This window comes from Amblyomma mixtum, chromosome 3 (assembly GCF_055824585.1).
Source record: "Amblyomma mixtum isolate Tamu chromosome 3, ASM5582458v1, whole genome shotgun sequence".
In the NCBI taxonomy this organism is placed as follows: Eukaryota; Metazoa; Arthropoda; class Arachnida; order Ixodida; family Ixodidae; genus Amblyomma; species Amblyomma mixtum.
This window is the reverse complement of record NC_143014.1, coordinates 269,501,629-269,625,937: the sequence shown is the minus strand read 5'-3', so window position 1 is coordinate 269,625,937 and position 124,309 is coordinate 269,501,629. Positions and strand designations below refer to the sequence as shown.

The 124,309-nt window shown below is 47.7% G+C and overlaps 1 protein-coding gene and 1 long non-coding RNA gene across 2 annotated transcripts; both read left to right on the top strand.

The window, feature by feature from the left end:
- The first annotated feature begins 9,823 nt into the window (after positions 1-9,823).
- On the top strand, positions 9,824-58,842 carry LOC149354713 (uncharacterized). The gene is made up of 9 exons (XM_089576026.1): positions 9,824-9,975; positions 15,474-15,532; positions 18,873-18,954; positions 39,201-39,332; positions 47,142-47,312; positions 49,013-49,132; positions 50,287-50,421; positions 56,053-56,252; positions 58,617-58,842. The coding sequence occupies exons 1-8, from the start codon at positions 9,824-9,826 to the stop codon at positions 56,210-56,212; spliced, it is 1,011 nt and encodes a 336-aa protein (XP_089432152.1). The 3' UTR covers positions 56,213-56,252; positions 58,617-58,842.
- Positions 58,843-71,384: 12,542 nt separating this feature from the next.
- On the top strand, positions 71,385-74,337 carry LOC149354712 (uncharacterized). Its single transcript, XR_016291378.1, has 3 exons — positions 71,385-72,216; positions 72,284-72,400; positions 74,156-74,337. It is a non-coding gene; the product is annotated as an uncharacterized LOC149354712 (long non-coding RNA).
- The last annotated feature ends 49,972 nt before the right edge of the window (positions 74,338-124,309 follow it).

Below are 124,309 nucleotides of genomic sequence, written 5' to 3'. Positions count from 1 at the left end.
GCACAATTTTTACCGGCATGTATGCTACGTTTCTTTATTTCCTACATTGGGAAATTTCAAGTGGATGCATATATATATATATATATATATATATATATATATATATATGCTTCGGTTCTCTCAATTTGCATCCTGTCAGAAGTTAGCGCTCATCTTCCGTCCTCTCGTCTTTCAACTGCTTTAGATTTGTGCGCTACGATTCACTCCTCACACATGTAAACCACAAACGCCACACATTACAGCCAGGGTTGCAGTAAAAAAATATACTTCCTGATTTGTGGTTCTCCTAATACTCGGAACACGAATTCTATTCCTGAATTGTTGTTCAAAAAAGGAGCGTTTTGGAGTTTAGCTATGGCCGCGACCTTCAATGCGTGGGGCCTCTAGCTCTTCTGAGCGGATGCATAATGCAGTCGGTGCAAAATATAGCGAATTATTGATCTTTGTTTTGCCATTAGCGACCGCATAGAAGGGTTTTCAAGCTTAAGTTTTTCCCTGTTCACTGACGGCTGCTCATGCCAAATAATTTTAATGAGAGTTGTACTAAGAAACCGGTTCCACCAAGGAAGGATGGAGCCTGCGGAAGACTGTACGCATTCAAGCGCGTTGATGTGTACAGAGGGAGGCGTATTTTATACTTGTTCCGCCTGCTCAGGTACCAGACTAACGTATGTTTCACAAACAGCCTCTTTAAAACGCCTTTGTAAAAAACTTAAAGGGCAACTACCCACCTCCTTGTCGCAAAAATTTCTACCTCTCTTCTAGCAAGGCATGGTCCCCGGAAGGCGCGGCCGCAAATATTTTTTGAAAAGACTCATAAATAGAGTAATTGCAGCCGTTGCATTCAAGCTACCTCGCCATGTTCCTCTGCTTCCATTCCCTCTGAGATTTTTCTCTCTCGCGCCTCGTTGAGTAGGCTCCTCCGCAAGGGAATATCGCTCTTCCTCCTCTGATGCTATGGCGGAAGGCGTGGTGTCTGGTGGAGTGCGTCACATGTCTACGCCATGGCCCCGCCTTGAAAGGAATTTTAAGGCGGAAGCCTTTTAATGCCTCATCGTCGTAAGCAGGAGTTGCCGACAGAAATGTCACACTTTTCAATTGGTCGAAATGGTCGTGACATCAGTGCGCGAATTTCAAACGGGCTAATTGTACTTTTGCTGGTAACCACGGAACCAATTAATGGGATGGTATAGTGATTGTCTGAGTAAGTCGGAATGAGGTTAGTTAATTGCTTAATTGACCAAGTAGCCTAACTAACCTTTCTAGTGAGACCAGATAAATAAATGAAACCGAGTAGGAAATTGGTCCAGTTAAGGAATCGAACCAGGGCCTAGAGACGAGTACGCTACTACTCCGCCATGCCAGCTCGATGGTTTAGAGTGAACAAAGGCGCGTCTAGTAAATAAGGTGTCTTCGTTCACTCCCATCTTCCTCCCTTCCCGTTACGGCGAGGTTCAGGTGTCGGAGCCCGCCCCACGGAGAGCGAGCCAGTCACAGCGTGAGCTCGCTTCACGTGACCCGCCGCTTGCTTGCTGCGACCAAGAGATGGCGCTGGCGAGCGTCCCGGCTTCGGCGGCGATGCGCGGGTGCGTGCGTAGGGCGCTGGCGCGAAGAAATTGCTGCTCGCTACTCAGCGATAGAGCAAAAGCAGTGAGCAGCGAGCGCCCACCCAGCGCCTGCTCTGGCCCACCCAAACTGGTTTGCCGGTGTCCGGCGCCTCTTAAGATTAGAACACAAATCCGTTCCGTTGCGGCCGCGGTTCCCTCCTCCGTCGCCGCCGCGCCGTAGAGGAGACCGGCTGTGAGAATCAGGCTTTAGAGGTGAAGCTTAACATCTCAACCACACATCAGTGACACAAGGAGCCCCACCGCGCTTAAGGCTTCCGGCTCACCGCACTTTAGGTCATCAAAGCGCCCCCCTGAATTTTTTTCTTGGTTTTTGCTACCCGGTCTGTTAAGGGGGGGGGGGGGGGGTCGCCCAGTACCCTCTCTACTTTGCTCTTTGGGGCTCCTAGCGGTGTTTACACGCGTTGTTTTCTGGTCCTTCCTCAGCTCAGTTGTTTTTTTTTTGCTTATTTGAAGCTTTTTTTTTTACCTTGTCCACTCCCTTCCCTGCCCTTCCTGGTTGGGTATGCAACAGAACTGTTTGACCCCTGTCTTTTGCCAACCTGTGTTCGTCCCCCGCTTCTCCATCGTCATTGTGGATTACTTGGTGCACGTGCTTTTGCTGCCTTGCTCCTCTGTGCTCATACATGTTTAGCCGCACTCCATACCTTCCGTTTTGTCTCAGGCTGCTTGTCCTTGGCGACGTTTTTTTTTTCGGCGGCAGGCCTTTGAGAAGTCAACACATGTGTGGTTTCTCCCTGTGATTTTGATGTTTTGGTTTTTTAAAGCTATTTTTTGCTGCTTCTAACGCCCTCTGCAGTCTTGCCCTTTGTCGGGCTCTCTTTCGGCTCCTCGATCTACGAAATAAATGTCCAATGGAAGGCCTGCGCCGGCCATGTCTGTCATTGTGTCCTGTCTTTCCCGCGCTACTGCCCGAAGTTGTCAGCGGACTCTTGCTTGTCATTGGGATTCGAAAGTTCGCGATCATCCTCGCACTGAAATGGACCCCGCCGTGCGTGAACGGCTGCAGAGGCTGGCCCCTACAAGTGAACCCGTACGGCGACACGCACGCAGTCGGCCGGAGTGAAGTGTCTTCCGCAAACCACCACATTCTTTACCGTTGTGTCTGGAAGGCCGATGCGTTGGAGCTAGGCACGACAGAACTCATAATCTCCTGGCAATCTGTGCCAGAGCTTTGTTCAACTCAAGTCGCTGCGTGCGCATCCAACAACGAAACAGCGTCGTTGCATTTTCGCCGCACACTGAAAAATCGAGAAACGCAATCAGCTCGACCATTTCACCATGTCAGCTAGTGCATCCTTTCATACACGTCTTTTTTCGTCAGCGTCATCCCTAATTAGCGAGCACCCTTTTCATGCCTGCATGTTTTTTTTTCTTTTCTCGTGAGGCCTCCCCACCGTATTACGACCGGAGGGGCGGAAGTCCCTTTCGTTCGGAATGCACGGCTGTGCGCGAACCCGGGAACAGTCCGGCATTTCTTGGAAAGCAATCCTGTGCACTTGTGGGCTTCTCTGTGTGTATTGGTGTGATCTCTTAGTTTGCGACATTTCTTTTTAACGGAGCCGACAGAAACCAAGACAGCGGCAGTGTAGACAAGATAAACGAGCGATAAGCAGTATGCGTGCAGAGCGGTCGAGTGTGCGAGAGAGGGAAAGGCTCTACTACACACGACACGGCATACCAACAGAACACTCTCAAGCATATATGGACTGGAACTAGTAACTAAAACCTTGCTTTGGGGGGCTTGCATGGAGGAAAAAAAAAACTGTGGCAGGGGGTAGGGAGGGGAAACCCACTCTCTTCGTTTTACTATATTTTTACTTTTCGTGACTAGGCTTCAAGGCTGTACCCTCTCCTCAGGTTTTTTTTCCCCTCCATGCGGGCTTGTAGGGGTATGCGAAAACGGAAGGCGCTGCGGAAAGCGTGCGCTCAACGAGCAGACGACGCGACGGACCGGCTAGGCCCACCCTTCTCCCGTCAGTCAGAACGACGCACCAATGAAAGGCATTTAGTGAAAGCTTTCAGTATGACTTAAACCCGAAGGCTCGGGAGCCAGAGCAGAGGATGAGGATGTTTGCGTCTCGAAGGAAACAACGAACGAGCTTTGATTTCAATTTCTACAGCTTTTCGGGGAGTGCATGGCTTTAGTATTTTGAAGAGGTTATCTTCGATGCCTCATCTGTGCAGTGGGCTTGTTTTTCAAAAATGTCCAGACCCCTGGTCCATTGTCCTTTAAGATCGTCTAAAATAAGAGCCACACCCGCGTTTCGAACCATGCTATCAGCAATATACCATCAAGATGTCTTCGCGCGTAGAGGCCTGTAAGCAAAAAATGTCGATCGCTTTTGAGCACAGATTAAATAGTGATTCTCCATTGTACAGCTAACGTGCACAAATTCATCAGTTTAAAAGGTCATGCCATTATCGTAGCATCAATATTCTGGCTTACTAGCCTCAAAAGCATATAGGAATAGCCACAGGATTCGCAATCTAGTCGCAATCAATCGAGGCTTGCGGCCTTGAATTCCCCACTTTTAGAATGAAAACAACCCCTGTTACTAACTGAAAGCTCCGCTGGCTATTTAGGTGCAAACTGCTCAGCATAACGCCCCACAAGCGGCATTCGTTTGTCGTTTCTTCTTCTTTCTGATAAATCATCTTACATCTAAAGAAATATGATTATGCGACTAATTTTAAACTCTCATTAACACCGCCATTACAAAAAAATCGGTGTGCTTTCCTTAGTTTCAGTGAGCGCTAGCTTCTTTCATATCTGTCGCTTGAAATTAAGAATAGGACGAGCATCAGTAGCGGCATCATCTTTCCGTCACCCCTTGGGCCTTCCGTACTCGTTAATATACAGGTTGTCCCAGCCAACTTTGGTCAGGGTTTAAAAATATGCCGAGGCACTCTAAGACGATAAGACCAAATGCATGCAGCTGGCTATTGTATATGAAGCAAGTTACAGTAATTTTATGTTCTGCTTCATTGCGGAATTAATCAAAATTAATTAACCAACTTCGTAACTTATGAAGTGAGGCAAAAAATCCCAATGATAAAGTTCTACGGTCCACAAAATGCCCGATTAAGCACATTGTATCTTTCCATCTTTCACGTATTGCTTTTTTCCCGCTCACTGCAGGTGCCTTTATCGCTTTCATTAGCGTAAATCGCCGAGCCATCACCTGCGTTGCTGCACTGTCACCTTTTATGCGGCAGCGCACCCGGCAAATGATCGGCTCGTTTATATGTGGGACGTTTGAGAGCACTGCAATCGGAGCGCGCAAGCGGGCATGCCACGTGGTATTTTTTTTGTATTCGGTGGGCATCTGCAGTTGCCTAAAAAAAAATCTAATACGTAAAAGATTGAAAGTTAGAAATTGTTCAATAGGACGTTTTGAGGACTATTCTACAACTTTCTTATTGGAATTTTCGGCTAACCTCGCTCCTTCCGACGCTGGTTAACTAATCTCGACTAATTATGCAAATAAGCAAAATACAAAACATAGTGTGACTTGCTCCACACAACAGACAGCAACATGCATTCGATCGTGTCGTCTTAATGTGGCGCCGCCGCGGTGGCACAGTGGTTATGGCGCTCGGCTGCTGACCCGAAGGACGCGGGTTCGATCCCAGCCGCGGCGGCCGAATTTCAATGAAGGCGAAATTCTGGAGGCCTGTGTGCTGTGCGATGTCAGTGCACGTGAAGCCGCCGCGGTGGCTCAGTGGCTATGGTGCTCGGCTGCTGTCCCGAAAGACGCGGGTTCGATCCCGGCCGCGGCGGTTGAATTTCTTTGGAGGAGAAATTCGAGGCCCGTGTACTGTGCGATGTCAGTGCACGTTAAAGAACCCCAGGTGGTCGAAATTTCCGGAGCCCTCCAGTACGGCGTCTCTCATAGCCTTAGTCGCTTTGGGACGTTAAACCCCATAAACCAAACCAAACCAGTGCACGTAAAAGAAACCCAGGTGGTCGAAATTTCCGGAGCCCTTCACTACGGCGTCCCTGATAGCCTTAGTTGCTTCGGGACGTAAAGCCTAATAAACCAAACCAAACCGTCTCAATGTGCGTCAGCATATTGTTACACCATGGCCTAAGTTAGCTGGGACACTCTGTGTGTGCAGTTTGCCAAAAGGACCGCCTTTCGCATTTCAAATGTTTACCGCATTAGATTGGAGGCTACGAGCGCGAGGAGTCGGCTTCTGATTGACTCTCGGACGCGTTGAACAGGAGGCATGGGCAAGCCACCTTCTCGCGTTCGCTGCCATTTTCCGGGATGCGAAGCACTGCCAACGTTTTGCGGGTTTGCACCTGTTCGACGAACTTGGCGCCGCTGGAGGCTCGCTGCTTTTCTTTTTACCCTCCCAAAAGAGATTAGACGGCGGCCTGAGACGCCTTGATCTTTCCTAGGCTAACTTCCTGCCTGCCGCACCCGAAACCTTGAAAAGAAATCCGAAGCCGAGCGTTATCCTACGTATAATTTTGAGCTGCGCACTGGTGAAAGCGACAATGAGATATGAATGTGGTGGAGAGACGGTGGGGCACCTACAATTTTGTAGTTACCATGGGATCAAAGCTGCTAGCTTATAGCAAAACGAATCGCAGTAAGCAGGCAACCTTGCGGTGCATGTTTCCGCTTCATGTACGGATAGGCGGAAATAGTACTCATTTAGCGCACCGGAGGACACGTATTAGCGTAGACGCATACCGGTTTACCGCACACCTCCTGCGCGCACGCAGTTGCGTGGGCGCGGCCGGGCGGCGCCACTGCGCGCGCACAGCCGGCGTCCAGCATACTGCTATACGTCTATGCTAATACGTCTCCGGAGGGCTAAAAGCGTCTATTAACTGACACCTTTTAAGAGCAGAATATAAATTAGCATTTTGCTCAATCGAGGTTTGGATATTCTTTATTCAGTAACTACTGTTCGTGCCGAAAATATTAATATATAATTTTTCACCTAATCCGCACAACATACCTCATTCGCCTGAGGCGCAGGCGACATCTCTTAAAAGGTGTCGCAGATTCCTTTAAGCAGGCATGATGTTAGCAGCGTGGGTTCCGTCGCTAACAGATGTTTATGGTGTCTGCTGGCAGCATGGAGCAAAAATAAACGAGCACATGCGGGACACGCTGCACAGAGAACAGAAATCTGAAGACCGGTGAAGCCTGACGGACGATATCGCGAATTCCGGGCGCTGGCGCTGCACCATGGGGCTCGACGTCAGCTCTGAGCGTCTTGAGACTCAACTTCGGATGGAGCGCTCGCAAATGGGCTATCGCTTTTTTCGCTATCGTATTGTGACGCCGGTCCATTGCGCTTTTAGAGACAAACTCCCGCGTATCGTCACAACGGCAGCTTTGTTTTCTAACCTGCGCATAAGCTCGCATGCTAGTCAACTGTGAGCCGGCTGGGCAGTTGTGTTCAGCTGATTGTTTGATTGTGATAGTGATTGTGTTGGGGTGGTGTACTGCCAGCAGTGTTTATCTAATTACGATCGAGATGCCCAACGATACTGTGGATTATTTAATTGCACTAGTCGAACAGTACCACCCCCTCCCCCCTCAGCAGCATGCGCCAAGACGACTTCTCGAGCAGCCCGCTTGCTCTGATGCGATTATTGCTGCTGACATCACTTCCACACTCGCAGTCGATCATTGTCTTTGTTGTGAGGCGGCGGGAGGCCGTACCGCACGAGAAGCGAGGAGGTTAGCGGTTGGAGAATTGCATGGAGGAAAAAATAACTCCATGAGAATGGCCCCTCTGTCCGCTCTGGCGTGAGTTCTCGCAGTCCTCCATGTGTATGCGAGCAGCTGGCTGGGCGACCGGGACGTATATCGTAACGTGACTGTCTCGCCCGCAGCGCCGTCCGTCGTGTGCATCTTCTGCCTTTGAGACAGCAGCGTAAGCTCCAAGATAACTGCAGGCAGCAGGCGCCGCAGATATTCTGGTGGGCGCATGGGATTTGTAAATTTACGGGGGCATGTGAGGTGGCCACAGCCGGTGCTAAAGAGGGCCACTGGGGATGTACGGAGAGGGTTTTGTCCTGCAGCCGAGGTAGCCGCGCTGAAGATGATGACGGTACCTGAAGTACAACATACAACACTTTTTCTGCAGTAGTAACAAGTTCGAAGAATTTTCGAATATCATCGTGTTCGAACGTTTTCAGGCCATCGGGTTTGCGGCTAGGCCGTTTAGGGGAGCGCCATTGGCATGCGCGCCTGTAAATTGTATATTATGCGATTTAATGTCCGGAAGCGATGCATTGACTATGAGGGACGCCGTAGCGCAGGGCTCCGGATTAATTTAGACTTCATAGAGTCACTGAACATGCGCTGGCATCGCCTAGCTCTCGGGCGCTTTTGTACTTCACCTCCATTGAAATACGGCTGCCGCGGCCGGGATCGAAACCGCGCCCTAGGGATCGGGAGCTGAATGCGAAAGCTGCTTAGTCACAGCGGCGGCTGTCCGAAGCTCTGTGTTGGGCGGGTTGGTGACATGCCGAACAACAGCGCACCGTCTCTTTTTTTTTGTGCCGTTGCTTGGAGCAGGACAGATCTGCAGAAAGCTGCGAAAGATTTGGAGCGAGGAGTTGCGCACAAAACGTGCAACAAGACGCATGAGGAAATCTTGCCCAGCGCCTCCTCTGTAAAAATAGAGGAGGCGCTGCCGTGGCAGCTCTCGAAAAAGACGGGGCATTGACCGCACTGGTGCGTCTGAGATGCGAATGAATGCAACAGGCCGATATGAACTTGGGGGTCTGACTTGAGAAATTCGCGGCGTAGCGAAATGCTGCCTGCAGTCAGCAATGAAGAAGGGGGCAGGACAGGTGCTTAAGTACGGCGGTAGGGAATTTGAACACGTGCGAAAGGGACGAACTCGTGCTTTGACAAATGTTGTAAGGTATCCTAGCCTTTCAACAAGTTTTAAAGGTAGAACAGCAAAAACAAAAACCAAGAAATTAGAAAAATTAGAGCAGACCGCGCGAGAGCATGCTGAAGCAAATGCAGAGAATGAGTGTACCGGGTTTTTCCAAGGTGTTTAAGTATACTATATCTCTGTATACCCTTCGGATATACACTTAAGGCATGTTTATTGGCGTGCCCGAACGTCGTGTGACATGTGGATCTTTCATAGATTCCGATTCCAACTCGCCTCTGGCTTTATCAGCAACAATGTCTTTGTTAAGCAGTGGCATGCAGCAGCATTGTGTACTTTGAACACGTAACCATGCTCTGCCCCTCAGTGCACTATCCCTGAACTGGAGACGCGGCTACTGCTTGCATGTCAAGCACCAAACCATCGAAAGGGCACAGGAACAACGCACCGCTGTAACGCGCTAGCGTCTTCGGGCCATAATTTGACATTTCAAGACTGTGTTTCCCTTTCAGTGTCATTACTCTGTGCGACCATGTGCCAATGAATAACAATATCTGCTGGGATAGTTGCTTGCGATCCATATATATCAGCAGCGCAAACGCAGCTTACATAGCGGTTAGTGTTATTCAAGTATATTTCTTGCTTAGTAGCGCTCTGTCCTATCTGCATCTTTTTCCTGATTGTGTTCGCGCTGCTGATACATATGGATCGCAACCGACTAGCCCGGCAGATCGTGGTATTCAAGTACATTTCTGATTCAGCGCTGTGCCCTATCCGGAACATTTTTCTGATTGTGTTCGCGCTGCTGATACATATGGATCGCAACCAACTAGCTCGGCAGATCGTGCTATTTAGGTGCAATTATTGTTCTGTGCTCTTACCTATCTATATTTTTCATGATTTGGTTCGCGCTGCTAATACATACGCAAAAAATGGTTGTGCGGTCTCCTACACTGCGTGCATGTTTTCTTAATTTTTTTTCTTGTGCACTGCTCGAATTATTGGCAAACGTGGTACCACACAGATCCTGTTTTCTTTCGGGGTTTGCGGCGCAGGCACACCCTTTCGACGCCGACTTTGACGAAATTTATGGTCACTGAGGTCATTGTATAGGTGCTAATTGCGACTGAGAAGATTGGAATGAAACTGCTTATTTAACGTTGATCTTTTTCTGACACTAATTATTTAACACCATTCACCGTGAATCAAATTTCGCGTACCTGTTTTAGCGTAACTATCACTTGAGAATGAAAGAAGAAACACGTCACTGGACGCATTGCCTTTAGAGGCGCATGAGCTGGTGTCAGCCACTAGTGTTAATGCGGCATAGGCTGGTGGCGAAGAACGCATTTTCTGTCATCTGCGCGCAGGAGCGACAACAACAAGCCGCGAGCCAGGTGGTTGGCCCTGAAACAGATGACTCCACTCAAGCGGAGGCATCCGCCAAGGCCGGCGAACAGAAGGATGCTGGGTAAGCAGCAATTCATTATAGACATTGAGGAGGAAAAAAATGAGACGAAAGGCCGTGGCCCCACTTTTCCTGAAGCTGCCCCGCGACCTGAAGAGCTACGTCGTGTGGCTTGCCTCTCCGCTTCCGCTGACGGCAGCGACTAGTTCGTGTTGGCCGCCACACTGCCCCTTACCAATAATGACGCCGAAGCTGTTTGTCCAATGAAGTAGACGAGCGCATTATGAGCGAGAGTTCCATTACATTGATTGCAAGGAATCGGCTTTCAAAAGGGTATTTGATTTGCATTACCTCAGGCGCCACAGCGAACCACATATGCAAGGAGCAAAGGTTGGCAAAGCTTTGCAAAGAGAAAAACAGCATTGATTGTGAAAAATACCGAACGGTGCATAATAAATAATGTAACATCGGACACTTAGATTCAGATAAAGCCGATAATATGTGCGATGTGCACACGCAAAAAGTGCTGAACAGCTATGACACGAATAGACGGATGTCAGAAGTGTGCAAACAGACGCAAGCACATGTTACAAGCGGGCATGTTTGGAGAAAATTGATTATGTTGATAATAATAATAGAGTGGCCTTAGTTGTTACCTGCATGCCGCTGGCCGCATTTTAATACCAAAACACAACAGAGGAGAGCTTGCATACTAATAGATTTTCCAAGCAACAAATGTGAGGCTGCAGCGAAGCGGGGCCTCTCGACATACCACCACGGCAGCAACGGCAGCTTGACGCTAAGCGGCACACCACATGCCGGCACCACAGCATTGTAAGCTGGAGCAGCGCCTTCCCCGCCGAGAACGTCGGGGTTGGCAGCCGAATGCCGCACTAGTCGCAAGTTACACGCGTGGTGTCGCCTCAACGCGACCGCCTCCTGCACCGATCGAGAGATTATGCGGAGTCCGGTATTTGTCGCTGCAGCATCTCCTCTTTGTTAGTGCAGTGACACACGCGTTCGGCGTATTTTTGTACGTTGCTAGGACCGCAGGCGGATATATATATATATATATATATATATATATATATATATATGAGAGAAGCCAACAGCCACAGAAACCAAGGAGCACAGAGGATTTTTTTTTTAAATTCATTTATTTTTATTTTTTTTGTGTGGTGTTGATCAAGTAAGAATATTACTGAATATGTTGTCGCTTAAAGATAATTGATTAGAAAAGCAGAAGAAAAAACAACCACGTGCCACCGGTGGGATCCGAACACACGACCTCCGAATTACGCGTCCGGTGCTCTACCTCTGAGCTACGGCGACGGCTGTCAAACCTTCTGCTTTCGGGGGTATTTATGTTTACAAGTAACCTAACCTCTAGAGTGTTCATTAGCGCCACCCACGTTCGTAAGCGGCGGACGTGGAACGTCCTGAGTTACCGCTGGTGTGACGTAGAACGCCATCGAACGGCGAGGGTGGAAGCTGTGTAGGAACCCTCTTATGCTTCCTATGGCTTCAAGGTTGCCAGAACGGAGGCCCTCGCTAAGCAATTAAGCAAACAAGGGAAGGGGAATGAGGGGCTCGTTATAAATATGAGAGAAGCCAAGATCAGAGGTAGAGCACCGGACGCGTAATTCGGAGGTCGTGGGTTCGGATCCCACCGGCGGCATGTGGTTGTTTTTTCTTCTGCTTTTCTAATCAATTATCTTTAAGCGACAACATATTCAGTAATATTCTTACTTGATCAACACCACAAAAAAAATGAATTTAAAAAAAAATCCCCTGTGCTCCTTGGTTTCTGTGGCTGTTGGCTTCTCTCATATTTATAACGAGCCCCTCATTCCCCTTCCCTTGTTTGTTTAATTGCTTAGCGAGGGCCTCGGTTCTGGCAACCTTGAAGCCATAGGAAGCATAAGAGGGTTCCACACAGCTTCCACCCTCGCCGTTCGATGGCGTTCTACGTCACACCAGCGGTAACTCAGGACGTTCCACGTCCGCCGCTTACGAACGTGGGTGGCGCTGATGAACACTCTCAAGGTTAGGTTACTTGTAAACATAAATACCCCCGAAAGCAGAAGGTTTGACAGCCGTCGCCGTAGCTCAGAGGTAGAGCACCGGACGCGTAATTCGGAGGTCGTGGGTTCGGACCCCACCGGCGGCATGTGGTTGTTTTTTCTTCTGCTTTTCTAATCAATTATCTTTAAGCGACAACATATTCAGTAATATTCTTACTTGATCAACACCACACACAAAAAAATAAAATAAATGAATTAAAAAAATCCCCTGTGCTCCTTGGTTTCTGTGGCTGTTGGCTTCTCTCATATTTATAACGAGCCCCTCGTCCCCCTTCCCTTGTTTGCTTAATATATATATATATATATATATATATATATATATATATTCCACCCCCCCCACACACACACACACGCGCACGCGCACACGCACACGCGCGCACACGCGCGCACACACGCGCACACGCGCAAACGTGCACACACGCACACACGCACACACGCGCACACGCACGCACACGCACACGCACGCACACGCACGCACACACACGCGCACGCGCACGGACGGCGCGGAGAGAAAACATTTTTTCCACCGTAGTGCTCAAACTGTCTGGCCAAAGGCAATTCAAGCATGCATAGATTCGATCTAGATACTAACCAAAAGAAGTAGTGGATAATCGAGTCTTGATATAGAAAGTATGTGAGCAAGACCATATAGGTTTGCAGCGCGCATTTCAGCCCGGCGGTTTCTTCTAAAGCGCCACCGATAAGCACTGATTTTGGCTGACGTAAGTCGTGCTCAAGCCTTCAGGGAACACTTTTGCAGGGACGACCACTTGACCCTCCAGGTGTTTTTTGTTTTCCTGCGAAATTAATTACTCGCAACGCTCGCACTCAGTTGTTGCCGGATCGGCTCTAAATACAAAGTGTGAACAAAACTTTGCGGAGGCAGGGCTGCGCAGCGGTGCTATCATTTATAGCACCAAAGTTGTGGTTTGTGGCCCGCATCTGCTGGCCTCTTCAAGTGCTCTCTGCTAAATGATATTTCTATGTGTGCTCGTTCGCAAAGGATGCCGGTGCTGCCCTGAAAAAAATCTTGGGGGCTGAAATGTGCATTGCAAACAGTCTTTGCTAGTTTGTATTTGTGTTTTGTTGTTGTGCGGAGATCACTATTCTTTGCGTTGTTCCCGTGTAGGCAGCCAGATGCGACGGCGTAACTCTAAAATGAGGCCAGAGGCGGCGATATCAGCTTATACAGGTACTATGTGCGCTTTGCGACACATCCTGAAGCTGTACTCTCCAAGTACCTGAGGATTGCAGAAGCGTCAAAATTGTTTTGAGCTTCCCTGTTTGCTTTTCGGAGGTGAAAAATTGTGTGCTGCTGTTTTAATCTGGATCGCGAAACGAAAACAGTTCTGAGCGTGCTCGCTTTTCTAGAGCCTTACTATAACCGTTGAAGCCACTTTTACAAAGTGTTTCTGTACCTGGTGCTGTTCGGAAAGTTCCCGCACGACGTTTGTTGACGCTTGCACGTAGCGGCGCTTCGCCCAGCTGCAGTGATTTCGATCTCTGCTTTTGTCTCGCGCAGGTGTCGCGCGTTTTCCCGCACCCTTTCTATTTCGCGATAGAGACGCCTTGGAATATGTCGCACTAGCTGCCGCAAACAATCAGAGCCGAATGTTCTGCCCACAATACGAGCCACACCCGCGTCGTGTGGTTTCCATCTCACCTGCGATGCATGTGTGCAGAGAGGGCTTGCACCGTGACAGATGATACCGTGTATTTTAACGCCGCAGCACACAACATAACCCGAACTCAGTGCTTTTTCGCCTTTAGCAAAGCAGCAGATTCTCGTCTCAGTTGCACCAATGTGGAACCTGATGCTTCTCAGTGTTAGGAAAAAAGAGTAAATTTCACGGACGTTTAAATGAAGCCTGAGATAGCACAGCACACCGTTAGGCTTTTGCGGCTGCGCGAGCCGTACCAATTTCTTAATGGCGCCTCCTAAAGCACGTGAAGCTTGCTAAGAGGCAAGTCTCGTCCTCGCTCAACGTACACTCACAGCGCGCGTGCGCCAGTGGTAGCAGCGCCGCTGGGCGCACGTGTAGCCACTCCGGACACACGCGAGCTGACTGAGTGTTTTTGATAAGGAGTGAATATAATACACTTGAGCAACACAACAATACCGCACTTCTGCATTTCTGCAGCAGGGCCAGCCAGTATTTCTAAAGGACCGGAATACGGCCCTTTAGAGCAAGCATGTCAAAGGGAGTCTTTCTGAGCGCCTTGGCTACTTTTCTTGGCAGAAGTATTAGATCTTGCTCCGCGTTTTTCCAGCAGGTCATATACACTGTGCGTTACTAGTGAAACAGCACAGAGACTGGTCGCAATTTTCATCAGCTTATTCTGAGACTGTTAAATAGGGCGCCGCCAAGTTTCGGTTTTGCAATTCTACAGAAATGTCGTGCAGCCATGAAACCTTCACAATAGGTTTCAGAGCCCCTTTATGTGCTTGATTACCCGTTATAATTGTTGGCTACTGTTGCAGAAAAACTTGTTACGAGAGTTCAGAAGCTGCGTCCGTCGTGACGCTAAGAAAAGTTTCGAATAAGGAGATAATAAAGATAAAGCTGGTATTCCGTCTTTACCTTTGAAATGATGAGTTTAGAGCATCCTTTGTGATATATGTCCTACTTGTCATGAATGTGTGATCGTTTGTTTGATGAAGCCAGCACACTTTCTGTATTGTGTAATCCTTGTCCCTACACTGTTTTTTCATAACAAAAAAAAATATACCGGGTGTTTCACCTAAGACTTTCTGCAATTTTTAAAAATAAGCTATTTGAATTAGATGCCCGCTTTTTCTGGCATAGCATTGTCAGTGGTGTAGTACATCATAATGCAGCTAAGACGTGCTAACTAGCAGGCTTGTTAACCAATATTTAATAGTTAACTTTTAAACTATTATCGTTGGGCTCCCTAATTATTGAGAGGCATGTAGCCCACTGTATGTAATACTCATATCAGTTTTTAGAATTTCGAAAACGCGGTTATCCTCGGCGCTGTGGCCCGACAAATTTCGCCTACATCGCGCCAAAATACATGCGGTTTGAGAAGCTTGCAGGCAAAGCAACCTCTCCAGTGAATCTAACTCGTCGAAATAGCCAAAATTTGTTGGGCCACAGCGCCGAGGATAATCGTGCTCTCGAAATTCTAAAAACGGATATGGACATTACTTACGGTTTGCTACATGCTTCTCAATAATTAACGAGCCGAACGATAATAGTTTAAAAGTTAACTATTAAATATTGGTTAACAAGCCTGCTAGTTAGCACGTCTTAGTTGAATTATGATGTACTACACCACTGACAATGCTATGCCAGAAAAAGCGCGCATCTAATTCAAATAGCTTATTTTTAAAAATTGCAGAAAGTCTTAGGTGAAACACCCTGTATAATCCAACACGCTCTAGAATCCGAATGAGGTGAAAAAATTCAAGTGCTTTCGGAGTAACAGTCACCTTATTCTAGCGGTTTCTTGCAGGCCAACCGGGTCAGATGGAAAGAAGGAGGAGAAGCAGCAGGGAAGTCAGCCGCCACCGCGTGAGTGCCGTGGGGCTTCGCCATTCGTATTTGTCGTGCCACCGAATTGCACGGTACCTTGTTAATAATAACGGTATTGTTCGCGGCAACGTTACGCATGATTTTCGGAAGAAACATGGAAAATAGTACAGCTCGGAAATCGCGCATTCGTGACATCGATGGCGGCCATTTGAAGCAGGGACAGAAAATTATGAAGGATGTAGTCAAATGACCGCGCTGCTCATAGTGACTTCGAACCTACGTGTTACTAGTGTGCTCCGAAAGACATAACCGTGCTTGTATTTTTTTCCGTTTTAGTTAGCACTCTTGCGCTTTGTCTTTGCGTTCGGCACTGATATCGCAAGTTTCGTAGGAAATTGTAAACTGTAGGTTTTCCTGTCCCGAAGCCAGTCATGTCTGCTGCTTTATTTGAATTTGTGTTCTTTTAATGCCATTTGTTTCCAACTGTGTCATCTCTCGGGACAAATGGGGCCAACTCGTGATAACTTCAGGTTTGCGCTCGGAGTTGTTTGCCCTTCTACAGACCGACCGCCAATAGAACGGGGCGGTTACGTCGAGGTGACGGCTCGCGCTTTGGCTAGCGAAGGTTGGGAAGTTCAGGCTAGCAACTGTCGCTGGGTGCAGCTGTGAAAAGCACATCCAACTTCGTGACTTCCGGAATTCTTGTGAGAAAAGTTCGGACCACGCAGCGTCTCTTGTGTTATTCTGACGGCGCCTACTTGTCTGCAACTTTATTCGCATGCGCTATACTTGTGCACGCTTTGCAACCTTGTTTGAGCTGAAGAAAATAAGTATCAAAGATTAATAAGCTAAAGGAAAGGAAAAACGAAAACACAGTAGGTGATGATTACTCCTGCACTACCCTCGAAACGGTGGCTTAGAGCGTATATTTCATCAGAAGAGCGTTGGACCGTGGAGGGACGCCTTAAACGTTACTGGCAGAATGTCGTCTTCCACAGCGTCGTCGTAGCTTTTCTCCTGGGTTCGGTTTGCATTGCCTCCTGGCCCCATAGCTTTCAGGCGCTCTGCACTCTCCCGGCAGAGATGTGACGCAGGATTGTCTTTCGCACGGGGACGGCCTCGCAGCTGCGCTCGCCGCGTCTCTCTCGGGACAAGCAGGAGCGCAACGAGGGAGAAACGTGGGCACCGACGCGTGGCTACATCTGCATTTCAATGAGACAGCACTGCTGCGAGAACCGTGTTGGATTGCGCCATTAGAAAACATTTCCATGACGCCAATCCATGGGACGATTTACTGGAGCCACCAGGAGCTTACGTCACTGTTTTGCTAATCACATTTCGAATAGTAATTAGCTATTATTCTGTAACAGATATATCAGTAAGATCAATCAATTAGGTTATTAGATACGTGTGTTTAAATTTACTGCTTAGCTTGCTCTATTTGTTAAAGCAACTTAATAACTGATCAGTTCAATACTTTGAACCTAAATACGGCAGATTACTGGTATAATTAGCGATGATTCATTGGAATGGTTGGCAAAGAGGCTGCAACTTAGCCCAGTCACATGGGAACTCTCAATTGTGGTTGAGGCAATGAAACCCGAACTCAGCTCTCGTAGAGCAGTATTCCCTGCTCCTTACAGGAGGTCTTGACTTCGATCTCTACCGACTCAACAGAGCACATTTAGTAGGACTCTCAAATGGGATAGGACGCTCTCGTCGTCGCCCTTGCCCTTGAGTATGAAAGTAAGCAATTCGTGGATGAACATGTGAAGAGGAAAATTAGTGTTGTGAATAGTATTTCCACCATATTATCTGACATCAAGATTGCTAATGAATTTTAAGGAAGAATTTGTAAATACCTACGTTTTGTTTTGGCGTCGTGGTCAGCTATCATTTCGAGAGCATTTAAAGCGTAAAAGCTTTCCGTACCATTTCACAGACTGTCCACTATTGTCTTCACATGCGGAGGTTTATGTGCCTCCTTGAACGTGAAAATAACTTATCCCGCCTATTCTGCATATTTCATCTTCTATGTTAGCAGCCGCCGAGAGCTTTGGTGTAGCGTACTATGCACCGTGCACCTCAATACACGCAGGCGTTGCCTGCGTGCAACGTCTGCAAGTTGAGGCCCTCGACAGCATACGGCATCCTCTCCTCGAAAAACCCACTTGGTTTTTTTTTTCTAGAACACGGTTGCTACTACGTTTGTGCTCCAAGCACGCTCTTCCAGAAGCCTAGATGGTTGATTAATTATCAATGTAAGATCAGTGCGAATGTACCTTATGGTAGCGCCTCTCTTACGAAAGTATCTCCAAATTCCAACAAAGAGCTTCGGACGCGTCTAGCTGCATCTGGTCGTCGTTAGTCCTATTGCTTCCAGGAGCACTGAGTCAGACAGTGCAGCAGCTGGTTGCATTCATTCTGCCCAAAAGCTTTAAGCGGATATACAGCGGTGAGTGTCTGTATCGCAAGGGTGTGATATACGCATCAGAGGAAAGTGGCATCAATTGACTACAATATGAAGCAATGGTGAAGGTTTGACAGGAGAGTAAAGACTGCTACAAAAAATTCTGTTCTCTGTAAACATCCATTCTATAGCTTCTTTTTGTGATGTGGATGTTTTTTCGGCCGCAGTGGACGCATTTATTGCTAAGAAAGGTGTATTTAAAGATTTTTTTTCGCTATTCCAATAAAACTCGTGGCGTCTCCACCGAACAAAACTCCGTGATGCATGTTTGGACGAATGGCGGCGTAGCTTTGCCCCTGAGATCTGCGACCAAAAAACTGTTCATATCCACCGCAGTTTACATGGAAATAGGACCATGCAAACCACACCTATTTAATTTATCTTTGCCGCTTAGAGTTAATAAGAAGTACGTCTTCAGTGAAACTAGCTTAAGCTTCATTAGAATGCGCTGATCTATTGACGCAGCCAACTTCAGTTTGTGCTGAGGGTCCTCTTCAGTTGAGGAGAAACACCACGTGACATGAATGATATTCCGTTTGAATATAATTCTCCAAAGCAAACCACTGACAAGCCTTATTTTTTAATGTGTTTGACAAGAAGGCATTGCAACGCCACTTTCGTAAGTTGCTTAAACATTAATCAAATCAAATAAGCTTATTTTGCCACCTAGAAAGTTCCAGATGGAGGGGAGCTGCAAGAAAAAGCTGCCCATTGACAGCTTGACTGGCCCGCAGCACCTGCTAACATTGTCTTGCCGCGTAACCTATGCTGTACACGCATCGTCTATGATTACAAGCAGCTGGGTGGGGAGTAGCTACCGCAACAATTTCTTGCACTGAAAGCAATTACTATTTCCAGTGCCATGTTCAGAAGTAATATCACTGTTCTTCTGTTTAATATCGCTTTCAGGCCTGGACCTGAACACTTTCTTCTCGAAATTGACCATCGCGAAGTTCTTTGCTGCGACATGCAGAGAAGAGTCAGATAAAAGGTAAGCACGCCTCATTGTAGCCAAAATAGATTCCTACTCACACATACAGGGGCTTCACAGATGACTGCAGAGACGCACTTAAAGGGGCCACGACAGGGTCGTTCTTATTGGAGTTTTGTACATCAGCAGTTAATACAAGAGCCTCTGATTCAATTTCCAAAATTTGGGTGCCGAGGGTGCACTGTATATTCGAAAAAATGCGATCAAAATTGTGACCAGGAAACTCCTGCCACCAGCAACGACTGCCATATTGAATGCTCTTGTGACGTCACTAGGGAATACATTTAGCAACGTCGTCTGCTATCGTTGATGCAGTGCGGTCAGGGAGGTCTCTGATCCCCTGTACTTTCGCGGGTGATCACAGTACCAGCCGTCCCTCATATATGAGTGACTAGTGCCGCGAAAGCGATACAGTAACGTAGTTTTCAGGTAGGGTAACGTAGTTTTCAGTTTTCACACTAGGCCGATGCGACGCCGATCGACGGTCGGTGGGCCGGTTGGTATGCAGACGCCGTCGCTGACGCACCGGTCTGTCCCGCTGGAACCGACAACGACGTCAGCACGACCAAAGACCGCGTATCGTAGTAGTGTAAGGAGTAAGCTTCGGTGAACTTTTGCCAGATTCTTAAATTCCGGTGGATGGCAGACCGCCGGCCCCTTGCCCCTTTTGTGACGAGGCCTAGCGAGTCCGCAGGATTCGTGTGTGCGATTTCGACGATTGCGGAGAGTGAATTCCCAGCTCATAGCGCATGCATATAGTCGTCGAGCGTAGTTTTGGCTACAGTGACTTCAAAGCGACGGCTGCCTACATCGCACGACACGCGTACAATAAGGGAAAAGTACCGATGTGACCCGGTCTGGAGAGCATGTATGTCGAAGGTCGGCAGTCGGCAGCAGTCGACGGCGTGGTCTGTGGACAACAAATTTGTCTGTTTTCATTACTGCAAGTGGTGCCCAAACATATTTCCAGGTAAACCGGTTTAAAATGAAGTATTTGTGACATCGGAGGAAGCAGATACAATTAGCAAGAAGCGCCGTACGTACGCGAAGTGTTTCCCAAGCAGCATCGGCTCTTATTGCAGTGTTATGGTAGTGTGTAAACGAGTCAAACTACATTTTATAAGCAAGAGTAGATAATTTTTAAGATATGGAGAGCCTACCTTGCATCATGCCAAGCAAACTATCAGTACTAGCTGCTGTAAACAACCTCAGAACAGGGCTGCAGTATTCGTAATCGTCGCATTCCTGGCGGGCTTCGCGCATGCGGAGTAAATCCTAAATGATGCATTATTATCTTGAAGCACTCATTTAGGTGGGGGCGACTATTCGTCGGTGAGAGCAGTAAAACATTCGAGTCGTGCTGGCTTCTGCTAGCGGCTTGGCTCTGCAAAAGGGCTCTACGAGCCGAAAGAAATGTATTTTCGACTTACACGCACACATGCAGCGGGGAGGCAGTCGCATTTGGCACTTTTCTCTGCTCCTTTCGTGCCGCAAGATTACTCTAGTGCCACCTTGTGATAATTTGAGTTTATTTATCGAGCCGACGAATAGCGGGCAAGAACAGCCAGCGACAGATCGTCACGCTGTTTACGGCGCGCATCGGCGAAGGCATGCATGGCACGTGCCGTTTTTCACATACGGGAGCACTTCACTACTTCTAAGTATAAATAATAAAACAGGATAAAATTAACGGCGGCGCAACAAGGACACTAACAAGAAAGGGGACACCACATGCGCACACTACTAGCACTAGCGCACACTACTACCAGCACTAGCGCACAGACTACTAGCGCGCACTATTATGCGCACACTAGTGTGCGCATGTGGAGTCCCCTTTCTTGTTAGGGTCCTTGCTGCGCCGCCGTTTATTTAATCATGCACCAACTCGTCGCTCAGGCCATTCTTCTGAAATAAAGCAGGGCTGCAGGGATTTCTGTTCCCTCAATAATTAGAAAACAGGCGCCACGAGCAAGTCCGCTTACCCAAGGATCACTAAGCTCGCGTACTAAGCTGAAGGCTTCCGAAAAGGAAACACAAAAAATTCGCTTTATTTCGCTAAGCTGAAAGAAAAAAAAAGTTTTCGAGCAACCGTCCTCCACGGTGTGCGATCAAGCACCTCAACGCAGCGAACAGCGCGCAGCAGACGACTCTGGGTGGATATGCCCTTGTGACGTCAGCGATCAGAGGTTGCCAGACCGGCAAGCAGCTCGCAAGAGAACGAAGAAAAGTCGTTTGAAAAATATCTACCGCACAGGATCAAAAACAAGCGTATAAATTTGCACTTGCTCATCGAAGTGGTGAAGATTGCTAAATATGTTTGTCAGAAAAAAGAAAAACCTTGGTGGTGAACACTTTTATTGTTAGTGTTGAGGAGAGCAAAATTGTCCACGCCCACGCGCGAGACAGCGGCGGCAGGCATGCCAACTTTGGCGCCCTATGTCAACGGCAGCACTGCCTAGCGCGGGAGCCCTGCACAGGCGTTACTGCCACCAATGCTGCCTATTTCGCACGCGCTCTTCAAAACGCGGAGACGCTTCCGAAAGTAAGTGTACCGCAGAGAAATGTACATCATTAGCATTTTGCTGCAAGACGTCGAAATAATCTAATATTTGAATGTGTTGTCTAGCGGCGTATAGGTCGAGAATCACTCCTGAGTACATGCCTGCATATTAATCTCAATAAAGAATCTGAAATCTCGCCAGTTGAATTAAACATACCTAGGACTGCTGGGCCAGGGCCATCTGATCTGGATGCGTTACGTTGGCGTCGCTGCTCTGCACAGGTCTGCACAAAGCGGACTTCCTTACGGGATGGCATTGTTTGGGTCATCGACAAAGCAAAAAACACCAAATGACATGCAGCACCTTTTTCGGAGCCGAGTGGCAGCATTGCGAACTCGTTAAATCAGGAACTGCGTCGACGCTGTACTCTTCAGCCCCTTCAGTGGTGTACTTCTTGTTAAGTTGCAGCTGTAGTTAGTACGAATGCTTGAAACATGGTGCCAGGAAGCATGATACCGCATCCCAAGTCTCTGTCTCGTACTCAGTTTTGCCAGACTATTGCGGAGATGCCTGCCACGTGTGCTCTAATTGAAATTTAGACTAGCCTAGATAACTCTTCTTCCTGCTATATACGGCACAAAAAGAAAAGCAACTAGCGCGATGGCAATGTGCGCACACTCTTCTTACGACGGTTAGCGTGCCGACAATTTTTTTCTTCAGCAACCTTAGCCGAAACGCCCAAGTTCCCTAAACACCCTTTTTCGCCTCTTTTGTGCGCCATGACGTCTGTGCGTCATTCAAAACAAATAAAAAAAAATTATTGGTGATCAATTTGATTGATGCAGAGAACATTCGATATCATGTTTCTTTCACGCGGCAGTAAATTCCAGTTCTGATTCCTTTGCAATGCTGAGTGAAAGACAGTGAGTCTTTCACTCCCAATATATTACAATTCTGATTCGCATCGAATTTCAACTACGCAGCTAAACAAAATTTGTCACATTCATAGATCTTGGCGAGTTCCCCTACAGGTACCAGCACAGTGGCGCCGCGGTTAAGCAATGCGCCACAGCACTATCGGGTGGCTGTATTTCAAACTCACCCGTAGGGCCAGTGAGACACAGGTTCCTCTTCCCGAGCAGTGCTAAGAGTAGCTCACGCGAGAATTTTTGCGCAAATAGTTGTTCGGGAGGCTGTGTGTTTTGAACGAAGGCCTCCTATTGTGTGAGTCATTTTATTCTTAGTCATTCTCAGTTTTTGTTGAGTCGTTCTTCGTGCGGTGCCTCTCCCTCTTCATCCCAACAGCTGGAGAGAGGAAGGGCAAGATGGCACGAGGACGTTTGACAGGTTCCAGGCGGAGAGGCACAAACACCATAAACACCACCTTGCAGGTTGCGCCTTCATTGCCCTTCTAATGCTATGACATTAAAATTGGGTCGGGCACAACTTGCGCCTTAAGAGTGTGAGCTGATAGCGTTATTGGGTTAATGCCCACATAGGCAGGATTGGTCATTCTCTACATTCATAGATCCCTGGAAGTCCTCATACCACTCCTGGTGCAGTGGTGCAGCGGTTAAGCTATGCATGTGCCACTGCCCTTTGATGGCTGTTGTTGCCACCGGCGGGGCTTATAAGACACAAGTTACTCTTCTCCAGCAACCGCTCGCGGCCAATCATTAATTTTTCTACCACCTGCCATGGCGGGCATTTTTCTCACTATCCGATGAGCAGGTTGTGATGGCGTCACAAGGTAACGTGACGTAGGAGGCCTACCTTGGTTGCTTCTCTGGAGAACTTTTCGCTGATTTTACTGCGCTTGCAGTAAGGCCTCCACCCTGCCGAATAGCTACTGTCTGTCTGTCTGGTCCCTCCGCAACCTGTAATATCCAGGTTGCGGACGGACCTAACTTGGGAGATGGGCCCAGGGAACGGTCACGCGTCTAGTTTTCGGATGAAGGCCAATGAGACGCACCGAGATCAAGCCTGATTGGCCCAATATCTTCGGCGTTGGACGTGGTTTGTCTGCTGTGCTGAGTACGCCCTCGCGATTTCCAGCGCACTGATATTGACGGCAGAGAGTGAGAGTCTGGGAGACAAAGTAAAGACTGTGCTTATGAAAAGCGTTTCTGGGCCCCATTGCAGCTGGTTCTTTACTGCGGTGGAGTTCTGTGACAACGTCGGGCAGCGTCTTTGGCACCCCTTCGAAACCCTGGCTCTTTGGAGTGTTGCAAAAGCGCTGTGGACACTGAGATAATTGCAGAATTCTTGTCTTGTACCAAGGCCGGCTTGAAAATACTGTTTTCAGTCATTTCCATTATCTCTTTCGGAAACAGCTCGTTGCGAATTGAAGCGTGAACAAATGAACAAATTCGAACTTTTTTCGAGCGATAAACTTTCAAGCAATGAAAATGCTGAAATCCGTGGTCGTCGTTGTTCAACTCTTAGGGGGCGCCAGACTGAGCAGAAAGGAGTAAAAGGGGAGTAAGCTCTCCTCAAGCGCACTGTCTTCTATAAGGGCGAGTGCGCTAGATGGCAACGTACTCCCTTTTTACCCCCATGTAGGTGCACTCCTGTTTAGAGTGTAGACACGCAGTGGTAAGTAGTTATGCACCACAAGATACCGTGTGTTGCAAGTGGAATTTTTACACTGTAAAAAAAGAAAAACACCTTTAAAGGCGTTTCTAGGTGTCTATAACTCGCAACCTTGCACCCGGCCCAGAAGGAGTCTTGTGTTTCATACATCTTTCACGCGGGATGTTTCGAGAAAGAACCAGCCCGAAAATGAATAAACGTGACCCAAAGGTGTGAAGGGAAACACAGGCTATTACCGCCGAGCCACAGGCATTTTAGCGCTTCTTACACCCTTTTACCCTTCGGGAAAAATGCTTGCAGTGGGTTCGTAATTTCTTTCCACTTTTATTACTTTTCTCAGGCGGTCGTTAAATTTATATTGCCTACATAGGGTAGTATGCTGGTATTACTAGAGCCCTTCATAACAGCAGACAGGCTGTGTGCACCTACGAAAAACATTTATTGACAGACAAATCACAAAACTGCAGAAATGTGGGAAAGTTTTATTATTAGAACAAAACACATCCATAAACAAAGCACACGGAGCTTCTCCAATGAATTCCCTACTGCCATCCAAATAACACTAAAAATTTCAAGGAAAGAACTGCACCACACCTGCTTTTATTGGTGTTATGGTGCTGCATGAAAAGATCCCATTGCATTTACTCTACCTGCTAATTTTTTCAGAGCAAACAGAATAAAAAATTCATGCTTATGCAGCATTATAAACCAGTTTTAGGAAATCTTGGACTGTAATACTAACTCCCTGGAATAAGTGTCCAGATGCATAATAGCTTCTGTGCAATCTTAAGGTAGCTTATGCTAAACATCCATATTCCTTACATTATGGCAGTTGTGGAGTGAACCGCATTGGTGAGCCTGCTGAGTAGTCATCCTCCCACGACGAACAGGTTTTCAACCACCTCAGGATTTTCTTCGGAGAAAGGCATACATGGTGCGAGTCTGCATTTCACACAAAAAACAGAAAAACATTTCCCATCAGTTTATACTGCACAATGATCCTTATAACAATCCAACATACTGCTCATTAACGATGTGTTTTATTAGTAATGCTAACGCTAACAGAAAGAATAAAACCTGCCCATGTGGTGAGCAAGCACCAGCTGTTACTCCATGAACCATTTCAAAGAGGCCGTTGTGGTTTTAGAGAAAACAGCTCTAAACGGCATTATATAAGCAATGTTTTAGCTAAAAAGCTACTTGTTAAGAAATGGAATGAGGGTGGTCAGGCCATGGAGTTAATGCTGCACGAACTGTTACAAGCTAGTGCGAACCACTGGCTTTGCTGGGGAATAAACTCACTATAAATGCTACAAAACACCACGACAACAAAGGCGAAAATAGCGCGCATCAAAATACTTTAAAATAAGACCAACAACAAGCCAGGTGTAACAATCACTGTGACAGCAGTAAACATAGTGCCTGTGTGAAAGTCAGAGATACAGCCCCTTCTATGGCATTTGCAGGCTGCAACGTACCTCAAAGCATGCATTCATTATTATACCAAGTATGAAGCATCTGTACAGGCAGCCAACGGTGCCAAGTTAACTTATCTCCCATGTCTACAGCCAGTAAACTCAAAAATCCACCAAGAAAAATTTGCACGAGGTCACTAAACTACTTCATGGAAAGCAGCCGGGTCAGTTTCTCCATGATTCATGGCAAAACCGCGCAGGGTAACAGGACACAGACAAGAAGACACAGATACAGCCCTAACAACGGAAGAATTAATTGCTTTGCTCACAATAAATAAAGATAGCGTCATCCAAAATACAGAGAAGGAAATCCATGGAACTGTCATGTTCTCGCATCTGTCGTGATTATTTATCCATATCATCAATTTCTTTTTTCATTAGCCTTATTTATGATGTGCTTACGTAGGTTGGAACAATTCTTATGTATGATGTATGTCCGATATATCTCACGCATTAGCTGTCGATTACATTTCTTCAGAATTTTACATCGGCGAAAGACTGGGATGCATATCCTGTCGCAGTGTTGCCAACATGTTCCAGTTGACAAATGTTGACGCGCTAACCTTATTTCCCAACATATGATGCTGCGCATGATAGACGGACTGTCGCGTGCTGTGGATTCGTCTCTTTGCTTTCTCTTGCACCAGGCTGTCTTTAAAGCATCTTGGTTCGGCGCGTTGTATACTAAGTTCACACCAGGCCGCCCGACCATTTTCTTTAGCGCGTGGCTGGCACCATGCACATATGACATGACAGCTAACTTCCAGTCTTCTTTCTGAAGCCTCGTTGGGCTAGATCGGCAAACTTCTTTCATAACCTTGAAGCCAAGGCTGCAGATGAGGTCATCTGGGAAACCAGCTTCTGGTATCCGTGTCGTTTGGGCCTCGACGCTTTTCTGCTGATGGTCATTACAAGATCTGTTTAGGAAATTTTTCAGTGCGCCTGTGGCAACATCCTTTTTTCGACCGTGGGACGTAACATCGGCACATATGCGCCTCTGCCATTTACACATACCTCGGCACCAATAGAGGTGGCTCAATCACACTCGCACTCACGGCCACTCGCACTCACATCCGCTCATTCACACTCACACTCATGTTCACTCACACTCACAACCACTCACTCACATTCCCACTCATGACCACTCGCACTTACAACCACTCACTCGCATTCACACTCATGACTACTCGCACTCAGAGCCACTCACTCACACTCGCACTCATGTCCACTCACACTCGCAACCAATCAATCGCACTCGCACTCATGTCCACTCACACTCACAACCACTCACTCACACTCGCACTCATGACCACTCACACTCACAACCACTCACTCACACTCATGACCACTCGCACTCACAACCACTCACTCACATCCACAACCACTCACACTGATGTCCGCTCACTCTCAGTCATGTTCAATCACTCTTTCCTTGTTTGCTAACAACGGAGGGGGGGGGGGGAGATTTACTGCCGCAGCCGACTGCCCTGAGTCGCAAAGATGGGGTGCTGAGCCGCCCAGGCTTTGTCGGGCTATTTGTCCAATTTCCACAGTTTCACTGCTCGATGGAAGTGGCCACTCATTACGCATTTTCCATGCACTGAATGGTACGCACGTGCGCTCCCGGGTTTGCTGCTGAGACGATGAGTGCCTGTTCAGCGTCAGCTAAAATGCTTAGACAAGTTTTTGAACGGTGTCCATAAGCGTGCGCCTATGGAAACATGGCCCATGAGAATGGGCCATGTTTCAGCGCAGTGCCCCCACCCCAACACCCAATCTTCTCTCACCTAGGGCCCTTACGGCGAGAACGGAGCGCAAAAGTGAGGAATGATTATAGAGCATTTATTTCCATGTGATGTAGTTTCAAAATATAGAAGGTATTATTCAGCAGAAGTTTTTATTTTAATCTAACATCTGCAGAGGAATATATGGTACAGAGAGGATAAGCCGCTGGTTCCTTCACACTCAAAATGTGAACGAAGGGAGGGGAAGTGCTCAGGGTGCTTGCCAGCGTTTCCACAAGAGGTCTTGTCTTCATCCTGACTAAGACCGTCCTCTTGCTGAAACGTTCGCAAGCACACTGAGGCTTTCGGCTTCCGTGTTAACCATGTGAGTACCGGCAGAGGAAGGCATGTCACTGCGTCGCTGAAGTATCAATGTAACATCGCGCTACCAGAGTAATTTCCATTCTCTCTAGACCCCAGTAAATGTGACAGATTTGTTTTTTGTTACTGTCACAGCAAAAAAGAACCTGAAAAGCTTGCCTCAAAATTACCCGGCCAGTAAACAGTTCTTAGAACGCAACATTATGGGTCTTCAGACAGTAAGAAACCTGATTGGCCATAGCACTGCACTGTAAACAATGACGGAACAGGTCCGACAAAGTAAATGTATGAGGCAGACTTGGCGATTAGGGGGCTTAGGCGATTGAGGGGGGCGCACCTCCCTCCCTTGTGCGAGCGCCTATGACGGTGTCTAAGTAAAATAATGAGTTGGTCTTGACAATAGTCTTGGATGGTGTCTAATTACCAATATTTGGTCTTGCTTCACAATGACGTTCCGTTACTCTGCATGAACACATTGGAGTCAAGTGGCAACTATGAATACTTTTCGCGGCATGCAAAATGGAGCGTGTTTTTCAAACGATCGAGTGATTTCCTCACTTAAAGGAAAATGGCTGGAATGGGCCGCAAGTAGTGGACTTCCACGCGTAATAGCGATGCTAGGGGGAGTTGTCATTAGCAATCCATTTACAAAACCTCCTAAGCTATTATGTCTGACCGACAGTGGACATGTTTGCAGTGCAGAACGTTTTCTGGATTGAACATAATCCCTGTCTGAAGGAAGTTTTACAAACCAGCGCGATGTATTTGAGGCGAGTGCGTGCGGAGACCACGTGCGCATCCGCGTGGTGATAGGGGGCGCTTACATTTCACCTGATTATTCTTCAACGTCGTTCGCGGAAGAATGCGCGTGCAGGTAACTTGTGAGCCATTTTGTAGCGCGCGCCCTTCCGAAACTAAAGGACTTTACTGGGAAAAAAGCGCTATCCAGAAGTTCTCAGATGAAATCGTAGTATCCGGTTCAAAGGATACCTCATGCTGTCCAGATATCAGTGTGGGTAGGATTGCTGAAATCGATGCGTGCAAACAGAAGCTAATCCACTTACTTCACTGAAAACACGAAAAATAAACAAAATCGCATTTCACGAGCACATTTCGATTTCACTCTCCCAGTGACAAAGCTTAGGCGCCAGCTAGGTCAGGTTTTCGCGTCGGTCCGGCCCAATCAACAAATTACGGCCAGAGCAGAGCTCTGCAATGCACACACCTGGGCACAGAAAAAACCTAAGAGTCCACTGCAGCACTCGAGATCCCATCTTACGGTAGTTATTGCCAAGAAGCGGACAGTCGTTGTTTCAGCAGTAAGCATCGTAACTCTTGTGTATATGAGATCGAGCCGTGCGGGGAGTGTGGCAAGATACACCTGTCCATGATTTTAAGGACTGTCAATGCGAAATTTGATAAAGGATCCCACAAAACTTGTAGCGGCTCATTGCATCCGCGAAGGGTCTGCGCCCGTGCCAATGGTGAACTACAAATGCAACGAAAGATTACCGTCCCTGTGCCGGCGGAATCCTTTGCTTCGGTTGTCCAAAGACACGAGCATGATGCCTTATGCTGCCTCGAGCGCCCTCAGTAGTAAATATTTGCTTTCCTCAGCTGTCAGTGACATGAAGATAGCTAAGCGGGTATCGTCTTCGCGAAACATACGCGACTGACTTCGCTGTCGCGTCCGCCCACCACTCACATCCACTCATTGCCACTCACGTCCACTCACAACCACTCTCAACCACTCACAACCACTCACAACCACTCTCAACCACTCACTGCCACTCATTACCACTCATGTCCACTCACAACCACTCATTGCCACTCACGTCCACTCACAACCACTCATTGCCACTCATGTCCACTCACATCTACTCATCAAACATGTCCACTCACCTCTACTCACGCTCACGTCCACTCACTAGCACTCACACTCATCTCCACTTACACTCACACTCATGGCCACCCATGCTGACATCCACTCACTCGCACTCGCACTCACCTCTACTCAAACTCACAACCACTCACTCGCACTCACACTCACGTCGACTCACACTCACGACCACTCACTCGCACTCACACTCACAGGCGTGAGTGTGAGTGTGAGTGAGGCGATATGAGTGGACTCATGAGTGAGTGTGCCGACCTATGCATTTACAGTCATATATCGAGAAGCTGAAGCTGTACCTCCAATGGCATTTCTTTGGTCCACTCAACAAAGTTGGCAAGGACTTCGGAGAAGGTCTTAAATATGTCAACAGTGTCGTTGTGTTGCTCTTGGTTATGAAGCTTGTGGATTACTAGGAAGTCGTCCACAAATCAGGTCGTTATCAAATTTTTGTCACACAAAGCTTCTTTTAGTTGACTATCTTGACAGTCTAGCAGAAGGTCAATGAGAATTGGTGCAACGCAGCAACCGCTGCATAATCCTTGGCAATGTATGTACTGACCATTAAACTTTACATAGGTAGAACGGCAATAGATCGTTAGCAACTCGAGGAATCTATCCGCGTTAATTCTGCATTGGTTCTGGAATCGTACTCCTCCCATAGAATCAATGCCTTCTCTTACCGTCTCAAAGGTGATATGGGGTGTCGTGTACTGTAAGTCCTTGATGACAATGGAGACGACACTCCTTCTGGACAGCTGTTCGAGAGAAATGCGCACACTTCTGGCTTATTTACCAGAAAAGAGTCTTCCACAGTGAGGAAGGAGAGCAATTCTTGAAGATACTGCCCTAAAAGTTGATGCCACGACCTTTGTTCAGAGACAATTACTCTGAGGCCAATAATCCTTACGTGTTTTTGCCATAAGCCTGCCGTAGTATGGTCAAGTTGTTGGCTTCACACAAGTTTTTTGGCTTCGTTCTTCATTGTTTGGCGCTTGACCTATTATCAGCATGCGAATGTTCTTTGCGATGGCTCCATTTGCTTTTTCGCAGAAAGTAGCTGAACTTACTATGCAACGCGCAAAGCAAAGTTGCATCGAAGACAGCCCAGCGTAAGACGAAGCACAGAGACAAATTTTCAGCATGCGACAGTGGCTTAGTTTAGAACATCCCTCTGTCTTGCGGAGCTTCATATTTTGGGAAATTAGAGGAATGGAATATGCCGGAAACGCAGACAGGATAAGGCAGCAAGCTAGCAAGACACGTGTCGGACTGTGAGTGCATTCAACACTTTCGACTATGTAAGATTCCAATGAAATACTATCGATAGCTCTTGCTAGAGATATATGAGACGTGCATCATAAGTCAGAACTGTTCAACCTACATAAGCACATTATTACTAAAGTTAAAGAAAAAGAAATTAACTATCTGGGTAAACAATTACAAGATATTCGACAAAATTACGATTCCATGACTTTCCTTCTTTGTATTTTGGAAGATGCTGCCTGTATTTATTGCGAGTAAAGCAATAAATTCGTCAGTTGTTAGCTAGCGCTGTATCTGTCTTCTTGTCTGTGTTCTGATACCCGGCGCGCTGTTTTGTTGACTACAGTATTATCACATATCCTCATGAGATGAACTCTAGATCTGGAAAATGACCTCAAAGGGGTTCCAAACTGATGTTTCCTTTCTGCACCCACCCTTGAAAAAATACACATAAAAGTGCAATTCGGAGATCACAACTGCTAGCTGTGGCATCGCAATGTCCACAGAAAACAAGTCAGGTGAATTTTTTACACTCCAACGGGTTCGCTTTCCTTTCTTTGAGGCATACATGTACCATGTAGTTAACAAAAGTGCAAACAAGCTGAATAGAATGATTGATTTTGCAAACATAACTACTGTATAATGGTATTAACAAAGGTCCACATTCATCTTTAGTACAGATCTGCATTTCATCCGTCATTACATATGAAATGTGAAAATACCCAGCAGCAAAATGAATACATAAACATTTCCTAGAAATTTACGAAATGTACGCACAGTGATACCATTCCAGTGGCTCAACCGAGTACGCTGCTCTGGAGGAGCAGTATCCATCATCATCATCATCATCAGCCTGACTACACCCATTGCAGGGCAAAGGCCTCTCGCATGTCTCTCCAATTAACCTTGTCCTTTGTCAGTTGCCGCCACTGTATCCCCGCAAACTTCTTAATCTCATCCGCCCACCTAACTTTCTGCCGTCCCGTGCTACGTTTGCTTTCTCTTGGAATCCACTCCGTTACCCTTAAGGACCAGCGGTTATCTTGCCTTCGCATTACATGCCCTGCGCAAGCCTATTTCTTCCTCTTGATTTCAACTAAGATGTCATTAACCTGCGTTTGTTCCCTCACCCACTCCGCCCTCTTCCGATCTGTTAACGTTACACCTATCATTTTCCTTTCCATAGCTCGCTGCGTTGTTCTTAACTTAAGCGGAACCCTCTTTGTTAGCCCCCACGTTTCTGCCCCATAGGTGAGTACCTGTAGGATACAGCTGTTGTATACTTTTCTCTTCAGGGTTATTGGTAAGCTTCCATTCATGATCTGACAGAACCTGCCATATGCGCTCCACCCCATTCTTACTATTCTAGTGATTTCCCTCTCATGATACGGATGTGCGGTCACTACCTTCCCTAAGTAGACATATTCTCGTACTACTTCCAGCACCTGGCTACCAATTGCGAACTGCTGTTCCCTTGCTAGGCTGTTGAACATTACTTTGGTTTTCTGCATGTTAATTATTAGCCCAACTGTTCTGCTCTGCCTGTCTAACTGATTGATCATGCTTTCCAGTTCTTGTCCTGAGTGGCTTAGCAAGGCAATGCCATCAGCAAATCGCAAATTACTCAGGTCTTCTTCATTAACTCTTATTCCCAACTGTTCCCATTCCAGTCCCCGGAATACCTCCTGTAAGCAGGCAGTGAAGAGCATTGGCGAGATCGTGTCTCCTTGCCAGACACCTTTCAGTATTGGAATTTTATTGCTGACTTTATAGAGAACTATAGTAGCTGTGCAGTCGTTATAAATATCTTCCAATATTTTCACATAACACTCTTCCACGCCCTGATTCCGCAATGCCTGCATGACAGCTCAGGTTTCCACAAAGTCAAATGCTTCAAATCAATGAAAGCTACATATAGGGGTTGGTTATATTCGGCGCATTTCTCTATCACCTGATTGATAGTGTGAATGTGATCTATTGTCGAGTATCCTTTACGAAAGCCTGCCTGATCATTTGGGTGACTAAAGTCCAAGGTTGTCCTGACTCTATTAGCGATTACCTTAGTAAATACCTTGTAGGCGATGGACAATAAGCTGACCGGTCTGTAATTCTTCAAGTCCTTGACGTCTCCTTTCTTATGAATTAAGATAATGTTAGCATTCTTCCAAGCTTATGGTACTCTCGAGGTCACAAGGCATTGCGTATACAGGGTGGCTAGTTTTTGTAGCACAATCTCTCCTCCGTTCTTCAACAAATCTGCTGTTACCTGATCCTCACCAGCTGCTTTCCCTGTTTGCATTGCTCCCAAGGCTTTCTTTACTTTCTCCTTCGTCACTGGCGGGATGTCCCATTGCTGTGCTCGACTGCCTCCCTCAGTACCTTGATGATTACATTTGCTACTGTATAGATTACTGTATAGGCTGTATATAGGCTGTATAGGCTGTATACAGTACTGTATAGGCTCAGTGGTTATGGTGCTCGGCTGCTGACCCGAAAGACGCGGGTTGGATCCCGGCCGCGGCGGTTAAATTTCTTTGGAGGAGAAATTCTAGAGGCCAGTGTACTGTTCGATGTCAGTGCACGTTAAAGAACCCCAGGTGGTCGAAATTTCCGGAGCCCTCCACTACGGCGTCTCTCATAGCCTTAGTCGCTTTGGGACGTTAAACCCCATAAACCAACCAACCTTCGGCTAATTCAACTATCTTATCCATATTGCTGATGACATTGCCCTGTTCGTCTTTTAGCGCATACATCTGGTTTTTACCTATGCACAGTTTTCTCCTCACTGATTTTAGGCTACCTTCGTTCCTTAGAGCATGCTCGATTATCTCCATGTTAAACTTTCTTATGTCAGCTACCTTACGCTTATTTATTAACTTCGATAGCTCTGCTAGTTCTGTCCTGTCTGTGGAGTTAGGCGTCCTCATGCTTTGGCGTTTCTTAATCAGATCTTTAGTCTCCTGAGAGACTAAAGAAAACGAATTTTCGAAGTATCCATATGGGGTGAATGCCTGCTGCAAAAATTAGTGGCTGCGCAATATGAGTTCGCACACATGACGCGCAGTAAACAGCCTGATATGGAACCATTACAATTATGCGATAAGAAGAAATTGCATTCTGCCTACACTGCAATATTAATCAAGCTACAAAAATATAAACGCTGCTTCAAACCAGCACTCGGTTGGCATTTAAATGTCATTGGGTCATTCCACGCCAAGTGATCACACTTAGCACTCAACAATAATCGATTCCTTAAAAAAAATCTTGGCTTACTGCATTACTATTCCCAACATTATCCCAGGTTGTTTTCGGTGGAATGAAGTTTTTCGTATCTTGCCGCCATCTCATGCTTGTAAGCGGTAGCCAAACCTAGCCCTGCAAAAATATTTCTAAAAAAAACATTCTTACGCATGACTATGAAACTTTTTTAATATGAATTAAAGGTATCGCGTTTCTATATGCAGTAAATTGAACTTATTTTGTTTAAACCCATTATGTAATACGGTACAAAACACGAAAATTTGAAATATTTTATCAGGTTTTAAGTTCTTACTTTAGTTATTCAAGCCATTTTTTTAAGGTGTTCAGAAGGCAAAGAAGGTGATAATAATGTTTCAGGCAGCAAAACGCGTAATGCGTGTGAGCGAAAGAATTCGAAATTTGAGACATACTCAGCAGTCTCCTGCATAATGAGGTGATCTGAACTAAATTATGAAAGATAGAAAGTCGGACAGTACTTCTTAATGGCGTTTATTTCTAGAAGTTTAAACGGAGCATTTTTGTTTTAATCAAGAAAATAATTTTACAAGCTGAGTCACTGCGTTCGGCATCGGCATTGCTCCGTGCTTCCTCTGCACTCCAGCACATTTTGTCGCCAGCACTCCACTGGTCAAATGCAATGATGCGCTGGGCTCCGATGCCGCCAGCTTCGGCAGCACAGAAATCTGCTGAATGGTGTATTTACAAAAAGTAAAAATGAAGTGGCCGCATGGCAGCACGGCTCTTGCTCCTCAGTGCAAGCAGTGCTGAGCCGGGAAGCACACTTTACGGTCTGACCAATGAGGGTTAAAACCTCTCCTACCGCGAAAATAATTTGTATTTTTCGGTGAAATATACTACTTCGCCACCTCACATTGGAAGAGTGCTTGTGACGTCATTGGTGTAACAGTCAGGCCCTTGGCAGCATCAGAAAGTATTCAGAGGCAGTGGAAAGGTCAAATACTGATGCTCTATGAGCTGTTTACATGGGTGGAGAAAACTATTAGGCGTGTCGTAGCCCTCTGGGTCCTCCAAACCATTATTCAAGAAAATGAAGGTGAACTCACTAGGCGGTTTACACGAGTGCTACCATTAAAAAGAATACGCAAGTTTCACGAAACCTTTATATTTCAACGGTGTACCCTGTGCTTACGCCATGCAAAAGTTTAAACCGACAAAAATGTGAATGAACATGCCAGCAGACCTTTCAAAACCAAAATATGATGAGCATCCACCTGGAGCACCGTGCAGGGAAGCTTATATGCATCCTTGACGCCGGCTCTAGCGGGCATCGCAGTGACGAGCAAGCGGCGCGCAATGCTATGGTTGAACGCAAGGAGTCAAATTTGCAAAATTATTATCTCGCATAAAAACAAATTGCTTAAATCAAACTTTCAAAAACAGATGTCACTGTAATTGGAAAATAAATGTGAATCACCTCACTGGGCAGCTGATGGCTGAATATGCCTCAAAAATAGAATTTTTTTACGTAAGATCTCTAAAACATTTTCATCAGCTTCTTTACCTTTTGGACAACTCGGAAAATTAGTTGAAATGACTACTATGACAACATAAATTAAATAAAAATTTTTCAAATCTTCAATATTTTTTGTAGCCGCCGTGGTGGCTCAGCAGTCATGGCGCTCGGCAGCTGACCTGAAAGAACCCCAGCTGGTCGAAATTTTCGGAGCCCTTCAATACGGCGTCGCTGATAGCCTGAGTTGCTTTGGGAGGTTAAACCCCCCTAAACCATGAAGCAAGTCAGTTGTCAGACATGTGTGAGACATGTTTTGTCTCATAACTTTAATAGGAGCTAGGGCAGGTGTGGGAGTAGTATTCTCTAATCCTAGCCAACTGCAATGTCTCTGCAAGAGTGTGAACCGTGAAGGGTCGCCAGCTGCAGAGCGCGAAAAAGAACCAAGAATTCTCTTATGTACTAGTGCCCAAAAAATGTGGTGCACAGAAATGAACTATCCCTTGGAACGTGGTGTATCAGCCAAACAGGAGATGCCTAAATGACCGTCTGAGCGAACACGACAGCTCCTTAAAACCCCCTCCCGAAAGCAATGTGGTCACAATGTAATGAAACATTTTTGCTACTACTCTACTAAAACTAACATCAATAATCTTTAAGGGATCATAGACGAGAGTGTACTAAGATGTAAATTAATGCTGTTCTGCAAGCACCTTATTGCAGTATGAATATTGCCGCAAATTTTTGCAGTGTTGTTTTTGTTCATCCTTCAAAGCTGCCAGCACGCCGCTTTATCGCTTTGTTTGGTATGCAAGACGCACCTAGATTTATCTCGATTGATCGCGCCTAGGCGCCGCCGATTCGGTGTTGTTCTAGAATGTTCTAGTAACTTTCCAAGCTTTATCTCAAAAGTTGGCTATCAGCTTTAAAAAGAGCACGGCCTAGAACGCCGGTCATTCTAGCGCGATTGTTGCTACGCCCCTCCCGAGTGATTCAGTGCTTTGCGGGCGCAAGTCAGCAAAAATAAAAGAGTTTAGTTTAGAAGCCATTTTCGCTGTTTTCCTGTTCGCCGGACTGCAGTTATGGACTGCAGTTATGGACTGCATTTATGGACTGCAATTATAGAGACTGCAATTATAGAGACCCGTGTACTGTGCGATGTGAGTGCACGTAAAAAGAACCCTAGGTGGTCGAAATTTCCGGAGCCCTTCACTACAGCGTCGCTCATAGCCTGAGTTGCTTTGGGACGCTAGACTCCTATAAACCATAAACCAAATCAGTTCTGAGACACTTGTGAGACATAACTTGAATAACAACTAGAGCCGGTGTGCGAGCAGTATTCTCTATTCCAAGCCAACTGCAATGTCTCTGCAAGAGTGTGAACCGTGAAGGGTCACCAGCTGCAGAATGCGAAAAGAACTAAGAATTCTCTTATCTACTAGTGCCCCAAAAATGTGGTGCACAGAAATAAACTATCCCTTGGAACGTGCTGCATCACCCAAACAGGAGATGCCTAAATCACCGTCTGAGCGAACACTAGAGCTCCTTAAAGCTACCTCGCGAAAGCAATCTCGTCATATATCAGCTGTCGTGTGAAAATTGCACCACTACTTTCAGCCGAACAACCATACTGCACGTACAGATGCCGTCAGAAGCAAATGATTAATCAAGAAATGTAATCATTGCCCCCCCCCCCCCCCCCCCCAATTGATGCATCCTTGAATACATCCTTGAATACAATTCATGCATCCTTGAATCTCCAGAGCACGCGGGAGATTATTGTCGATGCGTTTGATCCATCGGGAGCAAGACAAGTGTGTCAGCTAACCTTTTCTTACGCTTACACGAAGAGAACTATACTCGTGGACAATTTTCTGTGGCTGTGCAGTGGCTGTGGAGTTGTCCATGTCGCCTGTCTAAAGCGATATTGTGCGTGCTAGAGGACGCTCTGTATCCACACTCAGTGCATATTTTTCCGCAATCCGTTTTTAATTTTTTGTTGTCGCCTTATGTTCTAAAGCATCGGGTCAATCCTTCTTTGAGAAGGGAGTAATGCCGTGAATCTTTCTAGTGTTCATTTGTTCATTCTTCAAAGCTGCCGGCACGCCGCTTTATTGCTTTGATTATGATGAAAAACGCTCCTAGATTTACCTCGATTGATCGCATCCAGGCGGAGCCAATTCTGCATTCTTCCAGAATGTGCTGTAACTTTACAAGCTTTATTTCGAAAGTTCCCTATCACCTTTAAATTCAGTATGGCCGAAAGCGGCGGGAATTCTGTCCGACGACCGCCGAGCTCGCCTGTTGTTACGCTGCCGTGGAGTCATTCAGTTCTTTCCGGGCGCAAGTCAGCCCAAATAGTTTCGTTTAACAGCCATTCTCGCTGTTTTCCTGTTCTCCGGAGTGCAGTCACTACTACGTGACAATATTTTTAGCATGTCTAGTCAAAGGTCTTAAGGAAACATTAAAGATGGAAACATTAACAAAAGAGCTCCCCTAAAGTGAGCTCGCACTGTTGGTTGATTTCCATGGGAAGGATAACATGTGCTCCACGTAGTTTATTGAAAATGTGTGTAATCAAAATGCATTATGAACACAAGTGCTGTATTCACTATCATACTGCAGGCTTTGTACATTGACACAAGAAAAAAAAACGACAAACAACAGCATTCACTAAAAAAAAACACAATTTACACCAGCGCTCACCACTATATTCGTCAGATAGGCAGCTACCTCCCAAATACTTGCTATATACCCGAGAGAAAACTTATTAATGCGTAAGTATTGTTTGGCTATGTAGGCGGTTTCGGCGTGGACTGGACAATCTTGTTCCTATAACGGAGGAACTAGTTTTGTATATCGCAAAAATGGTATCGTCGAATAGAGCATGGAAGGAGGATGTGCACGTGGCAATGGTTAAGGTGTGTTAATCGGGCAATTAATTAGAGCAAAAATGCCCAAAAAATGGGGCCAAATTTGGAAGCGAGGCGTGGCGCGACGTTTCAGAACTGTGATGGGCAATTGATGGAACTTGGTTAAGTAGGATATTTCATTGTGGTATCGAGAAGGTATCGACAGGTGATCGATAACTTATCGATAAGTTATCGATTATTGATTGATAAGTGATCGCCTTCTGGTTTGAGGGTCTAGACTTCAGGTCACGAGCCTCAGTTGACGTGAAAAGTGTAGAAGTGTTACGTCGACGTCTTGGTATAATGTCAGAAGGTGTGACGTCATAAAGTGTGAAGTCATGCTTACGCACTTCTTTAATGCGGGTGCCGCAGTGATCACTAATCTTTTTTTATCAGAACAAGTAATGAGCACCCACTTTCACAGCATAGGTTCTAGGTATTATTCCGAAAGGGTTTTTTGCATTTTTAACAAAATCAGTAACTCATTTTTTTTTTCAGCCGCAAGTCAACCAATATTTTTCTCGCCACTGCATGTATGTTCTCGTTTGCGAAACATTTAAACCATGCCTCAAAGTGCAATCCTTAAGTGCGCATAATATAGGCACCGTCAGAGCGTTTGTACTGCTTTCATAGTTATGTTGGGATCGCCATGTGGAATGTTGCCTTAACAATCGTGTCGATGTATCAGTAAAACGTGGATAAAATGCCGAACATGTAGGGTAAGTTAGTCAGTGTGTTTCCTTTAAAGGTGCCAATTCTTTTTTTACAGTGCATCCAGCGCGGAAGGCAATGCGGAAGACGAGGAGGGGCAGCCTGCTTGCGAGACTCCACAACGGAACACGGCTGGCGGCCATGGACACTCGGCCCGTCACGCTCGCTGCGCAGCTGTCACGCCACCCTGGTAAGCACTGGAGACTGCTCTTTTTAGGGAAGTCACTCCACTGGCTGAGGTTCCAGCGCCGGGCTCCGATTTTTCACCCATTACTAGGCCTCCCCAACACCCTATGAAGGCCGCGAATGAACTCTCTGATTCGTTAGGTGGTGTTGCCACGAAGATCTAAGCTTAATTTTGGGCCCTTGCGCGCAACAGAGAACACAGAATCACGCCTGTAAACTTGCTTGCTCTGCGGCTTCGACTTTTTCAGCTCATCTCCTGTTCGTAGAGAAGCCTACGTGCATCGATCTCGAATCAGCTAGTAGTCGCATGCTCTCAGGATTGACAAGAACGCCAGTTAGAATCTGTAGCAAAACAGATTATAAAACAATGAGCTGATGAAACGCTGCAGCGGAAGGTTGCATGCCCAGTCAATCACGTGCAAGTTGGCTCGATAGAGATGCCTCGGGAAATAAAGAAAAAAAGAAGAAAAAACAACGTCATGATTACCTCGACCAAGACGTTTCGCAGGGGGCGGCCGGTGGAGAGGCGCCTACCTTGAGAGTGCTAGGAACCTTGACTGCAGAAGAAAATCTGTGAAGAAGACAGACGTTCATATTCGATTCCCGGAAGCTGCGCTGCCACGAAACCCATAAAAGAAGTATTATTATGGCACATTTTTTAAAATGTTTTGCAGGGCCTAGCACTTCACAGTTAATGTCAGTGGGCGGTTTGTTTTATGTTGGCTTTCGTAAACCAGCGGGAAAAGCGTGGATGCACAAGGTCTTTATGCGTCATTGTTTCTTGTCTTAAGTAGTTTCGAATAGATTTGTTTTAAAATCAATTTCTGTCTAAGTGTGAAGAAACATGGCGCAGCTACCTAGAACTTTTTTTTTGGTTGTCATGATCTTCTTCAACAAATAGAATCAGGTTACCAGTATCAAGCCATAATTAAAATTGAAGCGAAGTCATTTGGGCTCCATATTTACTATAAATGTACTGAACAATGTTTTTGTTTCGAGATGAAAAAAATAATTTACTTTGCATAACACAGCTACTCCGCGACGGATGTGCAATAAAGGGGGTTTCGGAAATAAACTTGGAATACTTAGGGATTTTCACTGCTCCCCAAAAAGACTGCACAAGGAAAGCTTTCCTCTTAGTTCTTCTTTGAAAATTCAAGCAAACGAATTAAAGAAAATGAACCTGTGGAAAAAGAAAACACTTGCTTGAATATCTTTGAAAATGCCTGAGTGGGAAAAATTAAGAGATTATCGGTGGCGCGATCCAGTGGAAATGCGCAGCAGTAGAATTTCAGTCCTGTTTCCATGACATGACACATATCACATACATTTCATTACATAGGCCTTTATTGCCCCCTTAGTCTCCTTTGTATGTCTTTACACTTGTCTGCCGCCGCCGCGGTGCTCAGAGGTTGTGGGGCTCAGCTGCTGACCAGAAAGATGCGGGTTCAATCCCGGCCGCGACAGTCGCATTTAGGTGGAGGCGAAATCCTACCGTGCAGTGTACTGCGGAATATTAGTGCACGTTAAAGAACCAATGATGTTTTAAATTATCCGAAGCCCTTCACTACGGCGTCCATAGCCTGCGTCGCTTTGGGACGTTAAGCCCAATAACCGAAACGAACGAAACACTTGACTCCCTTAGCAGTTGGTCTTCTGCTTCTTGACTGGTCTGCGGTATCCATCGACACTCGGTTCTGGAGGCGGCTTGCACGCAGTCGCATCCGTAGTGCGGCGCGCACCATTGTGGAATAGTCTCGGCGCGTCTACTCGGCTTATCTTCCTCCTCACCCTCCACGGTAGCCACTCGCCGGTTGTTCCCGCGGCAACCACCCTCAAGTACGCATTCGTCGGCCAGTGTCAGCACCTCCTCAGTTCACGGTAGCCACCCTCTGGATTCTTCCCGTTGCAGCCACCTCTTCCTCCTGTCCCCTATACTGAATAATAATATGCCCCTCCATGTACCGCTCTCCTCTCCTCAGAGGGAGATTTTCCTTTTTCCCCTCTGGCACCGGCTAACCGTGGCAGGTGGTTCTCGAAGAACACCGGACCCCGGGCAGTTTTTCCTGATTCGGGGTTTCTAATGCCATTGCAGTAAAAAAACCTAATATGAACAAGTCTCTCTCGATTGCAGTCTCGAAACTGCCTACATTTAAACTGAATTGGGTCCCACAGTTTGTGTCTTGCAATATATCTTTCACCTTTATGAATAATTACCCTTTACGGTACAGGTATTTTGGAATTTTATTGGTAAAATTTTCACTTCGCGATATTATGAAATAACCGATATTTATCATCAATGGACGCAAATGAGATGGAGACTTTCATTAAGGAGTCATGACAGAGTTTAAAGCTTCCAAAACTAACCGGACACGAATCCTGTTTATCGGACCAACCACAACTGGCTAACATGTCAAATTGATTTGATTCCGACTCCCTGGCGCCCAGTTGTTGCTGGAAAGCGCTGTGGTTTCGTGCAGCGTCATCATGTTGTTCCCCTTGCCAGATACTCGTGGGCGACTTTAATGCCCACCACTGTGCGTGGGGCAGTCCAAAAAGCAGTGCACGCTGCGATGGCCTGCACGACGCAGCTACGCAACAGGATCTCCCACTCCTCAACACCGGCGAGCCCACCTTCCGTCGACGCGGCACGCCTGGCTCCTGCACCGTCGTTTCCTTCGGGTCCAGCGGCATCGAGGCGACCTGGCACCGAGCACCATCACTCTGCGGCTCACATCACTACTCCATTCTCGTCGAGCCCACTGTTACGGAAGCGCGCGCTAAGCGCACTTACTCCATCGCGACCTGGAGCCACTTCCGCATCGAGATTGATGCTGCAGCCGCATCCGGCGCGGACTTCGTCTCCAGCCTGGTTCGAAGTGCGCTGGCAGCACCACGACGCGCTGCGGTTCGGGCAGGCCAACCCACGCCCGACAACAGTCTCATCTACCAGCTCGCCAAGCGAGACCGAGCTAAACACGCGCATGACGGACCGACAGACCAGAAGCACTGGACAGTATACAGCCTGCTGGATGCGGCAGCGCGGCGGTACGTCCAACAAACTGTACAGTCGGCTGTGGGTCTCGCTCTGTCAGAAGATGTAGGAAGACAGCAGCTCGCGGTGGCTGTTTTCCGCCTTTCGGCGCATCACACAACCGCAGGCGAACCCTCAGCCGCTGGCCGCTCGCGCTATTTCGAACGGCCTCAGCAAGGAACAGCTAGCTGAGCGGTTTGCTGACCGGTACCGCAACGCCTCACGAGCGCAGCTAGCACGGCTGCACTTTCGCACTCCAGAAGCGATGACGGAGTCCCTCCTGCCGCCTCTGAACGACCATGCGACGCCGCACCTCTCACCGCAGCCGAGCTCAACCACGCGCTCCAGCGATGCAAGCGTCGCTCTACCCTAGCACTTGACGGGGTGACCTACCAGATGCTGCGCCATGCGGACAGGGAGCAACGTCATTTCCTCATGCAACAGATCAAATTGGTGTGGGAACGCGGGGCACTCCCTGAGGATTGGCCTACGGCCGTCGTTTGTCGCATCCCAAAGTCAGGTCGCTCACCCACGGAGCTGCGCGGATGCCATCCAGTGGCCCTAACATCTGCGGCGGGTAAGCTCATGGAGCATATGGCGTTGCAGCGTCTGAACAAGCGGGCTGCGGAGGCGGATTTGTTTGACGAGCGGCAGACGGGCTTCCGCGGGAGGCGGTGCACGGCTGATTCTATCTCGGACGCTGCCACCGCGCTCGAACACGCTGTCGTGGCGAGGCAGGTAGCACTGCTGCTGTTGCTGGATGGGACAGGCGCGTTTCACAACGTGAGCCGCGCACCTATCCTTGCGACCCTTGAAGGGGCCGGAGTGAACGGGCGCCTTTTGCGCTACGTTTGGGGATATTTGGGCGGGCGCACTGTGCACGTGTGATTAGGGCACGCGCTCTCCGAGCCTCGCCCGGTAGACCGAGGGGTGTAGCAGGGCTCTGTCTCTGTCGTCTTTTCTGTTCAGTGTGGCCACGTCGGTGGTGCCAGGCGGCCTTCCCACGGGCCTCCGGCACCGTGAGTACATGTCCGTTTACGCAGACGACATTGTCCTGCTGTGCGAGGCGCTCCGCGTGCGCGTGTGCCTGGAGTAGGTACTGACCGCAATTGCTGCCCATTTTCGCGGCCTCAGTCTGTCGCTCTTTGCTGCGAGGTCCGTCGCCATGGCTTGCGTTTGCGCATCGTGGCTTGCGGACCGCTACTGTGGCGTTTGCGCAAGTGGCCATGTTCGCGCATGGGAGCGCCGTTGCTCGAATACCAGCAGCTAACGAACGCCAGGCACCGTACGGCCTCTGTTCGCCCTGGACTGCTGCTTCGGAGGTTGAGCGAGACATCGTAGGCATCGCGAGATAACGGAGAGCCCCGTTCTCTGCAGTGCAGCAGTGCCGGAGCCGTCGTCTGCGAGGAACTTCGAGACCACCTCCTTGTGTACACCGATGACTCCGTGGCAAGGGAAAGCCGCACGCTTCCAGTGGTTTCTACCATCCCCGCCCTGCACCTGCGCAGACAGTAACACATCCTGGCCTCCTTCACCACGGCTCCACTTGCTCCTCTCCCTTGCTCCGCCGCCGCACAGTTGTGCTCTGCTATGCGACTCCCGCGCCACCCTCAGCCGCCTGCAAACCTGAGGCCGCGGTACCCCTCTGATGTGTGAAATTCGCGCGCGGCTAAAGCGACCAGCGCAGCAGGGCTGCGTCATTCGTGCACACTGCATGCCTAGCCACTACGAAATTGTAGACAATGAGTAAGCCGACGAACTCGCGACCGCCGCACACCTGCTAACTCTTGGCGACCCCCCTCTCGCACTGGAGGACGTGCGAATGGTCATCTACGACCATCTCCGACAGCAGCACCCTGACCCCTACATGGCACGAGGGGAGCGCATCGAAAGCACCAATGGCCGCGGCCTGACAAGCTGCGGCAGGCGCTGATCCTCCTTGCGTGTGTAGGATGCGTGCGGCCCGGGGACAGACGGGAGCGCCACGGATTAGCTGTAGGCGACGTATGGGGTGATTGCGGGGTAGTTGAAACACTGGAGCACGTGCTCCTCGCCTGTACCGCGTTCGCCCAACTGCGTAGCTACATGCGGCCTACATACGCAGGGGCTCATCCTGGATAGTGTAGCACTTCAGATTATTCACCTTAAAGGCCCTCTTCAGGGGGTATTACATAAGAGGTGGGTTAATATATTCAAGACGTTTGCGTTAGTACGCTCTCAGCAGCCCTGTTGGAAAAGGAGTTTGCGTTTCTTTCCCAGTCACTGTAATTTGGCGCCTTGGTTCCTTACGCGGCTCTTTGTCACCCCCAGCTCTTTCGCCACTTCTCTTTTAATATTTTGGGGACACTACTTCTTTTCTTTTCTTTTATTCTAGCTTTCATTCCTCTCTTAGCCTTAGCCATATTTGTTCTTCTAGGTCAATTTTATGGTTTACCCTCATCCCCACTTTTTAGCCGTGTTTCTTGTTGGCTTGCATCGCATCTTTTTAGTCCGTGCTTGTTCGGTTGGCTTTCATCGCATGCCTTTAGACTATCAATTCTTCCCCCATTTCAACCACCCTTTCAATTCATTCCCTTTATGTGCGTCTTCACACTGTCGTCTGAGATTTTAATGTCTTTCGCGGCGTTGCCTTTTGCATTTTATCGTTTTTATCTTTTTATCTCTGTCATCACCAAGCTGCGCAGGACTCCCTGGCGCGTGTAATCTCCCTTTTTCACCAAGTGTTATTATTATGTCTTTCCCCTTGCCCATTCACTGCCGATCTTTGCTGTTTGTGTTCTGAGGGGTGTACCTGGCACCTGGCCGACCAGAATGACTGAATCCTTTTTGGGTTTTTGTGCTTTTTTGCTTCTGTACTCTTTGGGTCAATACGCGCCTGCGCGCTTACCCTGTTTTGTTTGGTTTTATTGTTGGTTGTCTTGATTTGCGCATGTGCCTTACAATCACGGGTTTTTGGGTACGATATAAAACGTGCGGATCGCCCTCCTTCGAAATAAAAGTTGTTAGTTCAGCGCCCTGTGTGTGTCGTCTCTCCTTTGTCCCTCGTCTGCCAGCGCTGCTTTTTCAGGATGTCAAAACCAACTTGCCCAGCAACACAAGTTTGTTATCTTAAAATTGCTTGTATGATCAACTTCTATTGAAATTTATTATGTACACACAAGAAAAAATATCTAGCGTGTGAATGAGTGTTTACCATGTGTAATTTATCTGGTCCTACTTTTTAGTAAACGAAGATATTTCGCCTTTCATCCATTAACCTGTACTTGTTCTTTCCCGCGCGACTTTTTAACTTTGAATTTATTGTTTGTATGCTGCCTTGCAATCTTGCAACGGCAGTTATGTAAGCTGATACTCTTGTCTTTGGGGGGGTGGAGAGCTGTCAAGCTGTGTTGAAACAGCTTTTTCTTAATCCTCCCTTTTCACTGGGTCTTTTTTTTTTTGGATGCGTCCGCTCAGGAGCTTTGCCCGCGTAAGCTTGCTTTTGCAGTACAAGTGAGCATAGGAGTAGTGCAAGTGAGATTGAGACTATAATAAAGAAGAGCCGCCGTGGTGGCTCAGTGGTTATGGTGCTCGGCTGCTGACCCGAAAGACGCGGATTCGATCCCGGCCGCGGCGGTTGAATTTCTTTGGAGAAATTCGAGGCCCGTGTACTGTGCGATGTCAGTGCACGTTAAAGAACCCCAGGTGGTCGAAATTTCCGGAGCCCTCCACTACGGCGTCTCTCATAGCCTTAGTTGCTTTGGGACGTTAAACCTCATAAACAAACAAACAATATATTAAAGAAAAGGTGCTGGGAGAGGACGTAGAAGAAATGCTGCTATGCACGCAATCAGCGTATACATAATTTGCAACATATTTAGAATATTGAAAGTCCTCGTCTGTGTTTATATAGTGCTTGTTATGGGGGGTTTAACGTCGCAGAATAAAACGTGCAGATTAGAGTCGGCCATATTACAGTGTCCGAATTAATTTCGAGCACATGGGGTTCTTTAACGTGCACTCAGATCGCGCTGCACACGGGCGTTCAGCAGTTAAAAAAAATGAAAATTAGTTTTTGAGGAATGGAAATGGCGCAGTAACGGTGGGCAGCCGAAACGCACCGTAAGGAAGGTATAAAGGAGGGAGTTAAAGAAGAAAGGAAGAAAGCAGTCCCGTAGTGGAGAATCGGGAATGATATCGACCACCTGGGGATCTTTGACGTGCAGTGACATCACACAGCACACGGGTGCGTTTTGCGTTTCGCCTCCATCGAAACGCGACCCCCGCGGTCAGATTCGAACCCTGCAACTCCGGCTGAGTAGCCGAGCCCCCTAAGCATTAAGCCACCGTGGTGCGTCCAGCAGTCAGCGTTCATCAAAATGCCACCGCAACAAACGGGATTCGATCCGGTGATATTGGTCTCAGCAGCCGATATATCAGGGTAGCTGATCCAGGGCGGCGGGTAGGCTGGGCCTACAATATCGCCTTAATCTTGTAACAATACTTTCTGAGTGGTGGTGTAAAATCGCGAAAACATTTCGTAGTGTCGTGCAGCGTTTGCCTTATAGCATCCGAAAACATGTCCAAGTCGGTGAAAAGGCCAATTAGGACATTGCATCGTATCCTATGCCGGAGCATAGTGGCTAACACTGCGGCCAGTGGTTTACTTTATCACTTCCAGTTGTTCCTTTCTGCGCTTAGAAAGTCCACCAATTTATAAAACTCATTTTTTGATGAAAACTGCATGAACTGACGCATTACCGACATCGCTATTGAGGTGCCTGTGTTGAATAACTGCAGTGCGCGCGGCGATGACTGCGTGGCCAAGCGTTGGCCGGACGGCTGCCCGAGGAGGAGCGTGAAGGCTCGTAGAGTGTTCCAGAACATTCCCCCGAGGCTGCGGGATGGAATTGGAGAACCCCGCGGTGCTCGTGGCCCTGGAGCTCCTGTCTCAGGCGCTGCTCCAGAAAGGTACGTGGTGGGGGATGGCTTTTTCCCGTTACGACTGCACTGGATGATCAGCCAGGTGGCACATTTCGAATTATTAATTGCACTATTAAAAAGAGGAGTTTAGGTGTGAACTTGATCTTCATTTTGTTAACTATAAACTGCATGCACTATTAACAATGCATGCAGTCCGTCACCTATGTAGGACCTACAGTGGATTCCGTAATCGGTCCATTAGGCTGTTACATATAGCAGCGGCGTGCAATGATATTCTCATTTGCCTATTTAGACGCTATTGGTGTTATAGACAAAGTCTAAATGTCACCAACTTTTGAACACCCTCCTGCACATGCACAAAACTTGACTTCGGTCTCACCCAAAGAAGCCATCATGCAGTGAACTATCGCGTTGGAATCCATTATAATGACCGTACTCTTTTCTAGCACCCTTCTTCCTTCATTACTCCCCTATTCCCTCCCCTACGCACAGTAGCATGTCAGCGAATATTCAGACCGGCTACAATCTCTGTTTTCACTAAAGAGCTCTCTCTCTCTGATCATGCTGATATTCCTAACGGTTATGATGATGCTGCTATGATTGCTTCTCTAGCAAGAGTCACCACAAACGCGCGCACATTTTAGAAAATGTTCAAAATTTTGAGCCATATTTCTCCGCACCTGAAACACCTACCTGGAAGGCTGAAAATTTTAAGTTTTGATTTTGCGTTGGCCACACCTGTGCGAACTTTCGTTTTGTCTAGTACATGTGTTTGTGTTATAAAAACGCAATGGATGACGAGTGACTGATGTAAAGCTTCAGATTTTGAAAAAGGCTCTGGAAAAAAATGTGTGCTTCTGTTTTTCTATAGCTTTAAGGGCTCAAGCTACACAATCTGTCTTAGCAAGCGGTTTAAAACATGCAGCAAAATTTCTGCAGTTCTTTAGTTATAAATTGCCAAATGTCACACGGTTAGCTGGATTACAATTGCTGTCAAGCAAGGTAAGCAAGGCTGTGCTTACCACAGTGTGTAATACGAAGCGGTCTGTGAATGACGAATATGTTGCCTCTACAGTACCACAATGTTTAGCGGGTTAAATTGACAAGCCATTCTTATTCAATTTTTTTTTTAAAGTAGAACGGCTTTCATGTAAATGACTGGAGACCTTGCAATGAGCTATTACCTCTCCTATGCCGCAGTCGATTTTTCATGTGGCGTGCTTGTATTTTAGCTGGACAAGAAAATCAGCCATGGCAAGACCCTATGGCACAGGATCGTCCACTGTCTCTACTTTTCGTTAATACTTTCTCGTTTTCCTTGGAATTGCTCTGGCCAAGAGATATTAAGCTCCCAATTATAGGTCCTCAAGATTACTACTTAAACAGAACAGTGGTAGTTTCAAGCGGCTACCAACACTGCAGTCGCCAGTTTACTATGAGCCGGTCTTAATTTCTGTCAGCAAGGCAGAAATTTGGGCGAGTTGGTACGTATTCATGATTTTGTTCACAGCGCAACAAGAATGGTTTGCAGGTTTGCATCTCTCTTGTGTTAGGATTACGTCATCAAAAACAGTTCGAAGCTACCCTCATACAGCTATCACTTAGGAAAAACGGACCTCTTTAGAAAATGAGCCCTCTGGCAAATCTCTGCTAAACTGCGGAGAGACGTCGTGCACCAGTAGGGATAAATCACGTGCCATGGCATTCCGTGTCTCCGTCCTCTGCAGGGAGCAACTGCCCAGCGTAAACGAAGAAGACGGGGGCCCGGCGACCCGCCTTCGGTCGAGGACGCGGGCCGTGTCCGCGGCCGAGGGCGCAAGCCAGACACAAGGAGACGCCGTAGTTAGGTGTGCCTGCCATCCACCTCTTCGCTCTTTAGTTATTCGATCGCACTGAATTGAGGACTACAGATAGCGCCTGCAAAGCGGGGTTCGATTGCTCAATGCTAGTCGCAAGGAAGGTCTGTGCTAGGTTGCTCGTCACTTGTGCTGTCGTTAACCGGAATGTCAAGATAACGAGCCAGTCCTGCTATTCTGCAGCTGGAGCTTCCTGGTGTAGTGTCGCCAACTTGTGATGCGCTGCATGGAAATTTCCAGTGTGCGCTTTCCCCAAACCGTACGGTAGGTAGTAAGCAGTGGGTGAAATACACTGGACTTCATGAAATAACTTTTTTTCTGGCAAATTGGCCTTCCTCCTGTTGGCATATTCTGCAATCTGTACTTTTCACGACAGCAGAACGCTGTTTCATTTAGTTTGGACCAACGACGAACTAGCTCCAGTAAGAGGTATGCGATGATACGACGCCACAGAAACAAAAATCTCCATTTCCGATCATTTCAGGATGTGTTGTTCTGACACACCTATGAGTCCCGGCCTCTCAGCTATGGAAGAAATGCCATCCAATGCCAGCCACGCTCTGCCTTCATTCAAAGGCAGATGAGCAACTGCAAACGCCCACTGAAATGATAAGCGGAACAGAGCGCAGTTTCTGTCCTTAGAATTCCTGCAAATCATGCAAGGAGTGTGAATACATGACCTGCAGACACAGAAGTGATTGCTTATTTATGAACACGAAAGGAAACTCATTTCCCCTGTGCACGTGCACAAGCGATCTTATCTCACAACAGTAAAGGCGTGCACGACAGGATCTGCATGACATGGAGAATATAACGCTTCCGCACACCATCGGGTTTTGAGTCTGCGGCGCCGCTGTTAGTACCAGCGGGCTGCCGACCAAGCTGTGGCTAGTAAATTCATGGCCCTTTCAACTTATATTCCTCGTTTATCGCATTCAGATCTCCATTGATCGCGCTCATCTGGGAACCATGTTGCCATATAGTTTTCCCAAAGTGGCCCTCATAGACATATCCCGGTAGAGGCTCTGGGCCTGTTTAGACAAAATGCATAATCTTGATCTGAGCGGTCATCGCTGCTAAGCTGTAAAGGGACGAGAGGGAACTCTTAGTATGCGGCACACCCTAGCTTGCGCACTACCATGCAGGCCACCGCCAACGACGGGCGACCAGCCAGCCAGGGGCCGGGCTGCACGCACCGCTCGCGGAGCGAACACCGCGGAGCAGGCTGCCCCCGCCAATCAGAGAGGCCGGGGAAGGGCCACCGGCCGAGGAGGCGCACGGTGAGCACGCTCTGCTGTTCGCTCTGTCGGTGTTCATTGGCAGCTGGCGCCATCGAACGAAAACCCGAATTCTCAATCTTCGGGTCACGGAAGCGGTGCTCTACTTACGAGGCGCTTGCGGTATCCGGCACCGGACTCTCCCAATCGCTCAAGTCACGTGTAGGAGCCGGTCGTGCGATAGTGCAGCCAAAGAATAAATATAGGAGAAGCGAAATTGCGATACAGGGCCTACTCTGTATCCTCGAGCACGCAGAGTGAAAATTGTCCAGCTTGCTGAATTTTTTTTACAAGAAATCCCCTTGCTTCCGTTAACGACGATGCGTTATTTATTTCGAAAACCATGTGCTCAGCACAAGGAACAAGTTAATTTAATGTCTGCTTGAGATGCGCGACTCAAACAGAAACGCGAAGTCCTAGCTTCGAATGCTTTGTATTTTGTTACGGAAACAAAAACTCGGTTCACTTTCTCATACCCAGTAATTGTCGACAAAAGCATTTTTGGCCGAAAACCGTTTGTGAACGGAATAGTTGCATATAATGTAAGATTTCACAATACCAATCTATATAGCCGCATATCAGTCGAGCAGTCTTGTATTTTTGTTCTATTGACTTTTTCGCTGTTGTCAAAAGCGTTCCCCATTGGTTTCCTATAGCAGTCTTAACAGTAGGGTGCAATCGATGCAAACAGTTTAAAACAAAGATTTTTCTGATGATGAACTATGAACAATTACCTTTAATATTTTCTGGAGATTACGTTGCAATTTTGGAAATTTTTTTCTCAGATTTTTTTACATTAAACCTCAACTTGCTTTATGTGCGATGAACACTGACCATTCATTTCTGCCAGGGTGGAGCTTTGCAGTTTAGAAAAAAATAATAATTCTGTGCTAGACGTTTTCTGCTTTCCTGCGCTCGAAATGACCAATGCGAAAAATGGTGATGGCGCATCTGCGCTGCAAAATGTCGTCAATCAGCCGGAGGCGCGCTTCCTTGTGACGCTCAGAGAAGGCGCCGCGATGCTACCTTTTGCGTGCTTGAACGGCGTGCTTGAAAGCGCAAGCACGCTGTTCAAACGGAAGCGCTTTTCCGTAGGAAACTTCCCTGAGAAGGAGCCGAATCCGTGCCCGTGGAGGGAAAGCGATGTACAGTCGCGATCAAAAACTTCCCGGACAAGCGAGCGCGTCGCGAAAGTGCACCCCTGCGCCACCTGAAGGCGGTATTCCGCTCCTCTCAGCCTCTGTACACTTGCTTCTACCCTTCACGCGCCGTACGTGGGTCGGAACTGGCGCCAGGTACGGTTTCTCCATCCGACAGCCGTCTCGTCTATCCCCCACTGTACCTCCGTGATGGGTGCAGCGGATGGTCGCCTCTTTCTAGGCGACTCAGGATGCGTGCAGGAACGACGGGCTTTCCCATTTTGTATTCTTGCGCTCTTCACAGGCGTTACCCTCCATTTCCGAAATGCAAGCGCTGAACGAACAGTCAAGAAGCCTCCGAATGCGCGGGTGATCAGCCCTCCTGGTCGTGAAGATCGATGGAATACTACTAAGGCCTCTGCGTAAAATGCGGTTATACTAAGCATTAGGATGAGTAGAAAATCTGATTTTTATGATTTTGTGTAAAGCTAAGAAACAACAATTCAAAGTACGGTTACGAGTTTGTAATGCGAATAATCCAGCCTTAGCTTTCTTGTGGCCGCTAAGAAATACAGACACACGTGAGTTTGTACATTACAGTGGATCGACTAGGCTATACCGCAGTGGTGCCGTAGTAGTGAGACCGTACGCATTGTATTCGGGAGGCGTTGGGCTCGTCTTTGTTGCATTTTTACCGATGGGTGCCCGAAGTTAATGTTTGGTCCGTGGCTGCCTGGCGGTGGCCTTACGGACGCCGACGCCAACGGAAGAGCTACACAAGAGTGATCTGAGAGAGCTACACAAGAGAGCTACACAAGAGTGTCTGGCATTAGTCTCCTACTACTGACTACTGAACTCGCGGATGGATCTCATGATATTGCGGCCAAGCATTAGTATTCTTGCCGGCTCCCTTGATGCGAAAAATTCCCCGCAAATTTCTTTTCTTTATATATGTTTAGCGTAAACGCATTTTCGCGGCGTACTGGACCGTTCCGGACGACTAGGATCCTTTCTCTTAGTTGTAACGCTAGAGCGTTAGTACCACCATGTAGCAAAGATTGCTCAGGGTCGGCGTTGGTGACCGTTTGATGCCTCGCATCCGGAGCGGCCGGAGCAACCGGCCGCTCCAGCAACCTAGGTGGGCCAACTGGTCACATGAACTTCTGGCGTCATCACAACCTGACCATCGGATTGTGAGGAAACTGGCCACCGTGCCAGGTGGCTGCTAATGGCTGGTCGCGAGAGGTTGCTCGGGGAGAACAACCTGGGTCGCACATGACACTGCAGTGGCAGCACCTTCCATTTCAGTGCAGTGGCGCATAACTTAGCCATTGCACAACTGCGCAAGGACTGTTATGAGGGCTTCCAGCAATCTATGCATCTGAAATCGGGAATTAGTTATTCCGCATATATGGCCTTTAACCCATTAACGCTATCGCATCCGCTCAGTTCAATTTCTTTCAACATGCTTGCGTTTGAGATTATTGGTTACTCCTGCGAAGAACACACGGTACAAATGACAGACGATTTAGTGTGGGTAGGCCAAATGACGACTAAGTGCGCTAGCACTTCGGCTTTCATCTCGGTTTAAGTTCGAGTCTTGGCTTTCAGGGCGAGGCTAACTTGAGACAAAGTGAGCCCATTGCCACGCGAATGCAAAGGGGCTCTGAAAGCAGGTAACGCGACATGCTTTATCCGTCATGATAGCCAGAGCAGACGCCTAGCGGATGGCGAAGCGGCGCATGGCGTCTATTCCGATTTACGCACGGCGCGTGGGAGGTAGGAGTGAGAGTGGAGAGATTGCGAGGAGCGAAAGAGCTCCGTTACGTTGGCGCAGAGATGCAGTTTGTCCTGACGCCGGCACGTCTCGCAAATTCTTGACCGCTGTTGTATCAGTGAGGCTGCGAAACCAAGTGAGTTACGTTAAACAAGGTTCTAAATTTGAAAAAAAAACTAAGATCGTTGTTAGCGAAACAGGTGCTGTCAGAATGTTCTCTTCAATAACTATCGATTATTTTGATTATCTTTTGATGCGTCAAAAAAGAAAGGGCGGGCTGTGGAACGACGAGCTCGCCTGCGCAAGGCTGTCAGTTGGCTTCAGCCCTGCTTCTCGGTTTCCTCGTGGTTCAAGCGCTGAGAATATTTCCGTACTTTAACACGAATGAGCGATTTTGCGGCAGCTGTGTCTAAAAATCGCCGCCTATTTTGAACCGCGTTTAGCGGGTTCAACTGTATCCGTTTTATTCGAAGTGTAAGCTTAATTTCACCTGTACGCAGCAATCCAGTTACAAGAGCCACGTGTAAGAAGAATTATGGTGAAAATTGTTTGAAGAGGGTAAGAGGGCTTTGCTAAAAAAATTCGGGATTCTCTGAGAGAGAGTTAGATTCAGTGTGAACTGTGCGCCTACTCTATGCTGCTTGAGATGATGCGTGATGCATGTCCTTAAAGCCGGACCGGCATTTACCATTGGAATATTTATTATTTTTCGCTACCTTTTATATCAGCACTCTCAGCTAGCGAGGAATGCTAGTGGGACTTTGGGTTATCAAACGTCGAGAAGGCCGAAGGAAAAAAAACGAAAAGAAATAAGTTGCGCTAAGGGTACTTAGAAACATGCCGCCCGTTGCGGTCATAAGCCCTTTCATGAAGTTCGCCGATGCAAACGGTTCGTTCAGTTGTGTAGTTGTGTCTGCGGACACGAAGGCCTGGGTGTGTTCCGCGCCTTCTGTGTTCTCCGCTTTCAGGCCGAAATTTATTTTGTATTGTGGCTACTGTCTTTGCAGCGGTGAGTTTCCGTGGGTGAAATTCGCGACGGCGTCGCTGTTCATTACGCCACCATGGCATCGGTGTGACTAACGGGCTATGCTCCCCTGCGCTCGCTCGCTAGGTGCTCTGATCGCTGCCGGAAGAGAACTGCCGCCATCTGTGTTTCTTTCGTTTCGCCCCACTGCTGGCGCCTGGCGTTAACAATGTAGCCTGACCTCTGCGGCCGTATAAATTGGCTTCGCTCATCGCTCAGTGGTTTCCTCTAGACGTTATGCTCCACAACACAAGACGTCTCTGCACGGATTGCCACAATACAGGCGGACAGACGGACGCCAACATTCGCTTTTAATTCTCTAGATGAGTAAATTGTTCTGTGCTATAGCTGAACTCTGCAAGATGCTTCTGGAGCGCTGTTCACGCAGTATGGGCATGACGACCTCAAACGTAGCGAAGTCCCTTCGTGAGCCGTGCTTTCAAGGCTTATTGGAGCGTTGAGCTGCGTTTGTCCTAAAGCCATGTTCGATTGATAGCCTTCAAATCTGCCCATCTAGCCCGTTAAAAACGCGATTAAAAATGTGAAACCTTTATGTAATACCGAACTGCACGTATGAGCATTTCTACTTATCAGTTTATCTTTTCCCCAGGTAGCTTCTCGGGCATTTGAAACTGAAAAAATTGCTGAGGCGTAACTTGGTTAACCCTGGTCAGATGCGATGCATATTGATGGCTAGGCTTGGTAATACATGGCTTTCCTTGGTTGAATACTTGGTCATTTTAATACAACCACAAGAAGCCTTCGTCGTGGGGGAAGACAACGGCATGGCTACAGCGGAACGCCGACTAACCCCGAGACGCGCGTTGGGTGGGCGCCTGGATTTCCACGGAAGCCGCGTCCGCCTGCCCGGTGGAGCGAGCGTTTCACCTAAACCGAGTGTGAACGCGCGTTCGAAATGCGCGGGAATGCCGCTCGAGGACATTCCGGTGTCTGTGCGATGGCATCGTTCTCCCTCTCCCAGCGCGTGACGGCGATATGTCGTGACGTCATGTGTCACGTGGTATGTCACGTGGTGTGACGTCACAGTACCACGTGGTCTGCACGGCGTGCAACCACAGCGACGGCGCGAGGTGGACCCCCATCTTCCTCTGTCGTGACGTCATGTGTCACGTGGTATGTCACGTGGTGCGACGTCACTGTACCACGTGGTGTGCACGGCGTGTAACCACGGCGAAGGGTTGTAGTGTACCTCTGTCTTCCTCTGTCGTGATGTCATGTGTCACGTGGTATGTCACGTGGTGTGACGTTACTGTACCACGTGGTGTGCATGGCGTGTAACCACGGCGAAGGGCTGTAGTGTACCTCCGTCTTCCTCTGTCGTGACGTCATGTGTCACGTGGTATTGCATGTGGTGTGACGTCACTGTACCACGTGGTGTGCACGGCGCGTAACCACGGCGCAGGGCTGTAGTGTACCTCCGTCTTCCTCTGTCGTGACGTCATGTGTCACGTGGTGTGACGTCACTGTACCACGTGGTGTGCACGGCGCGTAATTACGGCGAAGGGCTGTAGTGTACCTCTAGTAATATGCTTCGCATAAAAAAAGATAACAGAAGTAACTTTTTATAGAACACAAAAAAACTGGCCTCACCTGTTTATCGCTGCCAGACTTCGACTGGACGTCACTTATGTAGTAGCATTAATTGGACCCCGCTAAATTCCCTCTGTACGCAGGGGCCAAGCCGGCCGACAGATGGACCCAGAGGCAGGTGCCGACCGTGGAGGAGCCGGCGACAGCTCGGCCACGACGGGTGCACGCTCCACGCGGCAGGGACCCTCGGGGCGCACAAGGGGGGCCGCCGCACCAGGGGCGTCGGGGCGACGCGGCCGCTAGGGGCTCACGCCCACTCGCCTCCTGCTTTCTCGCCGCTGTGGTACGGGCACTGTTCCTTTTTAGCTGTTCTTTTTGAATGAAAGAAGAGTCCATGCCCTGGTCGGTGGCTGCGACCTCATCCTTGTGTCACCATGGTCGACCGTGTGGTCCTTCATTCGCAACGTCATGCAATACGGGAAAATGAAGCTAATGACTTGCTTTTCCAATATGCGCAGCTGAGTGGAACGCGAGTTCTTAACGCATTACTTGAATAGACGAAAAAAAAAATGGAATTTCGTGGGTGAGAGATACATCTGTGCCGTAAGCCGTTTCGAGATTCCGGGCTTTTAATTTATTTGGAACACCTAAGGTTTGAATGCTGCACCCAAATAATAGATGCGTGCGGCGTTGCGTTTTCTCTGAACAAATAAGACCGACAGAAGGAACTAGGAAAGACCGGAGTCATAATGCATATGAAGGGTATATTAAGACAGGCTTTTTGGTGTCGTACCTGTATATGAAACTTAGACCAGTTTAGCTTTTGTAGTCTCTCTCTCAAAGAGTTGCCACGCGTTATTCATAGCTGTGTCTTTCTTTCTTTCAGGGGCAAATTGTGCAATGAATCATGTGGATTTTTACTTGCTCCCTATGTAGACACAAAACTTGTAGCCATAAACTATGCCGCCTAGAGAACACGTCGATGGCGTAAATTAACACCTTACAAAAGAGTCTCAAGTGGCTGCCATGCCGTGAGTTGCTCATGGAGAAGCTTCGACTTTGTGGACTATCACCATCTCTTAGTGTGCGATTCAAAAAATTAGCTCAGTCACCTCTGCAGTATCCTCATTTAAGGAGCATACTCATCTTCAAGTTATCTTGCCCATTGTGCTGTGATGCAAAGGTCACAATTGCCGCTACTACCACTCAGTGTCTTTAAGAACAAAGTTTTATGCTCTCTAAAGCATTGAAAAATATGTCAGTTCGCAGGTGGTCTGAAGTTATTCTCTTTAGTGGAATTTATTTTTAATTTCGACAAATTGCAGAGAAATGCTGATGCGGTAAATAAGTGGTGTGCGATGCACAAATGTTTAAAATCAGCAAAACGGTTGCCACTTGTTTATCGCGACATAAAGAAGTACTTTTGCTCGATTACGTAGTCAACAACTCTCCAACACTGCATGTTGATGTCGTTTGGAAGTTCTAAATACACTGTAAGCGATTTTTCATCCTTTCGGGAGTAACGACGATCGCTAGTCCTCAGAGTTGGCGGTTGGTAAGCAAAAGGACTAACTGTGGGGCGAGGAAGCCGTGTGCAGGTTTCGAGGACTAAATGTTTAACCGTTGGTAGCAAACAGGCCAACCCTGAGGTTGTGTAATAATTTTCCTTCACCTGTGGCAGGTTCCACATTGGACAAACGGGTAGGTGTTTTAATGAAAGGGCACGCGAGGATAAGTTGGAAATAATGAATAACTGATGAGGGAACCTAGACTAGTGTTGTAAGGAATTCGAAGGTAAGGGTGAAGGCAAAAAATAATTACTTGCAAATTGATAATTGAAAAACAAAACCTTTTTGTTCCCATCGAAAGGAAACTAGGAATGTATGAGCACGTCGTCCATTTTGCTTTTACCAAACGAAATCCCTTTTCTAAAACGCCGTTTTAAAATATTTTGCAACTTTTCACGTGCTATTTTCAGTGTTTCTGTCTTCACCAGTCCACGGGTTTTAGGCTACACATTTAACCATTTGCCTGTTTTTTTACGCCAGTTCATTTGCTCAATCTTGTTACCCTTCCCTCATGCTTGTTTTGACAGTTTCAAATGGTTTCCCATATTTTGCCACGTCACCTTCACCCTTACTCACGTTGATTGACTTTTAGGTTCCGCCATCCACGTAGTCATTTCGCATTTTACCACCTCACCGTAGCCTTTCTCTTCTTAACTGTTGTTTTGCATTTTACCATTTAGGTTCCGAGTTTCGATAGCGTGTTTTTATTCTGTAACTTTCCACCTTTAGCTCCAGTTATTTGTTAAGAGACGATTTGCCAGCATTACATCTTTGTTTTGATAGTTTTTTTGTGTTTTTACATGAATTCTGCTGTGATGCGGTTTCATATATTCTTGTTGATTCACCTGGCCATAAATATTGTTACCAGTTATATTGTACACTTCTCTTCCCTCTCATTATCGGTACATGCGCATGTGACATACGTTGTCGCGCGCCTTGGGTTCCCAGCTTAAATAGTCTGTTCTTTTGCTTCCTTGCATTAGCTTGACATTCTGCGCCCGTGGTGTCGTGTTCTCTTCTTTACCTCCTGTGCGCGTCTTTTTGCGCAGTTTATAACCTTTCGAGGTGTTCGGTCGATCGGGAGAGTGGGTTGCTGACCTTGGACTGTGCCCCTTAAGAGTGCCGCATCGTCTTTCCAGGCCTCTCGCCCCTGCCGCCCTGCCTGAAGCCAGCTCGTTCTCGCGGTCCTGCCGCTCGCTGTTCCGTGCTGCCGCCTCCACGTCAAGCGGAGAGAGTGAAGGCCGAGCGCAAGTGAAGGACTTCTATGCCGCCCTTACCAAGTGCTCCCAAAGCTGTGGCCAACCCCGGAGCGCTCAGGCCTGCCTGAGAAGAAGCCGCAGCCGGCGCCGAGGCGCGCAGCGCACGCGGCCGTAAGGGCTAGAAGAGTAGGAGAGAGAAGAGCACCCTCGACGAGGGGCAGACGGCCGTGCGGCGCGGAGGAAGGCGGCCCAAACGGACGAGCAAGGGCGGCAGGTGACCAGAGGAGGGAGCGGTGGCAGTAACAGGAATCAAGTCCGAGGAACAGCCCAAAGGAGCAAGCAAGGCAAACTTTATTATTAGGAAACAAAAAAAAAATTAGCTTTGTCTTGTTCCATCCTGCGTTGTCTTTTTCTCCGCTGCTTTGAAGCCGCCGCAGTAGCGAGGACGGCCCGAAAAAAGGCTTTTCTAGAAGGTTTAGGAGAGATCGAGCGTCGGCGGCCGCAGAACGTCACAAAGAGGAACACCGGCAAGCAACCGCAGACCTGAGAAATGGTCCAAGACCACCTCAAGGCGAGCACGGTGAGGGAGATCAGGCGAGCGGGGCGCCGGAGCGATGCGCCACTGTGACCGCACTCGTGAGCAGCGGGAGAACGACTGGGGCCTGGACAGGAAGCCGCTGAAGGCGGGAGAGCCAGCGACTAATGTTCCTTCATTTCAGTAGCCAGAAGAGGAATCCAGAAAGTCAACGGCCTTGCTCTGAAGCCCTCTCCGCCGCAGGGCGACCGGTTGTTCGCTTGTGGTTACTCTCTTCGAGGGATCGGGCAGGAAGTAAAGGACAGCCGCTTTCTCGCAAACGATGCTTGTCATGAAAAATGAGGCGCAAAAATCGGCAGGTTTTCGTTTTTTTCTGTCCGCGCTGCTTCTACACTTGCTGAAAAGTATAACAAGAGTGTAAATTTTGAAAAAAAGATACCGACGAATGACCTCACGTGGTTGAAAATATGCGTCCATGCGTCTTGGCTAGCATCAACCGTGAAGATACACCTTTTTACACCTTAAAAATGGCAGCCACTATTTCACAGCTACGGAATACGTGCAGAGACAGATGATGTGCTGGTAATCAAGTGAATGGTTCTGATTAGCTTTCCTGCGGGCATGTTTTGTAAGTACTGGTTTGGTTGGTGGCATTTAACATCCCGAAGGTGCAAGTATGAGGGACGCCGTAGGATAGTTCTCAAAGTATGAACCACGTCGTCTTCTTTACCGTGCACTCAGATTGATCGCGCAGCATCGGGTGTTTTTCGATTTAAACGAAAATGAAAACTGATTTTGAGGAAAGTAAATGACGCAGTATCTCTCTGGATATCTCGGAGGACACCCGAAAGGCGCTGTAAAGAGGGGATAAAAAGAAGGGATTGAAGAAAGGAATTCCGCCTCCTTCGAAATGCGGCTACCGCGGCCTGGATTCGGTCCTGGACCTTCGGGTCAGCAGCAGGACGCCATAGCAACTAAGCCGCCGCGGCGTTCTAACTACAAAGCGGATACTGATTTTCAGTGAGGTACGGTCAGCGTGCCTGCCGTGGTTACGCTCCTGATCGCCAGCTTCAGGCCGTTACACAAGATGTACAGAGTGCCAAGATGGGGCTAAAGTTGCGATCTCGCGTGTAGCTGTTCTCCTCAATTCTTTCGAACCGTTCAGATATGACAATGAATTCCTACACGAAAGGTAGACTTGCAATCCGGAGATGTTTTTTTATCTTCACAGTGCGAGAAGCGCGAAGCCTTAAAACTGCGCAGTGTGATAGGAGGTCAAATAAAGGCGTTTTTATGTTATGCTTCTTAGGCATTCCTAACCTTTTTCAGGCTTCACATACGAATTGGTAAGCTAAATACGCTCACTTCTGAAATGCATCAAATGGTTCACTTTCCCCTCGCCATTTATGTCGATTGCGACAGCAGGTCTTTTCTTGTTTTTGTTCCCTTTTAGTCTTCTTCGTTCCATTAAATATGCGATTTGGTTTATACAGGCAAAATATAACGTTATTTAATAATGTATAACGTTTCTACGGCTCAAAGCCGCTGCGTGGCTTAGTTGGTATGCCGCTCGGCTGCTGACCTCGTACGTGCAGGTTCGATCCCGGCCACGGCGGTCGCATTTCGATAGAGGTGTAATGCCAGATGCCCGTGTACTGTGCGATGCTAGTCCACGTGAAAGAACGGCAGTGGGGTGAAATTTCCCGAGGTCTTCCCTACGGTGTCCGGTTCGGGTGTTTAAACCCTCATGAATCCTTTATTACAGCACAATTCTTGAAAATGTTTAAATAATCTTGTTACGGTCCTATCGCTCATTTTCCAGACTTTCATACTTACAAGCAGCCCTATAAGAGAGAGAGAGAAATATTATTTTTTGAAGCTCTCGCAGGAAAAAGATTTTTACTCCTCGTACAGTGCACTGTGCCAGAGTGGCAGTAGGCGTAATTCCATTCCCGGCAGTGCAACAAGCCAGCTCTCCCAGTCCTTAGGGCATGTGTGTCTGAGTATCTATTTTACGGTGTCCTGTTTAGTGGCTCTGATGTGTGGCCGATCCCAAAGGGCGTGTTTAATTTTTCTAAAATTCCAGAAATGGGAAAAATGGCCAGATTAGATTACAATTTAAAAGGAACCAGCAAAGCTGATTTTGTTTAAAAGCTGCCTGAAGGTCGTTTATTACTTTATTAGGGCAAGAACAAAGGGTGGAATTACATTGGTTTAAAACTATGAAAATAAATGCCAAATGGAGGTCATATTTCATTCAGTTACCATTAGTGCATATTGTCTGTAACAGCAGTAATGGTCACAAACACTACTACTTAATACGCTTAGTTGCATTTGTGTTATAAAACTCAGAGAATTTCACACGCAAATTGAAAGCGTACTGTAGCTTAGTAGTCCAATTTTTATTATGCTTGTTCGACAACTCAAAGCTTGCTGCTCCGTCCAACACTTCTAAGCGCCTATTTTCCAACGGAAGCTGTCGCCTCAGGCAGACTGGCAAAACGAACGGCTCAAGATGCGTCACAAATACAAATGACGTCAAACTGGGCTGACGAAACTTTGACCGCCACAGATAGCACTTCGTTGCAGAGCGATGCACGCTGCAGAATAATAATAGGTATAGACGCAGGAAGCTGTCGTCATCTGGCGGCTCCTACGGGAGAGCGTGCACAGAAGCAGAGGAGTTGATTTCACAAGATATAGGTATTTTTAGAGCGCAGCTCTTAAGGCTGGTTCACTCGTGGGCATTCGGCGGCGGGAGCGAGCGAAATCCTATGCCGCCAAAGTGCTGCCTCGTTCATGCTACTCGGCCACCTCGTCGCTGTTCGTTGTCTGTGTGGATATTAATCGACGCTGCCTACGTAGTACCGTAAGCTAATGCTTACGTACGCTAAACGCGGCTAGTATACGGAGCATTTCGCCATTTCTCACATTATCACTTTTGTTTAGTTCAGAGTATGCGAACAGAGACGTACCGGTAAGTTCAGCCTAGTGGCGCCATCCGATCTTTAGGACGGGAACCATTGTTGACAACAAACCGACGGTCCTATTAAGCCTAAAAGCGGTGGAATCGTCAGTTTAAACAAAAAAATGGCTGAGGCTTAGCTAAGGTTAAGCCTAGTCAGATGCGAAGCATATTGGTGGCTAGGCTTGGTAATACATGGCTTTCCTTGGTTGAATACTTGGTCATTTTAATACAACCACTAGAAGCCTTCGTGGTGGGGGAAGACAACGGCATGGCTACAACGGAACGCCGACTAACCCCGAGACGCGCGTTGGCTGACCGCCTGGATTGCCACGGAAGCCGCGTCTGCCTGCCCGGTGGAGCGAGCGTTTCACCTACACCGAGTGTGAACGCGCGTTCGAAATGCGCGGGAATGCCGCTCGAGGACATTCCGGCGTCTGTGCGATGGCATCGTTCTCCCTCTCCCAGCACGTGACGGCGATCTGTCGTGACGTCATGTGTCACGTGGTATGTCACGTGGTGTGACGTCACTGTACCACGTGGTCTGCACGGCGTGCAACCACAGCGACGGCGCGAGGTGGACCCCCGTTACAGAGGCTAGAAGGTTTTCCTAGTGTCGCGTCGTGGAGGCAATTACTAGGCTGAGCTTTCCCACATTTCACCCCCCCCCCCTTCTCCCAGCGCACTACCGCGGCAATAATCACTATTATTAGTGTCGCGACCGAGCCGGCGCAGCTGAAATAACTTGCTATGCTCAAGGCAGATGGCGCTGCCGCCCGCTGGCGTGCGGGCGGGCGCAAGAAGCCCCTATGGGTAGTGCTCGCTGGTTCAGTCGGTTGATCGTGTGTGGGTTGCTATCACTGCTTTGACAAGGCGTTAAAGTGTTAAAGACGGTGCAAACACTGGCATAGGTTCTCTTCTCATTTAGATTCGACACGGACTAGCTGTAACACCGACAGTGTGCCGCGGCAGGAGCAAATGCAAGCGTCACGTCGGGCCTCACCTACTGCGCCGTAAAGAAGCGTAAAAACGGATTTTGTACATGATACCGAAATGAGAAAAGGAAGCGGCACAAATTGCAGGGTGGAACGTCTTTATTACACAAGGTTCCCTGACAACAATGTACAGGGTCGTCCACTCTTAGTTTGAATGCGCTAGTGCGTGACCGTGCTCTTTAGACGGTCACTGCGTCCGAAACGGCTGCGCTTCGAAACGAAGTGGCAGATGACGCGAGGCACCACGTCCAGGTACACCTTCTCCTGCGCCACTTTGCTGCGATGAGCGACTGTGTCGCACGCGGTGGCCCTCAGAAGTGTGCGGCCATGCGCTAGCGGGTTCTAACTAAGAGTGGACGACCCTGTACTAATGCCTTTTTTTGTGCGAAGTGCCATGTGCGAGGCTACTGACAGCGCCTCATTTTCAGCAACTTTTTCTTTTCGCGCTGCGCGCCGCGCTCTTTGTTTACCGACTTTACAAGGAAATGCATCCTAGTCAAGGCGTAAAACTTGACCACTTCTGTCGTAATTCGACGTCCATGCTCCGCGCAGCCCACACCTTGAAGCTCACGTCCCTGAAGAAAATGCAGAAAGCTGACCATGCTATCTGCGTATAGCTCATTGCGGCTGAAAACACCGTAAATGCGTCCTCAAGCTTAGCTATGAGCTGTTCAGTTGGCCTTGATGGATAAACTAAGCCTCCATGGTCAAAATTTCGAGTAAGTGAGGCATTGTTGTTTGACTCGGCTTGCAAAGGCGAAGTGCTGAAACAAGTTGCACATTCGGGGCAAGGAAATCTTTTAAGGATTTTTCTGACAACATACCCAGCTACATAAAAAATTAGTCTGCTGTCAGTTTTTTTGTCTACACAGCCCTGATGATCGCTCAGGCTGCTGTGCTCCGGAGGGCGCCACCAGCGCCACCGTGATCGGCTGTGCGCACACCGAGCTCCAGCAAAATCACGTCTACGTCCAGGTTCCTGACCTCGGATCGCCACCAACCGTTCTACAGGAGCGCTACTTCATCGCCTGTACGCCTGGTAACCAAAATTCCAAGCGTTCTGCGCCGTTTTTTGGCACATCAGCATCTGGCTGGCCGCCCACGCCGGGCGCGCTAAGCCAAGCCTACATCTGCACCGCCGGGGCAACGCCCCCCGCTCGCCAGCATGCTCGCAGCCGGAACGGCGGGGAGCTCGCCTAGCCAGTCAGCAGCCCAGGCGCTGAATCACAAGCACTGTGCTCCCGCGGCGCCCCGGCAAGCCACCGCAGCCACGATCGTCATGAAATTTGCGAACCACCTCAACCTCGGCAACACTTTATTCCCTGTGCTCTGTCGGTCCGTCATGGATTCCGCCCGCCTAACCAAGACTGAACGTTAGAATACCTACATCAAACTCCGCACCTCGCAAAACATCCTGGCCATCGATACCCACCGCCCAGCCGCTGCGGACAAGCTGCTCCAACTCAAGCAAGTTTCACTGAACAACATACAGTACGAAGTCACCTCGTACGTAGCTAACGACCCCCTTAACGCCCGTGGTCTTATACACGGCATCACCATGGACTTTACCGAAGACGACTTTGCCGCTAACCTTCGTGTTGACGGCACCCGACTCCTAAGCGCCCGCCGTCTCGGACGTACCAACACACTTCTGCTCACCGTCGAAGGGCCCCGTCTACCACGCTATGCCGTCTTCTACAGCGGAGTGTACCGCGTCTACCCGCAAAAGCCGCACAGCAAACAATGCACGCATTGTCACGCCATAGGACACCGTGCCGACGTCTGTCCTAACAAGCCTAGCCTTGTTCGGTGCTCGATTTGCAGCCAACCGTTTCCTCCTGACCAAGACCCAACGACTATCCCACACGAATGTGAACCACATTGCTGGAACTGCAAGGGCGACCACACACCGTCTCATCCTGAATGCCCCGCAAGGAAAGACGCCGACGCTGCAGTCCTAAAGTGGCACCGCGCCCAACGACGCCATCGCGTCCGCGCCGCCCCTCCACCCCCTAAAGCCGACGCGACCATCTGGCCGCCCCTGCCTACCTCGAACCGCTACGAGGCCCTTCAGCTCTCCTGCAGCAGCAGCAGCAACAGCCCGGGGCACGAGACCGCGCAAAGAAGTCAATCTCGAACCAAGCCCTCTGCCAAGCGGCCACCGTCCACCACTTCTGGTGCGGCAACCAGCACCTCCACCTCCTCTACTAAACCGCAAGCTTCCGTGATGCAGTCACAGACTCCACCAAGTCACCAGGTGAGCGGTCCATCTCCCACATCCATCGCACCCCCTCTCCCGTCCTTCCAAAACCGGTTTTACTCACGCCCCTCCACACCTACTCCACTTTCACCCCTCCCTACCGACAACGCTATTGCTCTCATACAGCAATCCCTTGCTCCCGTCCTATTGGCCTTACAACAACTGACGGCTCGCGTCGAGCAACTAGAGCACCATCTCCTCTTCCTCGCGTCCTCTGCCCCACCCTCTCCCGACGCAGACTCCAATGCTCCCCCTCGAAAGCGCGCAAGCGCCCCTCTAGTGCCTAACCTCGACACAATGGAGGAAGACCGGCATGATGAGTGATATCATGCGACACACATCCCCACCCCAAAACCCTCTAATTATTTGGCAGTGGAACTGCCGCGGTTTTCGTCGCAAGAAAAATGCCCTCTTGCAACACATGCAGATTACTGGCGTTAACCCAGACGTTATCGCACTGCAGGAAACGCACGGTGCCTTTTCTCTGCCAGGTTACGACCATTTTACTCAGCCAAGTATAGTCATGAAGAGAAAAGGACATCAAACGCCCCCTCCTCCGCCGACTTTGACGGTTACATACATACGGCGCACGATACCCACCATTCAGGAAGATACATCCCACCTCAACTCCGGGACGAAAGAGCATGTCCTGACACACTCCACCTATCAGGGTCACCGTATCACGATTTTAAACTGCTACTGGACTCCCTCCGACTCCAAAACCAGCATCCCACCTTTGCATACGGCCCTTCCTGCCTCTAATGTCCCTACTACTTTCGTCCTTCTTGGTGACTTCAACTGCCCACACCCTGCATGGGGATACGACCGTACTTCAGCCTCCGGACGAAAACTCGACCGCTTCGCCAGTATTCATCACCTCACCCTCCTGAATGACACGTTCATGCCTACACGTCTAGGATGTGGAGCACAATCCGACACAAACCCCGACCTCGCATGGATTCGCAGCGATCTCCGCGCTTCTTGGAGTAATACGGGTGACACGATGGGGAGTGATCACTGTATTCTTCAGATAACGCTCACGTCCCAGCGACCCTCCAGACCACCCGGAACACATCTACCTCCCACTATGCTCGTAGACTGGCCAAAGGCTCGGCCGGCCCTCGACTCCTTATCAGTCTCACTCGAGGACCCCGAAAAATGATGTAGCGCCATTATGGAGACCGTCTCCCAACACACCAAACATATCCACCGATCTCCCGACTATCCATACATTGACACACACCTACTTGGGCTATGGAAACAACGTCGCCGGGCCATAAAAGCTTGGCGCAACTGTAGATCTAGCCACGCATTGAAAAGAAAAGTTGCTGAACTAACGCAAGCAGCCCAAGAATACGCTGACCAACTAGCCACGAACAACTGGCTTCAGCTCTGTGATGACATGGTCGAGAGACTCCACACTCCATAAGTCTGGCACATTATGCGCACCCTACTTGGACAGGGTAAACCTCGTAACACACTTCAAAAGCTACAGTTGGCCCTCTCCGTCTCACAAGAAGAGCTGGTTGAGCAAATCCGAAATCAATTTTACCCATCCTCTACTTCTCCTGCCAGCTCCCCGTCATACCCTTACACCGAAGAAGAAGCAGACGAACAAGGAATGAATTCCGACTTTACATTCGCCGAACTTCAGGCTGCTCTACGCTCCCTTAAGCGAAACACAGCACCCGGCCCAGATAAAGTTACCTATGGTATACTCCGTAATCTCCCCGATTCAAAACTAGACGAACTTATTCAGATTATTAATACTGTTTGGCGCTCCGGGAAAATTCCCGCTGCATGGAAAGAGGCACACGTAATTATGATTCCGAAACCAGGAAAATCCTCTGCGCTCATCACTAACCTCCGACCTATATCCATGACTTCTTGCCTAGGGAAGCTGATGGAGAAGATGGCCCTTACCCGCCTCGAATGGCACCTGCATACCAATCGCTGTCTTGCTCCCACTATGGTCGGATTCCGCGCCCACGTATGCACACAAGACATTGGACGGCAAATCTATGAGGATTTGTACGCCTTCCCAAGCAGCGCACAGCTTCGAGTTTTGACCGGCGTGGATATCAAAAAGGCTTTTGATAATGTCGCCCACTCCGCAATTCTCACCAACCTGGCAGACACTCGCCCTGGGGTCCGCATGTTCAACTACATCAAAGACTTTCTTACAGACAGGACCCTCCGAATCATTGGCCCCGACGGCACACCTTCCGCCCCCTTTCCCCTCACCGCAGGTACACCACAGGGATCCATTCTTTCACCTATGCTTTTCAACTTGGCAATGAAAGAACTGCCCCGAAAACTCGCTGAAATTCCTGGCCTACGCCACGCTATATATGCGGATGATATCTCTCTCTGGTCTACCACAGGAAACGCCGGGTAACTAGAATCCACTTTGCAGCAAGGCCTCGACGTCGTTCAGGAGCATGCACGCCGCATAGGTATGAGTTGTTCCGCCGAAAAGTCGGAATACATCGTGGTTTCTAACGCTCCTCAAAAAACCGCTTCTTCTTACCGCGAACTCATTCAACTCTCTCTCGCGCAAACCCCTATTCCCCGACGGAGCCACATCAAGATCCTTGGCTTCACTTTTCAACAAGATGGCAAGTGCAACGTGTGGCTTAGCCAACTCCTGCAACAACTGAACCAAATTCGCCACATGCTGTCCCGCATATCTCGTCAAAAGCATGGACTCAGAGAACACGAACTCCGTCGAGTTATAGAAGCACTCGTTTATTCGAGGGTCATGTACGCCTACCCCTATCAACGCCTCACATCCTCTCAAGTAAGCAAACTGGAAGCCTCTCTGCGTCGCTTCACTCGATTAGCCATGGGAGTTCCCATCTACGCCGCAAATGCTCTGATCGCAGACGCCGCCATTTTCAACTCCCTCGAAGAACGCGCAGCAGCACACCACCGAGCCCAGATACACCGTCTCTCTACCTCCGAGCAAGGCAGAGACCTCCTCAGCCTTTTCGGACACACCATTTCCCAACTACCCCCGCTTCAACCATCTGCTCCCCCGTGGAAAAGCCTCCCGCGTCTTACTGTAAAACCCATTCCACGCCACATGTCTCCAACGATAAACCCCGGGCGGCGTGAAGCACTGGCGAACCATTTACCCGTACTGGGCCACGACACTTACTATACCGATGCCCATATCCTCGAGCACCAAGTAGTTACTGCAGTAGTCGGCCCTCGAAGCACCTCCACACATCTCCACACAGGAGTGCCCTCCTCAACCGACGCAGAAACTCTGGCCATAGCAGAGGCGATTACGCTTCACGACCACCTGTCCTCCACCATCACCATACGTGCAGACTCTCAGGCTGCCATACGCTCATTCGAATCTCAAAAACTCCCTCCCCATATCCTAGACACTTTGCTGCAATACCTAACAGCCCACCCTACGCTCCATGTCCGCCTTGAATGGATTCCTGGTCATCAAGGTATACCGGAGAATGAGCTTGCTCATGCTCTGGCCCGTGAAAAAATACCACCGGGCCCTCCGACTGCCTGGCCAGCCCATTATAATCCCAAGGCAGACCGCGCTACACACCGACAGGACCGCCGCGAACACCTTCGCAATTTGCGGCACATGCGACGAACCCTTCCGTCACCCTCCCATTTCCTTTGCCGTGCTGACGCCTCTCTAATTCGACAGGCACAGACTAACTCCCTTCCCTGCGAACTGTATTCCCACTATATCCTTCATAAACCTGGCAAACCCGCCTGTCTCGTGTGCGGAGAGCATCCCTCCAACATTCATACATATTGGTTATGCCCCCGCGCAACTAACTCTCCCACCATACCTTCCTCGCATACCTTGCCTCCCCCCTTTCACCTCACGCGGGCCCGATGGACCGCTCCACCAACCTCTCTGCAGCCCACCCTCTGGCCGCTCCTCGCCGCCCACATCCGACGCATCCAAGGGACACGTGGCCCTACTCTGCCACCGCCGATAAATAGCGCCCACCAAACGGGCAACTAAGAAGGCTCGGACTTGAGCTGAAAAATAAAAGTTATCTCTCTCTCTCTGCTGTGCTCCTCGAGCAGCTCTGCAGCAGAAGCGAAGTTTCCGCCATCCAGTAAATTATCGACAAGTTCAGTTATGCGTTCATTTTTTTTCTTTGGGAACATCAGATGGTTGCAAGAGGGCAGTCACGACTTCCGCAGGTACGTTTGCTCCTTTTGGAGGCTTTGCGAGGCTGTAGAAAGAAAGGTTGTTGATAATTATCAAAAACTGCCCCACAGTTGGATGATCATTGCAACCGAAGCACTGGCGCACAATCCCAAATACATTCTCCATCCTGTCTTGGCTTAGGTTTGCAGTCAACAAGTACTTGTATTGCAGCGACGTGGTCAGGTATTTTACAAGCGACAGTGTGCTTTGCATCGTTACACGCAGGCCAAGGGCAGTTCCTGCACTTAAAAAGCCGCCACCATACTGTGCAGCATGTTCCTCCCATTCCTTGAGAAAAACAATGAACTCATTCAAAAACTGTGCACTTCTTGAATCAGCACGAAGGCCTTTTGATGGGATTCTAGTCTCTAGATGACATTATAAAAATTAGTCTTTCCATTAGTTTTACAAACCGTTCTGTCGGTTCGATGTTTCTGACGTTGTCCCTTTGCAAATGGTCCCGGTAAAAGAAAATACCCTTTAGTACCTCCTGACTGAACAGCTGAAGTGCAAGGTTTACTCGCATTTTTTCGAATGCGTTTGGATGCACATGTGATTGCGTGATGTGTGGCATCACCTTCAATGTCACAAATCGCCCGCGCGCATTTGCCAACTGGCTGGGCGAACGGCGCGGCGTGTATAGCGCGCCAAAAGCCGCACGCCTGGCAGCTGCAGCGCCACCTACGCTGTGCATCCAAACCGGTTTCACAGGGGCCCCTTGAAACGGCGGCCGTTCACGACACTAGGAAAACCTTCTAGCCTCTGTACCCCCGTCTTCCTCTGTCGTGACGTCATGTGTCACGTGGTATGTCACGTGGTGTGATGTCACTGTACCACGTGGTCTGCACGGCGTGCAACCACAGCGACGGCGCGAAATGGACCCTCGTCTTCCTCTGTCGTGACGTCATGTGTCACGTGGTATGTCACGTGGTGTGACGTCACTGTACCACGTGGTCTGCATGGCGTGCAACCACAGCGACGGCGCGAGGTGGACCCCGTCTTCCTCTGTCATGACGTCATGTGTCACGTGGTATGTCACGTGGTGTGACGTCACTGTACCACGTGGTGTGCACGGCGCGTAACCACGGCGAAGGGCTGTAGTGTACCTCTAGTAATATGCTTCGCATAAAAATAAAGCAAATTTATCACATACTTGTTTTCTTATAGGCGAGATGAGGCGAAGCGAAAGACCGGAGTCCGATTTATTGCCTGTGAACATGCTGAAAAAGGCAGTAACACCGACGAATCCATTCCGACGCGAGGCGTCCTGCTTCGAAGGGCACCGCCATGTTTTTCACCGCGGGAATGCGACTTCCCACTCGCCGTCCTGTTGGCCGATGCGGAATTTTTTCCGGCTGCAGAAATCGGTCCTGGACCGATCGGGTTTTCCGCTGGGTTTTTCGGCGGAATCTCTACTGCGGCGGCGGATTCCGTGGCGTAACACATCACCTGCAGGTCACCCGGTCCCCTTGTAGGTGGCAGCAGGTCGTCGCACAGCGTAATGCCACCTCCTACGGCGAAAGCGGAGGAATGGACAGCTAGACGGTGGTTGCCACGGGAAGATCTCGAAGGGTGGCACTTAAATACGTGAAGAGCTGCGCTCAAACTTCGCTTTACCGACTGTCGTAATCATCTGTGCATTTTTTTTCTTTACGTTATTGACTTCAAGTTGGGTGCAGCGGCCCATACACGAGTGCGGCCCTTATCCCGATATAGAGACCAACACCGTGTTTACAAAAAAAAGGGGAGTTCCACACTGTAAACACAAATAAGCCCAAATAGGAATATAAATGGCTAGTGTCCGCTTTTAAACTCCTTATTGAAAATTGCGCAATCGACTTTAAGTAGTAAAAAAGAGGAAATCCTCCTTTTTTACTGCCGTCGCGAAATCGAGGAGTAAAATAAAGCATTTACATGATTTTACTACTTTTCCAAGAAGGAGTATGTCGGCTTCAATACTCCTTCAGGCCCTTTATGCACTCCTTAGTGTCTGCCCGCCGCCTAGTGGCAGCTGCCGGTTCGCTGCACTTGCAGGTGACGACGCCGGCTCTGTCGTCGCTGCCTGCTCGCCTGTGCTTTTGCTGCTTCACGCACGTTTGTCATGTTACAAGACACCGGATCGCCGCAACCTCGCGCACCAAGGTGCGCCACAGACAGTGCCTGTGAAGCCCCCAGTGTATTCGGAGAACGCTTGGTGTTGCATCGCCTGCGACGGCAGTCTGCGAGAGGCTTAGCCAGCCGAGCTCAGCCGAGCCAACATGGCGGTGTGTGACGCGTCGACCTCCCCGAAGCCGCCAGTTTGCCACCCGCTCCTTTGCGCGCTCTTGTCGTGACGTAAGACTGGACATCATCGACCTTAGCAGCAACGTGCTGCAATGAACGTCTCACTCAAGCCAGCAATATGTGCAGAAGCAGCGGCTAGTCATTCATTGTCTACGCAGCATACAAGTGTTGGCTGCTGCCGTTTCGCCGCGCCGACATGGCGATGTGTGTGTGACGCACCAGTTTTCTCGACATCGTCGGCCCCTCGTTCTTTCGCTGTATTGCAAGAATACTAAAGACCGGATTATCATCGTCGTGTGTTCTGGTAAGCAGTATTAAACTCTCCTTTGATGCCATAGACGCGCATGCACTTAACGCCGCTCCCTTTTCAGTGTGCGTAGACTTGCTGTGAACCACGGGTGCGCCGAGATGAAAGGCTTAACGAGAACAGCAAAACAGCAAAGGCTTCATTGTGGTCCGGTGGAGCCAACTCACACAGCAGGCATGAAGTAAGTATCTGAGAAATTTGTTGTTGCATGCGGCTGAAAAAAAGAGTGTGGCACTGCAGTCGTGGCTGTTACGCTAACATGTACAGCTGGAAGTACGGTCAGTTCTTCTAGGGACCAAATTTTCTTCATGCGTTCACGCCCCATGAATGTGGAAAAGCTGTACAGGCAATGACAGGTGAAAATGCACAGCCTTGGGGTCTGTGAATTTTTGTCACGTTATTACAAACAGTGCTGAGAACCGTGCCCTAATCGGTTGCTTCCTTTCCTGTGTTTTAAGAGGGCCTTGTTATGCAAACAAAGCAAGCGATTTTATTCTTTTCAGTCATAGCACAGGACATGGCGACGCCTTAGCGCTCACGGAGATTAGCTAAACTGTTACATTTTCCGAGTTGGTGGCATCTTAACGTTGCAGCGATTTTCGGCAGCGGACATGAGGTTTCAACCATACTGAACGCTGCCTTTTCTGGATGGTTAGGCGTCTAGTTCCAAAATGTGGTATCTTGTAAGCTCTTCGCATTTGAAAAATGTTAAAAGAAGTTTCCACTTCGCGTGCAGTTTCCGAACACATTCCATTATGTGAAACTCGTGGAGGCAAGCGTTCCGGTTCAGACTGCTGATCCCAGGAAGGCAGCGAAAGAAAAAGAATAAAGCTTACGCCACTGTACGAGATCCCCTGCTCGTGCTGGACGTAGTACATTGGCGAAAGCCAAGCATTTCCCAGAAAAACTGAAGCAGCACAAAGCGGATGCCAAACAAATGAACAAGGAAGGAAACGCGGGTTGACAAGACTGACTTCGAGGGAACTATCCTTGCATCAACTGTCTACGATCGGTGACCCGGCGGATGACTAACAGAAGGCTTAAAAAAGGCAAGCTGTGACTCACTCGCAGTCACACCTGCTGAAAGAACCAAGAAGATTCCCAAACATGTTTTTTTTTTTTCTGGTTGGCGTTCTTTCCCGAAAGTATATTCCTTACCCAGCCAGATAGACCTGTCTAGAATGTTTTCTTTTGAACCCTGGCCACGAATGTGAGGGCAAAGCTTAACAGAAGACAGGTGGCGGCGGGAGGGTGGGTCTGGTGGTAGCTTTCTATTCCTAACAATGCCTGCTATGTCAGTCACCCTTGCCCTGCCTTTGGCCTATACACAGAATGAGGACGTCCTGAAAATGCGTAGCTGCGGGCTCTCCCATCAAGGAAATTGCATGTAAGCTTCCGCTGCGTGTATGCAAAGCGCTGTCTTTTGTTTGCATGTTTTGATTTCAGTAATTGGTTCTGATATGGTGCCTGAAAAGCATGAGGAACCTCTGACAAGTAAAAAAAAATTATATCTCGAGGCCTCTTTCGGTGCAGGAACGCAGCCAAAGGCAGCGCGAATGCGCAAGTGCCTCAGTAAGACCATTTTATTTTTTTTTAGTTTTATGCTTTGCGGAAAAAATGTTCCCTATCGATGCTGCTTCCCATTCGCCGTATTGCCTTAACGTTTACGAAAGCGGCTCTCTGGAATTTGTGATTCCCTGAAAACCGCGTTTAGCCGCTGTCATCCGACAGGGTACAGGTATGTATTAGCTAGTTGATTACCTACTATGTTCTGCTAGCTAATCTTTTGTCATGAAAAAACGTTTAAACTTCAATAATACCTACTTTATTGAAAAGTGCACTCTGAACGGTTGACTTCTACACTTGAAGCACGTCATACTTCAAGCTTAGAGGTGCAATTCCACTGATGCATTTGTTTTTCTAATCTTTCTTTCAGAAGGAGCCTGTATGTTGACAGCGAAGCATTTCAAGGTTCCCTCCTTGCTTTCAAGTGTGGCATCTCTATTTTCATTCCTTTGGGTATTTAAATTATGTACCCAAAGACAGCGTGGGTTAAGACACTCTTCTTTTCTACAGGGGCCAAGACGTTGGTTCTCTCTAACCGTCGAAAGCAAGCTGCAGAACACATGTCTCAAATGTTTTGTACCCAATAAAATATTGTTTGAACTAAATCACTGTAAGTTCATCGACGCATTTATCCTGGAATATCAAGCTCTAAAATGAGCCTTCCATACGAATACTTTATTTCAAATCGGCTTCCGCATCAAGTGAAGTAATATACTCATCTGGGAATCATAAATGTAACCCTATAGTAAGAAAAATTTCTCCAAAAATTTCCTGTCAAAACTACTTAAAAGGAACAGGCACGTACTCCTGAAATGTACTATAAAAGTAGCTGCAAAGGAGTATATAATACTTCTATTAATTGCCATGCTAACTCCTTTGTGATCACAACTTTACTCCTAAATAAACTCCCGTCTGCAGAGCGGTAACACTTTACTCCTTCTAGCACTCCGAAAGTATCCCTTCCAGCAGAGGAGTAGACGATATACTCCTATTCTGAGGAGTATAAAAACCCCTTTTCGGGAGTGCGCTACGCGATGAGCCATTTACTCCTATCCGGGTGTTTTTCGGTTTGCAGTGCAGCAGCCGGCAGTTCCAGCAGAAGTATGCGTAGTACCCCTATTAATACTTGGAAGCAAAACTTTCCAAACCAGTTTTTGATTTCACAGTACACCTGTCATGTCGTCCCTTCGTGAAGAACAAGCAAGTTCATCCTAAAGCAGAATCTGAAAGTATGAAGCTTCATTTGGAAGGCGATGTATTTTATAAAACACCGCGAACGCGAAACGGGCTCATGGGAGTGGCACGCCGCTGGAGGTAGAAGCGGCTGCGCGACGCATAGAACCATATGAGAGCAAACTTACCCAGTTATATTTCTCGTTTGACAGAGCACCCATGAAAGCGCCTGTTTGTTAACAGTTGTCGAGTGCTTTGAAGAAGATTGTGACAAAGTACTATTCGTTATTTGGAAGCTATATTTTTTGCGCTTTGAATCCGTATACACCACCAAAAGGCGCTCTGTTACCGCTGGGTGTTTCCGGAAACCGCGCAAGCTTCTCGTATAGACTGACATTTCTGTCGCGCATGCTACATTTCTTTACAGACGCTGCCGTTCAATCGTTGGCAAGGTTAACATTTAAGACTGCCCTCAAACAGCGCCATAAACGAACTGCCCATTGTAGCAGACGACTAGTACCGTGATTACACAATAGGTGGCGCTGGCGGACGCCGAAACCGTAGTGAAATAAGATGGCGAATCCTAATGAGAATGAACAACACAGTTGAACAAAAATAAGGAAAAAAATCTGAGCTATGGTGGCAATTGCACCACCCCGTTTCAAAGGGGGCGCTCCCATCCATCCGTCCGTCCGTCCGTCCGTCCGTCCGTCCGTCCGTCCGTCCGTCCGTCCGTCCGTCCGTCCGTCCGTCCGCCCGTCCGCCCGCCCGCCCGCCCGCCCGTCCGTCCGTCCGTCCGTCCGTCCGTCCGTCCGTCCGTCCGTCCGTCCGTCCGTCCGTCCGTCCGTCCGTCCGTCCGTCCGTCCGCCCGCCCGCCCGCCCGCCCGCCCGTCCGTCCGTCCGTCCGTCCGTCCGTCCGTCCGTCCGTCCGTCCGTCCGTCCGTCCATGCATCCGTCCGTCCGTCCGTCCATCCGTCCATCCGTCCGTCCGTCCGTCCATGCATCCATCTGGAGGCGGCCGGAGGTATCGTTTGCGGCGCCGTCTGCTATAGTGGAGGGTTCTATTTAACAGATCAGGTTTGCTGGCCTGTTCACGTGAGCACTACGCTATGCCGCAGCCGATCACGTCTCCGTTAGACTGTAGTTTAACACACTCTCAGTGCTGTCGAACTATTATCGTCGCCAGACTTCCCGACGACCCAGCAAAGCAAAACCATGAGCCAGCCAGGCTAAACCCATGCTTTCGCACATCTGGTTGGTTGGTTTATGGGGTTTAACGTCCCAAAGCAACTAAGGCTATGAGAGACACCGTAGTGGAGGGCTCCGGAAATTTCGACCACCTGGGGTTCTTTAACGTGCACTGACAACGCACAATACACGGGCCTCTAGAATTTCTCCTCCAAAGAAATTCTAGCCGCCGCGGCCGGGATCGAACCCGCGTCTTTCGGGTTAGCAGCCGAGCACCATAACCGCTTAGCCACCGCGGCGGCCTTTCGCACATCTACTCGTTTTAACTAAGCTAAAATCCTACCACTGTTTTCATGTAATGCTGTCTAAGCTGTCTAGTTTGAAGGTCGGTATTAGTGAGCAAATGTGGCGCATGCGGCAGCATGTGGGTCTGCATGAGAAGCTTGCGCGATCTGGGGAAACACCCAGCGGAAAGAGCGCCTTTTTGGAATATGTCCGGCGTCACAACACACGTTTATCTTTACATAATAAAAGTAGTCTTCGAAATGACGTAGGGTACTTCCTCATGCTCTTCTTCAAAGTACTCGCCAACTGTTAACTAAGAACAGCCAACACGAAAAACATTTCTGAAAGCTTTGCTTATATGCGCTTCAATGTGCCGCGCCCCCGTTCCGTGCCACAGCCGGGAATCGCCCTCACGCGCACTTAACGTAGTGTTTCAAAAATACATCGCCTTCTAAATGGCACTTCATACTTTCAGAATCTGTTCTAGGATGAACTTGGGTGTTCTTCACGAAAAGAGTGCGAAATTATAAAACTGATCTCAAATCTTTTGCTTCCATGAAATACTCCTACCACAGAAAGAGAGCTCTTTAATGAAAAACAGATTTCAGCCATTCGCTGACATGCTACTCTACTCGTACTATCATCATCATCAGCCTGACTACACCCACTGCAGGGCAAAGGCCTCTGCCATGTATCTCCAATTAACCCTGTCCTTTGTCAGCTGCCGCCACTGTATCCCTGCAAACTTCTTAATCTCATCCGCCCACCTAACTTTCTACCGTCCCCTGCTAGGTTTGCTTTCTCTTGGAATCCACTCCGTTACCCTTAAGGACCAGCGGTTATTTTGCCTTCGCATTACATGCCCTGCCCAAGCCCATTTCCTCCTCTTGATTTCAATTAAGATGTCATTAACCCGCGTTTGTTCCCTCACCCACGCCGCCCTCTTCCGATCTCTTAACGTTACACCTATCATTTTCCTTTCCATAGCTCGCTGCGTTGTTCTTAACTTAAGCTGAACCCTGTTTGTTACCATCCACGTTTCTGCCCCATAGGTGAGTACCGGTAGGATACAGCTGTTGTATACTTTTCTCTTCAGGGATATTGGTAAGCTACCATTCATGATCTGAGAGAACCTGCCATATGCGCTCCGCCCCATTCTTATTCTTCTAGTTATTTCCCTCTCATGACCCGGATCTGCGGTCACTACCTGCCCTAAGTAGACATATTCTCGTACTTCTTCCAGCACCTCGCTACCAATTGCGAACTGCTGTTCCCTTGCTAGGCTGTTGAACATTACTTTGGTTTTCTGCATGTTAATTCTTAGCCCCACCGTTCTTCTCTGCCTGTCTAAATGATTTATCATGCTTTGCAGTTCTTGTCCTGAGTGGCTCAGCAAGGCAATATCATCAGCGAATCGCAAATTACTCAGGTATTCTCCCCCAACTGTTCACATTCCAGTCCCCGGAATACCTCCTGTAAGCAGGCAGTGAAGAGCATTGGCGAGATGGTGTCTCCCTGCCTGACAACTTTCCGTATTGGAATTTTATTGCTGACTTTATGGAGAACTATAGTAGCTGTGCAATCGTTATAAATATCTTCCAATATTTTCACATAACACTCTTCTACACCCTGATTCCGCAATGCCTGCATGACAGCTGAGGTTTCCACTGAGTCAAATGCTTTCTCGTAATCAATGAAGGCTATATATAGGGGTTGTTTATATTCTGCGCATTTATCTATCACCTGATTGATAGTGTGAATGTGGTCTATTGTCGAGTATCCTTTAAGAAAGCCTGCCTGATCATTTGGTTGACTAAAGTCCAAGGTTGTCCTGACTCTACTAGCGATTGCCTTAGTAAATACCTTGTAGGCAACGGACAATAAGCTGATCGGTCTGTAATTCTTCAAGTCCTTGACTTCTCCTTTCTTGTGAATTAAGATAATGTTAGCGTTCTTCCAAGCTTCTGGTACTCTCGAGGTCACAAGGCATTGCGTATACAGAGTGGCTAGTTTTCGTAGCACAATCTATCCTCCGTCCTTCAACAAATCTGCTGCTACCTGATCCTCACCAGCTGCTTTACCTCTTTGCATTGCTCCTAAGGCTTTCTTTACTTCCTCCTTCGTTACTGGCAGGATGTCCCATTACTGCGCTCGACTGCCTCCCTCAGTAGCTTGATGATTACATTCGCTACTGTATAGATTTGTGTAGAATTCTTCGGCTAATTCAACTATCTTATCCATATTGCTGATGACTTTGCCCTGTTTGTCTTTTAGCGCATACATCTGGTTTTCACCTATGCCCAGTTTTCTCCTCACTGATTTTAGGCTACCTCCGTTCCTTAGAGCATGCTCGATTTTCTCCATGTTAAACTTTCTTATGTCGGCTCCCTTGCGCTCATTTATTAAATTTGATAGCTCTGATAGTTCTATCCTGTCTGTGGAGTTAGACGTAGTCATGCTTTGGCGTTTCTTAATGAGATCTTTAGTCTCCTGAGATAGCTTGCTGGTATCCTGTCGAACCATCCTACCACCTACTTCTGCGGCGCACTCTGTAACCATATCTGTAAGAATTTCATTCATTGTTTCAACACTACGGTCGTCTTCTTCAGTTAAAGCGGATAATCTGTTTTGCAGCGACATTCTGAATTCCTCTACCTTCCCTCTTAATGCTAACTCGTTAATAGCGTTTCGCTTCACCAGTTTCCTCCGTTCCCTCTTCAAATCTAAGCTAACACGAGACCTTACCATTCTGTGGTCGCTACAACGGACCTTACCGAGGACCTCCACATCCTCTACGATGCCAGGGTGTGCACACAGTATGAAGTCTATTTCATTTTTAGTCTCACCATTGGGGCTCTTCCACGTCCACTTCCTGTTTGCTCGTTTGCGGAAGAAGGTATTCATAATCCGTAAATTATTTCTATCTGCAAACTCTGCTAATAACTCTCCCCTACTGTTCCTAGAACCGATGCCATAGTCACCTACCGCCTTGTCTCCAGCGTGCTTTTTACCTACCTTTGCATTAAAGTCGTCCATCAGTACAGCGTATTGTGATTTTACTTTGGTCACTGCCGATTCCACATTCTCATAGAAGCTTTCAACTATCTGCTCATCATGCCTTGATGTAGGCGCGTCGGCCTGCACCACCTTCAGCTTGTACCTCTTATTAAGCCTAATTACGATAGCTGCCACTCTCTCGTTAATACTGTAAAACTCCTCGATGTTGCCAGCTATATCCTGATTAATGAGGAATCCCACACCTTGTTCTCGCCTATCTGCTAATCCACGACAGCACAGTACATGCCCGCCCTTTAGTACTGTGTACGCCTCATCTGTCCTCCTAACCTCACTAAGCCCCATGACATCCCATTTAATACCGGCTAATTCCTCCAATAGCACTGCAAAGCTAGCCTCACTTGATAAGGTTCTTGCGTTAAACGTTGCCAGGTTCAGTTTCCAATGGCGGCCTGTTCGGAGCCACAGGTTCTTAGCACCCTCCGCTGCGTCACAGATCTGACCGCCGCCTTGGTCAGTTGCTCCGCAGCCGCTGGGGACTGAAGGCCGAGGGTTAATTGGTTTGTTCATAGAAGGTTGGGGCCAAGTACTACACCAGAGTGGCCAAATCCTGTTCTGGTTACTATACGTGCGCTAAACCCTATTTTCACCACGAGTTATACCCCCGTCGTCCCAGTAGGCGACATTAGTGACTCTGCGTCTTGCTTACGTCATAGATCGGAGTTGGCATATACGCTAATGCGTGTCTTCACGAGTTAGAAACCACTCTCACTAAAAGGCGCCAAAAAATAAACAGCAGACGTAAAAGACACGATGCACATACATAGGCGCACTAGCAAATGTCAGTTTATTTTTGCCGCAGAGATTAAATAACCACGTCCTAGAGATAAACACCCAGAAAATAAGTGCCGTCATGCACAAAGCACAAAAAAACAAGATACAGTACCGTTTGATACAGTACAGGTACAAGACACAGTACCGGTGTGAGAACCGGGCGTCACACGTCGGTACAATGAGGCGGTCACTGACCTTGCCTCACACGCATCTGCATAACGCAGCTGTTGATGCCAGTCTCGAAAATAATTTTTGCATTACATGACCGGCGCCCGGCTTTACTACAAAATTAAAAAATGAGTTTCGTTAGCGGTAGCTCTACTACTAAACACTGCATCCTTAATGAATTACAATGACAAGTGGTTAGAAATAATATTACACGTTCAAGATACCAAAACATGTTTAGCAAAAAAAAAGCTTACTTCACCCTGCGCACAGCAATTATCCAGGCTTGCCGTTTCTCGTTATCAACCATTTCATTCCCAACAATTCCGGACAGAAACATTTTAAGTCGAAAGCCTTTAAAGCCTCATACTGCCGTGACCAAGACTTGTTAGCAAATGTGTCCGCGTTTCAGATGCATGCTTTATATGGACATATGCCAATCAATAGCCAATCGATACTTAATTGGGTGCAATCGAAAGACATCGGAGCATGACATAAAAGGATTTCATGATCATTGTTCTTAATGAGTAAATGACTAACTGGTAATTAGTAGTAGGCAAAAAGTGGCATGTGGGACTGTGCACGGAGCCTGTACCTTAACTAACACTAATAAGTGTACTAGTTAAGGTCACGCTAACTATAACCAACCATACATAAACTAGCATCACGAAATGTGGAAGTCATCCTTAAATATCAATGACAATCATTAATAGACGTTTCGAGACGTTCCATAGACATTGTGGCGAACATTCCAGAGAGTTCCACCACTTGACAGGTGAGTGACAGGATATGATGCATGACATTAGAACAATGGTAAAGACCAGTTAAACTAATTAACCTTTCTAGTCAGACCACATAGATAAACAAAACCGAGTAGGAAATTGGTCGAGTTGGGCAATCGAACCAGGGTCTCCGGAGTGCGAGACGAGCACGCTGACCACTTCTCCATGCCCGCTCGATGGTTTGGAATGAGCAAAGGCGCGTTTAGCTGATACGGCGTCTTCGTTCACTCCCATCTTCCTCCCTTCCCTTACGGCGAGGTTCAGGTGTCCACCAAGATGTGCGAGACAGATACATTTCCTTTCCTCAAAAACGAATTTACCGTCGAGCAAGGCGTAGTGCCGAATGGGCGATGGCGTTCGGTGGACTCCCTGGCAGCGTTGCAAGGCGCTCTCTCTTTCCACTCTTAGAGGCGAAGCTTAACAACTTAACCACACATCAGTGACACAAGCAGCAACACTGTCCTTAAGGCTCTCGCCTCACGGCACTTTAGGTCAACAAAGTGCCCCCTTAATTTTGTTGAACGGGAAAGAGTGTATGAACGCATTTTTTATTATATATTCGAATATTTCACTATAACAATCTTGCATCGACAGGCTTGCATTTTTTTTTGCTATTAACGTTTTTGCTATCATCAACTGCTCGGTGCGAGCGACGGAAAGCATTTTAAAAGATTTCGCTATACAACGAAAGGATGGACTATTACATTCAATATTTTCGTTACAGTACCTTATGATTTTCATAATCAAAATTTTTTTCCAAGAATGTAGGACATGTGTAAGAAATCTGTAGAATTCCACGGGCAGCTCTTGGTCCTTGGTATCCAGATAACTATTATGGCAGCTCCCAACATAACACGTTTCTCCACTCTTCGATAGTCGCAAGATTCCAGCCATGACTCACAACGATCGGCAACACCTATTTTGTGTACCAGCGAACAGGACGGCGCGTGCTCACAATGAAAGAGAAGTGCCAACGGTGCGAGCAGCACTCGTACCATTCGAGACATTTAGAATAGGGGGCCCCCAGCTTTGGGGGCCCCAAGAAGGCTGGGGCGTCGAAGTGCGCATGCGCAGAACGCAAGGCCCGCCTTGCATCTTGGGTTAACGTTAGCGGCGAACACTGAAATAGCGTGCGCCCCAACGCCGCTCTACGTTTCGGCAACATGGCGGCGCCCGTAGAAGCAGGGCCTCTCGCTTCACCATCGATTCGTCGTTGTCTCTACGCTGTGTCCCACGTTCACGTCAAACTAAAGGTGCACGAAGCTTTCGCTTTGTCGGAAGATGCCCGCACCACAAAATTATAACGATGAAATGCGCCAAATTTTCAGATTGCGTCCGTGTTTACAGAGTTGCCAGGTGTAGTGAGTGCGCATTGTTTGGCCGTCACGGAGATGACTTGGCGAGACGTTCGAGTAGAGTTTCCCTCCTTAGTAGAAGCACACACTTGTTACGATTTTTACTCTTAAATCGTGTGTGTCTGTCATAATAACTGTTTCTGATGAGACCCCTATTATAAAACTCACCCGTGCACTCGTTCGTAGCGCTGGGGCCAGCTATTTTCTCGGGGCCCCAAAACCTTGGGGCTCCCCATTCTAAAGCTCTCTTATGCGGAAGTTGAGGCACCCTACCTCAATACGCTCCACCGGCGACGTGCCCGGACAGAAGTTCGGAAATGACCGCGAGGGGAAAGGCGGCGCTGGTGAAGGGGGGAACAGTATTTAGGTGCGCTTTTAAAAGGCCTTGGTTATAAGCCCACCAGCGCTAGGAGAAATGAGGTTGTGCCTGCGCACTTCAGCTATGAACAGTCGATTGACTTATAGTCTGGTTACTTCGGGGAACGAAGCAGGCGACATCTCGTAGGTTCACGACATGTCCGCGCTCCTCGTTCGCGTCATAGTGAACGACGCGACGCCACACTGGCTGCACTGCGGCAACGGAGCGAAAGTGAACCACAGCCAGGCGCGGAATGCTCTAATCGGGCGTTATTACCCCGTGTATTTCGGATATTGCGCTGTTTGTTTAGAAACGAGGAAGGAAATTTAACAATGAGTCCTCAGGAGCCAAATTTGCATCACTTGGGGTTTCTGTCCACGTTGCGAACTTTTGAAGTGACGTACTTTTGAAGTGACGGCGAGCGCCCGCGAGAGGACCGCGTCCTTCGGTTCTTTTTGGGCCCCCGCCTCCCACAAGACGCGACATCCGATCCCCAACAGCCGCGGAGGCGACGTGCGCATTTCTCATTTTGGACGTTGCTTCCACGAAGGAGCACGTCGGTCTTGCACGGGTTACCCGGACAGTGATGGGGCCGCAAAACACTTCATTCACAAGGACGCGCGATGCTTAGGCGCCGCGGCCCACTTCAGAAGAAGATAAGGAAGGAACGGTCAAAAACGACTGCGACGACCCTACAGTATCTCGATGCTCTTAAAATTTGGAATTGTTATCTAATACTCCAGTAAAAAATATTCCCACTTGGGCTACGCGACTCCCAGCTGTTTAACTTTACTTCTCGAAGAGTGTTCCTGCTTTCTTTCTTTCTCTCTCTCTTTTTTTTTTGCAACCCCTGAGTCGTATTACGCGGAACATCATATACACGTGCGTTACCCAAGAAATCAAGAAATCTGCGAACATTCTGCAGGTGACATGTCAGTTATCCGCAAATGCTATCGGCAGCGATTAACGCCTCTCTGGGGTAAGGGCAGTAAGATCTGGTGTCAATTCCTGCCTTCCAGTGAAGAGCGACTGTTTACGATTTCATTTTCTGCGTATTGGGATCGCGAAATGCCGCCGCGAAGTAACAACAAAACGCCCTGCTTGATCAAAGGTGTGTGTTGCCGACTGTTTGTGCGAATATCTACTTTCGTTAAGAAGTGTGACGGTAACGGGAAACTATGCGCATCGTTAGCATCCATTCTACTTCAGTATAGTATATTCCTTTCTCGTCTGGTAAAAAAGAAATTGAGTGACACATATCTGTCGCAGGTTTGATTTCAAACTGCGCAGTGCGAAATAGGAGTGCCACTTGGTTTCAGCCAGTTCTGCATCCGTGCCAAGACGTTTACAAATGAGAGAGATAGAGCGAGACGATTACAGCTGCTGAATCATATTGCAGAATAGATTAATGCGGCCAGAAGGGAAGTAAGGGGAAACGATAACACAGGGGCTACAGCTTGAACTGGAATAAACTGAGGGACTCCGCACGAAGGAGCAGGATCAAGAAAGTCTTATCCCAAGCGAGCTGCGAGACGGCGACCTTAGGGTGGATTCCAAAAGACGCAGCACCACGCTCTCTAAGCGTGAACGCGCAAAAAGGCTGCCGTACTCTCCTTGTGTTCTGAATTTTTAGACGTTTTCACATACCGCAGACTTGTTAGCGGAGACGTATAACGGTTTACCGGACGCTTGCTGCGCACGCGCAGGGACATGGGGGGGGGGGGGGGGGGGGGGTCAAGGTGGGGCCATTGCGCGTACGCAGGAGGCTCCTGGTAAACTGGTATGCGTCTTCGCTGGTACCCCTCTGGTATGATAAAAACGTCCATTGTCATGCTTATATCAGGGTGAGGCCTTTTTATCCTTATTATTTTTGAAGCCCTGCCATAACTTTATTTCGTATTCATTTAAAGGCGGCTATATAAGGTACCCGCGCCTCTCCTAGCACGGTACGCACCAGTGGCCATAATAATGCGTCACACTGAAACAATGCACGTGAGCCATGACAAAGCTGTCAGTCAACAGGGCGGCTGTAATGCGTTTACGGAAAAATTACTCAGCGGATAACTAGCTACCCTAGAGAGATTTAGCATACGAGAGACGTATTAAACCACCTTCTGCGAATGCGCAGGTGCAGAGGTGGGTTCACTGTGCGTGCGCACTGCGTACGTTAAGCCGGAATACATCTACTCTATTACGTCTCCGGCAGGGTAAATTACTTTTATCTTCCATTCTGTACGTATATCGAGTGTTCTCAACGATAAACCTTGCGTTCTGCGCACATGTGAAGTGGCTGCTATGTCTCACCGATTTTTACCGAACTTTCCCATCTTTGACCAGGGGATAAAGGGAGCAGTGGACTGCTTGTGTCGGAGTGAGCAGCGCGACCAGGTTGTTTCTTCTGGGCGAGTCTGGCCTCTGTTACATCGCCCGGTGGAGAAGAGAGGATAAGAAACACTACTTAGGCTAAGCTACCGAAGCTGTCTTCGTGGCAGCGGCATTCCCGCTGCTGTTTGACTTTGCGAATGCGCTGTTCATTCCTTAGCATACGTTTAGCATTCGAAGGCTTCGTCGACAGTACATCCACAGCCAAGGACTCCTTGGCTGTATATGGACTGTCGACGAAGGCAGCTAGGCCGGGTGCTTCCGCTTACCCTTTCGATACTCCCGAAAATTAGCTGTGTTCGTCTGGCGGCGACGTTCGGCTTGACCGCGGAGCCAGCGGCTTCGCGTTCCCCCTCGCGTTCAGCTGGAGTTTGTTGCAACCGACGCTTCTTATGCTTGTGAGCACTCTGAATCTGGCTTCTATCTGCGGCTGATCCGACGGTGCCGCGTATGCCATGGGGAAAAAGCTGCACGCCCCGCGCTGCTTCCTCTCTGAGCAGCAAAGAAGACGGAGATTCCACGGGCGTGTGAGGAGCATTCGTGCTGCCCTGGCTCAGCTATGGCGGATGATGCGATGACCATCGGGGGTGGGCTCCTTATAACAGCTTTTCGATGTAAAACGCCCCAACGCATATGACTGGATATAGCCGAGGCCTGAATAGTAGGGGCCCGATAGGTACAGGTGGTAGGCACTGGCGCACAGCCGAGCCGCGCCGCCGGCTTCCATGATTGAGGTGCACGCAACAGAGGAACTCCTGCTCTGCAAGCATGTTTTCTTCACCTGTCGCATTCAAACTGCTGTTTGGAATCCGCGTGTATCGGAGCTTCGGACGGTAGTCGCTGGGCGCAATAGCTGCGCGATAACCGCGCGTAACTGCGTGGTAAACGGACGCCACTTCCAATGGGCAGCTGCGCTTGTTAGCGCTTCTGTAGCCTGTCGAGGAAACGGGCGCAGCGACGAAAGTTGGTCGCGGGTTTGGTTCCTCTCGATTCTGGGACAGAAGCTCGGACAGCGGTCAACGACAGCAGCGCTTCCATGAAACCAGAGAGCCGCATGTAGTTCAGGCATATTCGGGGGGAAGAGCTCGGGGACCCGCACCACTCGATAGCTGCGGCCACTCTGAGATGCCCCTTGCATAGCCGTGGACTGCCCATCTGCGCAGAGTCCTTGATTGCCGGGCTGTACTACGCATCTGATATTGATATAACGCTTCAGATTTTTATCTTAGGTCGATCTGCGAGGTTTAATAATTGTTTAATACTTAACATCTGGTGCTTAGCTTTGTTCCAATGTTAGCGCCAAACCGTAAGCACCCAAGTTTTGTATTTAAACGTTCCCGTATTTTTCCTGCACACAGATGGGGAGATCGTGTGCGTGGTCATAAAAGACGTCACGCTGACCGCTGCACCGATGGCCCCGTCTGCACCCGTGGCGTTGGCCTCCGCTTCGTCTGCAGTGGCGACCGCCGCATCATATGTAAGGCTGGGTTTTCCGCCTAATCCGACGCTAGACAAGAGTCCGGACTTCCCTGACGACCTTTTGAATGGGCCACAAACCCATTTCTTAATCGCCCAATATAAAGAGTTTGCAGGAGCACGTAGGGAGGAAGGGCAGTTTTCGGTAAGTCACACTGCACGGATACTTGAGTGATCGTCAAAACAGCTTCGAATGCGCATAGTTTTGCATGGTTTCAGGCAGTAAAGGCCAATGTGTGCGCAACCTTGGCTTTTTGAAGCAGCAGATAGCTTTCTTGCAGTTGTCATGATCGTGTAGATTTCTGCTTGCTTGGGGTTCTGGCAATGGAAACAATAATGCAGCTTTGAAATTCCAAAGGACACACCAAAGCTGTGAACTTGACCATGACCTCTTAAAAGAAATGGATAGACAGAAGTTTATGCTCAGGTGCACATATCAACGTATTTAGCATGCATGGTTCTTATGTGGAATGACAGTGCTGCATAAATTTCTGTCGTAGCCTGACATGCATTTAAATGCGAAATATTTATGTGAAATGTAGTACATGAGTGTTGTCTTCCCATGTGGATGAGTTTATGCCCGTTCCTTTTCTTGGGACAAATAAAGCTTTGTGGCAAAGGCTTGCAGACTTGATATCAGCCGAGTTCAGGACCACTACAACTGCGCTACAGGTGCAGAACAAGTGGAAGTCTCTTGAGAGGGCGCATGAGAGGGCAAAAACTAAAAGTGCTTCATCTGGGCATTCCCGGACCTCCTGCAAAAACGAAGCGTGAGTCTATCCCCTGAACTTTGGTTTTCAGGCTTTCAATTGGTCTTTTTTTCTTCTGGCAGCTGAGTGATGTGTTGAAAAAAGAGCATCATATCACTCCAACGTGCTCCTTGCACCGGGAAGAACAATCGGAAATAACAGGTTGGTTTCTTTATTGCTAATTCTCAAGCCGGAGGTATTCAGACGCTAAGCGTTCCGTTCTCTCACCCTGTAGCGAGCCAGTTGACGAGGAGGAATTCAGAATCCACCACAGAAAAAGCGCAAACAAAGCTTCATGAGCTTCAAAGGGCTCCTTGATGAATTGAAGAAGGCGAGAAAAAAAAGGGTGGAGGGCTTTAAAAAAAGATAACACTTCTAAAGCGCCCCGCACAGGGTGTAGAAAAAGCGAGCTCTTCTGGTTTAGACAACAAGAAAACCGAAAGCTGTACATTAGATGAGAAAAGCTGAAACAAGGCTTTAAAATATATATATATATATATATATATATATATATATATATGAGAGAAGCAAACAGCCACAGAAACCAACGGACAGAGGAGATTTTTAATTTTATTTATTGATTTATTTTGTGCTGTTGTTCGATTTAGAATATTAACTGAATATGTTATCACTTAAAACTAACTGATTAGAAAAGCAGAAGAAAAAAACAACCACATGCCGCCGGTGGGATCCGAACCCACGACCTCCGAATTACGCGTCCGGTGCTCTACCGCTGAGCTACGGCGACGGCTGTCATATCTTCTGCTTTCGGGGGGTATTCACCCGAGGGGTATTCCTCACCTCGGCCGCTACAGGCGTACGGCTCCACCCAGAGCACAAACGGCGGCACGGCTCCACCTAGTGCAACACACGGTCGCTGTTAGACAACAAGATGAGGAGGAGGTATACGCAAATGCATCCTTTAAATACGGAGCCATATCAATGGCATGGCGCAGCCGTGTGAATATCAATTTCAACGGCTGCCGTACTATTCGTGCACCCGATGGGTGCGTAAAGGAAGGGGAACTACTCGCTATATATTTCGCTCTACTGCAGGGGGAAAACGTTCTGGTCGGCAATCAATTGCCACAAACTGACATTTCGCGCAAAATCCGAATACTTTCTGATTCACATGAAGCTGTACACGAGCTCCTCAGACCATTCTCGACCACTCAATTGCGCAGAAAATTACTTCTGTACTCACAACCCGCTCAACACGCAACGTGCGCATCCGCCTCGCGTGGATTCCTGGACACACGGGCGATGACGACGGGAACCAGTCCGCTCGCAACGCGGCTCGGGAGAGTATCTCGTTTCTTCCTCTGCTGGAATACCCCGCCATTAACGACGACCTTGCTGATATATCCAACAACTTGGCTGTACTAACGTGCAGACTAAAGCGTGCCAAGCCTTGAACGACTTGCGGCCGTTACACCACTGGGTTAGCTCGCTACCTCAGCTGCTCTCACACGGCATGGGCAGATCTTCATGAACAAGATCATCGCCAACGCCACCTACACTCCAAACATCACCCGTAAATGTCTTACCGGCCCTCGCTGGCATCAAGGGGACTATGTGGACGTCATGAAGTGCCCTTTTTACCCTTTTATTGGTCCTCTCAAAAAAAGGTAAAAAAGCATAAAAGAAAGACAGAGGATGCCTGGACCAGCAATCCTTTGCCAGGCTTAACGCCAATTCAAAATAAATGAAAAATAACTAAATGTTCCAAAGACGAAAAAAAAATTTAAGCGAAAGACAGATCACAGAAGAAAAACTCAAAACAAAAGAAAACAAAAGGCTCGTCACAATAAAAGTTAGTCGCAGGCAGATAGCCGAAGCACAGCCTGCAGTCCTCGGGATAAATAATACTAATAAAAAAAAGAGAAAACCCAAGTCACTGAAAAGTAATGGTCACCGTAACAATCGAAGAAAGCACTGAGCGCCGGCCACGAAATAAAAATCAGAAAAATAAGAACATAATCAAGACAAAAGAAAAAACCGATGTCACAGTCACACAGTCAAGGACACAGTCACAGTCACGCAGTCAAGACAGAGTCACAGTCAGACAGTCAAGGACGCAGTCACAGTCACAGTCACGCCACGACAAAGCCACCTATGCTCAATAAAGGAGCACGGGGCGCTCCTCTGTGCAAAGCTTGGGGAAGAGAGATTAGAGGAAAGAGAGAAATCAGCGGGAATAATTTGGAATTGTACTACTTATGAGGTGAACCATTTGAAGGAGAAGAGCACAAGCAGCAGGGTCTCGGAGAAGGGAGGGGTAAACAGATGGTGTGATGTCCGATGAGCAAAGAGATTTTAAACGAGAAACTAAAGAAGCAGTAACGGAACAGTCCCGGAAGTAATGACGGATATTTTCACATAACAATCCACAGGAACAAGTTGAAGATGGAGACAGGCCAAATCTTTTAAAATAGAACGGAAATCTACCATGCCCAGTAAGTAAAGTTATCAGAGGATTCCTAGATAGACGAATAGGGGGAATATTAAGTGTATCAGGGATCCAGTTGAATAGTTCAGTGCCACCATTATTCTCGCGCCAAAAAATGCTCCATAAAAGAAGTGAAGAATGATGCAAACGGGAAAGCACGCAACGACGTGAAAGGGTAGAAAGATGTAAACTTCCAAACTGGCCGGCACTACCAGCAGCTTGGTCGGCTAACTCGTTTCCGAAAATTCCGGAATGACCCCGGATATAAAATAGAAGAAATGGGGCTAAAGAAGACAAACGATAGTACCCATACTGGGGCTGCATTTGTCGTGCTGACCGGTACCACCTAGTTTGTCATTGTTCAGAGTTTCGAAAGGGACGTGACGACCTCGTCGCCAGGCATGGTTTTCCCACCAATGGCGAGGAATTTCGTGCATTGACCAGAGCCGGAGCGAACGGCATCTCGGAAGATATTGGCACATATGCTAGATAAGTGGCCTCTACAAAGGAGTGTAAAGCGTGACTAGACCACCCATGCCGCAATTTCATGTATTAATAAACCCCTATTTTCCCTTCCTTAACAACCCAATTCATCAACAAACGACCTTGAGCCACCCTGTCTAAATAAACAGCTCATTCATTCATTCATTCATTCATGCATTCATTCAACGCGTTTCCCATTGTCAGGCTCGGAGGAGAGGGAAGCCAGTGAACACGGGAACAACGAAACGCACTCGCATCGTGCCTCTGTGCTTCTCTACGTGAGGGGTGCCAGCGAGGCGCATTCTAGGAAAAAACATCTGTGAGGCTCTCAAACCCATTTAGACGATCAGCCGATTTCTACCATGACCGAAAGACCACATCCACAGAGAAAAACAACCGGGTGTTATTTACAAAATGCCATGCTCCAAGTGCCCGGCCTCATACAGCGGCGAAGCAAAAAACCTAGATCAACGAATCAGGCAAAATAAGAGGGACCTCCGGTCAATGCATTCGGAATGCAACCGCCTCGCCGGGCACTGAGAACACGCCAATCACAGAATCGCTTTCTAAGAGTTGAGCTTCTTGGCCGTGGAGCCTTATCCGTTCAAGAGGCGTCACGTTGCATCATGACACATCCGGCTCACAAACGCGACGGTGAATAGGACTCCAGGAAAGCTCCCTTCCGCGTACGTTAATGTCCTTTCCCACGTGTTAACAAAGGGAAAGCGAAGGCTGCTCCCTGCTGCCGCTGGCTCACATTTCGGCCACCCTGAAGAAGGGACCGAGTTGGTCCCTATACGTTGGGTTCAAAATAAATCAGTGGTTGGCGTCATCGTTTCTTAACTTTAGGTTTCATACAAGTGCCTTTACACAGAATCATAGCGATGAGGATCGGTCCCTTTGTTAATTTACTGTAAATTTCATGTCATGTCGTGCTAGTGCCTTGGCGTAAAAGAACACCTTCGCTTTCAAAGCGTCGTACGGAGTCCGCAAAAATGACGTCACGCACTAGCTACTCGAAGAATATGATGCGAAGAAGGGCTTTGGGTGGCAAAACCAGGCGCTGTCACACAGTGGTCATTCGAGTTCAACAGAAGGAATAAGGGCTTCTTCTCTGTTGGGTTTCGATATCACTTTTATCGCATTTCGTAGCGTCGGCTGCTACTTGTAGGTGTCAGGAGACACGTGCGGAATCGCTAACGTCGGAGCTCACGTGGTAAACGCAGATCTTGTGTTGCAATGCTAAGAAGTTGCTCACTCTACGCTTGTGTGCGTTCTAAAACCCTTAGGTTTTGTGGTCGACTCCTCCCGCCGCGCAAAGCTTTTCTGGCCTGCCCCGCAACCGCAGTTAAACATGGTGTTCCACGGCTTTGCGCACTTCATAAACGTGGACAGGAAGGGGGATAAGACAGCACAAGACACAGGCTGCGCCTCACTGCACTATGATGTTTTATCTCTCTTCCTGTCCCCATTTCTTGACCGTGCAAATAACCAACTATCCCACCTATTCGTGTTTGTTTCGTGCACATAGGGCATTAACAAACCGCAAGTGCCAATCACCGTCTATGTTCTTTCATCAAATTCATCGTCAAGCAAGATGTCGCACAAGAATCGTATGTGCTCTTTGGATGGATGGCACCAACTAAGACGACGTCCAAACGCCTATATACAAGATACTGCAAGCGGCGACATGGGGACCGGTCATTATAAACTGCGACCACATCAGTTTGATCTGCTCACTGACGGCGGAACAAAACCAAATTAAGCCTGTGGTGGTCAAATGCTTCAGTGACTGAGCTGAAGCGTTGGCGGAACGTTCGCGGGCTACCTCTTTTGTAAAGTTACTAAAGAAGAAAAAGACTCGACTCAGAAACGTCGAATGTTTTCAGTTACTCAGGAAGCAACCTCCTGGTAGAGATTCTCGGTACATTGAAAAAAAAATAAAAGAAAAGGGAGAAGTATGCTGTGCGCACATCTGGGATACCATTACATATTCTAGGCATTTCACACTGTTGCTAATTGAACTCAACCATATAGGAAAAGGTGCAAGCGTCTGAGAGTCTTTAATACTCCTGTCAAGCGCGCAAAATAAAGTGCACTTAAGAAAAGTGTCACTTTCTAAAAGTGTACTCTAGCACAATTAAACGGCGTAACATAAGTGCACTCGCCAAAGTGCGCACTCATGTCGGAGTGCATTCACAGAACACAGTTCGAGGGCTGAGTGCGTAGCCTCGCCAGGAGCGATTTGAAAGGCACAATATGGATAGTGCATAAAAAGTACGTACAAGTTTATTTTACGTGCTATAACACTGTTTTTAGAAAAAAATTGGTTCGTTACAGCGACAAGCGAAGCAACAAAGCAAAGGAACGAGATCAGATGCAACATCGCCGCCCGCCGCCATCTTGTTTGTTGTCGCAATTCTGGATAGCCTTGGCCGGTCTTGAGTTTTCTTCTATTTCTATTTTTTTTTCATCGTTAAAAACTGTTGAACCTCGTTTTATTTGTGCTATCGCGTTAAGCAATCAATTATTATGAGTTATTTTTCTTTCCAACCGACCTCTTCAGAAATTCCGCTCATTTTCTGACGGCATTTTTTTTTACTAGAGTGCACTTTGCTTTCCCGTTTGACACCGCGTAGCCTAAAGTGACACTCGAGATGCCGAAGCGCACTCCCGATAAGTGCGCTTAACTTGCGTGTTTGACACGGGTATAACCTTTGCGATCGAAAAAACAAACAAAATGATTGAAGATTGGTTCCCAAGAAAACGTTTGATTCCCTACGTAATAACGGGCTGAAACTTCTGGTCTCAGATAAGAGAGGGCCCTTCGCCCTAGCGGAAGCATGCAACTACCAGGCGAAATCTCTCCAGGTGGTCAGAAAAAAAAAAGATGGTCATCAGTGTCCTGTGCTGTTTTATCGGCATTCCTGCCCGCGTTTCTTATATAACGCAGACTGCAAGACCATGAAAATATCTAGGAACATGGAAGTAACGAACTAGCCCAGTTTGAAACGTTATTCCGAGTCAAGTGAACAACCTCTTGCGCTGTATTTTACCGGTAGTTGTGGCTCTTTAAAACAAAAAACCTCTGCTCTGTTTTGAAGCGAGTAGTTGTTCTAAAGTAAGAAATGTTGACGTGAGGTTGCGCTTGCCTGGAATTTCCCTGACAAACTAACGAATAATAAATATCCATTTCTTACGGGGCTTGTTTGCGTGTTTCTTCCAGCCAATATTCCGGTAAGGGCAGCGACTGAAAACGAAGCATAGTTTGCAGGAAATCTTAACTTTCCCTTCTTGACACCTCCCCCCACCCCCCTCCTCTCGCCTCCATGCGCAGTTAGAGAGAAACCGCACCCTTGTGTACTTTTCATGGCAGTTCTGGAAGTAGCGGAATCGCCGAAATTGGTGCGGGCAGCGTGTGATTATTAAGTGTTCGAGTTTGTGCGTGGCGTTATTTGCCATTGATAATGCACGCACTAAACAGTAAATTCTTTGTAAGTGCGAAACGGCACGTGACCGTACCTGCTGCATTCCAGATACGATGCCCTTGCACTGCACATCGCAGTCATATAAACGACACAGACAACGAGCTCCAACCGCCGCAGCTACTGTGAAATTTTCGCTTTACAGCAGTGTACTCATCGCATGCCGAGTCTTCTCCCATACCCAAGATCTGGAGGAAATCAGTTTTGAGCAGGAAACCATCTATGAACGCATTTTTTTAATAAAATGTAAGATTACACTGCAACAAACAATATATCCACCGATCACCCGACGGCAGTCTTGCATTTGTTTTTCTCTATTAACGTTTTTGCTATCGTCAAAAGCGTTCCCCGTTGGTTTTCTACGCCACTCTTAACTGTCATATGCGATCGATGGAAACACTTTAAAAGAAAAATTTTGCTACACATCAGAAGAAAGGACCATTACCTACAATATTTCCATGCAGCGCTTGTCCTGTGTGGTACTCTCTTGTGTTCGTCTTGGTTGCGCTACTGTTCTTTTTCTTACAACATGCACCATCTAGCCCAACAAAAAGTTCTTTTAAACCATAATTTCCATGCGAGTATCTTACAATTTTCCAGTTCTCAAATATTTGGTCCGAGAATGTTGGACATGTCTGCTATCGCCGTGTTACTCGAGCCACGAGGTCTTTTCGCGCCCCCAGTTTCTCCGACCATGCGCGGACGAGGCAGAAGCGGATGACCAAGAAGATTAATTGCCAGTGTCTGACTCTACATACTGCATATTACATTTCATTTCACTGGCAGGCACCTTGCGCAAGTTTGGTTGAAGGCTTGATGGATTTCGTTTTTCCGAAAATGCAGATTTTTTTTCTCAACCTTAATGGCCTCTTTGGGCGCAAGCCATTTCTCTACGGGGCTGTGCCAACAGCGTTCTGATTGAAGGATTTCATTTTGGGCATGCGGAGCGCAGTCCAACATGCACGCTCGCTCAATCAAGCTGTGAATAGTGAAAATGTCTATACAGTAACGGAGCTGTCGTCATCAGAAGTGCGTGGTTTGAAAAGCCAGAGAATGCATGAATACAACAACATATCAATAAATGATGGAAAAGTTGTGTTGCTACAGGGCTGCCGGGGGGGGGGGGGGGGGGGGGGGGCTGCACATCACGGTGGAGGAAACGCGCCTAGGTTTCCTGACCCCTCCGCCGCTCGGGTGCGGCAACACGCTGCTAAAGGGCGTGTTTGCGCAGCCGGGAACGCCGCCGTGCCAACCAGGGAGATGACCTTGCGCAGTTGCGGTAGACCGCGGGTTCCGACAAAACAAGCCGTATATTTAGCGCACCGACAGAACGCACTCACGGGTCACGCGCGTGCCCTGCCCCTGTTGTCATGGGGCACACGGCGATAAATACGCCGGAGCTATGCGCTGTGGCTTTGTGTGTTCACTTTTTTTTTTCGCACCGTTTGTGCCAGGGAAAATAGAAAGGGCTCGCTACGACCCCGTAAATTCAAGCGCAGTGAACGCGCTCATGTGTTGGCGCAGGAGCGATCGACGTCGTAAGGCCGGTAGCACAATTTGCACGTGCAAGTGATGCCAGCCAACGACTCTCGGATGGAGATAAGCGGTGCCTGGCTCTGTCGCGCTGCAGGCGGAGAAGCGAACGCCATCAAGGGGGAGTGAACTGCGCTGCTGGCCCCCCTCACAAATCCTCGTCGACAACATGTTTGCGCCACCTGAAAGTCGAGAGGCTCTCTAAACGGCATTTTCTGGCTGCGAGCCCTGTTTTCCGAGCGTTGGCGCCTGCGCGCCCTTTCACCCTCCGCTCCCGGGGCGAGGCGTTTTATGGCACGTGCGGAATGGGTGCGCCGAGGAGCGGAAAATATGCAGTTTCTAGGGTGTTTGTAGGCGGCGTAGAAAATGCCGGTAGTAGAGCCATGCGCGCGACGTGCGTGACATTCATCATAATTAAATGTATGGGATGCTTATTCATCATGCCGCGGTGTCCGAATTTTGACGAGACCCGAAATGCAGAAACGCCAGTGTGATACGCGGTGTCAGCGCACGTTAAGAAACTATAAGTGGTCGAAATTAATCCGCGGCCCTCCACTATAAAGCGCCTCTAATGAGATACGTGCAGATTCGGCAGTTGGCCATACCATACCATACCATACCACACCATACCATACCATACCATACCATACCATGCGATACGACAGCATACCATGCCATGGAATGCCATTCCGTATCACCGTTTCATGCTAAGCCACACCATGCCATGTGTCATGTCATGCCATGTCGTACCACGTTTTGTCATACATCCCATGCCATGTCATGCTATAACCTACCACATAGTGCCTTGACATGCCACTCCATGCCCCCCGCCGCAGTGGCTCGGTGGTTACGGCGCTCGGCTGCTGACCCTAAAGACGCGGGTTAAATCCCGGCCGCGGCGGCCGAATTTCGATGGAGGCGAAATTCTAGAGGCCCGTGTACTGTGCGCTGTCAGTGCACGTTAATGAACCCCAGGTGGTTGAAATGTCCGGAGCTGTCGTGGAGAGAAGCGGCCAATAAGCGTGTCCGGGTTGGGCGCCTCCCTTTCGTAGCATTTCTGCTGTGCTCTCGTGCGCACAAAAAATAAACACACACATAATTCACGGCTGTATACCGATACTGCCAGTCTAACCTGGGGAACGAAACTCTCTAGTCCGACAAGTTCCAAACACTGAAAAACACCGAATGAAACCAACCAAAAGTTGGTTGGTTGGATTATGGGGTTTTACGTCCCAAAGCGACTGAGGCTATGATAGACGCCGTAGTGAAGGGCTCCGGAAATTTCGACCACCTGGGGTTCTTTAACGTGCACTGACATCGCACAGTACACGGGCCTCTAGAATTTCTCCTCCAACGAAATTCTGCCGCCGCGGCCGGGATCGACCCCGCGTCTTTTGGGTCAGCAGCCGAGCACCATAACCACTGAGCCAGTCAAAAGTAGCAGTCAGGAAGGCCGCGTTGAATCGGTACTGACATGCAAGGTGAAGCGTGCGAAGTTCGTGGTATTACTGCCCTCCACGCGATCTGAAGTAGCAAAGGCGTGAGGGCCGATTATACAGGGCGATCAAAATTAAGCTTTACAGGTTTATTAAAAACAGGCGCTCAGAGATTCGTTAAATCCACCTCTGCACATCAGTTATGCGTCCAGGGGGACACTAAGGGAGATAATAATTGTCACCGTCAGGAACCCAGTTAACTGAAATCAGTTAACTAACTTTAAAGTGACTCCAGTAAGTGGGAATATTTATATTAGTAACTAAGAGGCTGTCGTATTCCTACAAAATTCCATATGGGAGGATCCTCCCACCACGCGTATTCTCCGAGATAGTCGCATCCTGATTTTTAGCAAGGCGTTTACGATCGGCGCGAAAATGCTCCCAGCGTGACATGTCGTTTTATCTGCCAACGCCGTAGAGCGACCGGTGAATCTGATAACTAATTCCGTTCGGTTCTGTTTGTCGAAATGGAAGAAACGCACGATATATCAGCTGCATCACACTAGGGAGCAGTTCCGCGTCGACTTCTATTGTCTTGCATGAGTAATTACGCGAAATCAGCGGAAACTTTGGGGCCGATATCTGGTAACAAGCGCGCTCTAGAAGACTTCGACCAAATAAAGAAGTCTAAAAATTCAACCGTCTGTATGTTCACGCAAGCCGCAGTCGCTAAAGTCCATTAATACATTTAATTATCAACTCACGCTGTGTCCCCCTGGCCGCGCAACTTATGCGCAGGGGTGGATTGCATGTACCGCTCACTGCCTAATTTTAGGAAATCTGTAAAGGTAAAATAGAATTGAAGAGCAATATTGTCGAAGTTAAGAATTTTTTTTTTCTTTCCAGTACATTTAGTGCTGTCCGAAGCATTTTTATGGAGTTCTTCGAGTTCTGCAGTATGTGAGAAAATACTTTGAATGACTTTTGTGAGAACGTAATAAGTAATAAAAAATTCAGCCTACCTAGGTATTGTTCTCTTCTTGGTGCCTCATATTTGGGGAAAAATGAAAGAAATTAATTTTCAGTCGTTATACATAAACACTTAATCCATTTACTTCACGAGATGAAAGTTTCATAGTCATGCTTGTAAAATTCACTTCTCACAATTTATTTGTTAGAGTAGGTTTCGTTATCATTTGCGAACTTAAGACGGCGGCCACGCAAGAAAAAACTCCTGTGACAAGAACCATCTGGGAGAACGTATACCTTGATTTTTTAAAGCGGAATCGAAGACGGTCGAGAGTGCATAGTCAAGGTCATTTTGTCTGGGGTGGCCCTTCTTACCAAAGGACCACCGTCACAAAGTTCACATTGTCTCTTCTCCCACACCCTCTTCGCACGAGCAAAATAATTATTATTTACTTTTTACTCGCCCATTCCAAGCCCGTCACCTAACTGGAACTGACTCCTTCTGATGTGTCAGTGGCTGAACCTATCCTATTCCGCGAATAGCTTTCCACCTTAAAGTTTGCAAAATCCTGCTTAATATTAACTGCAGATTTTGCTAACGTTAGTTAGCAGTAGTCGACTTTCGGTGGAAGAGCCGTTGTTTGTGCCTGTATGCGTGCGTGTGCGTGCATGCATGGGTGTGTGCGTGTGTGTGTGTGTGTGTGTGTGTGCGTGTGTGTGTGCGTGTGCACCTTCCGGCGGCACACCTTCGTGTACCCACCATTGGAAATGCGTCACCCACCTACAAGCTTCCACCCACCTGTTGTTGTTGTTGTAGCCTATGACAGAATGGCACATACCCACACTGGGGGATCGGCCAAGAATCGGGAGGTAAAGGTTGGTATTCACCTGTACGTAGTAAAGGCAAAAGGAAATCACACGGGAGAGGAACACCGGGGGAGTCTACCACAAGAAGGGCACGGAAAGGATGAAAAATAAAAATTAAAAAAAAACAACAAACAAATAATAATAATAATAAATTTAAATAATAATAATCATAAAAAATATATATATATATATAAAGAAGTTTTGATTGGAGAGAGAGAGTGAAAGAGAGAAAAGAGAGAATAATTCGAAAGATAATGAAACATAAAAAGAAAATACTGAAAGCTTTAGCAAGGTAGTCGATGAGATTCCAGCAAGAAATTTTGAACAGCGTCACAAACAGACCTGTGGCTGAACCCAAGCGTGGTGGCACCAAATGATAGCAAGTGTGGGCTGCTCAAACTAAGGCCAAGTTGCTGTAACGGCAACTCCAGCAGTCTTCTTCTCAAAGAGGTGAAACGACGACAATGGAGCCAAAAATGATCGATAGATTCAGGCTCACGGTAAAATGCACAGAGGGGAGATAACGCCAAACCAGATCTGTGCAGATAGAAATTTAGAGGGGGGATGCGGCAGCGCAACCTCGTCAGAGATACTTCTAGCTGCCGAGATGGACAAATTTTCCTGCTGCAGGAATATTTCAGATGCTGATATTCCGCCGATGTTAAAAGTGTTGTGTCTTGCACGCTTAATAACGCTCGTCGCCGGAACCTAGATGCTGTGATATACGCTGTAGCCGGGATGATGGGCAACACAGGGCCGCCTAGGGAAGCCTTTGCAACGTTATCCGCGATCTCATTTACAGTCACGCTGCTGTGGCGGGGTACCCATATCAAGTAAACAAGGCTCAAATGCGGAGGAAGTAGCGATAAAATATGCTTAAAGTGGGACAGTCAACATGCGATGCGAGGGACGAACACTAAGATCGGTAATCAGTAATGACTGCCACTACAGAAATAGAAAGATCAAGCTTGCGCAGAGCAAGAACTACTGCCAGAAACTCAGCTTGAAAAATAGGGGTGAAATCCGGAAGGCGCAACGAAGAGGACCAGTCCAAACTCGGACAGAAAATTCCCACCCCTGCCTTTTCGTTGCACTGAGAGGCATCGGTTGCTATTGCAATTTTTGTAGGTAGGGACCTTAAATGATCCTCTAATAGTCCATTTAAAATACGGGGTGTGAAAAGTTTAGCGTTTTGAGGAAAAATGTTGTCGAAAACAATGTAGACAGAGGACCCACTGCTTAATGCTGGAAGGATGTTGTAAATCTGCACGTTTAAAGGCTCAAGAAGCCTTTGCACTAACACAACCTGTGGGGTATGAAAATGAGGCCAGTGGACACCAAAAAAGGAGGTCGGCTGGCAAAAGAATATGCTTTGCGAACGGTGAAAATGGGATTCAAAGATTTTGAGGAAAGTCTGCACAGTTAGAAAGTGAAAATGGGATAACAGAGGAGGAATGCGGGCCTCAAGGTACAGCACATTGGTAGCCACGAATTTGGGGACGCTAAGGCACATCCGAAGCACCTCCCTCTCCAAAAGGATAAGTGGACGAAGTTTGTATCAAGCCGAGCCTGAAAACAACACAGAGCCAAATTCTAAAACTGGCCTAACATACAATACGTAAATCATTAGGAGCGTATCCCTGCGCATGCCGTACCTGTGACTGCATAACCTCCATAACATGCCTGCGGCATGAGTCCCTTTCACAGCAACATGGTCAATGTGAGGCCGCCAGGTGAGTTTGTCGTCATAATTGACGCCCAGGTATTTTAGGGATTGAACTTGAGGTATTGGTTGAAATTTGCATGAAAGAGAGAGCACAAAAACAGGATCCTGTAGAGGAAAAACAAGGACGGCACACTTGTTAACATTTAATGTGAGGTGTAAACGGCTCAATCAGTGCTCAAGAGAACTCAAATATGATTGCAATTGATCATAGAGGGAATGTATATCAGGCGCAGCCGCAAAAAATGCAATGTCGTCCGCATAGACGTAAGTGCGAACATGGTGGTGGAGAGGAATGGAGCTCAGAAGAATATTGAACAGCACAGGCGAAAGGACAGCTCCTTGCGGAACACCTCTTGTCTGTTTGTACCTCTCGGATTTTACCCCATTATGTAGTCAAGAGTTTGACGAAACGTCGTCTGGTCAGGTAGAGGCATAATAAAAACATAGGGTCACTGACCAAGTCAAAATTTTAATGAAACGTATTGACGTTTCGGAAGCCCTACGGCTTCCTTGTTCACAATGGGTGAAACCAGGCAAAAGCATGCGTTTATATCTTATTCAAAATGCGTCGTAATGATCTTGCGTAGTCAGCAGGCAGATTTCCTTGCGTCCGATTTAGTGTACCGGGAGTGGTTTGTATCATCAAGGACTCTAGATACAGGCGTCTAGAAGTGATTCGTTCTCTGGCAAGCCCACGTGCCCCGTCCCAATTGATGATATGTCCAGTTTCTTGCACGTGTTCGGCCAGAGCGTTAGCAGCACTGCGTCCTTTCGCCACGTCATTTTTGTGCTGCTGGATCCGTCTGCACCAGTTTCCGGATTCCCCGATATAATTCCGGTCGCAATCTTCACACGGAATCCTGTACACGACCCCAGGATATCTGTCAGGGGGAAGCGGGTCTTTCTCATTGACGAGCTCGTTTCTAAGCTTGCTTGGTGGAACGTGGGCAACTTGCACGCCGTACTTTCGGAATACCCGACCAAGCGCTTCACTGATCTGTGGCATGTAGGGGATGGAGGTGCGTTTTGGCCTAGAAGCATTGGAGACGTCAGAAGGTGGCGGTCGCTCCAGTAGTTTCTTTTTTATGTTTGCCACAAAACTTCTTGGATAGCCATTTCTCGCCAAATCCCTTTCAACAGTCTTTAGCTCTTCCTTCAGGGTTTGCTCGTTAGAGCACTTGTTTGTTGCTCTGTCGACTAAAGAGCAGACGACAGAGCGCTTGTGTGCCATCGGGTGGACAGGATAAAAGTCAAGATAACGGCCTGTGTGCGTAGGCTTTCTGTACACGGTGAACTCGAGGCTCGTGGGATTTCACGTCACACGCGTGTCCAGAAAAGAGATGCAGCCATTCGCCTCCTCTTACACAGTGAACTTGATTGAGGCTTCTATGCCGTTGAGGTGGTTTAAGAACCGCTGGACGTATTGTTTCTTTAAGATGCAAAAACAATCGTGCACGTACCTGACGAATAATTTAGGGCGTGGCTCGAATGTTTCTAGGGCTTTCGTCTCGATGGCTTCCATAGTGAGGTTAGCCGCCGTCACGGAAATTGATGCTCTCATGGCTGTGCCGAAGGTCTGTCAATAGTAATTCCCACCGTGCGAGAAATATGTGTTGGCAAGGCAAAAGGAAAGAAGCTTACATAGCTCGGGTACATCGAAAGGTGTGCGCTCTTCAAGAGACGAGTCCTCGTTCAAACGAAGCTTGCAGGTTTCCACCGCCAGGTCAACCGGAACGCACGTGAAAAGGGAACAAACATCGAAGGAAACCATCACTTCACCACTTTCAAGTGCGACGTTCTTCACTTTGTTAATAAAGTCCACTGTATTCCTTATATGCGTCTCGGTCTTGCCAACTAGGGCGATAAAATCTTGTGCAGGTAGCGAGACAAACTTTGGAGTGGAGACCTTGTAAAATCCACAATAGGACGCAACGGAACACCTTCCTTATGAACTTTCGGCAGCCCGTAGATAGCTGGCGCCGATCCGTTTGTGCAGAGTAGCTTGTAATATCGGCTTCTTTTTGACGGCGGAAGGAACTGAAAAATCGTTGACAGTAGCTTTTGAAGGTCCCTCTGGACTTTAGAAGTGGGGTCTTTGGGTAGGCGGCTGTAAGTTTCCGGGTCCTGAAGCAAATCTTCAATTTTGGCTTTATAAGACTCACGGTCAAGAATAACTGTGACGTTTCCTTTGCCGGCTGGTAGTATCGCAATCCTGTGGTTATTGCGTAGCCTTTCTAGTGACTTCCGCTCTTCTGAGGACAGAGAGCACACAGGATCAGATTTGCGTATACGTGAAAGTATCCCTATCGCCTTCGTACGGACTTCAACGTCTGAGACCAACGTCTAAAAGTTGAACAGCGCTTTCAACGGCAGAAATCACTTTTCGTGAATCTGGTGGCTTTCCTTGGTTGAAGTTCAGTCCGTGACTTAGAACCTGGGCTTCGCTCGGAGTTAGAGTGTAAGAGGAAAGGTTCCGTACCTCAAACAATGGTGGCGCCCGTATGCCCCTTTTTTCGGAGGTAAGTTTGTCGAGCTTCGATTCCTGGGCCCTCTCGTGCTTTTCCTTTGTCAAGCGGGCTTCTTGGTTGGCAACGAGTTGAATCTCGTGGAAAACGTCTGGAGCCGAAGACTCTAGGAGGCGCCTTTCACAGAACACATCATTGTCAAGGCGTTTCTTAGCGGTCCAGCGGTTCTTAAACCACCTCAACGGCATAGAAGCCTCAATCAAGTTCACTGTGGAAGAGGAGGCGAATGGCTGCATCTCTTTTCTGGACACGCGTGTGACGCGAAAACCCACGAGCCTCGAGTTCACCGTGTACAGAAAGCCTACGCACACAGGCTGTTATCTTGACTTTTATTCTGTCCACCCGATGGCACACAAGCGCTCTGTCGTCTGCTCTTTAGTCGACAGAGCAATAAACACGTGCTCTAACGAGCAATCCCTGAAGGAAGAGCTAAAGACTGTTGAAAGGGATTTGGCGAGAAATGGCTATCCAAGAAGCTTTATGGCAAACACAAAAAAGAAACTGCTGGAGCGACCGCCACCTTCTGACGTCTCCAATGCTTCTAAGCCAAAACGCGCCTCCATCCCCTACATGCCACAGATCAGTGAAGCGCTTGGTCGGGTATTCCGAAAGTACGGCGTGCAAGTTGCCCACGTTCCAACAAGCAATCTTAGAAACGAGCTCGTCAATGAGAAAGACCCGCTTCCCCCTGACAGATATCCTGGGGTCGTGTACAAGATTCCGTGTGAAGATTGCGACCGGAATTATATCGGGGAATCCGGAAACTGGTGCAGACGGATCCAGCAGCACAAAAATGACGTGGCGAAAGGACGCAGTGCTGCTAACGCTCTGGCCGAACACGTGCAAGAAACTGGACATATCATCAATTGGAACGGGGCACGTGTGCTTGCCAGAGAACGAATCACTTCTAGACGCCTGTATCTAGAGTCCTTGATGATACAAACCACTCCCGGTACACTAAATCGGACGCAAGGAAATCTGCCTGCTGACTACGCAAGATCATTACGACGCATTTTTGAATAAGATATAAACGCATGCTTTTGCCTGGTTTCACCCATTGTGAACAAGGTTTGGTTTGGTTTATGGGGTTTAACGTCCCAAAGCGACTAAGGCCATGAGAGACGCCGTAGTGGAGGGCTCCGGAAATTTCGACCACCTGGGGTTCTTTAACGTGCACTGACATCGCACAGTACACGGGCCTCTAGAATTTCTCCTCCAAAGAAATTCCAGCCGCCGCGGCCGGGATCGAACCCGCGTCCTTTGGGTCAGCAGCCGAGCACCATAGCAACTGAGCCACCGCGGCGGCCATTGTGAACAAGGAAGCCGTAGGGCTTCCGAAACGTCAATACGTTTCATTAAAATTTTGACTTGGTCAGTGACCCTATGTTTTTATTATACCCCATTATGGACGCAGAAGAATTCCCTGTTATAGAGAAACGCAGATATCCAAGCAACTAAATATTCTGGAAACTGGAGGGACTGTAACCTGTGTATTAGGATGGAATGCTCTACACTGTCATAAGCTTTAGAGACGTCGAGCGTAACCAAAGCAGCATACAGGCGTTGACGACGAGATAGAAGAATACGACTCTCAAGATCTACATATGTGCATTCCATATCGAACATCGCGGCCCGGAAGCAGAGTTGACACGGGCTGAGAATAGTTCTGCGGTCCACAAAGGCAGAAACCCGCATAAGTAACACTCTTTCTATTCATTTTACCACGTTTGATGTTAGAGAAATAGGCCTAATATTTTCCAATTCATAGCCTCCACCCTGGTTTTTAAGTAAAGGGATCACCTTGGCCAGCTTCCACTCAGAAGGGATCCAAGCGTGTTTGATAGAATAGTTGACCAGGTGTAACAAAGGGTCCGGAGACGCCTCAAATAGAATCTTGGGCATCTTTGAAGTAACACCATCAGGACCGGGAGCAGAAGCTGGTAATCTCTTAATAACTTGAGAAAGGTCCGAAAGAGTGACTTTATTGAAATAATTATTTGGTGTCCTTTGCGCAAATAACATGGGACGTAAAGGAAATAGAGACGAGAACCGCTTATGCAGGCCCGCGGCAATTGATTCAACCGCCTCGATAGCTTCCTTAGGTGACATAACTAATGACTGTAAATCACGAGAAGGCAGGACCTGTTTTCTGGACCGTAAAAAGCCAAATAATAATTGCCAATAATAATAATACCCATAATAATAATAATAGATATAATAATAATAATAATAATAATAATAATAATAATAATAATAATAATAATAATAATAATAATAATAATAATAATAATAGCTATAATAGCCTTTTAGAGGTGGTTGGGGGCCCACCTGCCCCCAACCACCTCTACCCTGCAGAAACTTCATTCACCTCATCCTCCAGAAGCTTCCACCATGAGAAGCCCAAGCAGCGCCTAAAGGATACAGTGAAATCCCTCCACCTACCTGAAAACCTTAAAATCAGGGGGGTCATGGGGGTCGACGAGGGATCTGAGACCCCTCGTGCTAGAATGTAAAGATTGCTTGAATCCGAAGCAGGCAAACATTTTAAGGCGAAAGCCTTTAATGCGTTATTGTCACGGCTGAGTGCCCCGCCAAGAAAGGAAACGAAGATAGAAACGGTGGCACGCAGCGGACGAAACCGACGTAGCCACGGGGAAAGAGCGAAGCAGACGGTGCGAAGTGCGCGCGTTTGCGCGGAAGCAATAATCGTTTACATGGAGACCGATGAAAACCAGACGGCGTGGGCGCGCGGCTTTGGGGACCGCAAGTGCGTGTGAAACCATGGCCGCGAAGATACATGGGCGCAACGCACCCGCGGGGCGAGGAGGTCGGTATGCCACGGCGTCCCCTCCGTGCGGCCGCCCAGAGGGGAGACAGAGGGACTCGAGTTTTGACGCCGGTGAAGGAAACACGCTTTGAGGCTGCCCTCCCATGCCGACGCACCCCGGCAACGATCCGGACCGGCGAGACGCTCCTACGGCTACGCACCGCAGGCCCCGGCGAGGTCTCCTCTAAGACATTCCTCATCCACCTTAAGTACCGATTGGACTGTTTTCATTATCCTTCATTCGATTGCTACATGGACTCAAAAGACTCTAATTAGAACTATTTGACGTTTTTCTTAGAAACCACCTGCGTGTGGGAACTCTGCCTGATTTTTGCATGTTTATCTATGTGATGTAACCCTCTGCTTTTTGGTTTTGTATTTGTTCTTGATTGTTGTAGTAAACATTGTTTTGGGAGACGTACACCTCTCTGGTTTTTTGACTCACGTCCTAGACAGACAGTGACAGTCATACTGTCATTAGCAGCCGTGTCGGCAGATGTGTCCGCGTTTTGGTTACGTGCCTTATATGGGCATATGCCAAGAATTACTTAATCGATACTTAATCGATGGCATTCGAATGATATCGGAACGCGATTTAAGGCATTCTATGATAATTGCATGATAATCAACCTTTCTGGTCAGACCAGATGAATAAGTAAAACCGAGTAGGAAATTGGTCCAGTTGGGGAATCGAACCAGGCTCTTCGGAGTGCGAGACGAGCACGCTAACCACTCCTCCATGCCAGCTCGATGAACAAAGGCGCGTCTAGTGAATACGGTGTCTTCGCTCACTCCCATCTTCCTCCCTTCCCGTTACGGCGAGGTTCAGGTGTCCACCGAGATTTGCGAGACAGATACATTTCCTTTCTTCAAAAACCAATTTACCGACGAGCAAGGTGGTGGTGGTGGTGAAAACTTTATTTAATAATAATAATGCCTTTATTTTCCATCACAAGGATGAGGGAGGTAAAGAGAAGAAGCTAGGCATGTAGCTTGACCAGCTCTCGGCTCCCCAAAAATAGATAGAAGCTGTACAGGAAAAATGTGCAGACAGCATAACAGCATACCAGCAAAACTTAAAAAGAAAGAAAAACACAGCAGCAATACTAAAGAAATAAAGGAAGCATGAACACAACCTATTTTTTGACACAACTGTAAGACTTTGTAACGCGTAAAAATCAAACGTAAAGGCAAAATTACAAACAAATACAAATTGCAAAATAGTAATCACATAAATTTAAACACAATTACAGGAATTACAATTCAGAAGTTACAAAATCACAACCACAAAAAATTATACAAAATTACAGAAATTACAATTCAAAAGTTAGACCCGGTTACATGTATTTGAAATAAAGTTGTGCAACTCTTTTTTTTCAAGTGCTGAACAGTCATGTTGTGGCTATGACAGAGGTTGAGAAAGTGCGGTAGACTATACCTAAGCATCTGTTTGCCATAACCTGTTCTGTATGCATAAATGTGCCATATTTCGTTGCTTCTTGTTTTGTACGATGCGTGTTTTTTGCATAATGAAGCCAGTGTGGCAATGAAAGGAGTATTGTTTTTATTTTCGGTTTTGTATTTAGAGAGTAAACAGTATGCATATAAATCAACAGAGAGTTTGCAACAGGGGAGTTTGGGACACACAGGTCCGTGGGCCCCGCGCGGCCCCACTACACTCAAACATTCATGTCCCGGTGGCTCATGACGCTGGCAGCCCGGCCTGTGGCGATGGCTTGCTCGGCTGGGTCCTCAGAACGCATTAGGGTCTCCCAAGCCTCCCAAGTGGTAAGGTGCTCCAGGCCCCGCGGCGCACAGCCGAACGGGCGATGGCGTTCTGTGGACTCCCTGGCAGCGTTGCAAGACGCTGTCGCGTTCCACTCTTAGAGGCGAAGCTTAACATCTTAACCACACATCAGTGACACAAGCAGCAACACCGCGCTTAAGGCTTTCGCCTCACGGCACTTTAGGTCAGCAAAGTGCCCCCCCCCCCTGAATTTTTTGTTCTTCCTGTCAGTGGTGATCGCAATGTTTCTTCTCCATCGTTTTGAAAATTTCACAGTGATTGTTAGTAAGCATCTTTAACACGTTTTCTAAAACCCGAGACAAAGAAAAATAAATAGTCGCAGCTCTAGACAATCGCCGCAAGAAAAGGTGAACCCATGCCCTCAAGCCACGAGTCAGTCCAGATCTGGCCGCTCATCTCCATGGCGACACAACAACCCTTAACCACGACAAGCACACTTGGAGGGCCTATGGATCATTTGTTTCAGGTTTGCGTAATAAATTGTTGAAACAACGACCCTTAAAAATGATTTCTCTCCTTTGCATAAAACAATGTGGATAACAGGCCGTCAGCCACTTTCTCTCTCATCCTACTTCTTTCCCACTTTAGCTGCGCTCGAATTACAAGAGACCCCCCTCTGATGGAGGCAGGCTTTAAGCACTGCCCTCCAAGCCACACTCCTCCGCCCTCGGGAAACTCCGTCCACCACCCATCTTAACCTTCCAGAGGGCCTGCACCCACCACGTACCCTCCAACGTCCCCCGTCCACCTACCCTGAGAGGCCTCCTCCCACCACAAGCCCGTGGTAGCGGTTGTGGAAATGGTTTGCTTTAAAGAAAAAAAAACGCAAAAGTGAAACGCAAAACTAATCCTGCTAACGGAGACCATAGCGATATAATAGCGCAGAGTAGGACAGGACACACGAAGAAGACACGAACAACGGAGACCTGTCACATCAAATCTTGTGATCGCCTGGAAGTTTTTGTTTCTATTTTATTTGCTTCGGTTCGTAATGCTTTCTGCGTCTGAGGTACATGAAATGAAATTCTGTAGTAAGCATATAAGTAATCATCATCTAAATGTAGCAGACGTGCTTCATATTTACAGAAAGCGAAAATCATGGCTAATTATTTATCGCGAGAAACACTAATTATGAAAATCTCCCAGGGGTCTTAGTAAAAAAAAAATAATGCGGAAGCATTTCTTGCCACAGGTTTGTTACTGATGCCCACTATACAGTCAGCAGTGTTGAAGATCAAGCTCTAAAACTGACATCGGCGCCGAGACACCGTGGTGGAAAGACCATTGAAAATGAAGCAGGTGTCTCCGTCTTTGTGGGACGGGATAAGATAAGATAAACTTTATTTTCCATCAAAAAAAGATGGAGGGAGACGGGGCTAAAAGCTGCAACCGCAGCTTGACTGGTCCCCGCCCCCCTATATGGAAACGACAGGTGGCACTTGACAAACATTTAACAACAAAAAGCATGTCAGAAGAACAGTCGTTTTGACACGACTAAATGAAGAAATGCCTATTGTAACAATACATGGCAACAAAACATGATACTGAAAAAAAAAATCTCAGGAAGGTACATTGAACATGGTTAATTGAACATGGAATTTGAACATGGTTACCGAAAAAGTGATACATCAGATTTCAGGACTAACAACAGAACATCTCTATGAATTATACAATATTAATAGCGGTTACATACAATTTGCGTTTTATTGAAGAAAAATATTCTTAAGCTGCGTAGAATTCAGCGCTAAAATGTCTACATCTTCAGACAAATAGGAGTTTAAGACCGAAGGAATGCGGTGTTTTAGGGTTTGTGCAGCGTAATTTGTTCTGCAGGAGCTAACTTTCCAGTATTCTGGTTTTCTTGTGAAGTGACCTGACGAACTTTTAACGGCTAGTTGTGCTAATTTTGTTAGGATTTTTCTATTTTGCCTCCTTTCTCGAATTAATGCGAGACATAGGTTGTACTTGTACATCTCTTTAATGTGTAATAGGCCCAGCTTGTGGAATAATGGCTGTACATTAGAATCATGTGCAGAGTGTGTAGTATGAGTGTGTAGATGAAGTATTGCGATCGAGTTGAAGTGCTGCCCGTTAGAGACCGAACCCGCTTTGTTACTTGCCCACGCGCGGCTGTGCATCAAGTGCTGCTATCCTGCCGACACGCATACATTGGCCAAGCTGGCCGGTGCGCTCAGATTCGTCTGAAATAGCGCAACCCAATTCTGACGTCGTCCGGCTAATCATATGTGGCAGACCACTGCAGTTCGCGTGGATGCCAGCCTGTTTTTATCAATTCTGCAATCCTCTTTCGTCATAGGTGAAAATGCAGACGTGTATTAATTGGAGGTTTCTGTTTTTATTCCAGAGAAAGAAATGTTGGGTATCAGTCACATCGATTTGGCTCACTGAAGGAGAGCTTATATTTTAAATACATCAAAACCAGCGTTCGTTGGCCAATTTCCTCTGCTGCCTTCTGACCCTTCTGCGCGGGTACGAGGGGGTACCCAAAAGAAGCCGGACTAAATGTTTTCGTCGGCAAAGCTTCTGTGGTACCGCGTTTTGCCACTAGGAGCGCATAGAACGAACATTCCAGAGTCAGTAAGCCGATTGCCGTCGTTGAAGGAGGTCAGACTAGTTTAGGCAGAGTTTTAGAGTGACGACTGTTTTGTGTGAATGTCGTTTTTGCAATGGCTGATTTTCGTGAACAGCGTGCGCCGGTGAAATTCTGATTTTTGCTCGGAAAAAGTTGAATGGAAACTCTTGAAATATTAAGAAAGACGTACAAGGACGATGCTATGGGGACAACTCAAGTGTTCCTGAATCTAATCCTTAATCAAAGCAACAATCATGCCAATGGAAAACTTCAAATTCACCTTGCCTCAAGAAAGCTCGTCAGGTGAAACCAAACCTCAAAATAATGCTGATTTGTTTTTTCGACGTGAGAGGAGTCGTCCATGGAGAATTTGTTCCGCAGGGTCAGACAGTTAGCCATACTTTCTACTTGGATGTTTTGAAAAGATTGGGAAACAGTGTGCGGTGGAAGCGGCCAGATTTGTGGCGGTTGGGTGACTGGTTTTTCCATCATGGCAATGCCCCTGCTCACACAGCCCTGTCTCTACGACACTTTTGGACCAAAAATGGCATGACCCATATCCTCAACCCTCATACTCTCCCGACTTTGCCCCGTGCTACTTTCTTTGTTTCCCAGAATGAAAAAATAGGTGAATGGAAAGCGTTTCGCTGATGTTGCTGAGGTGAAGAAAAAAACGACGGAGGCACTGTCAAGCATGACAAAAGATGAATTTAAACAATGTTTTGAAAAATGGAATGAAAGATTCGACAAGCGTATCATTGCAAGTGGGGAATACTTTGAAGGAGATTGAAGGTCTGTGCTTAAAATGTGAACAAATAAGTTCAAACAAAAATAAGTCCGGTTTCTTTTGGGTACCCCCTCGTATGTGTGTTTCAACTGGCAGCGTGAACTTTTAATGTCTTCTTTTTTTTTCTGTTTCGTGTCCGTGTCTCTGGCGCAGTTTTGCCATCATGCGCAAACTAGATGTGCTTAGATCTGAGTTGGCGAAAAGGGGGAGCCAAGAGTTCCCGAAAAGTCGTGCAGTCAGACCAAGTGAAAATAAATCTTGCCGCAGCATTCCCGCTTATTTTGTGAGGTACATTAAACTACTACAAACGCAAGCCATCCAAAGGGCGAAGCAGGCGCCACTGCTCATGTTCGCAGTCTTATTTTGTTTCGGTCTGAAAGTATTCTGATTGCAGCTATAGGCGGGAAAACTGCAGCTGAGAAGAAAATTCGAGAGTTGAAGTCTAAATGAAAACAATATCTCGTGTTACCGAGTTGCAGCCCAAAAACTTGTTCCGTTAAACGAACCAAAAGAAATGACTTCATCATGATCATCATCAGCAGCAGCATCACCAGCCTGACTACGCCCACTGTAGGTCAAAGGCCTCTCCCATGTCTCTCCAATTAACCCTGTCCTTTGACAGTGTCGGTCACCGTATCCCCGCAAACTTCGTAATCTCATCCGCCCACCTAACTTCCTGCCGCCCCCTGCTACGTTTGCCTTCTCTTGGAATGTACCCGTTATCCTTAAGGACCAGAGGTTATCTTGCCTTCGCATTACATGCTCTGCCAAAGCCCATTTCTTCCTCTTGATTTCAACTAGGATGTCATTAACCCGCGTTTGTTCCCTCACCCACTCCACCCGCTTCCGATCTCTTAACGTTACACCGATCATTTTTCTTTCCATAGCTCGCTGCGTTGTCCTTAACTTAAGATGAACCCTCTTAGTTAGCCTCCGCTTTTCTGCCCCATAGGTGAGTACCGGTAAGATACAGCTGTTGTATACGCCACCACACCCGTCTATTGTCTCTGCCAGCGAAAGGTATGCTATAAAAAATAACCCCCTCAGTTGCAGCAGGGCGGCATCCCTTCTCTCATTTAATACTCGCACTGCACACCGAGGAACCAAGTTCGGGCTATGCTGTGCACTGCTGAAGGATTGAAAAATCATTGTGACTGCCGTTTCGGGTAAATTAGGATCGTTTCTGAATTTGCGGATTTTGCTTTCGTGTGATCCAATGACAAGCTAACTGATGCACCGCGGTAGTTAAGTAGAAAGTGCAGTGATTTTTGTAGACAGCGTTTGTGCTCATGGTTTTATTAGGCGATAGCATAAAAGCCCAATTAGGACTAAAATCCGGCGGCGTCACATACTTGTCACCTGACAGGTGCCAAGAGCTACCTGCCAAGGTTGGCAAGTGTCAAAGCGGAGAATGGTAAATGCCACGCTCCACTTGTATGATATGTGTGATCGTGCAGGACAGCTCACAACGAGGTTCTTATGCTACCGCATTGTCACAGGTGATGGTAACTGGGGGTCCTCCCGGATTTTTTGCGTTGGCATATTGAAAAGAGGAAATAAAAAGTACAAGCAGCAATAAGCGCATCTCCAGGCATTGCAACAAAAAAGGATCCATTGAAACGCGCAGACGCGCTCGTGCTTTGCACGGCTCGGTTTTGAAGAGCGTGCCTTCTATTTCGCAACATCAGAAGCTGCTGCTTCCAAAAACACCACAGCAGAAAAGGGAGCCGGCAAAACAGTTCGGCACTTGATATTTGGATTTTCCATTCCGCAATCTCCGAACAGTGTCAGCAAAGCGGTTAGCGCCCAGATACGGGCTCTCGAGAGGGCATTGTTCGTGACACCCAAGAGACTCATGTGGGCGTCTATTTGCCCGTGTCCTTCGATTACATGGCTTCCGACATGTCGTCCGATTTCTGCTGCTTTCTTTGTTCCGTGGAGACAAGAATAGCGTAAGTATTGAACTCTTATGGCTCACATTAATCCAATGCCAGAGTAATTTGGAGATAACTTATATACGCTGCTCTTAGCGCGTATTGGTGCGGACTCCGTTTCTCTCCTTTTCGTCAGAGTGCCATGCTCTCGCGCAGTGAATATTAAAAAGGCTCTTACCACCATTTATATTATTAAGTCATATTCATTAGAAGAGCTTACTTCCAATCCGGATACAAGTCGGTGTTGGAAAATGGTTTTCAGAAACAAAATGGTAAAAAAAAATTCTCATTTTCAATTAACTCTATACGTCCTGATTTCCTTCGATTAAGATAAAAACTTTGCAGGGCAAATATTTTTGCCATTTTGAGTTGGTGGTGGCACTGGGGCCATGAGAAAACGACGACAGCTCTGCAAACATAAACGGGCCACACTTTGGTCTTTGTCTTAGAGAACACAATACGTTTTAGCTTATGCTGCGCAAGACGGCTTTTATGCTGTTTGCGATTTTTCCATGCAGTTTTAAGTAGTCTTACAATTATGTTTATTCATTTTTTAAATAGAAAACGTTCCTTGGGATGAATGTACGCACCTTAAGCGTGTTAGACAGTAGACAAAGCTTGTCTCGTCAAGATGAATCGGTTGCGAAGACTGCAGCAACCATCTGTTAGGCTGAGAAAATGAGTTCAAGGTGATGTGAACGGAGCGGGCAACATCTTTCGTCCAGAATAACTTAGCATCATGAAGGACACAATATTAACGAGCCGCAAAGGCCGAATAGTAAGGAATTACTTCACGGCCTGCGCTGTGGTCAGGTGATCTTAATGTCCTCGTAAGATTCACGTAACCAGTTTTACAGTGACAGAAGAAAATAAGACACAAGCTCGCTTTAAAACGAAACCTTCATTAGCGGACGTAGACAGGATCAAGCGACCTTTGCCGTAGTTAAGTTTATGTATAACTCCATGAGAGGGAATTGGGCGAATGCAGCAGCTTTTCCTACTCGTATAGATTTACATAAAAATGCACACAGCCTTGCTTCAGCATTTCTGATTTTGAAAGCGGTTCACAACTTGTACGGAAATGCAAATGAAAATGCAAAAAACCATTGTCATCCAGCTAGGAACAGGCATAGTTTTACTTAGTTTCTCAAACAGGTCAATCAGACCAGCAATATTCGTGGACAAATTTCAGAAAGAGAACTGGGTGTGCCTTCTAATTGTTTACATCGAAAATCGCGTGTGATCTGACGCTATTGACCGCATTTTCTTGCACCCAATACAAGCACGCACAAACTCCACGCCATGGGTTGAAATGAATATTGTTGACCTGCATGGTGTCTCCCTTGTCACTCGGTCATATCTGGGGTTTTGGCTTGAAAGGAGCCCTCGCTCGATGGCAAATATTCAGTGCCTCAAGCGAAACAAGGACGCGCTATTACGTAGGTACAACTTTCTTTTGCTGCTTCTTCGTCTTAGGTGCGCTTTTTTCGTCTATATAATGTTCAATCAACCGCAGTACAAACTTTATTGCTTCACAATGCACTATTCAATGTGACGCATTCGAAAGTGTCACTAATCTTCTCGTGGCAGCTTTTGTCAGTATAATATCTGTTTACCTGCAGATTTGTGTGAAGACGTCCAAAGTGGAATTGGCGGTTCACTAGCCTTTTCTTCAAAGGGAAATGTAAAACGATGTCTTTGCGGGCTGCGCGTGTAATAGAGTTTAAAAGGCAGGCCTTAAAATTTAAGAGGCACGAGAGAAGGTACACGAAGGATATTCGAAAAGTCAGAATAGAACACATAAGAATTAATGAACGCCACCGGCTGGAAAGGTAGCAGAAAATAGCGCACGTGCTTTTTCTTATCTAGTTGCTTCGTGAGCCGAGTGACATTATATGAAATAAGGAAATATACATATGCGAGCTAGATGCAGTGAGGTCAGGAGGCACTGGTCGTCCTACTTATTTGTTCTTTACTTGGACTCACGAGTGCCGTTCTATAAATCAGTAATGAGTCGGATAACACCGGCCATAAATTTGATGAAGCAGTCTTCCACAAGGGCTTCGCATGCGTCACCACTGCTCTATGTGCGAGCAGCGTCAAATATGCAAGCAGTCGTTCAGCAATGAGGTCCAACTGCAAGGCCGTTCACCTCGTTGGCCTCCCGCAAAGTCGTCGACTAAGTACTTTCAGGCGTATATAAAAGTGTTGCAGCGTTAATACGCCTATTCCACTTAGCGACCTTTGCAAGCAGAACTATAAGAGGCTTGCGCGGGCATACTGGCGGACGAACATGCTTTCGTCCTACCTTCTGAATGCAACGGCTACAGACGAGGGATTGTAGGTGTACACGAGAAGTAAATGTAATATATGTGCCTGTTTACTGATATACTGTACGTGAGAAGGAGGTCCAAGGAAAAAAAAGGTATTTACTATTTACTGAAGAAGTTTGGCTAGCGTTGTTCGGTTAAAAATAAAACTGTTGGTCACATGTATTGCGTGTCCAGGCTTTTTCGTGCATAACATTCCACTGTTGCCTAACTCCGCGCACATAACTTTGTTACGGACTTCGACTTTGTCTGTTCCTTCCTTCGGGAACGCAAACACGATCTCAAATCTGTTTGGCTTGCAGGAACTTCTCGTAAGTTCCAATACTTCATTCAGGCTGCTTTGCCATTGTTTTTTTCTGGGCATGATAAGAATATTCGGACGGCTTTATTCAGTATGATTTAGGAAGCACTAAGAAAGTCTACCACACCGTTACAAAGAGCAGGAGTGGTGGAGAGCTTAGCGATGTCAGGAAAATGTGTACGAATCAATAGCCGGGGATCGGTAGACAAGAACAGGGGAAATGAGGGGTTTGTTGAGACATTGCTAAGACCATCGCTTTTAAAACAAAACGAGCAAAAATTAGAGTATATTAATAAGAGCTTTGTGAATGCTGACCCTAATATCTCGTGTGTTTTGTTTCTTTGATGCACTTGTGTAAAGTCCATGGTTCTTCTAGCTCGGCGATTTTCGATCGCATTCTCCTGTACATCAGCAGACAAAAGTTTATGGAACGCAATGTCAGAAAAATATGCAATTTCAGCGACATCTTTGCAAGCAGCCTGGAATAGACATATGAAGTCTAAGTTAGTGTTTGCTAGTTACAAAGTCCACCATTCGATGTGAAGCAACGTGCGGTGGTTAAAAAGAGTTTTTTGTTTCGTTAAGTCGTGTTCTATAATAATATAAAGGCGGGTGTATAGTACGCTCGGTTTACAGGTCTGGGATCCAGCATTTTTTTCTGCAGCATACATACGCACTCTTCAATCTATGAACAGTGTGAAATGGTTCATTCTTAAGTGAATATATTGCGTCCACCAACACCAATCTATGGCGGACGAGTAATTGAATGTTTGCTGAGAAACGATGTACCAGAGTGCAGAAAATGCGTGGCATCGAAGTAGAGCTAAATAAATAAATTTGCATGTGCAGATGAGGTAACAAAAGCTAGCGGGTCATCGTTTCTGCACTGCTCAAAAGTACTCACTTAAGCAGAAAAAAAAGTGGAGACAGAGTGGAATGTAGCCTTATTATTGAGTACAAGGATGATGTCTGCTGCATTTCTTGCTTTGCTAGGCCTGCTGCAATATGAGTCGTCTTCTGTGTTATACAGACGTGTCTAGTGTACTCGGGTGATGAGGTTGCGCAAGAAGTAATTGGGTGCACAGGTCTCTTCATGAGAGGGAGCCAGAGTCAAGACAGCTCTTGTTCATGTCTTCTGGGCGGCAGGAAAAACTCTGGGACAAAATCTGTGCTCCCCTACACACGCCTGTTAGGAAGGGGGGGGGGGGGGTGGAAAGGCGCCACTGCCCCACGTTACTCTGTGGTACGAAGAAATTCGTAGTCATCTTTGTATGGTATGGGTTTGATTGTGATGGGTCGTGGGAACTAAACAGTGTAAAGGAAGACTGGGAAATGGTCATACAGTGGCGACAGCGAGAGGAAGCTTTGCTCTAAGAGGCGTAGTGCGTAGGGCGAGGGATCTGGCAGCTGCGGCGCCGTGCGGCGAGGGTGAGGGTTCGCAGCTACAACGCAGCTTGAGGCAACGCGGTGGGACAGGGTGAGGCACCATGGTAGGACGCAGGAGGGCACAGCTACCGTTCGAATCTCGCATTACTCAGCACAGCGAAAAGGTTTTTCAGTTCTCTACCTTTAGTGCCTAAAACATACCCTTTAAGCCAGCCTGTTGAAGGGATGTGGCCTTAGATATCTATAGAGAAATATCTAGCTGGGAGGAGACATACCAACTACAGAGCTCCGGGACAGACGAAAGCAAGGTCCGTGAGAAGGACAATATGCGCAGTGTCGCGAAGCCGGTCTTGAGGTTCGAGCCATGGGTTCCGAAGGTCGGAGACGAGGAGGGCTCAAAGCAGAAGTATAACATTAACACTAGCTCGATAATTATCAAAGTGCACACCGTAGAGCTAAATACATCAGCTTTTTAGGCTGTATAAGGTCCCCAGTTTGTCAGATATGGAATTCATTGCGTTTTGGGGCGGGACAGTCCCAAGGCACGCATTGAATTTTTGTACACCGTCTCATACACTGCGCGCTTTATTGTTACCTTATCTTACAATTAAAACTGTTACTTTTTTTACTAAAGGCATATCACACAGTCGTCGAAATAATCGTGTCGCCGTTGGCAGGTAATAATAACTATCACCACCTTACTTGCACAGTCGGGATACACCAGGAGTAGTTTAGATTTCCAAAGAATGTAAAGAAAACTGCAATGTACGCTTGCAGCGCAGTGTGGTGCCGAGAAAACCCTGCGTGAGTTAGATTCAAGCATGATTAACCCTTTGTTGCATGCTGTCCACTACAGTGGACAGCATGCAACCAACTTACAAACCATGTCGGTCACTAGAAATCATGCGGTCGGGTGGAGTGCATGGAACGGCTGTTTCAAAGGCGATGCACAAAAATATTACTCTTTGTCTAAAGCTCTTTTTGCTTTTCCCGCCACATGTTACAGTGCAAAACGCTCGGAATTGTTGTTTTAAGCGAACACAAAATGTCAAAACTGAACATTGTCGAATTAAGAGCCATTTCAGGCGTCCAAAGTTCCTATACAATGCTAATCTATTAATCTGTTGATGCAGCAAAGACAATGTCGCGTTTCAGATGTGAGCGAGTTTTAACGGCTGGTAGTAATATTAACGCTTGTCTATGTGTTGTCCGTTCCTGAATATATATATATATATATATATATATATATATATATATATATATATACTTCAACTCTTTCCTTATATATATATATATATATATATATATATATATATATATATATATATATATATATATATATATATATATATATATATATATATATACATATATATATATATATATATATAGAAAGAGTTGAAGTACACTTCTTAGAGAAACATTTATTTACCGACGGTTTCGGACGGTGGATCGTCCTTCATCAGGGTAAGGTTGTTTGTGAACAAAGACAATGCACTTGCTCACGGCACCGCACACAGATGGAGAGGGAAAGACGCTCTCCTTTGAGGAAACAAAACAAAACACGAAAAGCAAGACAGTGGCGGACAAGGGTGTTCCTGCCGATTAAGGGGAAAATGAGGGCTGCAAAGCGAGCAGACAAAAAAGAAGAAAAGAACGAATTCAAGAAAGGGGAAAAGAGGGGGTTGGGGAAGGGAAGGAGGTAAAAGGTTGTAGCGGAAGTGGAGAGGGGTGAGCTGTCTGCGAGGAAAACCGTTGAGAAGAAATATTGTGGGCGGAGGCTTCCTTCGGCGGGAGCGGGACGTTCGAACACGCGGGAAGAAAACATTATCGCGCCCGTTGCATCACAGTGCCAACCGCCCGACAGAAGTGTAGTTACTGGCTGTTTGAATGTGAGTTACGGCGGCGGCGCGAGCACATCGACGTAGAGTTAACCGGCCAGACGCCGGACGGAAACCTGATCCCGTGGCTGGGCCCCGCGGAGACCCAGCGCCAGCCCCCGGCCGCTACTCGTCAGCCGCGCGCCCCCTCGCAAAGACACAGCGCCGCCGACGAGGTCCCCTTTCCAAGGACCGAAGTGGGGGGCAGAGCAACGAAAAAACGAGAGAAATAGAGGGCGTACGCAGAGCAGGAAAAATAAAAAGAAAAGAAAAACAAAACAAAACAAGAAAACAAAAGAAGAAAAAAAGGAAAAAAAAGGAAAGAAAAGGAGGCATGAGAACTTGCAAAAAAGTGAAAAAAGGGAGGGGGGGGAGGGTAGCTTGCTAAGTACCTCCCTCATCTACCTCACCTTTTTGAAAAACACGAAGTAGCCCAAATTCACTTACGGCCCCTTGTTAGCGCCCTGCGCCTTCGTAAGGCAGGCAAGTAGAAAATTGGGCTATCTAGCTGAACGACCGACGAACGGGATTCACAGTGATCCACAACCATATTAGTGTATAGCAACACTCCTAATCCTCGTTCGCAAACCAATGTAATGTACTGAGTATCATTCTTTTCGTTCTATTTGAAATGGCATTTAAAAAAAGGGGGGATGGAAGGCCCCCTCGTGGTTTACTGCAGAAGTCGTTTCAGCAGCAATGTTTGGGCATAAGGAAGAAAAGAAAGGTTGGGGTAGGAGACAGGCGGCATGTAGGAGCAAACACTCAAAATGGCATGACCTCAGGCGATTCAGTCGAAGAGGCTGTGAATCTCACTGGGCCTCTGATTTCTGAAGTGCGGAGAGAGCTCCGGGGTTCTCATTTATACCTGCCTGCACCGTATTAAATTTGAAAATAAAGTATGACTCCCGTTGTTCCCGCTCACGGGTATTTTTGAAACCGCTCTGTAGCAGAGTGACTTTAATTTTGTCGAAATCATGATTTCCTTGACGGACGTGTTTCGACAGGGGGAGGAGAGGAAGTGATTTGGCATGCGCGCGGTGATTATTGAATCGAATTCGGAAGGGATTCTCGGTCTGGCCAATGTATTGCATTTGACAGTTGCCGCACTCGAGCATGTACAGTACGTTACTACTGTCACAATTCAAGTTCTCTCGAATGGAGTGTTTGAAATTAGAATGTGTGCTCTGAGCCAACGTCGTTTTCTGCATGTGCTTGCAAACTTGACACCGATTCTTCCCGCAAGGCACGCAACCTACAGGCTCTTGTTTACTGACAGTAGAGTGAACCACATAATTTTGCAAATTTTTTGGTCGTCGGTAGGTGACCCGTGGAGCCGTTGGGAAAATCTTTGAGAGTCGGTCGCTTTGTTCGATTATGTTAAAATGTTTTCTTAGAATTTTGTTTACATTCGGAAGGTTGTTCGCAAAGGTTAATACTAGATTAGAGCGGTGTTCATTGGGAGCTGCTGACGCGGGATCCCCAAACAGTTCGTTACGATTTCTCTCTTCCGCTTTTCTAATTGCATCGTCGACAATAGACCCTTTACAAAAGTTAGCGCCATCTAGTGAGAAAAACATGAACAGCGCACGGCGGCCATGTTTGGTTCAGTCCGTCCGCGCCGGCCGGAGTTCTCGGAGGACAGTTCACTGTACCCGGAGAGTACGCGCCAACGTGAGCCCTCGTGGAACTCGTGCACGCACAGCGAGCTTCATTGGAATTCCCGCAAGTGATTGCGTCATTTGTTGGCATCACAACAGTCGGTGCTAGCACCAAGCTCCATTCGGAATGCCAGCATGTTGCTGCGTTCCTTTCTGCAGCCAGCGCAGCGTCGTAGACGCGCACGGAAACAAGGTGCGTATACGACCGTTCGTTTGCATTCTTGATCGGCTTTACAAGTGTCACTTGCAGCATGTCAGGCATTACGGCATGTACCTCTGACTGGGAGATAGCTCATAGAATGCGATCGCGATCACCTGAAACAGCGAGGTTGTTTTGCGTGCAATGGAGCCTTATGAACTTCACGAAAGCTTGTGCTGAGATGGAAATTGACACTGGAGAAGGAGCAATACATGTGTAACGAACGCTAAAGCTCGAATAGATCCGTTGGAGCCTTTTGTACGTAAATTCCATTCGCCATTCTCTATTTTGACTTATTACAAGGGCATGATTACCGAAGCTAGTTTTCAAATCATTGTGTGAAATGGCCGTGCATTGTGCAGATGGCAAAATAGTTGCCTAGGGCGCCCAAGCTGTCTGTTTCACGCTACAAAAGCGCCTGCCAAAGCCGCGGCGTCCTGTAAAGCAGGAAAAGATGAGGCATCACACGTGTAGCGTCATGCTCACATCAGCCCGTTTCAAAAGATGTTATCGCCTGATGACGCATGCGAAGTCTGGTACGCGTCCAGAGCGCGCAGCTCAGGTTTGTAGTCTGTGCCTATGAATACTTGCCAGCGCGATCCACAAAATAACGAAGCTTGCGTTTCACTCTAGTGGGTTTTCTCGAATCCCATGATTGTTTCTTAGTTGACAGCCACCCGAAAAGTCAGTTGGTTTTGTAAAGATGACGATATCTTGTTTATTTCCTCTTTTAGTAGACATTTCAAGCTTTAACCTCATATGCAAGAGCTGAAATGGGCGGCCTCGGGAAAAGGGAACTGTGCTGAAATGATAAGGAATTTTAAAAATCAGCTATCACCGCGCCATGCCTGCTTCGCGCAAGAGTTCGTGTGATCAGATTTTCCAGTATTGCTATAAAGTATAGCATCCACAGCTATAATGTGGTGCTTGTTGACAAAACCTGTTTATTATTTGTGCAGGTCTCCTTCCATGGTTTCCCAAGCAACCCGGCTTTGAGAAAGAAGTGGATTATTGCAATACGCAGAGATGTGGGGAAAGACTTCACTATAACGCATCACACCACGCCTCGGCTCTCAAAATATGCCTCTAGCCGTCGCTGGCAGAAACCGTCAGGGACAAAAGAGAGGTCCCTAGACCAGGAACGGACTTCGCTTGACATTGAAAATCCGTTCCACGCACAGTACACTTGGCGACAACGTTACAAGCACGGACACAACGGCGGGCACTGACGGACGGACACGGAGCGGACGGACGAAGCGATCCAAAGATGGCCGCCACCGCGGGGTCAGGCGAGGTCAGCGTGCCTGTCACTGTTGCCAGACCTACTTTTATAAACCCTCTATAGAGAGCGGATAGCGCTGATGATTCAAAACCTCCCGCATACGATTAGAATTATCCTTAAAATCTTCTGAGCGTGAGCACACTCGTTTGAATCTGATGGCCTGAGAGTATGGAATAGAGGTTTTGCAGTGGTGTGGGTGGCAGCTCTTGTAATGGAGGTACTGTTGTCTATCAGTGGGCTTCCTGTAGACACTGGTGATTAAGATGCCCTGTTCTATTCGAATCAAGACGTCCAAAAAGTTAATTTGATTTGTCGAATAGGTGTGCGTAAAAGAGAGGTTTGGATGTATGTTGTTAAATGATGAGATAAACTGGATGAGCTGGTCCTCAGTGCCGGTCCATACCATGAATATATCGTCTAGGAAGCGTCTGTAGAAAGCCGGTTTTGTTGGATATGACCGAAGAAAGTCCAATTCAATGCTGTTCATGAATATGTTGGCATAGTTTGGCGCCATCTTTGTGCCCATAGCGGTGCCACTCGTTTGTAGGTAGAACGAGTTGTTGAATTCGAAGGAGTTGAGTTTGAGAACCAGATTAGTCAGTTCTGCGAGGGTACTTTTGCTGGGAGAATCCAGGCTTTTGTATTTCTCATACGATGTGATCAGAGCCCGGATGCCGTCATCATGCGGTATATTAGTGTACAGGGATACCACGTCCAGGGTTACCAGAAAAGCTCCTTCTGGAGCAGTAAATTGACTTAATTCTTTTAGAAAATGAGTAGTGTCACGAATGTAAGATGTGTGTTTAGGAGGGATATGCCTGATCAGAGAATCAATGTAGCTGGAGATTGGTTCCGTGAGTGTGCCAATGCCGGAAACGATCGGTCGACCCGGATGATTTTCTTTATGTATTTTTGGGAGCATGTAAAAGCGCCCTGGAGACGCATTTAATGGCGTCAGCGCCTTTCTTACGCGTGGCGGTAATTCACCTTCATCGGCGAGTTGTTTCAAGGTTTTTTCTATAATTTTGCTGTGCTCAGTGGTGGGGTCTGATGAAAGCAAGCGATAGAAATTGGAGTTATTGAGTTGGCGGTATCCCTCCTGGATATACTTTTCTTTATCTAAAATTACTATGCCGCCTCCTTTGTCAGCGGGTTTAATAACAACGTCCGTTCGCTTGCTGAGTGATTCCAAGGCGTCACGCTCTTCCCTGGAAAGATTCGGTGGTCCCGGTTTGTGTGCCTCGAAGGCCTGAGTGATGTCTCGTTGAATCGCTTTTAGATACATGTCCAGATGTTTATCCCTACCGGATCTCGGTGTCCACTGTTCCTGAGAGGGAGGGAATGAGTTGCAATTTTGGTTCGGCTTATCAGAAAAGTACTCCTGGGGTCTCAGATTTCGAGAAAAATTGTCGAGATCCTTTAGTAATTTGTATTCGTCATATCGGCCAATATTTGGACAGAATTTCAGTCCACGTGACAATACCGATTTTTCCTCTTTGCTAAGGGGTATGTTTGAGAGATTAATAATGTTCTCCTGTACATCCGAACCCTCCAATGTTTGATTAAATGGGGTTGCATGATCGCTTGCAGGCATGCGGGTGTATATAGGTTGTATTTTGTCCTCTCTTTGTTGCGATGCCACGGCGCTCTCTCTTCCTTCCTCAAGCTGGATGTTATCTCGCGAGAATTTCTTGCATTTGTTATTCCAGATTTGCTTAGTCTTGCTCGACCGAAAGAACTCAAGCTCTTGAGTCTCCATATCCGAAAGTACCACGTTTTGACGAGCTCGCCTCTCCTCACGGCTCAGTGATGCCAACATCTCTTTGCAATGGTCTATAGTTATTTTCAGAAGGTTTAGGGATGCGTTAAGCAGAACTTGGCTCCAAGCTAGGCTATTGGTTTTCGAGAGATTGTTCATCGACGGCGTTAAAGACACGGAAAGGCCCTTGGGCACCGTATTTGATTTTAGGTATATTTCTAGGCAATTCTCGCTGTGTCAAGATTCTGTTCCAAGGCCACAGCCTTCCGTCACACGTGAAGGTAGGCCATTTTCGTCATGCTGTGCGGCCATTTATACCGAAGCCCCCGCATTGCCACAAATGTTTGAAACTGGGCCATGTGAGCGGTGTCTGTGGCAATGCGAGAGTGTGCTCCCACTGTACCGGAGCTGACAGCGCTGAGTCTTGTAATGCACAAGCAATTAGGTGTTCGAACTGCAACGGGGCCCATGACACCTCGTCTAAGGATTTCCCGCGCATAAAAGATGAGCGTGCCGTCCTAAAGCAAATTGTTCGGGACAATT

Coding starts and splice junctions, on each gene's coding strand:
- LOC149354713 (XM_089576026.1), top strand. CDS start 9,824: ATGCGGCATAGGCTGGTGGCGAAGAACGCATTTTCTGTCATCTGCGCG. Junction 18,955..39,200: donor AGAGAAGAGTCAGATAAAAG/GTAAGCACGCCT, acceptor CTTTTTTTACAG/TGCATCCAGCGCGGAAGGCA. Junction 47,313..49,012: donor TCAGGCGCTGCTCCAGAAAG/GTACGTGGTGGG, acceptor CGTCCTCTGCAG/GGAGCAACTGCCCAGCGTAA.